We start from the raw sequence: 144,179 nt of genomic DNA, 5'->3' as shown, positions 1-144,179 counted from the left end.
GGCGGCGTGAACACAGCCTGCAGGGGGTTAGTGCGCCACAGCTAGCCGGGAGGGAGTCAGGGGAAAAGTCTGGAGCTGCCGAAGAGGCAAGAGACTTTTTCTTACCTCTTTGTTTCCTGGTGCGCGAGGAGAAGGGATTAAGATTGCTGCTTAAAGGCGCTCCAGAGACGGGCACGAGCCGCGGCTACAAGCGCAGACCCCAGAGACGGGCATGAGACGCTAAGGCTGCTGCTGCCGCCAGTCTGCGAGCACAGGTTACCATCCACACCCCGCTTCCGGGGAGCCTGTCCAGCCCGCCACTGCCAGGGTCCCAGGATCCAGGGACAACTTCCCCAGGAGAACGCACAGAGCGCCTCAGGCTGGTGCAACGTCACACGGGCCTCTGCCGCCGTAGGCTCGCCCCGCACTCCGTGCCCCTCCCTTCCCCCCCCACCCCCGCCCCCAGGCCTGAGTGATATTTAACCCCATCCTGTCTGAGCGAAGAACAGACGCCCTGCGGCTGAGCCCCTGGGAGCTGTGAGAACATAGAAGAGAAAGGGAAATCTCTCCCAGCAGCCTCAGAAGCAGCGGATTAAAGCTCCACAATCAACTTGATGTCTGTGGAATACATGAATAGACAACGAATTATCCCAAATTGAGGAGGTGGACTTTGAGAGCAAGATTTATGCTGGATAGCTTTGCTTCCACCATTTGTCCTAGGGTTCTATCCATCCGTTTTTTTTGTTTGTTTTTTAATTTTTTTCTTTTTTTTCTTAATAATTATTTTTTTATTTAATAACTTTATTATATTTTATCTTTATTTTATTTTATCTTCTTTCTTTCTTTTTTTCCTTCCTTCCTTCCTCCCTCCCTCCCTCCTTTCTTTCTTTCTACTTCTACTAATTCTTTCTTTCTAATTTTTCTCCCTTTTATTCTGAGCCGTGTGGATGAAAGGCTCTTGGTGCTGCACCCAGGAGTCAGTGCTGTGCCTCTGAGGTGGGAGAGCCAACTTCAGGACACTGGCCCACAAGAGACCTCCCAGCTCCACATAATATCAAACGGTGAAAATTTCCCAGAGATCTCCATCTCAAGACCAGCACCCAGCTTCACTCAACAACCAGCAAGCTACAGTTCTGGACATCCTATGCCAAACAACTAGCAAGACAGGAACACAACCCCACCCATTAGCAGAGAGGCTGCCTAAAATCATAATAAGTCCACAGACACCCCAAAACACACCAACAGACATGGACCTGCCCACCAGAAAGACAAGATCCAGCCTCATCCACCAGAACACAGGCACTAGTCCCCTCCACCAGGAAGCCTACACAACCCACTGAACCAACCTTAGCCACTGGGGACAGACAGCAAAAACAACGGGAACTACGAACCTGCAGCCTGCAAAAAGGAGACCCCAAACACAGTAAGATAAGCAAAATGAGAAGACAGAAAAACACACAGCAGATGAAGGAGCAAGATAAAAACCCACCAGATCTAACAAATGAAGAGGAAATAGGCAGTCTACCTGAAAAATAATTCAGAATAATGATAGTAAAGATGATCCAAAATCTTGGGCATAGAATGGACAAAATGCAAGAAACATTTAACAAGGACCTAGAAGAAATAAAGATGAAACAAACAACGATGAACAACACAATAAATGAAATTTAAAATACTCTAGATGGGATCAATAGCAGAATAACTGAGGCAGAAGAACAGATAAGTGACCTGGAAGATAAAATAGTGGAAATAACTACTGCAGAGGAGAATAAAGAAAAAAGAATGAAAAGAACTGAGGACAGTCTCAGAGACCCCTTAGACAACATTAAATGCACCAACATTCAAATTATAGGGGTTCCAGAAAAAGAAGAGAAAAAGAAAGGGACTGAGAAGATATTTAAAGAGATTATAGTTGAAAACTTCGCTAATATGGGAAAGGAAATAGTTAATCAAGTCCAGGAAGCACAGAGAGTCCCATACAGGATAAATCCAAGGAGAAATACGCCAAGACACATATTAATCAAACTGTCAAATATTAAATACAAAGAAAACATATTAAAAGCAGCAAGGGAAAAGCAACAAATAACACACAAGGGAATCCCCATAAGGTTAACAGCTGATCTTTCAGCAGAAACTCTGCAAGCCAGAAGGGACTGGCGGGACATATTTAAAGCGATGAAGAAGAAAAACCTGCAACCAAGATTACTCTACCCAGCAAGGATCTCATTCAGACTTGATGGAGAAATTAAAACCTTTACAGACAAGCAAAAGCTGAGAGAGTTCAGCACCACCAAACCAGCTTTACAACAACTGCTAAAGGAACTTCTCTAGGCAAGAAGCACAAGAGAAGGAAAAGAGCTACAATAATGAACCCAAAACAATTAAGAAAATGGAAATAGGAGCATACATATCAATAATTACCTTAAATGTAAATGGACTAAATGCTCCCACCAAAAGACACAGATTGGCTGAATGGATACAAAAACAAGACCTATATATATGCTGTCTACAAGAGACCCACTTCAGACCTAGAGACACATACAGACTGAAAGTAAGGGGATGGAACAAGATAGATAACTAGCCATATAGCCTTGGCCAAATTGCTTTACCTATCTTTGCCTCTGTTTCCTCACCTGTAAAACATTACCTAGTTTGCAGTGAGAGAAGCTAGCTCACAGAATGTAGTGAAGGTTTAATGAACTAATATTTGTGAAACATGTAGAAGAGCATCTGGCACAGCCTAAGCACTGCATAAATGTATGCTACAATAATATTTCATACACTGGGAAAAAAGTTGATTAAAGTACGAATGCACTAACACATGCATTAACAAATATTTTGATTGCCTGTTAGCTGGTAGACACCGTATCAGATGCTGTGAATGAAACAGTGCCAGATAGAGTCTATGTCCTCAAAACGCTTACAGTCTAGAATGGATTAGATTGATGAATAACAAAGAAATGGTAATATCATGTGAGAAATGCTCACAGGAAATTGTAAAACAGGAAACATAATAACAACTATTTCTAGGGTTGCCATGAAGTTTCTATGTGATAATTCCTGAAGATATTTTAGTACAATACTTGCCATACAGTAATGACTTAATAAAAGTTAGCTCTTATCCTTGTGTTACAGTCTTTTCTTGTTGTTTCATTCCATGCTCGTTTTACCACTGGAGCATGAGTTCTTCCGAGGAGTGGGGGAACCTCAACCTCAATCAACATTGAATATTTTTAAGACAAAATATGCCTGAAACTCTACTAAGTATTAAAGATATAAATACTAATAACACAGGGTTCTTGCTCTAGAGAGAAAGACAGACTCGTATATGTTTAAATTACAACATAGTGTGGTAAATACAAATGCAGTGACATAATCAATAAACTGTGGATGGGGCAATATTCCCTGAGGAAGAGAGAGGTTTCAAAGGATGTATTACCACATCTGGATCTTAAAATAAAGGTAGGACTTTTCCAGCTGCCAAGTGGAATGAAATGACCATATAATGAAAAGATCCGATCAGGACCTCCTGTCATGAGACAACTCAGAATAGGAGGACCTTCAAGATGGCAGAGGAATAAGACGTGGAGATCACCTTCCTCCCCACAAATACATAAAAAATACGTCCAGATGTGGGACACCTACAGAACAACTACTGAAAGCTGGCAGAAGACCTCAGACTTCCCAAAAGACAAGAAACTCCCAACGTACCAGGCTGTGTGGCTGACAGGGTCTTGGTGCTCCAGCCGGGTGTCAGGCCTGAGCCTCTTAGGTGGGAGAGCTGAGTTCAGGACATTGGACCACCAAAGACCTCCCAGGCCCACATAATATCAACCGGCGAAGGCTCTCCCAGGGATCTCCGTCTCAACCCTAAGACCCAGCTCCACCTAATGACCAACAAGCTCCAGTGCTGGACACCCCATGCGAGACAACTAGCAAGACAGGAACAAAAACCCCACCCACTAGCAGAGAGGCTGCCTAATATCATAATAAGGTCACAAACCTCCCAAAACACACCACCGGATGTGGTCTTGCCCACAAGAAAGACAAGATCCAGCCTCATCCACCAGAACACAGGCACCAGTCCCCTCCATTAGGAAGCTTACACAACCCACTGAACCAACCTTACCCACTGTGACCAGACACCAAAAACAACGGGAACTACAAACCTGCAGCCTGTCAAAAGGAGACCCCAAACACAGCAAGTTAAGCAAAATGAGAGACAGAGAGATACACAGCAGATGAAGGAGCAAGGTAAAAATCCACCAGGCCAAACAAATGAAGAGGAAATAGGCAGACTACCTGAGAAAGAATTCAGAGTAATGATAGTAAAGATGATCCAAAATATTGGAAATAGAATGGAGAAAATAGAGAAGTTTAACAAGGACCTAGAAGAAGTAAAGACCAAATAAACAATGATGAACAACACAATAAATTAAATTAAAAATTCTCTAGATGGAATCAATAGAATAACTGAGGCAGAAGAATGGATAAGTGACCTGGAAGATAAAATAGTGGAAATAACTACTGCAGAGCAGAATAAAGAAAAAAGAATGAAAAGAATTGAGAACAATCTGAGACCTCTGGGACAACATTAAATGCACCAACATTCAAATTATAGGGGTCCCAGAAGAAAAGAGAAAAAGAAAGGGACTGAGAAAATATTTGAAATAGTCAAATCAAGTCCAGGAGAAACATGCCAAGACACATATTAATCAAACTATCAAAAATTAAATACAAAGAAAAAATATTGAAAGCAGCAAGGGAAAAGCAACAAATAAATACAAGGGAATCCCCATAAGGTTAATAGCTGATCTTTCAGCAGAAACTCTGCAAGCCAGAAGTAAGTGGCAGGACATATTTAAACAGATGAAAGGGAAAAAACCACAACCAAGATTACTCTACCCAGCAAGGACCTCATTCAGATTTGATGGAGAAATTTAAACCTTTACAGTGAAGCAAAAGCTAAGAGAATTCAGCAGCACCAAACTAGCTTTACAACAAATGGTAAAGGAACTTCTCCAAGCAGGAAACACAAGAGAAGGAAAAGATCTACAAAAACAAACCCAAAACAATTAAGAAAATGGTAATATCAATAATTACCTTAAATGTAAATGGATTAAATGCTCCAACCGAAAGACATAGACTGGCTCAATGGATACAAAAACAAGACTCATCTATATGCTGTCTACAAGAGACCCACTGCAGACCTAGGGACACATACAGACTGAAAGTGAGGGTACGGAGAATGTTATTCCATGCAAATGGAAGTCAAAAGAAAGCTGGAGTAGAAATTCTCATATCAGACAAAATAGACTTTAAAATAAAGACTATTACAAGAGACAAAGAAGGACACTACATAATGATCAAGGGAACAATCCAAGAAGAAGATATAACAATTGTAAATATTTATACACCCAACCTAGGATCACCTCAATACATAAGGCAAATGCTAACAGCCATAAAAGGGGAAATTGACAGTAACACAATCAGAGTAGGGGACTTTAACACCCCACTTTCACCAATGGACAGATCAAGCAAAATGAAAACAAATAAGGAAACACAAGCTTTAACACATTAAACAACATGGACCTGATTGATAATTATAGGACATTCTATCCAAAAACAACAGAATGTACTTTGTTCTCAAGTGCTCATGGAACATTCTTCAGGATAGATCATATCTTGGGTCACAAATCAAGCCTTGGTAAATTTAAGAAAATTGAAATTGTATCAAGTATCTTTTCCAGCCACAACGCTATGAAACTAGATATCAATTACAGGAAAAAAACTGTAAAAATTAAAACACATGGAGGCTAAACAATACGCTACTAAATAACCAAGAGGTCACTGAAGAAATCAAAGAGGAAATCAAAAAATACCTAGAAACAAATGACAATGAAAACATGACGACCTAAAACCTATGGGATTCAGCAAAAGCGTTCTAAGAGGGAAGTTTATAGCGATAATCCTACGTCAAGAAACAAGAAAAATCTCAAATAAACAACCCAACTTTACACCTAAAGCAATTAGAGAAAGAAGAACAAAGAAACACTAAAGTTAGCAGGAGGAAAGAAATCATAAAGATCAGATGAAAAATAAATGAAAAGGAATGAAAGAAATGATAGCAAAGATCAATAAAACTAAAAGCTGGTTCCTTGAGAAGATAAACAAAATTGATAAACCATTAGCCAGACTCATCAAGAAAAAAAGGGAGAAGACTCAAATCAACAGAATTAGAAATGAAAAAGGAGAAATAACAACTGACACTACGGAAATACAGAGGATCATGAGAGATTACTACAAGCAACTATATGCCAATAAAATGGACAACCTGGAAGAAATGGGACAAATTCTTAGAAAAGCACAACCTTCTGAGACTGATTCAGGAAGAAATAGAAAATATAAACAGATGAGTCACAAGCACTGAAAGTGACACTGTGATTAAAAATCTTCCAACCAACAAAAGCCTAGGACCAGATGGCTTCATAGGCGAATTCTATCAAACATTTAGAGAAGAGCTAACACCTATCCTTCTGAAACTCTTCCAAAATATAGCAGAGGGAGGAACATTCCCAAAATCATTCTATAAGGCCACCATAACCCTGATTACAAAACCAGACAAACTGGTCACAAAAAAAGAAAACTATAGGCCAATATCACCAATGAACACAGATGCAAAAATCCTCAACAAAATACTAGCAAACAGAATCCAATAGCACATTAAAAGGATCATACCCCATGATCAAGTGGGATTTTTTCCAGGAATGCAAGGATTCTTCAATACACACAAATCAATCAGTGTGATAAACCATATTAACAAACTGAAGGAGAAAAAGCATATGATCATCTCAATAGATGCCGAAAAAGCATTAGACAAAATTCAAAACCCATTTATGATATTAACCCTCCAGAAAATAGGCACAGAGGGAACTTACCTCAACATAATAAAGGCCATATATGACAAACCCACAGCCAACATCATTCTCAATGGTGAATAACTGAAACCATTTCCACTAAGATCAGGAACAAAACAAGGCTGCCCACTGTCATCACTATCACTCAACATAGTTTTGGAAGTTTTAGCCATAGCAATCAGAGAAGAAAAAGAAATAAAAGTAATCCAAATCGGAAAAGAAGAAGTAAAACTATCACTGTTTGCAGATGACATGGCACTATACATAGAGACTCCTAAAGATACTGCCAGAAAACTATTAGAACTAATCAATGAATTTGGTAAAGTAGCAGGATACAAAATTAATCAACAGAAATCTCCTGCATTCCTATACACTAATGATGAAAAATCTGAAAGAGAAAGTAAGGAAACACTCCCATTTACCATTGCAACAAAAAGAATAAAATACCTAGAAATAATCCTACCTAAGGAGATAAGTGACCTGTATGCAGAAAACTATAATACACTGATGAAAGAAATTAAAGATGATATAAACAGATAGAGAGACATACCATGTTCTTGGATTGGAAGAACCAACATTGTGAAAATGACTCTACTACCTAAAGCAATCTACAGATTCAATGCAATCCCTATCAAACTACCAATGGCATTTTTCACAGAACTAGAACAAAAAATTTCACAATTTGTATGGAAACACAAAAGACCCTGAATAGCCAAAGAAATCCTGAGAAAGAAAAAAGGAGCTGGAGGAATCAGGCTCCCTGACTTCAGACTATACGACAAAGCTACAGTAATCAAGACAGGATGGTACTGGCACAAAAACAGAAATATAGATCAATGGAACAGGATAGAAAGTCCAGAGATAAACCCATGCACATATGGTCACCCTATCTTTGATAAAGGAGGCAAGAATATACAATGGAGAAAAGACAGCCTCTTCAATAAGTGCTGCTGGGAAAACTGGACAGCTACATGGAAAAGAATGAAATTAGAACACTCCCTAACACCATACACAAAAATAAAATGGATTAAACAGCTAAATGGAAGGTCAGACACTATAAAACTCTTAGAGGAAAACATAAGTAGAACACTCTATGACATGAATCACAGCAAGATCCTTTTTGACCCACCTTCTACAGAAATGGATATAAAACCAAAAAGAAACGAATGGGACCTAATGAAACGTAAAACTTTTTTTTTTTTTTGTGGTATGTGGGCCTCTCACTGTTGTGGCCTCTCCCATTGCAGAGCACAGGCTCCGGACGCGCAGGCTCAGTGGCCATGGCCCACAGGCCCAGCCACTCCGCGGCATGTGGGATCCTCCCAGACCAGGGCACGAACCCACATCCCCTGCATCGGCAGGCGGACTCCCAACCACTGCATCACCAGGGAAGCCCTTACTTAAAAGCTTTTGAAAAGCAAAGATGAAAAGACAACCCTCAGAATGGTAGAAAATATTTGCAAATGAAGCAACTGACAAAGAATTAATCTCCAAAATATACAAACAGCTCATGCAGCTCAATATCCAAAAAATAAACAACCCAATCCAAAAATGGGCAGAAGTCTTAAGTAGACATTTCTCCAAAGAAGATATACAGATTGCCAACAAACACATGAAAGGATGCTCAACATCACTAATCATTAGAGAAATGCAAATCAAAACTACAATGAGGTATCACCTTACACAGGTCAGAATGGCCATCATCAAAAAATCTACAAAGAATAAATGCTGGAGAGGGTGTGGAGAAAAGGGAACCCTCTTGCACTGTTGGTGGGAATGTAAATTGATACAGCCACTATGGAGAACAGTATGGAGGTTCCTTAAAAAACTACAAATAGAACTACCATATGACCAAGCAATCCCACTACTGGGCATATACTCTGAGAAAACCATAATTCAAAAAGAGTCATGTACCCCAATGTTCATTGCAGCTCTATTTACAATAGCCAGGACATGGAAGCAACCTAAGTGTCTATCAACAGATGAATGGATAAAGAAGATGTGGCACATATATACAATGGAATATTACTCAGCCATAAAAAAAACGAAATTGAATTATTTGTAGTTAGGTGGATGGACCTAGATACTGTCATACAGAGTGAAGTAAGTCAGAAAGAGATAAATACCGTACGCTAACACATATATATGGAATCTAAAAAAAAAAAAAATGGTTCTGAAGAACCTAGAGACAGGACAGGAATAAAGATTCAGATGTAGAGAATGGACTTGAGGACACGGGGAGGGGGAAGGGCAAGCTGGGACGAAGTGAGAGAGTGGCATGGATGTATATACACTACCAAATGTAAAACCGATAGCTAGTGGAAGCAGCCGCATAGCATAGGGAGATCAGTTCCGTGCTTTGTGACCACCTAAAGGGGTGGGATAGGGAGGGTGGGATAGGGAGGGTGGGAGGGAGACGCAAGAGAGAAGGGATATGGGGATATATGTATACATATAGCTGATTCACTTTTTTATATAGCAGAAGCTAACACACCATTGTGAAGCAATTATACTCCAATAAAGATGTAAAAAAAAAAAGATCTGATCAGTTTAGGGGTTTTAGGGAAGACTCTTGGGTAATTGAGGCACCAGGTTCTGGAGTAACTTGTCCTTGAAGGTAAAAAATTTAGATTGTGTGGAGAGTGGTATGGAGCAATGGCTCCATGTCCCTGACTTTGCAAGTTGGAATTCCCTTTGTGCTTAAATGTCCACGGATTGTGACCTTCATAAAGTAAGCTTTGCTTTAAGGAAGAGAACTTTCTTTTTTTCTTTATTTTTTATTTTTTTAATGGAACTTTATTCATTTATTTATGGCTGCGTTGGGTCTTCATTACTACACGGGTTTTCTTTAGTTGCAGCGAGTGGGGGCTACCCTTCATTGCAGTGCATGGGTTTCTCATTGTGGTGGATTCTCTTGTTGCGGAGCATGGGCTCTAGGCACGCAGGCTTCAGTAGTTGTGGCACACGGGCTCAGTAGTGTACCTTGCGGGCTCTAGAGCGCAGGCTCAGTAGTTGTGGCACACAGGTTTAGTTGTTCCAGGGCATGTGGGATCTTCCTGGATGAGGACTCGAACCCGTGTCCCCTGCATTGGCAGGCAGATTCTTAACCACTGCACCACCAGGGAAGCCCAAGGAAAAGAACTTTCACTGAAAGATCATAGGTTGGTGGGTCTCTAGGTTTGTGACTGGACCTGATTTTAATCTCCAGTACTGTGCTTAAGAAGCACTATGGGCTCTAAAAACATTTGTGGAATTAAATTGAAAGTATGAGCTTAGCTCAAAACTGTTTCTTACTGAAATCACAATAAAAAATTATATTTGCTAAAACAGTACATACTCGAATATATTTAAACCTGTATTCTAACACAAGAGTCCTCTTATCCCACAACTTGGTTGTTCTAACTAGGAAGGTGACTCTTAAACCATTTACTGTCTTGAGAAGAATTGAGATGGGATCTTGAAAATATGGGAGCAGATTTTCCCCCATGGCAGATAAGCACTTCCCACCATAAACTGTCCTTAAAGTATTGAGGGGTAAAATATTTTGCTCCATTTCTATTTATTTTTATGTCATAGCAGAGGGCAATTAGACATGTAATTGTTAAACCTGTGGGAGTCAGGATGTGTTGCCATGAGTTTCTATTTGTATTCTGAAAGCCAATTTTGCAGTTGGTTTTGAACTGATTGACCATCGAACTAGAAAAATGAGTCTGGAAAATAAAGAATCTAAATCTGAATAAATGGATATCTTCTCTTCATCAGAACTAGCTTAAGAATCTTTCCTAAAATATTTTCTCAAGTATCTCATAAATGAATTTATTATCCAGTCTTATATGACAATACTGTATTTGTAATCTATTATTTGGCCAATACGGTCTGAATTCTGTAATGGGTATGTCTCAGTATATAGCAGTTAAATTATGATTAACTCAATTTAGATGAATATCTCCTAGTGTTTAGGTTTAATTTGAAGGCAATTATAGTTGCAGTACTTGTCAGGCACACCAAATTGCCTAATGAGGTATCTTTATTAATAAATGAGCACAGAAAACTATAATTTAGTAAAATTCAATCCTAGCAAAATATGTAAGTCAAGTCATGATATCTCCAAATGAAGACCATTACTTTGCACTATATATATATATATATATATATATATAAAAGGGATTTTTTTCCCAAAAAGTTATGTGCTTCAGGTACCATGGTGTATTTCTTCTACTTTCTATGACCTTAATTACCATAGACTAAATTCTAATTCCCTGTGCCCTGAGCTTGTTTGTGCCCATGGGTGACGTGGGGCAGGGGAGAAGCGAAGGTCTATTTCTTAACACCTTCCATTGAATTAGTTGATTTTAAGTAGAGGGTATCTCGGGGTCTATTTTCTAGTTTTTTATATTGTATCCATTGTCCATAGAGTCCAGAGGAGCTTTTGTTGTTCATATTCATACTCAACTGGGGATTTTTATAACTGTCCTTTACTCAGGACAGTTATAAACCACTCAGCCATCACAACCTAAACATATTCTTAAATGATAGTTATTATATATCTATGTATTTACAATTTATCATTTTTTAAATACATTAGCATTTAGAAATGGAAATCCCCTAATAATAAAATGTGCTTTTCATCAGTTTTATCCTCTGACTTGTCAATGTAATATGTGTCTGACCATGTCCATTTACAGTTGGGGACTTCATTACATATAATTCTCACCAACCTGGAGTAAAATGGCATAAAGGCAGCTATAGTCTCTTTGTTTTTCCCTTCTGTTGGCCAACAAAAAATCTGTTTCATACTGTGATTTATAGTTCATGTCTTCTAATGGCCAGTTCTATAAACTAAACAATATAAAGGATATACTAAGGCTTACAAGAGAATAAACTGTGAAGGGAGCTGGGAAAAAGAATCATTTTTTAAACTCTAAAAAAATAAAATAAAATTTGATCTTATGTCATATTCTCCAAATGACAGTAGACTCATGTCCAATAATTTGTCTCCTCGGGGTTGCTTTGAAGACTTTTGTAGGAAAAATAAATACATGTTTCTCTGGGTTTAAAGCATTTTATAAAATTTATGTTCAGATAGTACCTTTATAGCCATACCAAACTGCACTGTGTGAATAGAGCTCTTCAGCAGGTCTTCAGTCATTTGTATTTTGGTTCATACAAGTGAGAAATGGAAGAGTTTCTGTTTAAAATAATTCTTTACATGGTAGCAGCCTGACTTGTAGTCCAGGCTTTCCAAAATGATAAGACCAATAATTCATGTAAACTTCAAAAGAAGAAAATTAATTTCCTTACACTGATGATCACATAAAGAGTGTTGGGGATTTTTATTCTAAACAAAACAATGCTGTAAATAAGATGAACACTTCCTTAGGAATTGAAGTTTTTCTAACAGAACCTCTTATTTCATTAATTTGGACAAGTGCATAGTGTTGTTTCCATAGTATACTTTGAGATGCTGCATTTACTAGCCTTGATTTTAAATATCTCAACCATGGAACATTGACAGGGAAGCAACAAGAAAAAAAATAAAAGATGCTCTATATTGTATATACAGATTCTACTTTTCTTCTTTGAGCTCAAAACCAAGGACGACAATGGAGGAGACACAAGGTGCATAGAGATACACTCTCGTTTTTATCATCCTCGAAAGTTATCTCACAGAAGTAGGACAGATTGCAAAATATGATCAATGGCTCAGAAATTACTGGCAAAACAACTTTGCCCTGAGTTTCAACAAGGATCCGGCCCTAAGAGAAATTATTATAGGTTACATTACCAAGGAAACATATGCCCCAGATATTCTAATTCCCCTCAGGTCCCATATAAGGAGAAAGGAGAGGGATTCCAAGGCCAAACAGGGATACAGAAGCAGAGCTGATTGATAAAAAATAGCCCACTTTTCCCTCATGACAGGAAAATTACTCTTTCCACTCTGGTTTCTTAGTCTCTTGGCGTCTATAACATGTTTTTACTGTTCCTTATGCTACAGTGACCTTTATCTTTTAAAATCTCCACTTTTTAAAATATGTTGTACAGTTTTAAGAAATAATGCATAGTTACATTTATACAGTATGCCAACATTACCTATTAATGTTTTCTCACATGCCTCATTCATTTTCTTCAATGCTGGGAAAAATCCCCAAAAGAAAATGTCAGCTGCCTATAATGTTTCCTCTTTAGTAATTTTTCCAATACTGAGAATATCAATAACCTGATAAAGAATTTTCTTCAAAGTACAGCTCAATATTAGGAAGACTCAGTCAAAATTAACTGTTTTCTAGAGGGTTCTATTCCTATTTTGCAATTGCCTTTCAAAAGTAATCACTGGATTTACAGTTAGGTTTTGTGACAATGACTGCAGTTTCCCAACCCAAAATTTGCCAGAAATCTTCCCCTCAAAGGAGAAAGAAGAGGAGGTGGTAAGGGAGGAGAAGTTATTTTAGACTTTTATACAGATTAGGAAAAGCTGAGATGTTTTTAATCTACTAGTCTCACCCTTCATAGATTTTACACACAGCACGCACAGAATTGAAGGAAAAGAATTAAAAGTTTCAGAGAGTAAAAGAGGGATACAAGTTAACTGTCCCCAAGAATTCTATTAAGATCACAATAAGAGAAGCATTTATATTTCTTTGAGCTTTCAGAATTCTTCTGAACCAACAACCGTGTAACTTTTTGGAGAGAAATGGAAAGATAGGAGGTATCCTCATTCTTCCTAAAATGCTGGCTTTTCAGGAAGGAAGGTGAAGGAATGAGTTGGTTACACACACCCTATACCCCTGTCATTTCAATTTTCTCAGGGAGGAAATGGCTTGAGTGGCACCAAGTATCTCAGACAACTGGAGGATGTTCAACTCTTTAGTTATCTCTGTTTCTGGCATATAGTCAAGAAAGTATCCCTACAGGGTGGAGGGACAGGATATATATGCTGATTGGAACCCTCAAATGTTTTTGAGATTCTCTCTTGGGTCTAATGAAGGCATTCAGTTGAAGTAGCAAGACATTGACACTTCTGGGCTTTCTTACCACTGTGGATTTTTTCCCTGACTTTGGACTTTGATGTGATTCTTATCCATACTTGAAACTTTCTTGTTGCACCTCTCCTCAAAGCAACTCTTATGTCATTTGAAAACAGTTCTTCATATCAGAGACCAAAAATCACCCCATTGAGATGGTGGCAGTGGGTACCAGAGGAAAAATGTACCTACTGTCTGCAACAGTGGCGTTGAAATCAACATTTCCCTAGCTTGTCTCATCTCTTGTAACACTTGTTTTCTTCCCTTCTCCTGAGGGTATCTTCAAGCTGTTGACTTTCGGGATTTTCAGATTTCACAACGTGGTACTACTTTTTTGTCTGTGGGTTATTTCTTCAGAGAAAGAGACAATAACTTCCTAAAATCCATACAAATGTGAAGAAGAGCAATATGTTACTGGTTGTTGCTATTGTTTTATATAATGCAAAATAAAGAGAGTAGAAAAAAAAAATAGAGAAACATCTCCTCTGAGGACTCAGTAGGAATGAATGGATTATTCTAGGAAAGCTTGTGTAAACTAATGCTCTTTTAAGAGTCTTTGTGTGGGATTTTAGATCCGTGGGCCTCTACAGTTCCTCTTAATTTACACTTACCTTTTGAGTAGTACCTACATGTATATTCTGGGAGATTGGGATTGACATATACACACTAATATGTATAAAATGGATAACTAATAAGAACCTGCTGTATTAAAAAATAAATAAAATTCAAAAAAAAAGATACTCTTTGAAGGCTGGGAGGTGCCAGGGTAAGGTTCAGAGTATACATAGTAAAGAGTTATCTGCTTGGGTCACACTCTCTCAGGCACTTTTAATGTAAAGCTTTTTAATGTAAAAAAACTCTGAAGCTTTGGGGGTTAAGCAATAAGACTTCTCTCTTCTATGCCAGAGTTTAGAACCAACAAAGAGATACAAGAGTTAGAGATAAAATTGGAGGTTTATTACAGATAAAACCTAGGCTGGAGTACGTTGTTTAAGTGTGGGGCCACATGGACTTGCTAACACCCTCCCTACACAAACACTCAGTCCAGACCTTGCAACAGCACCCGCCTCCAATCTAGAGAGAAAACACATGCTTCCCTGTGGAGAGGAATGACTAAGAGGCAGAACAAGGAGGAGTATATTCTAATGGAGATTGCTTCCCAGGGAACAAGAGGATGGAAATATTAGTAAGTGTTCCTCAAGAACAAAGAGGTATCTTTGAGTTCTCCTTATTGCCCAACTCGTACCAATAGGGAAGGAAAGTTGCATGAACTCTGGCATAGACATACTACAAAGGAAGAGAGAGTGTGCACTTTACTTATATTTTAACTTTGTTGTGTTTCTTAGAAGCTGGTACAAAAAATTTGAGAAGCAATTGATATAAATTTGGACTTGTTTTCCATTAAATTCTGAATGCATTCATGCTTTCTAGTGAGCCCTAATACCATCACATATTCCATGAAAGAAAAAGACATTACGATATTCTACAGTAGAGTTTAATGTTGTTTAATTTATCATTTCCCAAACGTCTCTGAGCATGGGATATTTTGTTGTCTATGCAGTTGTTGATGTTTCTCAGATACACTCATTCAAGTGTATATGCATACCTGCTTGTTTCATAGAACACCCCATAGAAAATGCTGGGTTTGTGAACTGCTCAAATACACTTGGCCCTTGTATCACCCTTGTGAGAGAGACACACTGTAATTCACATTTTTTTCCACATTTAAAAGGAACATTTCCCCTGAAATTGCAACATGCTTTAAAAATCTGAGCTTGTCGTAGCTCAGCTGGCAGCTCTGTCTCTTTCCTAGTTGTGCATACAATGATTACCATGGCCTACACCAATGGTTGTTTTATTCAATGAAATAACAATAGAAAAATGGGACATAGAAAAGTCTATGTTTTCTTCTTCCTGTATATCCAGCACAGTATTCCAAGTCAAAGGTATTCCTATCATCTAGCGTAGTGCCTGATACACAATAAATACTCAAGTTTTTGGTAAAATTAAAGTAAGGAATGAAGACAGGCATGTGACCTCTCTTACACTTTACAAAGAATTAGATCTCAAAGGGTTCCTGACTGGAATGGAAACACATCCTTTGTCTGGTATTGGGTAAGGTTCCCATGGCAAATTATTTCTCTCTGGCCTTTGTAAAGAAAGTATTTGGCATCTCTTTTGTTGACATTAAACAATGTCACTTCCCAATTTCTATGCAGCAGAAGTTCACCTTTGCCAGTTTAGAATAGCTTTGCCTAATAAATGCTTTTCTGGTTCCTGTTCACTTCCCCTGTATATTTTATTCTCTACTGAACACATTTGTGTAATGTGTTTTAATTCTGAGGTTCCATCGAATTTTGATGGCTTCAAATTATATCGAAAAAGCAAGAGGGCTTCCCTGGAGGTGCAGTGGTGAGAGTCCGCCTGCCGATGCAGGGGACACGGGTTCGTGCCCAGGTCCGGGAAGATCCCACATGCCGCAGAGCAGCTGGGCCTGTGAGCCATGGCCGCTGAGCCTGCATGTCCGGAGCCTGTGCTCCACAACAGGAGAGGCCACAACAGTGAGAGGCCCACGAACCGCAAAAAAAAAGAAAAAAAAAAGCAAGAAAATAACATTGCAATTCTCATTTTTCTTTTTAGCTAGATGGCTGATTGGTTCAGCATTAATTTAATATTTAGCCATATAGAGTCAGTATCAATAAACACTTTCTGTTGTCAAACAGCTGTTATAGTGATGAGTTCCCAAATAATGGCAGATTTTCTACTATCAAATACAAACCAGTTTTACTCTGTACCATAAAAAGTTCTTGTCCGTAATCAAATTATCTTAGATCCCTGGCTGGAGATTCTGATATTTCAGATAAGTAGACGATCTTAATTAGAAGGGATGCCAAAGAGTAATTTCATTAGTTTAGAAAAGATAATGAATTATATAAGCAATATGAAAGGTATTTGCTAACTTTCTGTTTATAGAGACAAGCATTTGTAAGATCCCCAAAACAGTGAGTCAATATTCTTAGATTTAACCCATAAATCCCAGTGGTTAGCCCACCTCACCTTTCTTTTCCTTATCATTCTTTACTTTCCACACTGGAGATTCTCAACTCTTCAGGTTCTTGATAGAATGAAAATTCAGTTATCTTATTACAGGCTGACCAGCTTACCTCATAGTATAGGAACTAAATCTCTTATGTCATTTCCCATATTTATATTATATTGTCATAGAGGAGAGATTAGGAAGAGGAAGGAAAGAGTGATTCATCTAAACAACCATCATTGCAAAATTGTATTTCTTTTTCTCCTTTGTTAAAAAAAAACGATGGTTATAAGTGGTTGAAAATATGTTTTCATATGCTTTTCTAAGATATTCATTCCAAGATCATTTCCTTTGTTGTACAATATTGCAGTTCAAAGTGTGGTTACACAGATGATTTATCAAGATGCCAGAAATGAGTGACTTCCACTTAAGAATACTTATGTTTGATGGATTAACACAAGGCAAAGGGATAATTGGAGAGTTTTTGTTTTTTCCTCCTGGGACAGCACATAGATGGCTAATTTTCAGAAATACTCCAAGTCAAGGGAATCGTGTCCAGACTAGATTTCTTGAGAAGTCTACTACAGTGCCTCAATGAACACTGAATAATGGATGAATGAAGATTAGGCCCTAGAACCTATTTAGGACAATGTGACTAATATTTGGAGGGCATCCATGGGATAAAGAAAGAGAGTCTGAGTTTTGTTCTGTATGATTTATGTTCCAGTCTGAAGTGCTAACATAACCAGTTCCTCTGTCAACATGAAATATGTCTTTATTCTCTCCTTTCCTTCCTATAGTTGCAATTATTTCTCTCTCTCACTTAGTGTAATAATGAAAAGAGCATTGGTTTTACAGCCAGAAGGACCAGATATTTTATTAGACTTTAGTACTGGACTCTAAGCAAAGCATTAAGATAGACAAAATCAAGCTCTGTTTTACTATCATTTCCCTTCTTATTGCTTTCTACATCCCTCTCCCAAATCTCCATCCTACCTAGACTTTCCCTCATCATCCAGGAATTGAGAAGCCCAATCTCTGCCAAAAGCCACCTCTAAATGCACTAAAAAGCACAGTATTTTCCTAGGACGCTTGAGGAGCTCCGGGTTCAGCTCATAGCTGCCAACAGACCTTCTAACACCAGTATTTTTCCCACCATTAATAGACAAAAAACAAAGACATTTCTAATAGAATGATTTTTTTTACTGAATCATCACAATGATCTATACTACAAGATATTAACTGAACTGTCCTTGTCCCTATTACTCTGTTCTGGCTTCCCAGAGCCAAAAACAAAAACAATGCCTGCTTTCCTGGTGACTACCTTCCCATACTCTTCAATTCTTCCCATATTCCCATATAGAGACAAGCTATGATGGGCATACCTGGTCATGAAGTGGTGGTCCCAAAGAATTTTCCAAATATTTATTTCTTAATGTTTTATCTTCCAATCTTATCATTGAACATATCATGAGAGTTTGTAAGAATAAAAGACTCAGGGCTTCCCTGGTGGCGCAGTGGTTGAGAGTCCGCCTGCCGATGCAGGGGACACGGGTTTGTGCCCCGGTCCGGGAAGATCCCACATGCCGCGGAGTGGCTGGGCCCGTGAGCCATGGCCGCTGAGCCTGCGCATCTGGAGCCTGTGCTCCGCAACGGGAGAGGCCACAGCAGTGAGAGGCCCGCGTACCGCAAAAAAAAAAAAAAAAGAAAAGAAAAGACTCAGACATCTGTAGTTTTCTGAGAAAAGCATCTCAGATTTAGGGGCTAGAGCCTCAAACACTCATGAAGAACATATTCTAGGTTAAAGAGAGATAAGCAGGAGTGCTCCCATCCTAGAACTCTCACCATCAAGTCTTCCACATAGTTACATCCAGGCTAGGATTTCAATAGAGATGACATGATAACTAAGTCACACATTTTATTTTCATAACTCACTTTATTAAATCTCACTTATCTTTATACCTGTATGCAATTCAATGCAACCCAATTATTTTTCTTCTTTTTTTCAGTATCTTTATCACTAATCTCTCTAAATATGCTTCCAGAGCCTGTTCAAGTATCCCCTTCTTGACAAAGCATTTTACTACCAAGCTGGGTACCTTTTGTCAATCCCTTCTCTACTTCATCAGGATCTATTCATACCTCTAGTGTAGAATTTATAATGAATAGTGCTTGTCATTTTCATGAAATAGCATGGTGCCTTCCACACTATAGGCCCTCAGTGATACCACTGCTGGGATGGATGAATAGATAAATGAATGGTTAGGCTGACAAGACTTTTTTCTGCTGGGCTGTAAACTTGTTATGGGCTTGGAATCACTCCTTGACTGAGCAGGTGAAGGTAACTCTGTGATCATGGGCATTTTCTGAATTAGGGCATCTTGACCACAAAGTCCACTTTCACTTATCACCTCTTTCTATTAAGTTATATTTTTTATGATATCTCTTGGTCACATGATAATTGCAGTAAGTATGCAAAGTACTAGGAACAAAGATCAATGTGCATCTCTCCACCAGACTGCTCAGTTCTTGAGAACATGGTGCCCTATTGTTCATAATTGTGCTGATTACTTGCTTATGCTTTTAACAGGAGTCTCCATAAACCATCCTTATCCATCTCCTTACAGTCTGTCATTGAAATTTGTAATTTTTTAGAGTATTATTTTTATAAGAATGGAACATATGCACTCTGGATACCCATGACAGTAGTATCTATGAATTGGTAAGAGACACATGTTTTGTGGGACCAAAAATTTTCAGACTATTTTTCTGAGGGTTGATCCACATTTTTCACTAAAGGGCAATTGGAAATTTTCTGAAATTTGTTAGTGTTCAAATATTCATGTGTAATCTCACTCCCAGGTAGGTTAGTCAACTTTAAGAAAATTTTATTAAACATTTAGTTTACATTTTAAAGTTTAATTTTTTCATATTTCTAAAGAAATATATAATGAAAAACAATACATATTTAATTTTTCCTCAAGTAGTTCCTTTGGTGAGAGATAGGTGACTTTCTAGCAAGGAGCTCCATCTAGTGGTACAACTAGAAATGTATCAAAGGCATGCATTTTCTATAAGAAAAAAATATATTACTACAAATTACTCTCCCTTTTATGTCTTTTATATTTGAAATATCTTTGTGTGTGTTTGTGTCTGTGTGTGTGTGTCCATTAAAGCATATAGTTAGGAAGTAAAATTCAACTTCCCATATGATAATATTTTTGCAAAAAGGGTTGCACCAAATATTTCAACATTAGTTTGTAAAAAGGGTTGCACCAAATATTTTATAAAAAGGGTTATACCAAATATTTCAACATTAGTTACTAAACTTGAGACTTCTTGTTTACTTACTTGGTTGATTTTTAACTTATTTCTTATGAATACCTGTATATAGTGTACATATCAATACCAAAGATAAGGGAGCAAAATTAATGATTATTTTTTTCAATCCCAAGAGACATCACATTTTCTTTTTAAGTTGAATCAGTTGAAAAAATTCTTAACAATGAGTTTTGACCTTCTAGATAAGGTCCAGATAAGTGTTCTAAATCCTGTGGCCCTCCTTTCTTTCTTGCCTTTCTGTTCTTACAAACCAGAATTCAAGTCCGTAACACAGAACATCAAAAGAAAGGTAAATTGGACCATGGAATATAAGAAAAATAAACATCTGCCACTTCTCAAAGTTTGTCACAGCAAAGTTAAAAGATATATTTTATATTTTTGGCTTAAAATGTCTTATGAGTCAAATCGCACATTGGCATATAAACCTTGCCTTTTCAGAGCAAAGAAAGACTGTGTCTTTGTAGCTCATGTATGATCCACATAGAGAGGGAAGTCTGTGTTTAATGTTGGTTTCAAGGGACAGATCTGTCCCTCTCATGAAATCCAGATAGACTGTGACCAAATTGAAAATAAGGGCCATATCACAGGTATTTTGGGGACTCCAGCACCTAACACTCTGCCTTATATAGTGAAACTTCAATAACACTTTGTCAAGTTGAGTAACTATATCCAATAGAAACCTGATAATATATTTTAAGGACATGTAATAAGAGGTCACTTTATAGAGACTCTTTGGAAGGAAACAGGGATTTATGAACAATAACTTTTCTAGAAACCAGTATATACGGTGACTATTTTCATTTGAATTTAAGCAACAATTTTTTATATCAATCCCAATTTTATCTCTTGGATACTTCCTGAAATGCTGGTTTTTGCTGAAATTAAAGAATGAAACAAATATCTAATAAGTCCATTGAGAACAAAGCTATGATTTCTAGTATATTTCCAATTAAGTTCCCCATGTGTTATTCAATGTGAAATTCTTTCAGAATTCAAGGGAACAGTAAAACTAAATTTGTCATTTAAAAACTAGTCAGCTGAAAATTTCCAACCTCTCAGGAACCTTGTCACATCTAAATCACTGCTCTGGCTTGGGAGTGAGGGTGCGAGACTGTGACTGTGAGTTTTGAGGTGAGAAATACCATCATACTTCGTTTTTATTTGAAGGCCTTAAATTTCTAGCAATACCCACTGGAGTGAGTCATTAGTTCCAAGCATCAGAATAAAATTCAACTAAAATACTCCAGGGTTTATTCATTATAGGTCATCACAGTGTGATGTTCTAACACTTAAAAGCAGGGATTGCCATGAAGGATGTTTGACAGTCTAAAATTTCCTGATAACCTTAATAGGAATTATTTTGTACTGTGATCCATACGAAATTTGTAGACTGCTGTGCCAAAGTCACCTTGAAGATTACTGCACATGACAAATTACCTGACAATTTTACTTTCTAGTTCTGAAAAAAAAAAAAAAAAAAAAGCTTTACATAAACCACCTCAACTTATTTTCATTTCTGTGAGTTGCTTATTTTTCCTTTTTAATGTAATTTTGTAACTAAAGGAATTTTATGCTTGGTCTTCACATGAATGGTACATAACACAAAAAGCAAAACTGAAAAAGCAGTAGAAAGTATGCCTATGTGGGTAAACTAGATGTAAAAGTCCATACATTTTTGTTTCTAAAGAGTGTACTTAGCATTGGATGTTATCTCCTTGTAGGCAGGTACTATAACCTTATTCATCACTGGATTCCCAGCACTTAGCACAAAACCTAACCTAAAGTAGAAATTTAAAAAAAAATTTTAATAAATGAATCAATGAGGGTTCCCTTCCTAGAAAGCCCAAACTCTATTTGGGAGCAGGATTAATTATTATTCTTAGGGCAGAATTAATTCTTGACTTACGCAATTTTTTTCTGACTACAAGTCTAAATTTCAATGTTTGTTTGTTTGTTTATTTATTTATTTATTTTTGGCTGTGCTGGGTCTTCGTTGCTGTGCGTGGGCTTTCTCTAGTTGCAGCAAGCAGGGGCTACTCTACATTGCAGTGCATGGCCTTCTCATTGCAGTGGCTTCTCTTGTTGCAGAGCATGGGCTCTAGGCGCGGGTTCAGTAGTTGTGGCTTGCAGGCTCTAGAGCTCAGGCTCAGTAGCTGTGGCGCATGGGCTTAGTTGCTCTACGGCATGTGAGATCTTCCTGGACCAGGGCTCAAACCCATGTCCCCTGCATTGGCAGGCGGATTCTTAACCACTGTGCTACCAGGGAAGTCCCCCAATGTTTATTTTTATAATATCATGAGATTTTATTCTTCTCTTTCTAGAAAATAATTTTTTTTACTGTCAATGTCAATTTTAAATTGTGAAATTTAAGCAGATTAGCCACATATTGTGAGATGTTCCAAAAACCACAGTGATGTTAGTCTAACAAAAAGTATTCCCAGGTATCATTATTCCTTTTAAACCCATTATTTAAAAAGGTGGGTGGGGATACACATCAAATCTAAATAGTAAGTGATGAGAACAATGATCTCCCTCTTATCTCCTTCATATAATCAAGAGCTCTAGTTACTTCTTTCCTGGACAAATAAAAGAACAAAATCTTAATTTTGAGAGTGGAGTTAGGTCTTAAATTTATCATGTCTTTTTCAGTTTGATACTCTTCTTTTCTTTCTTCTCTCCTAGGAAAATTTATTTTTCCTTCTGACTTCTGTTTCCTATCCTCACATCTTCTTTGAGTTTTCTATTTCTGTTCCTGGGGTATTTCATAAGAGAACAGAATGAATGAAGCAGGTTAGAGTCCACTAGTTTAGCTTTGTTTAATCCTTATGACAGCCTCATGAAGTACATATAGAAAACTACAGAGTGACTTAGTAATGTATTGAGCATTCAGTCATCTGCAAAGTTAAGATCTGAAAACAGATTTGTCTGACTCTAAGCTACTATACCAATCCACCTCTCTATTGCTGGTTAGATATGTTTGGGGCTAGCAACAACCTCCATTCTATTCTCTAAAGAATTTTTAATTGAGGTAGCCTACTGATATTGGAAAAGTGATGTACTGCTACTTACATATTATATATACAGGTCTGAGGAAGTACAAATAATGTTCACAAATGACTGACTTGACCTAAGTACCAGAATTGCTTTGGACCAGGAGCTGCTGAAGGGGTCAACCTGTGTTACCATGTGGGAGAAAGTTGGGACTTGAGAGCCATGAGAAGAAAACCTGGAGCTGGGATCCTCTTTAGCTGTCTTCACTTTCATGTCTATTGTACTCCCTTCTCCCCAGTACTACAAAGTGTCTGACTGGAGTTAAGAGAAAAATCTCCAACTCAGAAAGCTGATTTTTCACTCTGTGAGAAACCTTGTGTCCTCTGCTGAGATCACCATCAATAGGGATGTCACCTACATGAATCCAACTCTACTTTGCAAATTAAAACTAATATTTTAATCTATTTTAATACACATTGCTTTCTCCAGAAGGCAAGTACTGTACAATAAAGAAAAATTGTACTTTTTATATTTCCTAAAGCTTTATTAAGACTTGTTCACCATCTTAGAAAATGATGACATTGATCAACATCATTCACGGTATTACGGTATTTTTGTTGCCAAAACAAAACCTCTGGATTAGTTTACATTGTCTAGCTGCTGAGTATGATGATTTTGTGTTTAAGTGCAGACATCTATCTACTTCATTAAGTTTTCTATTGCACTTGTACCTGGAGTATATTTACACATGGAAATGTAGATCATTCTGTCATCTATTTATTTCTTTTTATTGTATTCTATATTATAAATGAGCATTATATAGATTTATAAATTATGTTTGTAAATGAGATATATTGCCTATGAATTATTTTTAGGATACTTGTTATGAAAAGGGATCGGATCTGAAAGGGTTGAGAATTTCTCTTATCTCATGATCTCCTTAACGTGAAAGCTTTCTTCTGAAAATCTGAGCTGAAGAGACAAATATTTAGAAGATGGCCAACGGTTTAACTTGACTACTACTCAAGAACTCAGGAATATCTACAGTGCTCCTAGACAGTTGTTTCTTCCACAATGATACTAGGGGTATAGAGAAGATGATCCTTTCAATCAATCTCTTTGTCTAAGAGCATTCCCTATATAACCCATGGTATATTTTATCTTCCCTGAATTTATTTACAGATGGATCTGAAGTAGCCATTGCTCAGAGAACATGTTCCTTAGGTATGATGAGGCTTCTTCATGGACTATTCCATGTAGACTATAAAAAAGACCTCATTAGGAGATTTATACAAATCAACAGCATCTACGTGTTTATGGTTTAATTGTTTATGATTCATCTATGAAACACTCTTGTGAATCATCTCACATAAAGAGTCCTCACAGTGAAGTGCTTGCTACTCTGCAAGATAAGTAAGCTGATTGTTAAATGACATGTCCAACCCTAATCAAGGCTCTCTTTCTACACTCATACACCAAGAGATGAGAGAGAAGGAGGAGGTGAAAACAGCAGAGGTCAATGTGTTCCTTCTTTTCCCTCCCTCTCTTTCTCCCTCTTTCCTTTCATTCTTATCTTCCTTTTTAATGCTTTTCATCTCCTTCCTTCCTTCCTTCCTCTACTTCTAAGCAGATGGCTATGAAAAATAAAATAAGGACAACAAACGTTGCCTTGAAGTCCAAAGTGATAGATATAGACATAAAGTCCTAAAAGTTTTAGATTAAAAATAAAGATTCAATCAGCCTTATTAAATTTAGCATTTAATTCAGGCTTGAAATGAAAAATAGAGGCACATTAGCAGACATTGGTAAAGTGAATATGGAGAAAGATATCAAATGCATTTTATTGTTTGTATTTCTTTAAAATTTTTATTTACACTGTGGCTTACATTTAAATGTAGTGCTCATTAATATTTCTACCTAGATTGATTTTTATGTTATCTCTAAAATTGAAAAAATTAGAGAATTCTCTACACTATTAATCATTCCTGTAAGTAGTCCAGGCTTTAAGAGCCAGGCTATATGGAATGTGCAATTACTGGTAGTTATCAGCAAAGTTTCCAGGAGAAAAGAAACATCGATACTAATTTTGCACTCAGCAAAAATTACGACCTTCTCTTGGATTAATGAAATGCTAAGGTTCTTTCTATCTTTATTAAGTATGCTCTTTCATTTGCTTTAAACCTGAAATTTTAAAGGTTTAAGCCATACCAGTCATACATTTCTAATATTCTTTCACAGTTCTGCAAAACCTCATTCAAAGCAAAGTTTAGGGTTTTTTTTTTTTCTTGCACTTTCTCCAATTCTGCTGACTTCTGGCCTCTAGAAAATTTACACAGATTAGAACTCTGAATATGTCTAGTTTCAGTGCTCTCATCTTGACTCCAGTAAATAATTTTTAAAGTTTACTTAGCAAATTAATAAACTAGATAAAAAGAATTTTGCTTCCATAAATTGTCATTAATGCCACTGTCAACTTGCAGAACATGTTCATGGAAGTGAGTCCTCAACCCTATATCTTAGAGAGTTATCTTTTCCTGATCTGAATTACTGAGTACAAACTACTGAAGGTACAAGTATCAAGTTGCCTGGTTTTACGGGTGGTGGGAATTCAGAATGCCATCGTAAGACATAAAAATGTTCAGAAATAAAGAAAGGGAAACAAGTTCACATTATTGCAACATCTGTGCTATTCATGTGTCCACTCTTCATAGCATTACTTCAGTTTATTTGGGATACTCTACCAACAGCCTCTTTTGAAGTGATACATAAATCTACCTACCAACCCACTAAAGCTTCACTTGGACAAAGAAAAAAAAAAATTTCAGCAAACCATTTTTCCAAGTATACTTGGTCATTCCCGGCACTTTAAAACTAAAAGAAAAACAGTCTGTTAGAGGGAATATTAAGAAAATATTTGATTCATATTTTTTCTTTGACAACATGACTCCCTATATGACAGAAACCTATGAAGCTGCTTCCAACTATGCATGTACATTCAAAAGCCTGGAATAAAGTAGAGAAACTTATCCAAATTTTAAAAAAAGACTAGAAGAGACTGTCTAGTTTAGTACCTTTGAGATTGATGGTTAATGTTCTAGGACTTCATCAGTGTGAAACAGACTTAAGACATTCAGTCACTTAACTTGAAAATCTAGAATGGCCTCTATAATTTATACATTTTAATTTTTATTGTCAAAATTTAAATAAAGAATTTTCATAAATTTAATACATGACAAAGGAGAAAGTGAGTTGAAGACTAAGCCCATACTTTTATTATATTAAGCCAGTTTTTCAATTGTTTTTCCACAAGCTGAAGACCCACTAATACCCACTAATTTGTATTTGTGGTTTCTGAACCACCTCTTTTTCTTATTAATCCTTATCATTATCATTTTGAGGTATTAAAACCTCACCCAGTTATTCCTCCACCCTGGCTCTGCCATCCTTTCTTCCTCTCTACAAATGTGAAAATTAGAGAGCTCTTTCCCAGATAAACTATATGCAGAAAATTAGAGGTTCCTTGCTAAGTGTATTAAGGCATAAAAGCAAGGTGATCCAGCATGTATTTGTTTATTAAAAACTATTTAAAGCCCAGGACCAGATGGCTTCACAGGCAAATTCTATCAAACATTTAGAGAAGAGCTAACACCTATCCTTCTCAAACTCTTCCAAAATATAGCAGAGGGAGGAACACTCCCAAACTCATTCTACGAGGCCACCATCACCCTGATACCAAAACCAGACAAGGATGTCACAAAGAAAGAAAACTACAGGCCAATATCACTGATGAACATAGATGCAAAAATCCTCAACAAAATACTAGCAAACAGAATCCAACAAAGGATCATACACCATATCAAGTGGGGTTTATTCCAGGAATGCAAGGATTCTTCAATATATGCAAATCAATCAACGTGATACACCATATTAACAAATTGAAGGAGAAAAACCATATGATCATCTCAATAGATGCAGAGAAAGCTTTCGACAAAATTCAACACCCATTTATGATAAAAACCCTGTAGAAAGTAGGCATAGAGGGAACTTTCCTCAACATAATAAAGGCCATATATGACAAGCCCACAGCAAACATCATCCTCAATGGCGAAAAACTGAAAGCATTTCCACTAAGATCAGGAACAAGACAAGGTTGCCCACTCTCACCACTCTTATTCAACATAGTTTTGGAAGTTTTAGCCACAGCAATCAGAGAAGAAAAGGAAATAAAAGGAATCCAAATCGGAAAAGAAGAAGTAAAACTGTCACTGTTTACAGATGACATGATACTATACATAGAGAATCCTAAAGATGCTACCAGAAAACTACTAGAGCTAATCAATAAATTTGGTAAAGTAGCAGGATACAAAATTAATGCACAGAAATCTCTGGCATTCCTATACACTGATGATGAAAAATCTGAAAGTGAAATCAAGAAAACACTCCCATTTACCATTGCAACAAAAAGAATAAAATATCTAGGAATAAACCTACCTAAGGAGACAAAAGACCTGTATGCAGAAAATTATAACACACTGATGAGAGAAATTAAAAATGATATAAAGATGGAGAGATATACCGTGTTCTTGGATTGGAAGAATCAACACTGTAAAAAAGACTCTACTACCCAAAGCAATCTACAGATTCAATGCAATCCCTATGAAACTACCACTGGCATTTTTCACAGAACTAGAACAAAAAATTTCACAATTTGTATGGAAACACAAAAGACCCCAAATAGCCAAAGCAATATTGAGAACGAAAAACAGAGCTGGAGGAATCAGGCTCCCTGACTTCAGACTATACTACAAAGCTACAGTAATCAAGACAGTATGGTACTGGCACGAAAACAGAAATATAGATCAATGGAACAGGACAGAAAGCCCAGAGATAAACCCATGCACATATGGTCATCTTATCTTTGATAAAGGACGCAGGAATCTACAGTGGAGAAAGGACAGCCTCTTCAATAAGTGGTGCTGGGAAAACTGGACAGGTACATGTAAAAGTATGAGATTAGAACACTCCCTAACACCATACACAAAAATAAGCTCAAAATGGATTAAAGACCTAAATGTAAGGCCAGAAACTATCAAACTCTTAGAGGAAAACATAGGCAGAACACTCTATGAGGTAAATCACAGCAAGATCCTTTTTAACCAGCCTCCTAGAGAAATGGAAATACAAACGAAAATAAACAAATGGGAGCTAATGAAACTTAAAAGCTTTTGCACAGCAAAGGAAACCATAAACAAGACGAAAAGACAACCCTCAGAATGGGAGAAAATATTTGCAAATGAAGCAACTGACAAAGGATTAATCTCTAAAATTTATAAGCAGCTCATGCAGCTTAATAACAAAAAACAAACAATCCAGTCCAAAAATGGGCAGAAGACCTAAATAGACATTTCTCCAAAGAAGATATACAGATTGCCAACAAACACATGAAAGGATGCTCAACATCACTAATCATTAGAGAAATGCAAATCAAAACTACAATGAGATATCATCTCACACCGGTCAGATTGGCCATCATCAAATAGTCTAGAAACAATAAATGCTGGAGAGGGTGTGGAGAAAAGGGAACTCTCTTGCACTGCTGGTGGGAATGTGAATTGGTACAGCCACTATGGAGAAGAGTATGGAGGTTCCTAAAAAACTACAAATAGAACTACCATATGACCAAGCAATCCCACTACTGGGCATATACCCTGAGAAAACCATAATTCAAAAAGAGTCATGTACCAAAATGTTCATTTCAGCTCTATTTACAACAGCCAGGAGATGGAAACAACCTAAGTGTCCAACATCGGATGAATGGATAAAGAAGATGTGGCACATATATACAATGGAATATTACTCAGCCGTAAAAAGAAATGAAATTGAGTTATTTGTAGTGAGGTGGATGGACCTAGAGTCTGTCATACAGAGTGAAGTAAGTCAGAAAGAGAAAGACAAATACCATATTTTAACACATATATATGGAATCTAAAAAACAAAAGTCATGAAAAACCTAGGGGTAAGACAGGAATAAAGACATAGACCTACCAGAGAATGGACTTTAGGATATGGGGAGGGGGAAGGGTAAGCTGTGACAAAGTGAGAGGGTGGCATGCACATATATACACTACCAAACGTAAAATAGATAGCTAGTGGGAAGCAGCCGCATGGCACAGGGAGATCAGCTCAGTGCTTTGTGACCACGTAGAGGGGTGGGATAGGGAGGGTGAGAGGGAGGGAGACACAAGAGGGAAGAGATATGGGAACATATGTATATGTATAACTGATTCACTTTGTTATAAAGCAGAAACTAACACACCATTGTAAAGTAATTATACTCCAATAAAGATGTAAAAACAAAAAAACTATTTAAAGAGGACTAATTGTAAAAATATTAATGCTTCCCATTAATTGAGATCCTACTATACTAATAAAGACATTATATTCTGATCATCTATTGCATGATTTACAAACATTGTATAATTGAAACCTCACCAATGCCTTGCAAGAAGACTGAACGTTGTGATCACAATTTTACAGATGAGAAAAATGAGGCTTACAGAGGTTACGCAATTTGCTTAAGAGAAACAAGTAGACAGTTCCAGGGAACATTTATGGTACTATTCAGAAGAAGGGACAAATGAAATGTGAACAGGGGCTCCTTTCTTCCAGCATTTACCATAATATAAACAACACTGCAGATAGTGTCACTTTAGTTAGGTTCAATAACCTTACTGACTTTTCCTTTTCTTCTGGATAGCCCTTGTACCATTATTATTATTCTCTCATTACGGTCTAATCAGAACTAAGTGAAATTGGGGATTCGCCTCAACATCCTTCAAAGTTACAATTCTATTTACACATTTTCATATATTCTCACCACTTTCTTAATAGGGGCATCCAGCTTAAGACCATTTATCTTTTTATACCTTGAATTCTACTTATGTATGGTTATTACTCACACTGTTTTAGGGTACCATTTCTCCTCCCTGTATGTTCTGGTACTTGCTAAATGTTATTTTACTAATTTGGGCAGAGTATTTAAAATTAAAAATTATCTTCCTCCAAAATCCTGGCCATATCTTCTTCGGAAAGTATGTTTTCTCTTTAAGTAGTCATGAACTGGAAATAATAAACATGAAGTATAACCAGAGCCATCATTAAAACTTAGTTTGTAAGTAGAGAGGGACAAGAAAGAAGACTAGATCTAGTGAAAAGGTGCAGGACAGTGGTTGTGCTGTTTAATTAGGAGTCAGAAGAGAAGAGAGACTACGGGTGGAGACGGAGTTGTCCCAGTGAGAGATACAGTAGAGTCCAAGCTCCACCTCGGTGAAAAGAGGCACTCTGCGCTTTCTGACTCTTTGGTGTGCAGCAACAAAGAGCTGGGGAGCCCAATGGAGGCATTTGCCTGCTTATGACTGTTTGCCTACATTATGAGGTGCCCCCCAATATATCACTGTCTAATTATCTCAGATTCAGCAGTACAAGGCACAGCTCAATTTCCAAGACAACGTAAACTATCTTAGTGCTTGTAATCAGCCAAGTAAATCATGAAACGTAAATCATGGCTCTCTGTTCTTGCTTCAGGGTAAAAATCAATCCACCCCTTGTAGGAAACTGAATACAAAACTAACCTAGGAATGCCATCTAGTGGAGAAATCTAGAAACGACCACAACAGGTTACTATCTTTCCACAGGCTTTACTTAAAACAAAGAAAAAAATTTGGGGAGAGCCTACTGTCCAGCAGAGGAAATTCCTAGCTGATATCTGGCAACTGAGGAGAGAAACTGAAACCTAGAGACCAAGGTAATGGTTAGCATTGCCCCCTCTCTCCCCTCGTCGAAAACCTACCCCCCAGCTCAGAGGCAGTGAAAGAGCAGGAGGAAGAGGTCTGCTGTGTGTCTCAAAAGAGTTGTATAATACATACTTGTGCGCAGATTCTGGGGGGAGGGGGAGTCTCACTGGGGTAACTACTGTGAGACAGAAGAAATGACAAAGAAAATAACCAGGAGTTGAAGAAAAATGCAACTCTCTCAAGAGAATTTGACAGTGGTGAAGATATGACTGCAGTAAAGTGAATTTTAATTCTGGCTGTTAGGGACTGTGCAAGAGCAAGCCTAGCTTGATAGGAACTTGAAAGTCTGATGATTGCCCTGAGGGTGGGAGGTGAGGGAGCACTGAGACAAAAATCACTGGAATCCCAGTTACACCCCTAAGATTCCTGTAAGCGGAAGGAGCTTGGCAAACCCCTTGTGTGTAACTATAACTAGGGTCTTTATTTGCATAAGTACCTGTATTTCCTAAATAAAGTTGAGTGCATTGAAAAAGAAGTGTGAGGCTTTTGCCAAAACTGTATTTAACTAAACTTGATCCAGACAGGTAGAAAAAGGGGCTGTCTCTTGCCATTCTATAGACGGACTCCATAATGAAATAGAGCCCAAATCTTAGTACATCTTAATCTTATGGATACTTATTAGAAATGGGAAATTCCAGGCCTCATCTGCTGAGATTTGGGGGTTTATCTGGAGTAGGACCATGGGATGTACATTTTAAAAACCACCCCCATTCTCATGCAGGTGGTTTGGGACCACAATTTAAGAGCTACTTCCCGCTGAGCCAAGGCCAAGTGAGTTGAGACTTCCTGCCTCAGAGGAAGCAAAAGTAACGGCGAGGGACAGTGAAGTATAGTTTGTGCTGCTGTTGTTACCTTGCTGCTCTAGAGGACCATCGGATTATAAGAGGACCAACTCCTCCCGGTTTTGCCAGGGATTTCCCAGTTTTAGCACGGAAATTCCCACAGCCCAGGAGAACCCTCAGTCCCAAGCAACTCGGGACAGCTAGTCACCCCACTGAAGAAACCATCTTAAAAGAGTTGTACACAGGTGTAGCTACCAGAAGCAAGCTTAGCAAAGAACAAGAGGGCCTCTTGAGGTCATCCGCACTAAGAACCTTAGCTGCTGGGGAATCACTGTGAGGAATTATACGAATAGGAGGAGTGAAAATCCCAACTAGAGCAACTACCTTTGCTAACAACAGGGAAGAGGTCCTATTCAGAAGTGCTCATTGATTGGAGTCATCACAGGAGCAGTAGATGATCTGTCCTGCTAAAAGCAACTTTTTTTTTTAAGCTTTAGTATTCCCCTTTTTTTTTGCAAATCAGTAAAATCAACTGGCAATAAAAGGTAGAAGAGGAAATGAATTTGGCATAAGTTGCTATCAGGAAAGCCATTTTGATTCGAACAATGTAAGACTGAATTTAGTGTGAAGTCTTCTGAAGCCTCCAATTCCATTAACATGTCATTCCTTTGCATTTGTTTGTAACTCTTCATCCCAGTTTCAGTATAACTCTTTTCAAATGAAAGGGAATAAAAATCTCATTAGGAAATCTGGCAAGTTTTGAGACCCAAAAGCTCAAGTCAGTTCTACAGACCTTGAACTTTTTACCTACACCTAAAACTGTCAATAAAGAATATGATAGAAGACAGGCTTACACAAGGATAGAGGTGCTTGACTTTTTCCAAACACAAAAAGTACAGTTACGAATTTTGTAAAATCTCTCTTGCAAACTATATGTATTTGAAGATACATGTGTTTGATATCAATAGCCCCAATTTCATTGAGAGAATTCAGCTCTACCTTCTTGAATTGAAAACCAGGAAATGGCCTAACTGGATCTCCCTTTGGAAGACCAAAACTTTCTTAGGATCTGAGGGTAAGATATTCCTTTCTTATGCCAGTGGAAATTGAATGAGCCTTAATGGGTGTGGCGGAAACAGCCAGGTGCTCACCCAAATCCACGAGCATCTCTTCTTCCTGGACACAGAGTGAGACCATGTTTCCCTGCCTCTTTTGTACTTAAGTTTGGCCATGTGACTGAGTTTTAGCCAATAGAAGGGAAACAGAAATGATACGCACTACTGCCAAGGTTGGTCCATGAAAATTTACCACACAATCTCATCAATGTACATTTCCCTTCAAGCTGACAGGGATGGCGGTCCATAGGGTACCCTCGGAAACATTTATTGAAGATGAACGACCCTTATTCACCTAGGAGCCTGAATGACTGCTCAGAAGGACATCCTACCCAATTGCTCACCTGGCAGGTAATCTATGTGAGAAAAAAAAAAAAAAAAACTATTGTGCGAGAACCATTATATGCTTCGGGAAGTATTATTAGCAAAATTAGCCTACTTTCACTAATGTAAACAATTCCCTGGGACAGGCTGCATCACAGAGCTACTGTTTTTAGGGCTTGCTGTAAAAGGAGATATCCAAGGGATGAGCATGCACGAGGACAGGTGGCATCTTCTGCTATGGGCTCAGGTCATCTCAGTGAAAAAGTACTTCTAAGGCAGTACATTGCCCAGCAAAGAGTGTTCTTAAAAGTGAAGGGATATTGCAGTAGGCAGGCAAGATTTCTCTTTAATTTACTTTTGCTAAAGTTAATCAACATTATGGTCTCATAATAAAGAAAGAATTAAATTACAGATGAAAAGGAATGTCATGCTGCTACTTAACATTTATTTCCCCAAGTTTTAATTCATAAGTCATTTGTGAGGCTTCTGGATGTCATCTCCATATTTAAAGAAGTACATATGTCTCCCAAGGCCCTATAAATTGGAGAGTGGGTCAAATGTGCCAACAGCTTAAGAAAAGGAAACCCCTTAAGTGAGGGAAGTGTTGCTAATAAGTGGAAAGGTTACATTTTATTGAGTATACACATTTATGGTCAGTCACAGTTTTAAGTTTCGTTCAAGCAGCATTGCCAAGATTCAAGTTTATAATTAAATCCCTATTTTACAAAGATGTCAGTTAGTTCATTCAGCGGTTTTATGATTTAATTAATGACTAAGACAACTTATTTTAAGCCTGTGTAGTTTTAATAGTAAAATATAGTTTAGATTACTAACTTGATGTTCCAGAGGGACTGCTCCCTTGTGAAAGAGCAATTCACTGTAAGACTTCCTTATGTTCAAACCTCTTCTCTCTTCATGTAGTGCATTTTATGACTCAGTCACGTGGTTTCCACACAACTATCTTAATAGCAGCTACTTCCCAATCTACCCCCCACCACACACACACGTGTTCTGTCTTATAGACTTAGTTCTGAATTTGTGGTGAGACTGTTAGAAGACAGACAAAAGTACACCTGGATCTATAAAGATATACTTTGTCTAATGAACACAGTGAGTACCGCTTGTCACAATTTCACACACACATACACACACACACACACACACACACACACAAACCCTAAACTAATAAGAAGTATGTAATGGACCAGGAGAAAAAGGAGGTAGATCCTAAAAACATGCAAAAAGTTTTGTTACACTGAACTCTGGCCTTTGTGGCCTCTCAAAGAGATTTATTTTGGTGGAAGAGAAGTGAGAACTTGTGCCATAAAGATGACTGCCTTTCCTACCACCAAGGAAAGCAAAAGGAAGAAAGCAATGGGTCTGATTAATAACAATTCAGGTGGCAGAAGAGAGTCAGAGAATCATTCAATATGTCATTATGATCTAATTTTTAGCCAAAACTAAACAATTATAAAGGATCAAAAAATTCCTTAGTAGAACTTATATTTGGTGTACAAAGCTCTTAAAAAGAGACATGTCATCAAGAGTGAACCCTAGTGTCTTAATGTAAACTATGGACTTTGGGAAATTAGAACATGGCAATATATGTGCACCAGTTGTAACACGTGTACTGCTGTGGTGGGAGTCTTGCTAATGCGGGAGGCCATGCACGTCGGGGGGTAGGAGGTAAATGGGAAAGCTCTACCTCCTTTTTTAAATTGAAGTATAGTTGATTTACAATGTTATGTTTGTTTCTGGTGTACAGCAAACTGATTTAGTTATACATATATTCTTTTTCATATTCTTTTCCATTATGGTTCATTACAGGATATTGAATATAGTTCCCTGTGCTGTAGAGTAGGACCTTGCTGTTTATCTATTTTATATGCAGTAGTTTGTATCTGCCAATCCCAAACTCCTAATTTATCCTTCCCCCACCCCCTCTCCCCTTTGGTAACCATAAGTTTGTTTTCTATGTCTGTGAGTCTGTTTCTCTTTCATAAATAAGTTCATTTGTGTCATATTTTAGATTCCACATATAAGTGATATCATATGGTATTTGTCTTTCTCTTTCTGACTTACTTCACTCAGTATCTACCTCCTTCTTAAATTTGGCTGTGAATCTAAAACTACTCTTAAAAATGAAATCTTTACTAAAAAAATAAACAACAGACATCTACTAAGTCTATAATTGGAACTAGGGTACCATACACACAGAGATCAAGAGAGCGAACAGAGAAAGAAAAGGGGGGGGGGAGTCAAGATGATGCAGAGTGAGAATGCACAAACAATAGCTCCATGGCTCAGATCACACTACGCATTTGGAGGATATACAAGTATGAGCCTAATTTTCAAGAAGCTTCTACCAAACTGGAAAGCAAGATTCATGCAATGAGATAATAAAATAATACCAAAAAGTAGTGTGTGATTAAATGTCAAAACAAAACCGCATGCTACTGAGGAAAGAGCACTATCTTGTGTCATAAAATCTGGAGACGTAAATTCGAATCATGGCTCTGCAGGAGTTAGCTGACACTGACAAGCTCACTTAAACTCTTCAGACCTCACCAAAAAGTTGAATTACATGATCTCTTAAAGTTCTTTCACCTCTAAATGCTAAGACTTTAATTTTAAAGATAATCAGATGGATGAGAACAAATGTGTTTTCAGAGGATATTTAGAGAAAATAGAACTTGAAATGGGCCTTAAAGCAAAAGTAGTTTTCAGAAAGTGTCCAAAAAGGACAAGGAAGGTATCCAAACATGGAAAAAAATAAAAAAATAACACAAAATTAAAATGGAATACAGTGAATGGTGTGGCATGTCCATTTAACCAAAAGATTTAATCTGAGTGGACAGAGATCCATGTCAGAGACAGAAACCAGATCATGAGGAGTTTTGAAAATCAGGGTGAGAATTTTGACAAGCAACTTTAAAAGACGGTAGGAGAGATACAATTAGAGGGTAACAGAAAGAACCAAGTGTTAAGGAAGTTAGTTGTGGAAAGGCAATGAACAGAAGTATATAGGGAATCAAAATGATACCTTAATGAACCAGGGCTATGGCCGAAAGGACTAGTTGGTCAAAGGGTATGTTTTGAAAAAATATATAGTTGCATAAAATGAAGTTGAGAAGTACTGGTTCTAAGCTGCTCCCAAGGCAAAAGAAATTGAAATTTAAGACTGTTCTGTGGTTGCTTATTTCATAAATAAAGAGTAGACTATGCACTTCTGGTCCCCATATACTGTGTTCATACACAAAAGCAGGCACTGGTATTGCCAATATTATGGGAAAGAATAAAATAGAATAATTATTTGCATTTTCTTAATGTTTACAATTAATACACATTTTTGCAACAAAAAATAAAAGTAACTTTAAAAAGTGAGCATTTAGGACTTTCCTGGTGGCACAGTTGTTAAGAATCCGCATGCCAATGTGGGGACACGGGTTGGAGCCCTGGTCCGGGAAGATACCACATGCCGTGGAGCAACTAAGCCTGCGTGCCACAACTACTGAACCTGCGCGTCTAGAGCCCATGCTCCACAACAAGAGAAACCAGCGCAATGAGAAGCCCACACACCGCAGCAAAGAGTACCCCCGCTCGCTGCAACTAGAGAAAGCCCGCACGCAGCAACGAAGACCCAATGCAGCCAAAAATAAGTTAATTAATTAATGACTTGTTTAAAAAAAGTGAGTGTTTAACATAAGCACCAATTAAAACGTTGAAGTATATGAGGCCATTGGTAGCCATACCATTATAGGTAAAATGTTTTATCCCATAAATTATAGTCTAATTTTTAATATCTTCAAATTGCCTATAGCTTCAAGTATAAAAGGATCACTTTGTGTATATTTGAAAAAGGAAGAGGGAGAGGTTCTCCCCACTATGCCACAGAAATTAATAAAGTTCGGCCCACTCAGAGACAGTTCAGTGAAAAATATCATGTTCGTGTACAGTTTATGGAAACGAAAAGAAACAAGCCTACAGAAACAAAATTAATCTTACGCAGAGGCGCTAAGAGGAAATTTAAGAATTTAGCACTTACTCTTTGTGAAAAATTACTGAGCCAAAATTGGTTAGTAGCAGTTGGGTTATGTAGACAGGAAGCAACAATACACCTAAACTGCAGCATGCTATTAAGTTAAATGTAAGGAAGGGTTCATTTATTCTATGGGTTGTTTCCAAATACAGGAAAGAAATACAAAACATGGCAAAGTTAAGCAATGAGTTTTCATAGTTGTATTTGGAGATGGCAAAGTAAGTCATCTCTGAGATGTGTACCTATCAAAATGTAAAACAAGCGATAATAGTGCTCAGAGATTTGATGAGAAATATTATATCAGTAGCCTGTCTAAGAAAGAGTGACAAATTGTGAAGAATTAAATGAATATTGAATACACTGTTATAATTAAAATGCTGCCCTCTAAGAAATTATGATAAACAGTTTGCTTTGATTCTTATATCCTCATTATAAAAAATCTGAACAATGCAGAAAAGAACAGTTTAATTAAATTTAATAAAACTTTAAACCGTAAACAAATAACATAGACTACTACTATCGAGAAATAACCATTTTCATCAATAAGTGATCATTATAAATATGTTTTTACTTATTCAATAGACAATTTTTTTCAGCTTTATTGAAGTACAATCAATACACAATAAACTGATTTATTTAAAATATACAATGTGAAGAGTCTGCTATATGAAGACGCCCAAGAAACTGTCACCACAATCAAGAAAATGATATACAAAGAAAATTTTGACGATAATGTATATGTTAATTATTTTGATTGTGCATTTAATAGAAAAATTTTTAATAAACATTAACTCATTTAGTCGTCCTTAAAATCCTAAAAGGTTGGTATTATTTTTAACTGCCATTTAAAAATAAGAAAATTAAGATGTAAATGGGTTAAGTAAATTCCCAAGGTCATACAACTAGTAAGTGTCAATCTGAATTTCAATCTAGGCATTCTGGAACATAAATTATACATTTAAGTATAGTATCTGTATGTATATACTGATAGAAGTGGTAGACAGATAAAATTTCTTTTGCAAAAATTTAAACCACATTAAGATCATATTTTAAAAGTAGTCAATTTTATTTTACTTGGATTTAAAAATTTATAAACAGAAGTAGACATGAAGGAATCATTGAACTTTAAATAAATTTTCCTTCACCACTAAAGATATTATTTCTGCAAGATCCCTTGAGTTTATAAAAATAAATTATTATAAACACTAGCAGAATAAAGTGAAAGTGTGTCTCTAATTTGGTTTATTTAGCATCCCTTAAGAGCCTAGGATGAAGATATTACTTAACTTTAATGGAAAGCCCATATTGGTTGGATATATGTCTGTCACCTTCTGGGAAGCTCTCTTTCTTTGGAAGTGAGTTTAACTGTGAGACAGTAATGAGAGACAAAAGAAGAAACAGAGAGAGAATGTGGCATAGAACACACAGGAAGAAATTCTTAAGTCAACGGTTGAAACAACAGATAATTTTGTGCCCCAGGGAACATTTAACAATGTATGGAGACTTTTTTGGTTGTCACAACTTGAGTATTTCTGGCATCCAGTGGGCAGAGGGCAGAGATGCTGCTAAACATCCTACAATGCACAAGACCAGCCTCCTTCTAACAACAAAGAATTATTTGGTCCCCAAAGCCAATGCTACCACAGCTGAGTGTGTCCTGAGGGAGGAGAAGTCATGAGTGAGTCAAGGCCATGGACAGAACAAAAGACAGCAGGGGCTCTTGGGTGGCAGAAGCAGTAACTGTAAAAGCCGAAACAGAGGGAAGCTAAGCAATTGCCCACAGAGGCAGAGATCCTATAGGGAACAACAGAAACCTACTTCTGAGAAGACGACAGGGGTTGACAGGGAAGAACCAAGTCTCCAGAATTATCCTGGACCTTGACTCACATTTGACTTTCTCCTAAGACCTGCTGAGACATGTTTCCTGCTCTACTTATAGATGAACCTGAGAAATAAACTTCTCTCTCCTGCTATGCATTAAGCATTCCTTTTTATTTTTTGAAAACTGCAAGAGCCCTAAAAGAATCTCCAAGTTTGATGAATTATATATTACAGTCCTATGATCTGTAGTATTCAGATACATGTAATTTCTAATCAGAGATTTCCCCCACATCATTTATTCATTTCACCAAAATGTGTTCAAGTTGTTTTTCACAGGTAATGTTGTTTTCCTGTACATGGTAAAATCAAACTTAGGATACTGAAAAGGTCTGATCTTTAAACAGGATCTTAAATAACTATTGAGTTAAGATAATTGATTATTTAACATTAAAACAAAGAAAGATTACCATCTCCTACTATTATTTTAATATTATTAAAGAATGAAGGAGTCATATAATAAAACTCTTCACAATTCCAAACCAAAAATTATTACTATTGTCTTGATACAAAATACGTTATAATTTCTAATATAAATTTATAACAAAAATCCATACTTTTGGGCTTCCCTGGTGGTGCAGTGGTTGAGAGTCCGCCTGCCGATGCAGGGGACACGGGTTCGTGCCCCGGTCCGGGAAGATCCCACATGCCGCGGAGCGGCTGGGCCCGTGAGCCATGGCCGCTGAGCTTGCGCGTCCAGAGCCTGTGCTCCGCAACGGGAGAGGCCACAACAGTGAGAGGCCCGCGTACCGCAAAAAAAAAAACCCAAAAAAATCCCCATACTTTTGATATGGCATCACTTTTCTGATATTTTTTAAAGCCTGCAATGAAATTTCACAACTTTGGTAAATTAAATGCTTGAACAATCTCAGTTCTCCTTTTGAGATAGGTCTGCTTAATTCTTATTTGTTTATGATCATCTACTACGATATAATTATTTCAAATACATCTGAAATTACAATTTAGCATTATTGTAAATGTTATTTTATGAATAAATAAAACAAATTCCACGGAATGGGACAGAATCTCAGTTACAACCTACCACTTATTAAATGTATGAACAAGAGAAAATTATACAATCTCTATAAATGTCAAGATTTTCTATAAAATGGGAATCATAGGGCCTACGTCATAGTTGTTAAAATAACTGAAATAATGCACATAAAGTATGTATCACAGTTACTGATAAATGTTAAGTGCTCATAAATGTCAATTATTATTGTTGTTGGTACTTGTATTATCATGACATCAGAAAAATAATTTTTATTAACTCTAAAGTTCATTCAATGCAATGAAAATAGCCACAAAACTGATTACTTGGGACTACAACTAATTTACTGCAGTTTTCTAAATCTACAGCTTATTTTAAATTTGACTCAACCATTGGGTAGGGAAAAAAAAACTTCCAAAATTGAAAATAAGTGACCTAGTTTTAAATATCATTCCATTTACCTACTGGGAGCTTGGGAAGTGAAGGACCAAACAAGAATCAATTCTGACAACCCTACTTTTTAGTCTAACAGCAGAGAAGAACTTGAGCCACAAGAGTGCAGTTCTTTTTTTTTTTTTTTTTTTTTTTTTTTTTGTTTTACATGGGCCTCTCACTGTTGTGGAGGACAGGCTCCGGACGCGCAGGCTCAGCGGCCATGGCTCACGGGCCCAGCCGCTCCACGGCATGTGGGATCTTCCCGGACCGGGGAACGAACCCGTGTCCCCTGCCTCAGCAGGTGGACTCTCAACCACTGCGCCACCAGGGAAGCCCCAAGAGTACAGTTCTTAATGATGGTGGAAGTCAAATTCCATTTCCATATGACAGATAAAGGTGAAAAAGTGGTTGTCTCTAAAATTTAAATTTTCATGATAAGGTGTTTGTGAAGGTAAATTTGCTCCAAACACTGTGACAAATTAAGGCACTGCCACTGATTACTATATGGGGACAGAGAATAAGCAACAATTACTACCAAGAGAAGACTTGAAAAACATTCACGTTAATTGACAAAGCAATGCCAACCCACAGGCTGAGCTGGACTTCCAATTTTAGAAAACAAGTGTAAATTTGAGTAATACTAGGATGTCAGTGGGGACCATAGATATAGCTCTAAAAATTTCCAACAGAAATACTGGGACTCAGGGGTTGTGAGTTTAAGCCTAATTTAAGAGTTAAAGAATAAAGTTATTAGAGAAGTCTTTTCATTTCTTTATGATTCCATTCCTTTAGGACCCATTTTTGTGATCTACAGAACCATAAAGAGAATTAAGATTTTTCAATGATTTTGGCCAGAGGAAAATTGTGGCTTATTCAGATTATTTGGCAAGTCAGAGAAAAAGAAAGGAATTCTGGCCATTATGTTTCTGGACTCTTATTCCAGTATGTTACAGCTCAGTGACGTTTCTTTTTTCAAGTACTTGGTTTCTTCTCAGTGGAAGAAAATTGTTCAGTGTGTTCAAAGTAATTGTCAGGCAATTATGTTATTTAAAATCTTTCAGAAGGTGCTTTCCTGAACAACTTAACAATTTAGGAGAAAAGCTTAATTTCAAACTCCAGATTAAATTGTTACAGTTCTAAAAAATCTCAGTCAGATCCAGAAAGATAGTAGAGTTCTTCTTTATTGGCAATAGAGATCTTTCAAGGAAGGTAGATTTTGTACACTGATCTCCCTATGTCCTGAAGAATGAATTAACTTGACAGGTCAAGTCAGGGACAAGCCCAGCTGCCCAGGGCCCCTTTGTATTTCTGTGTTTAAAGATATAATATTATAAGTATATGTGCTATAAATGTGATTTTTGACTATCCAGAGAGAAAGAAAGTAGCTTTAATATTTCAAAGAAGGAAAAAAAATTTTAGAAGGAAAATTATTTTAATTTTTCTTTATGTGTAGTACTTGTTTTTAATTTATAGTCCATTCAATAATCAATTTAATCATTCAAGTATTTTTGAGCCCCTAGTACATGACCCATCACCTCTAATATTTTACATTCTCATCGTCCATGGAAAAAACACATAATATAACAAACATCTTTAAACAATATGTTGAAATACTTATTTACAAAGTGCAATAGTATCTCGAAGATGGAGCCATTAGGTATTTCTAGTAAAAGAAACGGTGTTTTAAGGAAAATGAATTTGAATTTGGCCTGATTAGAAAAATGAGTCATTTGGACATATAAGAGGGGAGAGCACTCTCAGCTTATTGAAACGAACTTAATTCATTGCCTTCATTCCAAATATGTTTTAAGCACTCACCACAAGACAAGCCCTGTTCTTGGTGCAGGGATAAAATACAAAATAAAGTCCCTGTCCTTTAGGAGCTTAAATTCTAGTAGTGGAAAAGAAACAAACTAATAAACAAAACATAACATGTTAGTTGGTGAGGAGGCCCTGAAGTGCCAGAAATAAAAGAAAACAGGAAGGGAATAAAGAGTATCCTAGGGAGGATTGCTATTTTAGACAGTGTGGCCAAGAAAGGTCTCACTAATAAGACAACATTTGAGAAGATACCTGAAGTGAAAGCAATCTATGTGCAGACAGTGTGGGTGGGAGAAATGCACTCAAAAAAGAGAGAAGGGTAAGTGCAAAGACCCAGAGGTGGGAACATGTTTAGGCATGTTTGAAGAACAGATTGCACGAAATAATGAAAAGGATTGTGTAAGTTTAGTCTGGCTGAAGAGTGGTCAAGATAGACTGGAGGGAAGGCTGGTAAAATAAATTTCAGGCAGATAGAGTAGCATCTCTTTTAAGTCCAGTTAGGAAAGGAATATGATCTTTGTCTTCGGAAGAAAACTGGTGGTAATGTAGACAACCAATCCACTTGAAGTGGAGAGACCAAATACAAGCCTAGTAAAATGGTCTGGGTAAGAAAAGATGAGAGTCTGAAGTCAGACAGTGGTCATGGGATGAAGAGAGATTTAGGAGGCAGAATTAGAAGGATGGTCATGACCTGGACTTGCAGAATGAGGGAGAAGGAAGATCCAAAGAGGTTCTAAAACTTTCAGCTTCCACAACTAGGTGAATGATACTATTTACAAAAGTGTGAATTATTAAAGGAGGGGCATGTGTGAACAGAAAACAACAAGTTGTGTTGCACATAGGGTCCTAAAGGACATCCAGAGAGAGCTATTCAGTAGGCAACAGGATGCCTATAATTAAAAAGAATAAAACACTAAATGCTTATTTTTTAAAAATCAGGACAAAAAATATAAACACATATGAAGGAATACAAATGACCAATAAACAAACAAAACTTTCCTACTATTCATGCACTTTCGGCCCAAGTTGTCCCTGGTCTGGGTGGGGTTGTGAGGTTGAAGGGCTGGGATGTGGCTGCTAAATTCTCTCACTACACATTCTCAGTTCACACGAATCTAGACCTTTCCTCTCTCTCCCACTGGAATTTCCATCTCTCCAGGAGCCACATGTTGGTAAAGAGCTATCCAGCATTTCTCCAGTATCCTATTATTATTGCCAATCCACCCATCACTCAGTACAACAAAGGAAGAGATACCAGGATCCACACTCAGAGAGCAGAGGAGATCGGGATTATAAACCCTTATGCGTTAATAATTTTGCCCCTTCCAGAAAGCCATATCCGAAGATGGTATAAAGACAGTATCTTTGAAGGAAGCAGAGAAGACAAATGAGCTACATTTTAAGTACTGCTTTTAGATTCATCTTGTATCTTTCAAGAGTTCTTATTTTTCTCTAGACTCTTTGCCATTAAGTATGCAACTAAACTGCTTGAACCTCTCTTTTTAATTACATTCTTGGAAACTGAATAAATGCAAATAGTAACTTATAATCACAGCGCTTTTATTTTGGATCTTTGTTGAGTTTTACTCTGAAACCCCTTGAGGACACTTATCTGACAGTTTTTAATTTAATCCCTTCGATTGGAATGTCACAGAAGAGGTCAGAGAAACAGAAGAGAATCACTTTGTCTAGCAATTAAGCACTTTAAAATAGCATGAAAGGTCTTTGTTTAAATGAAAAAAAGAGGGCAACCATCATGTGTTCTTTCCAGAAATGACTTATGATCAAATCTATTTGCCTAATTTTGCTTAATATACTTGCTGTATCACAGTATTAAATAGGGCATAATTGTGCCACCAGGATTATTAAAAATCTACTTGAATCATTTTTCTAAAAGGTCCTCCTATGTCAAGGTTTCTGCCATTTTCTGTGCATTATTTATCTTGCTATTTATCTGCTATTTCTTTAAAAAATTATTTTGACTGCTTTAGGAAAGGAAACAGTAAGTAGACTAAAGTGGCCGTGGCTTTATTATCAGCAATACTGTTTAACTTCACATTTTCTGTATTTGAACTAAGATAAAAGGTCACATCTGAGAATTTTGAGAGCAAAACTGCCGTCAAGAAAAGTCTGAAATTCATTTCTAAGTATATGATTAAAATACCCATAATTATGGATTCCCATGAAACACCTGAAAATAACAGAACTCTGTTGAAAAAGGGTGCATAATAACCAGAATATCTCAATTCCTTTTTTGCTCCAACATGAGGGAAATGGCTCACTTTCAGAGACAGTATTTTTCAAGTAGCTTCAAGAGGGAGAACTCTGGTAGCCAACAGAGGGATGAAGAGACTCAAAATCTGTAGAGTAGGGGAGGGTGAGACCCCAATATGTGCAGCTCGATAAAATCTCTCTTTCCCACTTGGTTGTATTAATAGGGTCATTTCATTTATTTTATATCAATTTGTACAGGGCAGTGCTTGGTACATAGCTAATGCTGTATAAATGTCAAGTGAACATACTAAATTATATTACATATATTTAGCATCCTGATATAATAGAGGATATTCTGTTAAGTATATTGACAGCAAGTATAATATATAGATATATCTCTAACATAGATATAAATCCTATCTAATAAATAGACATATATAATTTTAGTTACTTGCTAGTACCAGCCAACAACTTTCTTATTTTCTGAATGTTGTCTTCATCAAATTTTTTTGACCTAGATTTTTACATACTGAAAAAATTTTGCATTGGAATTTGTCCAACATAGACCCGTAAATCATATTGTCTTTACAGAGTCCATAAAATTTCCCTCACCCAAATTAGATTGATCTCAATTTATTATATCAAAACATTTGTGCTCATATGTTATTGCATATGAGTGTTTTTCGTTGTTTATACCTTTCCCCTCCTTCTACCATTCCTCAATGCTTTCTTCTGTTAAAGCAAGATGGAATGTAAGGCAGTTTTGCTAAATTTAATTAATGCAAAGGAAATCGTTATCCTAGCAAGAAAAACAAAGTAAACACTTTCAGACTTTTCTCTACTGGTGAATGAAACTTTCATTGCCAAGTGTAGATAGAGATTAGGAGTCACATAGGAGGAAAGAAAGCCATTCACAGATAAATTGCTTGAAAATAATTTTTAAATTACTGAATTATTTAAACAAAAATTTTAAAATTCCAACAACGATGGTATTCATCCATTTTCAATATTCCAATTTTAAAAAGTATAGCCAAAGTAAAAATTTCTGGAGTAATCAGGGATTTGTATACAGTGAATAAGTGAGTATATATGAATGGGCATATTCAAATAATCAGAATATAACATCATATATACTATTAAATCTTAGTGAACTTAAGTTTACATGTTGTTAATTCAGAAATCATTTTATGGTCTTTCAGGTTGAAAAATCATATATACAAATTATATCATATCTTATTTTTCTGTACTTGAGATGAAGACTATTTAAAATCCATGAAAGCCTAAAATCTTAGAAGTAGTTGGAGGCTAAACTTTCATTTCATTCAAATATCTTTTTTTATAGACTAAATAGTGCCCTGAGAATTGATAAAGTCAAAAAGTCAGTTAAAGTCAGAACTTAAAGTCAGAAGACAGTTGTGATTAGGAGATTAAGGAAATGGAGTTAGTATTCCCTAAACTGGTTGGAAGATTGGTATGAAGAACCGCTGTGAAAGCAACATCATAATGTGGCAAGGGCAAAGCACCGACAGTCAAGTCTGGACTCGCATCTCATCTCCATCAGATTTTAACTTTGGGAGCTCAAGTAAATCACATCACACTTTTTGAATATTGGCTGCAATTCTCAGGGTATTTTTATAGACTATTTTAAAAAGATGAGATAAGTGAGAGCATTTTTACCCTAATTTCTTTAGTTTGAAAAACATCCAATCTATTAAAAGGTTGAGAGAACTCTCACATGCCTTTACTCTAAATTCACCAATTAGATAAAAATTTGCTTCATGCATAGATATAAATGTAGATAAAAGTATAGATATAGGCATAGACATACATATCGATTTGTCTTTTTATCCAGAAAAATTGGAGAGTAAACTGCAGATACAATGAGACTCTATCCCTAATTATTTAAGCATCATTTTATCCATTACCTCCTAAAAACAGACATTGTCCTATATAACCACGATAACATTATCATACCCAAGAAATTGAACCCTAATGCAATAACAACCATCTTACATTAGAAATATCCCCAAGTAGTTCAACAATGTAGTTTATAGTGGTTTTTCCCCCTCTGATCAAAGATCAACGATGTTTATTTCTTTAGTATTTGTTTAAATGTGGAAAATATTTGCATAGTTCAAAATCAAAACTTTATAAAAAGGTATAATCATAGAAGTCTCATCCCCTTTCTCTTTCCCTTCCACTCTTCTCTTAGCAAATAACTTCATTCATTTCTGGTTTATCCTGCCTGGATTTCTTTTTTCCAGTAATAAGAGCCAGGAATAGCTGTATGATGCTTGGTAAGTTAATGCTGTTTGTTTGATTGTTTTATTTTTTTTAAATATCCATCTTATCAGGAAAATTACATTAGGTATATGTAGTGAACTAAATATTCTCTAAACAAAGCAAATATGAGTATAACAATAAAAGCAAAGTGAAAAGATGAGAAATTGTTGTAAAATTTGTATCCGAATACAGTATTTTAAACAATATGTCTTATCTGCTCGTTTACACAACAAAAGCAAACTTTTCTACACACTTTTTCCCATCTTTTGATAAAATGTTGAGGAATCCTAAAGCAACTCCAATTAATTAACTCAATTTGAAAACCACTAGTTTAAACAAATATGTTGACTCATAAATTGCTACTGTGTACTTATTATTCTATTACTATGATTTACAAATTTTAATGTTCCTTAAATTTTAATAGGTAGTAAGTTCATTTAGGTAATAAGTTTCTTCAGGACAAAGATATTGATTTATATAATTTCTTTGGTTTCTCACTGAGCCTGGTATAATAATGCATGTACAGAAAATGTTTTTAAAAGCTGTTTGAAGAATGAATAAATGAATGAATTACAGATAGAAGTCTGTTGACTGCAGAATTCACATTCTTTCATAAATTAAACATATATGCATATATAATTACTTCATCTCCTACTTTAAAAGTTACTATTTACATTATAATTTACATAATTATTCAGATTCCTTAGAAGATTGGAATAATTTATTCTATTGATATTTATTTGAATTATTCAGTTGCCTGACTGACTTACTGGTTTTGTCAGTTATTCTGGAACTCATAGACATAGCCTTATCCAAATACACCCATAACATTTGTGTGGCTTTCAAAGTATTAGTGAATTATTTCAGAATTAAATTCCTTTAGAATGCAGAAAAATGTACATGTTCACATAGATTTTCTCAAGATATGTGTATATTATTACCCACAAGATGGTGCTATTTTCCCACCCGTGAGCCTATAAACAGTCATGTGGGATATATATACAGCTATAAAATATAGTTTGTAGGACAGAAGGGAAAATAGTTTCTTATTTTAACTGAAATCACATAAATGCCTCTAAAACAGTTCTTAATGTCCTGCCTCCTCCAAATAGTCTTTTATTAAAATAAGTCTTTAGCTTCCTATATCCAACTAACTACCCAGTATTCCACACAAATGCGTAAGTCATCTCAAAGTCAACAAGTCCAAAACTAAACCCTCAATCCCCATCATCACCCCCACCCAAAGCTCTTTTACCAAACAGCTGCATCTTTCCTGTTGCATGGGCCAAAACCCTTGGAATCATACTCAGTCCTCTGTCTTTTGGTTTCTCTCTCTATCCCCTCTCTTCCCTCCTCTCTATCCTCTACCCTCTCTCTCCTCCCTCCTCTCTTCCCCTCTTCTTCCCATCCCCTGTTGTCTCCATTCAATCTGTTAACAAATCCTATTGACTCTATTTTCAAATATGTTCAGAATCTAACTACTTCTCATCACCCAGACAGCTCTCATCCTGTTCTTAGTCACCATCACCACACAACTGATCTCCCTCCTTCAGTCATGCTTCCCTACTGTTTATTCTTGACCTTGCAGCTAGTGATTGTTTTAATCACCACTCAGATCATGTCAATGTCCTACTCAGAGCCTGTAAACTCTCTCCATTTCATTCAGAGTGAAAGTCAGTCTTGGTTCCCTGTTCTCCCCCTTGGACCTCAACTCTTACCATTCCCCCCTTCTCTTCCTGGGCTCAAGCCATACAGGCCTCCTTGCTTTCCTGCAAATGCAGGAGACACACACCGGTCATGGACCTCTGCTCTGTTCTTCCCTTTACTTGGAATGATGTTCTGCAAATTATTATGTAGCTACTGCCACAACATTTTCAAGCTGCTGCTCAGATGGCACCTTCCCAATGAGATCTAACCTGTTCCATCCACATTTCAGTACTTTCATGCCATTTATTTTCTAGCACACTACATAGACTCCTTAATTATAATTGTTAACATCTGTTCCCTCCCCTTTTATGAGGGCAGAAATCTTGTTTAATTGATTTAAACCAAAGTTCTAGAGTAGTGGCATTAGTAGATGTTCAATAACACTTGAATGAATGAATAATACTCTAGACACTAATAACTAGTATTCAATAAAAACAAATTTGCTTTGCCATTCACAAAGTTTTCAACATAGAAATAAGAAGAAAACTAAATAAGTAAGTTGTCAAATTGGTATTAAATTGGTATTAATCTTAATTCAAAAGATATTTATGTACAGCCTATAATATAGGACGTGTTTTCAATAAATGGCTAAACATAAAGCAAAATAGGCATTGCTAAAGCTCCCTTGACATTGCATGCTGTAATTTGATGTAAAGCTTCCTTCTATAGAAAAGAAATTAGGATGATGCAGTGAGCCAAACTAGGTTTCCCAGAATGTGTATTTCTATAACATAAATGTATTTGTCACAAAAATGCATAAACACTTTTATATTGATTTCAGTTGCTGGTTATTATGTGAGAACATTTTAATATGGCTTTTATGCCTAGTTTGTACATCTGTAATTGTGGTGGAATCAGATGTGGCTTAAAAAGTCAGTTTGTCTGATTCAGTAAGACATCCCTGTGAGAAGCTGATCCAGAATATGTAGATTTCTAACATTTATACCAAAATGGGGTCAGGGATTCCAAACCAAAACAGCTTTTGGTCACACTCATTTCTGTCACTGTCACAGATACGATTTGAAGCTAAAACTCTATATTCCACCAGTTTGACTATTTTTCTTAGTTTTACTAACTACTTTGGCTAAGCACACTTGTTATTAATATTTGACTAAATTGAAAAATAAGTAGTTTGTAAGCTCGAAAATTAGTTAGAATGTCAAAACTGATTATGTAGACTCAGTGCAAGTCTCTTTATAAAAATGTATTTTCCCATTTCCATGTGTAACTTTGCTTTGTAACACTTTCCTCCGTTTTCATAATCCTAGTCACAGCCTTTGCTATGATAATTACCATGCTCTTTCAAGTATTTTCAAAAGGAGGGTGACTGAATGATTTTATCAAGTATTGTCATTTCATAATTTTTGTATACATTTGCCACTTATGTTTTTAACCTGTGAAAGTTACTTAAAGAAGTATAAAATCCTCAAAAAAAAAAACTAGAATTGGTTTTATTCTTTTTTTTAAATAACCCATGCTGCTATGAATAAATTTCAAGGTTCAAATTTATTGTTTAAAAGAGAGAAAAAGAGAAGAAGGAAGGGAGGGAGGGAGGGAAGGTCTTAAATAATTTGGCAATGTTTCTGGAAGGTGGTGGTTGGGACTCAGCTGACAAAGTTAATTAAGGCACTTTGCCTTTTAGATGATATTTTCCAATCCAGTCCTGTTGCTTTATAGGAATGAGCTACCTAGTTACCTATTTATTATCACATAATAAATTCTAATTCTTCATTCTAACACCTGAAATAAATACTACCTAGTATAAAAATTTTACTTAACAGTAAAATTTTTTAGTTCTCCCCACATCTACTTTGCCTCTCTTTCAGTTACATGAAAGACAACTTTCAAGCCCCCTGCAGGGCCATGGGGCAAGCATTGGCCAAATTGCTGTGAGTAGAAGTGGCTCTTGTCATTTCCAGCCCAGACCTTTTAACAGTGGCTGTGAGTTCCCCATGCCCTCTCTCTTTCCCTGTTGCAGTGACTCTGGAAACCACGCTTTGAGATGGTATGTCCCAACACAGTGGGATCAGTCAGCTGGGGGTCCCTGAGTAACTTTCTAGAGCAATTATCCCAGTGACCGCACTAGATATGGTTTAACATTTGGGAGACAGATTTTTAGTGCAGCATAATCTAGCCAATACTGAATAATTAAACCAGTAAAGTATAATTGTAAAGTTATGTTTTATTTCTAGTAAATTCAAGGTAAAATTTGCTACTTCATCACGATTCATCCCATGGCTCTTAATATCTTTTACATTTTATCTTATTCTGAAAGTTTTTAGCACAATAGTCCCACTTGAAGCAGGTGGCTGAGTGTTAATTATTCAATGAACAAATGCAGAGTAACTCCTATTTGCCAAGTAGTGTTATAGGATTGGGAGAACAAACAAGCACCGTCTCTGCTCCAAATGAGTTTAGGATCTGTGGGGGAGACAGCTGATAAACAAAAAAATGTATCGGGTTTCCCTGGTGGTGCAGTGGTTGAGAGTCCGCCTGCCGATGCAGGGGACACGGGTTTGTGCCCCGGTCCGCGAAGATCCCACATGCCGCTGCGGAGCGGCTGGGCCCGTGAGCCATGGCTGCTGAGCCTGCGCGTCCGGAGCCTGTGCTCCGCAACGGGAGAGGCCACAACAGTGAGACGCCCGCGTACCGCAAAAAAAAAAAAAAAAAAAAAAATCAACCTAATCATGACAAATGTCCAGGAGGAAGAGCAGAGGGCAGTAAAAGGGTGTGACCTAATCTGGGAATTTAGGGAGGACTGGAAAGGGAGATCTGAGTAAGAGCTGATACTTGATGTTTGAAGCTGGGATCAAGAGCAATTATGGAGGACTTGACCTTTGCGAAGATGGCCATCTTCCTAAGGAAGTATATCTAAAATTGCATCACTGTCTGGATAATAAAAACATAGATAAATTTGTAAGCAAAATTTTAATTGCCAACAACTTGATCCAGGGAATGAGTACTTCAAATTAACATTTTAGGGGGGAAAAAAAGCTTATTTTCTTGCCTGTAAATAGAAGTCTAAAGTTGGAAACAAGCAGGAGCACAGAAAATTCTCTCTCACCAACTGAAAAAAGTCAAGAAACTGCACATTTGGCAGGAAAATCCTAAACAGGCTACAAGTGCCAATATCAGAACAATCTTTACACTATGTAGAAAATTGCTAGTTAACCTATCTCCAAAAATTTAATTTTATAAAATGAAAGCAAGTTCTATGTCTTAGCTATAGTAAACGAGTATATAGTTCTCTCAGCTTGCTGGAAAATGTGAGAGAGATTTCAAACAAATTATTTCAAACAGATTTAAAGAACAATCTTCCTAACCTACTACTTAACCTCTTCCATTTATAGTGATTTAGGCTTTCCAAAGTACTTTTATATACCTTATCTCATTTGATTCTAATAGATAAAATATATATAATTGTATATAAAAATGTAAAACTATGACAACTCTACAGCCTTCAAAATTAAACATGAATTGAAAATAGACCCAGTCTGTCTGGGGTCAGAGTAAGTAAAATGAAATCAGATTTCAGATATTAAACGACAGAAGACAATGTACAAAAAAATAAGAATTGGAAAGAGCCTTTACAGATCAAATTCAAACTCCTCAATTATAATAATGATCATGATAACTTCATATAGTTTATAAGGCATCTTTTTAAATATGCACGAGACTTTTAGATTACAGGTCATAAGTGGTACACTGACATTCCTTTTTCTGGGCTTGCATCCTACAAGCAAATGACACTTTATAACAAGGTTTTCTCCCTTTTGTCCATAAAATGTCATCTAAATGCGTTGAAACCCATAAACCCTTAATTAAAAACAGGATGATACAATGGTATTTTAGATTTAGGACCAGATGTTACCCCACCATCAGGTCTTGCTGAGATTTCATTGCAATATTTCTCCTAAAATTGATCACTGTGTTTTTAGCCTTGATCCCTTCATTCTATTTTCAACACAGCAGTTAGCGATCCTGCTGAAACATTATTCAAGGTCATTCAAGGTCATACAAGGTGTGTTGCCTCACTATATCCCTGACATCTACCACTCCGCCTCTTGCTCACTCCTCCCTGATGATGGGCACCTCATTACTATTTCCCTACAGTGCCTTACAGACAGGACTGGCAAAATAAGAATGCAGGACTCCTTGCTCAAGTTTTATTAAGAATTTCAAGATGGTGTGGGTTTTGTGCAAAGGGTCTTGTGCAACCGCAAAGATCACAAACCAATGAAGCCAGCCCTGGTTAAAGGATTTGAGTTTACTGTGCCTTCTGTCAGGACACTCTTCCCCCGATACCTGTATGCTTAATTACTTTCTATGCCCCTTTTTTCTCTCACCCCCATTCCCTAAGCCTTCAGTCTTTCCTTTAAATGTCACACTCTCTACCCACCTTATGTAAACTTGTAATCTTCAGCAGATGCACTTAACCCCATCCTCTACATTATTTTTGTCCATAGCTCACTTTGCTATCTAGCACATGATATATTTTACTTATTCACACAGTTTAATTTCTGCCTTCGCTCATTAGAATGCAAGGTTCAGCAGACAAGCTTGTTATTTTTAATTTTCATTGCTGTATCCCCTGCATTTAGAACAGTGACAGGTTCTCAATAAATTCACTGAATGAATAAATGAGTGAATGAATGAATAAGACTATGATTGCCTTTCAGCAGTAAAATGCTAAAGAACTGTACACGGATAACCCATGGACTGAATCTCAGTCCCTTTCACACAGAAAGAGTCCCAGGAATTGCTTCGGAGCCACCTGAGTTAGCAGGACATGTACTCCAGTATGTTATTGACTGAAATCTTTTGAGAATTGTGGCCCTAAAGAGCTGAATCAGAAATTCTCACAGAAACACGGTTGCTAGGACACCAGCCCTCTGTCCTCCAACCCTCTACTAGCAGAATGACCTCCTCCCCTGGCCCACACCCATCTCCACCGGCCTGGCATGGTAAGATCTGAAACCCTTAAGATTTCCCTGCCTAAGAATCTCATCTTTCATTCCTTCAGGTAAGTTTGGCTTGTAAGCAGCATTAAGTAAATTAACTGCTTCTCATTTATTCATTTTCGGAGAGTCTGTTTTCTCTCTTTAAATGTCCACTTATTTAAAAGATAAAGAAACTGCTCTCTATACCACCTTTAGAATTAGAAATGTGGGTTTAACCAGAGTATTGCAAGTGTCATATGTAGTTTCAAACCCAAGTAAAACAACACGAGTCTGGTTCTTTTTCATACACAAGAGTGCAGAAACATAGTGCCTAGCTTCTCCCTCCCAGTACTTCACTAAAGACTCACAATCATATGGGCACACATTTTTCACATGGTAAGCAAAACTTAGTTTCTTTGTAACTTTTATTAACCCCAGACCAACCCTCTGGACCATCCATTAGATGGAGTTACAAAATCTCGGGAGACAGTTGTCTTCCTAGGGTCTGATTAATCTTGTTTTATTTTGCAATTAAATATGAGTTAAGATCACCACCTGAGAGTTAGAAGTTTGTGCAGAGAGGAAATTATGCCACAATGCTCTGAGAGAATGAGTATGAGTAGGAAACAAAATATACTAAGAGTACAATGGAATGGTTTGTCAGAGTTAAGTGCACACATGATGTGCTTTTGAAGGCCTCCCATCTCTTTTCAGCCATCTTCTCTTTCAGAGCCTCAGGCCATTTTTTTCAAACTTATTGTATCTGCACTTTCTGGAAATCCTATTGTCTAAAATCGGGTATTCATTTCTTGCTGAGACTTCTTTGGCTAGAGTCAACTCATATGATACGGTAATTTTCCCTTTTAAGATTCTGCTAAATTCTACTTCACCAACTGGTTTCTATTGTTCAAAATGAAGTTCAGAGGCAGACTGGCATAGGAAAAGTTTATGAGCCTGGATGCTCAGCAAATTTGTATTTCTATCCCAGGTTTGCCTTTAGACAACAGAATGATTTTCTTTTTTATCTAGTCTAATAGAGTGGGAAGATATTCATTCAAGAAATATTTGTTGAGGGTCGTACTATATGTCTGTCACTATTCTTGATACTAGGGAGAGAGTTGTAAAGAAAATAGGCAAAACCATATAGGGCCACACAATTTGCTTATAATTTCTTAATTTGTATTTTGCCTTAACCTAATCTACTGAGGACATTTGCATTTCTTCCTATAACAGGAAAAAGTGGGTCAAATGTAGATAAGAGAAATAAAAAACACATAATCAGTGAATTGTTATCAGGAAACCAGCTGGAAGGGAGCTTACATTTTAATTGGTGTAGACAAAAAAATAAACAAATAAACCATTTCAGATAGTTGTAAGTGCTGAGAAGAAAATAAAACTGAGCTGGTGGTGAAGAATGGGATTAGTGAGGGAGATTGGCTAGCTTTTGGAGATGCTGTGAAGATTAGGTATTCTATGTGGTAAGAGAGATGGGTTTGAGCAGAATGCCTGGCAAACTTTGAAGAAATGTTAATGACCAGCAACTTCCTATATAAAGTATCTCTCTTTGGTCTCTATTTCTAATAAATGTTGCTCATAGAGAAACTACATAATCACCCTGGCAATTTTCTTCCTGATGAATCATATATTTAGGGTGAAGAAAAATCAGTGAGCTCAAAGGAGGATTGAGGACAAACTACTAAAAGTTCATATTGGCACTAATAGCACATCTTTCCCCCCCCCCCAAATCTCTGGAGAACTATCACACATGTATCTTCCATTTTTATATTTTACCCACGATTAGAATGAGAGTTCGTGGAGAGTAGAGAATATAGAAACTATTTTGATGTCATCAAAATGAACTCAGAGCTTCAGAGTCAGAGCTCAACCTAATACTCTTTTATAGATTAACTTCAGAAAAAAAAAACTGCCACAATTTAATCATTGAGTAGATACGTGAAAAACTTCAAATAAAATACAACGCAAAGAACCCTATGCGCTTACACACACTCTAAACTTCAGAAAGCATGAAGTTGATTGGTCTAAACACTTTGCCCTTCTCAAGTACACCACTGTCCCTTACCAAAACAGACTGTCAACGCTGGGTTGAAAGCCCATCAGGATTAGGCAGGCTTGAGCAAGACACCTGTTCCAGTAACAGGTCAGGAATTTTTTTGTTTTTTTTTTTTGCGGTACGCGGGCCTCTCACTGTTGTGGCCTCTCCCGTTGCGGAGCACAGGCTCCGGACGCGCAGGCTCAGTGGCCATGGCTCACGGGCCCAGCCGCTCCGCGGCATGTGGGATCTTCCCGGACCACGGCACGAACCCACATCCCCTGCATAGGCAGGCGGACGACTGCATCGGCAGGCGGACCACTGCGCCACCAGGGAAGCCCCAGGTCAGGAATTTTTAATCTATAAAGCCGGCATTTTCAAACAAGTTGGAGTTGGATGTTGAAGGTTATAACCGAGACCCATAAACATACACTCTCACAAATATATGGGTTAATTTCCCAAAACAAACTATTTACTTGCTGACATGAAGTCATATGAAATCTGCTTTGCTGATACTCAGCTCCAACAATGAAAAACTGAAGTTTAATCACAAGAAAATATTTTGGACTACTTGTCACATCCCTATAATTCTTTCTAAGGAAAAAAATAGACTTGTTTGTGTTATTTTCTTTTTTTTATATCCTACCTATTGAGCACATAGACATTCATATTACCATTGTTATCATTTAGCACTTATTAAATTTCCACCAAGATCAATGTTAGTTCATAACGTTATAGAAAAGGAAAAATCTTCCTCTTTCAGAAAAAAAGTAGGAGAACGTCTTCATAATTTTGTAGTTGAAAAAGTTTTGCTAAATGGACACAGAAAATGTTAGCCATAAAGGGGGAAAATGGATAAGTTGAAGTACATTAAAATTAAAAATTCCTGTTCTCCAAAACATATTAAGAAAATGATAAGGGATAAGGCAAGGCACAAAATGGAATAATATGTTTATTTGAGGACAGACATTCTAGGACAGCACTGTACAACAGAACTTTCTGCAATGTCTGTAAATGAGCTGTCCAATATGATAGCTCTGTGTGAATTAACTCTATGTGAATATTAAAAACCTGACATGTGACTAGTGTGACTGAACTAAAAAAAATTTTAATTTAATTTTAATTATTTAAAATTTGAAAGTGAATACCCACATGTGGCTATTTGCTAGTGTATTTGACAGTACATTTCTAGAGGGTTTTGGAGACTTATTAATAGTTGCTTTGATAGTTAGAACCCAGGCCTCCCGACTCCAAATTTACTTTTCTACACTGTAGTAAGGATGTATGACAAGCCAGTTTTGATGGTCACAATGAAAGACTTACACACATTAGAAATAACTTTGTATTTTACTCATTTTATTCTTTATTTTAGCTCTACTCACGCTGATTAATTTTACTTATTTTGCTCATTCAGCAGGCATATATGATAGTTATTGAGGTAGCTCAAACAAATTTTCATGAAATTTTTTAAATTTATAAATTTTACTTCCTTAAAGAGGCATTGTGAAGTAATGAGGAGAAAAAAAAATCAAATTGAAGATCAAACCTAGCAGAGTTTTAATTTAAGGTTTGGTTAAAATTTGTCATTTTTTATTTGCTTCTTTTTAAATTTGCCCAAGCTAGTGGGAGCCACCTTGTAAATAAGCTTGGTAAACAAATTTCCTTGATATGATTTGAGAGATACCAGAATGAATTTCTGTCATAAAATCTCTCTCCACCAGGTTGAGAACACTATCATTGATTTTCACCATAAATCTTTATTTGTACCATCATTGCCATTAATAAATAGCAATTAAATTTGTCAATTTCATCATTAGAGACCTTTTTTTAAAAAAATAAAACATTGTTAGCAATAGAAAAGCTGGGTAATCTGTCTTAATCCATGAGAGACAGGAGAAGAAAAATACTATAGGAGTTAATATCATAGAGAAATAAAGAGTTTCACAGGAATGTGAAATTAGAGAAAAGGTGACTCTCAGAAAAATAAATCTGGAGGAATCTGTATAGCCATGAAGAGGATATAAGTTTTTGAAGAAAACTTGATAAAAGAGGTTCAGATCAATATTTCTTTTTAATGCAAAGGTAAAGGTGACCTCAGATGATATCTGAGCTTTCACTATGCTCTACTTTTTGTTCATGATATTTATCACTGTAATTTAAAAACATTATTTGAATAATGTGTTTTTGTTTAGAGTTTGTCTCTTCCACCAAACTAAGTTCTGTGAGGGCAAGGGTCACTTCTCTTTTGTTCACTGTTATAATATCACCATCAGAACAATTCCTTTCATGTAGTAGGTATTTAATAAATATCTGTTGATGAATGAATGAACAAATGAATGATTATCCCAACTAGACTGCATAGATCAGAGGGCAGCGTATTTTACGATCTTTTCACCTTAGTCTATCACAATGCCATACAAATAGAGTTAGGTTTTTAAAATGCTTATCCTTATGACAATAGCTACCATCTATTGAGAAGATGGTATAAGTGCTTTGTATGTTTGATCTAATTTAATATTCAAAACCACCCTTAGTTATAAAGACTACTATTCCCATTTTCAAATGAATGGAAGTACGGAGAGAGTAAGTAAATTATCCAAAAATCACAGAAACTATAAATAGTAGCAACAACATTCTAACCCAAGTCTATTTTATACCCATGTACTTGTTTTCTCAACTATACAACATGTGATGTGAAGATAAGTTCAGGTAAAGAGAAGAGAATTAGCAGTCAAAAACAGTACCACCTACTTCACAATTTTGCATATATCCGGCTCTGGCTAGTAATGAAAGGTGTATGGTGAAATAGGGAGCATATAAATAGGTCCTAGAAGCAGCAAGAGTTTGCTCTAATGGGTGCCCTACCTATACTAGTAATGCTGCTTGTTTCAGTAGCCAAGAAAGACTTAAAATAGGATTTTCACAGCAGATACGTAGAAAGACAGAAATTAATGCTAAAAGGAAGAAGAAAACACCAACTCGGTGGCTAGAAATTGAAGCACATATATAAAAGGAGCTTTAGCTATACCCCATTAGAATCTAAATCTCTATATAAGATTTCCTATTTACAGTCAATGGCTCATATAGCACACAGTAGCTGAATATACTTAAATTGAAATGAATGGGCCATATAGTCCCCAAAATTCCAGCTCCATAAATAATCAGGACAGTTTGTAAGAGCTGTTAATAATGGACCATAGCGAAAGGGTACTGTTAAGTTAATGATGTTTTCCTGAAATTTTGAAAGTTATTTGGGACAAGGAATATCTTCCTTAAAAACTGAAAGATGATGGCGGGGGGAGGGAAACCAACTTGATTGTAAAAAATTCCTGTGATCATTTGACCATTCTATTCATATATTGATTAGAAAATATTTTATTCTCCAAATTTCAGTTTACCAGCACAGATAAATAAACTCTGTATCTCAAAAGTTCCTACGCGCTCTCTGTAATGCGGGATTATTAACGACCATGCAGCAGGCAGTACAAGTACAATCTGAGCGACATTTGACACTATAACCTCAAAATCTGATTAGAAGAGTAGTTCTGAGTTAATCCACTCTTAAAATATTTTAAAAATTAGATTCTCAGTTTCCAGGCTGAGTTGTCTTCAGTATTACGGCCTTTGGGCGCCACCCAGTGGAGAAATGCATATAGTCGGCCAAGCTTTAAAATGGTAATTCTCCTTAAAGTCCAAGACTCGTTATTTAAATACATAACCTCATGAGCATCTGGATGAAATCTCATAATGGGAGAACTCAGCTTTTTCATTTTCTTCTGCAGCCCAGGAAGCCAGTAGGACACCGTGCGAGCACCCCAGGGGAAACCCCTCAATGCACTTCTGCACGCAGCCATGTGGTTAAAATCAGTGGGCTCACCCAGTGCCCCTGTACAACAAGGGGTGTGTATATGAATAACATGCAAGCAATCACACTAGCTTTGGGCTTCACAGTCTCCCTTTGTATAGGGTGCTTTTTACACCTCATGGAAAAGATAAGTTGGACGAGGGCTAATATTTTGCTCCCCAGTTAAGACAGCGGGACTGCAGCTAAAGTAATGTCAGTTTCCAATTCAGATCCTTATTTGCAGTGCTTTAGACCTCTGCCATAAACATTAACTTTATAGGAAAAAAATACATATTTAGTTATATTGCATCTCAGGCCAGGAGACCATTCTTATTATTGAATAAATGATCTTGAAAAAAAATTAGATTGAGCATCATAAAATTCTGCTTTTAGAGGAAGTGGAACAGACAGAAGGGATAAAGGAGTTATTTTCTAAACTATGATGTATTTTCTTTCAAATGTCTTGTTAGAAAATGCAGGAGTCAGAAGTTAGAGTTGGTCCAGCCCCTCTATCAGACTTGATTCCCTGCCTGTAAGAGCATATCTAGTTATTCAGATTATTATAATGCTACACAAGGATTTTACTCTGAAAATCAGCTCAAAGCAGCGTTCTCCAGTTCTATCCTCCTAATTGACACACACAAGTAATTCAGAAAATGTGTTTGAACAAACAAGCAAACGCCCCCCTCAGTCTGCCTGGTGTCACTCCTGCTCTCAAAGTCACGACTGAGGCAGATTGAGGTTTCCGTGGTAAGGCCTCTGCCCAAGCAATACCTGTTACCATGATTTTTAAAAAAAAAGCACTTCAGTGTTCCTTGTGGTCAGAAAAGTTCCAGTTCTGCGTACTCAATTCATTTGGGGAAAAGACTTTTTTTTGTAAAGATGGAGAAAACTCAGCTGTCTGATCAAGGCCATAGTTCTCTTTTGCACAATTTGTAATTTGCTGTTTAAAATGGGGTAGGGGATCTCAGATTCCTAACTCTGGAGGTAAAAAAAAGAAAAAGAAAAAAAAAGCAAAAAAAGGAAACCCGTGATTTTAGTATTAGGCCAAAAAAATTATGTGTTTCTGGCACGGAAACTGCTCTTTAACGAGTGAAAACTTTTTTTGCTAGATGGGAAAAGAAATAGAGCAGTTAGGTTTTTTTGATGGAAGGATTTAGAGAGAAAGCTTACTTTATATTCTGGGTGGATTTATTTCAACTTTTATTTGAAAAGAGAGAGAATATTTGTCATGTATTTAACTTGTTTTATAGTATTAGGGCCAGGCCACAAGCAGACAAAAATGATTACATTCTAAGAATCATGTCTAACTTGCTACCCAACCCCACGTCAACCTCAAGAATACCAAAGTACCCAACATAAACTTAAATTTCCTGATTTGTGAAGAAGGATGTTAGCCCTGGTGTCATCTTTATTTTTTCCTCATGTCCCTCTGTATTTCCTCGCACCCACCAATGAGGCTTATAGGAGCTTTAAATTCTTAAAAATGTGTTTTGTATTTTCATATCATTTACTTTTCTCATCTTTCTAAGAACTGAAGAATCTAAATAATTTTACTTGGGATCATGATAATGAAGGCGATCCAGGAAGAGTGATTTGAGACTTCAGATGTAGGGCAGGGAGTTAGGACACAATACTTATTATCATCTCCCTGAACCTCTGACGTTATCAGTCTGCGAGGGAAACTTAATCCTGAACATAAATTGCATTTCCTAAAAAACCATAATCTTGCCTTAAGACACCAACCTCCCTGATTACAGGGAATGTCTGTGTTTACACATTTCTACAGAGCATGCTGACTGTATTAGTGTCCTAGGAAACAAACTGTGCCGCTTGCTCCCAGACCTGCTGCAAGCTCTGAGGAGAGAAAGAAAAAGAAATTTTGAAATCAGACCCCCGATCTCGAACTCCTTTCAAATTCCTGAAGCACATTAGCTTTACTACTGCATGATGTGCACGGTAGTATTTCTTCTAATGAAATCTGACTAGAAGTTTAAATGAGTTTAATGCATGAAATGTATAAATAAAATGTGGCCTTGATTAAATTTAGACTTGATACATAACTTAAATGGGTAGCACAAGAACAGCTTCAGTATCATGTGTCCAGACTATTTTGGGCTTTGCAAAAGTAGTTTGGATTTTATCAGTTAGTGGAGAGTGCTTTCTATCAGGAGCACAATATCTGTGCGAGCTGGAATATGCAAAAGTACTGTGGAGAAAACACAGTGTAATTGGAAAGAGGGAAGAGTGAGAAAATAAAGTAAGATGTTAATAAAAGGAGATCACAGAATGGAATTCTGAAGCATTGATTTGCAAAGAGCAATTTACATAGGTAAAAGATTTGATTTGAAGTTTTTTCTGGATGTCTCTTTGTTTCATGACTTTGGGAAAATATCTTAATTTCATGGAGCCTCAGTCTTTGTCATTGGTACAAGTGGATCAGGATGTGTTATCTGCTTACCTCCTGGTTTGGTGGAAGGATCAGAATGAGATAAACACAAAAGGTCTCTGTATCTAGTGCTTTACAAATCTAAGGCACTATCATTAAAACAGGCTTTCTTAACTATAGAAATTTCCTATTCACATCTAAGAGTTACAAAACAAATATTCTTTCCTGCTAGCATATACTATATAAAGCCATTATATACAATGGTTAGGGTTAAAGTTATTAGTAAAGGATAAATGGCTTTTTTAAAAAACTCTCAGGAAAACCTCAGCAACTATACAGGAAACTTTGTAAAGCAGTAGTAAAGTATTATGGGCTTTAAAGACAGACACCCTGGGCTTCAATCCTTCCTCTGCTACTTCCTAGCTATAAATAACATAGTATACAATTGGGCAAGTTACCATAACTTCATAAACCATTCCTTCATAACTCATAAAATAGAGAGAATAATTCCTGCTTAATGGTTTTGCTGTGACAAATAATATGATATATGTAAAAGTTTTAACTCTTATGCCTGGTATTTAATAATAAGTATTCAAAAAATGTCACCTTATTTTCATGTTATATATACCATATAAATACCACAACACACATTTCAAGGAGATCTCCCCCGTAAATAAGTGAAATTATTCATCTTCAAAAGAAGATCAAAGAATTACTCTTCATTAATATGTTAAATGAAAGACCAATACTGAAGTCTCCCAAACTGAAAATAAGGAAAAACAAAAAGATTAAAAGTTATTGAAACATAACGACAGAGGAGGATAGAATGACAGAAAGTTCTCTTAAACCTCCTTAGCAGGAATATTTGATGATTCTAAGCTAAACCACAGCCAAACTCTGTTTTTTTCCTTTTTTAAAATATTGCACAATGCCACTCAGTTTCAGGCACTTAATAGAATGAAACCAGGTGAGTTTGAGCCAATTTTGCCTTTCAATTTTCAAGTTTGTTTATTACTTTACTTAAACCACAACATTCTGAGATCTCACAAGAAAATCTGTTTCTGTGAAATTTTCAGCCTGATTTCCAAACCAGAAGAGAGGTTCAAATAAACTTGGGCCCATTTCAAAAAAGCATCTGAGATTCTGGATGTTTACTTGAAGCAATCTGGACTCCTGACCTTTTGAGGTTCCCCCACCACCAATAAAGTGAGCCTACAATGAATTTACTGTGCTAAGATCTAGTGCTTCAGCGTCTGAATGGATAAAAATCCCATTGGTCTCAAGGAAAGCTGTTTCCGAACACACGCAGTGGAATAAAGCCTTAAGCAGATATATTGATATCCTCCTTTTAGGAAAATGTACCAACCAATCAGTGCCCTAGCTCAGAAAATCTGTAGATAGGTTATTTATTCAATATGGTTTAGGAGTTTAAAAAATATTCCTAGGTTGACACCATTAAGAGGGGCTCTTGTTAGAGTAGGCAAAGGGTTAGTATTTCCTGGAGCACTATAGAAAACTTCAGACCAAACTGCTCTCTACCATACAGAGCTGCCTTTAACATCAATGTGGGACTTTAGAAAGTATGCCAGTCCTTCCCAAGTTCCTGAACCTTTTCAAAAACCGAATTCTACCACTTTTGAAACGATGAACACTGAAAAATTGGATTTGAAACCACAGCATTAAATGCTTAAAATCTGATCCTTCTGTCAGGACCTGGGATAAATTAAACTGATGTACATTATTTTTAAAGAAAGGAAAAAAATATGGGAAGCGGATTTTGAAGCCTGAAGGCATAGAACAAAACAAGTTATGCAGGTGATACAAACCATCTTAGTTCATTCCTATAATGGCTTTCTACTTCCATATGGTGGCCCATACTGGGAATAATTCTTAGGAAAACACGTTTGTATGTGATAAATAAAACATTATTTTAGAGGTTTCTGTTTTTATTTTCAGAGTATGCTACTTTTTTTATTCAGTGTTCAGACTGCTGTTTAATTTTTCTTTTTTTTTTTTTACTTTGGCATTTGAGTTTATTTTTACAAGGAATAGTAAGTAGAGAGCGCTGAGAATGTGTATAGATGATAAGGGTATAAGGTGAACAATTATCAAGTGTTTCCATCAAATGAATTCAGGGCAGCTAGATGATATGTATTAGGATTTAATCAAAGCTTCAGGAATTTAAACACAAAATGGGTTCAGTTTCACTTTAGCATATTTTAAACATGTTAGTTATCTTACTAATGTTGGTAGATTTTATTAATTTCGGACTCCCAAATAATAGCATTAGTCTAAAGATAAATACATTGTTAAGAGCAAAAGCCTCTACCTTATTAATTTTGGTTGTTGTGAATGGAAGGATTTGATTTTGTAAAAGGAGCAAAACTGATTAAAAGCTTCCCAACTTAGAGAAATCTTTTAAAAAAGCATTTCCTGATAATGATTCAGGCAGTAATGATAAGGCCAGTTCAAACATCAGAAGAGATTGGGCTATAGATAACCATCACTGAAACATTTAAAAAATCTAACAATTTAAGCCTACTGCATGTATTTCTGCCAAAAAGCATGTCTTTTTCCTCTGTCATAGATCATTCTGATAGAGAGTATAAGCTTGTTTTCAGATTCTGGACATTCTCAAGCAGGAATTAGAAGAAAAAAGATGTCTATCAATTTTCATTTTAGAAAAGACGCATGTATACATATACAACAGCATTATTACTAAAAGCAGCATAATTTGTCCATAAAGTTAACATCATATAAATGAACTTCCAGATTTAGTGTGGGTTTTCTTTAATCTTTTCATGAATTTCACTAAAAGCCTTGTTATGTTGTTTAGTAAAATAATTAAAACATGAACTACCTATGTATTATAGACTTAAAAAATAATAAGACATTGTAGAATATGGACCTAAACATCCGCTGAAGGCTACAGAATATTTTGGACAGGATATACACAAACTGAAGTGGAGATATTAGATAGTAACTTGGAAAAACTGGATGAAATAAAATTCATGAAATATATAGATAATCTGAGAAAATGAAATCTTCAAAACTTAACTGAGTACTTTATTAACTTTTTCACACAGACCTTTTTATATTTTCTCAAAAATACTCCTGCAACAAGACCCAAATATCAGAGGTGAAACAAATGAATGCTTACTGTCATACTAAAAACCAGTTTAGGCTGTGAGGCTGCCACACCTATGTAACCTCTCCTTTCAGTTTGCATTCCAAACTGTTGCATTTGATTTTATAGCATCAAAAGTGAGCAGAAAACATACTCTTGTATCAATTAACACAACATGCAACCCTTTTATACTTCTGATCTTAAACAGTGTCTGTGAACTGAAGCGAAAAGTAAGACAGATTTCTGTGATTTTGACCTCTGTATGCAGTCACCAATTAGCTCTAATCATTCAAGATACATCCTCAGTTTTATGATTTGGAGCATAAAGCATTAAAGTGTTTTTTTCACGTCACTTCATTTAGTTGGGTCTGAAATTCAGGAAAAAGCTAATGAATGCTGCAAATCTGAAGGTTGTAAACACTAGTGTTAAGACCAGATAGTTCCTAGTAGAGGATATTCTGCAGGATTTTTTTTTTTTTTTTTGAGTTAACTGGACTCTCCACTCTCATATAAATTGAACCTCGGTTCAAAGGGCATGCTCCTTTAAGAAGCAACTTATTTATCTGTATACTCTTCCTCCCTCCCACTAGTGACAGACAGCGGCTTTTAATTAACCTTTGTTAATTTATTTACTTTTTGCTAATTTATTGTTGTTATTTAATTTTGCTATATATTGGGTCCATTGAAATTCTTTAAAAATAAGCACGATAAAATACAAACAAACAGATTCTCAAAATTTTTGTCACATACGATATCAAGTGCACTTTACATACCATGGGACTCCCTTGATAAGACGTGATTAATATTCACCTGTTATTGTCCATTGCCTGTCAGAGTTTACTGGTTATTTGCTATATGAGAGGATATGTTTGAGTGTATTATATCTAAAATCATGTGGTAAGTTTCCATTTTTAAATAGCTTACACTGAAGAATGGCATACCAATGACTTTCTTAATACATTTTTTCCCACAAAAATAATTCTCAAAAATTTATTTCTGTGGAAGCATTTAAACTATTTAGTATTCATCTGAAAGGTTTTCCTCCATTGAATTTATTGTGAAAAAAGAGGCAGGTAAGTCATCACAACTGAATACTTTGGTCTAACACACAGAAATCTATGCTGTGAATTCCCAAAGGGCTGCTTCATACTACAGTAATACCTCACACAGTGGGTGTTGTTAACTAACTGTTAGCTGAGGGAAGAACTATTTTTGTACTGTTATAATTTTTATCCAAAAGGGACTTAAAGTACTTTTGAAATTAAGCACTACCATTAAGTTGAAATAGAGCCACCCTGGAGTGACTGCATGGGCTGTCAATCACTGCATGGCCACTGCACAGTTGATGGGAAAACAGCATATTTTTGGCAACTATGGAAAAACGCTTTTCATACCAAAAATACAGTGGTGTCTTTGATCTCTTAGAGCAAAGGCAAAACTGGTTGGCTTTTTCCTCAAGGATTCATCCAAAAATCTACAAGACCAAATATATTACTCATACAAAACTCTTGCTGGAGTTGACCACATGACATAGAAAAGAGACTTTTTCAGAAACATTCAATAGGGAATTTTCCTTTGGTGTTAAAATTTGAAAAATTCCAGAGAAATTTTTTTTAATGGAATATAATCCTCACCAAAATTTATGTTCATCTGGTTTCCCAAATGCTACCTTCCAACTGAAACCTTGTTATTTTGCTAATCGTTCTCATTTAATTCTTTTATATATTTTTTTGTTTTGTGTGTGTGTCTGTGTGTGGTGTATTTCTAAGAAGTTAGGAATTCCTGAGAAGAATGTACTTTTAGAAGCCAGGTGTTAATTTGTCGATTCTTCACTGAGAGTTAAATAAAAGGATTAAGGTCTTTCTAAGTAACTGTCATCTTTTTAAATATGACTTTAATTCTTCTTTTAATTCCCAGTCTCTAATGAGAGACACAGTGATTCACTCATTTGTAATTCTCTCAATTACTATAATAAAGGTTGTACACAAAATGGACACTGGAAAATTATTATAGGCAGCTAAAATATTTCATGAGCTTGGCCTTTGTTCAGCTTGACTTTGGATCCCAAACAGGGGATAAAAGTGAAATAAAATTTCAAAAGCACATAGTATGTGCCTGGAACTCTGCCAGAAACTTCACTTGTCCCTCTCATTTAATCACCACAACAATCCTGTGGGTGTAATGGTAGACTGCAGGATTGTTCCCAATCATTCCCTGCCCTTCCCTGTGAGACAATGATACTTTCCTGCTCCACTCACAGGAGGCTTGGGTGTGTGACTTCCTCTGGGACATTTAAAGGTCACAGAGAGTGATGCACAAACCATTCAAGCAGACACTTCTAGAGCCATCCCGTGGTTCCTGCATCTCTTTTTTCTCTTCCATGAGACAAACACATGCCAGAAGGGGCGATTTCTTCTGCCAGTAGAAAGAAAACAAGGAGCAGAGCTGTATCTGACCTGAAAAGTATCAGCAATACAAGCAAGAAATGGACCTTTGCTGTTGTGAGCCATTCAGAGTTTGACAATGTCTGTTACCACAGTGTAACTGAACAGAATGCAGGTAAGTGACGTGAATATTCATTCTGCTGAGGGATGTGTTAAGGATCAGTAGAATTAAGTACACCACCCAGAGTCACACAGATAGTAAATTAAACCGTGAGGAAATGAATTCAGAGTTGGCTGGCTCTATATCCCATGTTCTACCTTACAGTATCTTAGTAGGTCAAAATGCATGCCAATTCATTATACAGGCAATTCCTAATTCAACTAGATATCTGAACAGAATTGTCTGTTATCCAACTGATTTGTACAACTCTCCCTGGGTAGGCCCTTACCAATGCTAGACTACCAGTTTGAAAAACTCCTTCATTCTCTTTCATTTGCTTTTCTATTTTCTGTCATTTATCACCTGCTTATATTTCTTCCAAGATTAATATACATTAATTTTCAATACTTTCAGCATTCAAATCTCAATTCTGTAACTGGGTTCAATCCCTAGTCAGCCACATATTAGCTATTTTGCTGTGAATAAGTTAATCTGTGAGCCGCAATTCTTTGTATATACGATGGGATAACATTACCTTTTCACAGGCTTTCTGTGAGAATAATCTGTGAAAAATGTAGTCATAGCAGGCACATAACAAACACTAAAATCTTGTTTTCTAGTATCCTTTCTCTCCTTCTGGTGAGGGAACATATGTCTAGAAGAGATGGCAAGGAGTCATCCACAGCTGGACCCTAAAATGTTCAAACAGCATTTTTGAAACCAACCTAGCAAATAAAATATTTGCTTGACCTTAATTTTTCTCAGTTTATACCTTTTAATCTTTAGTGAACTCCAAAGAGACAAACTTTTAAAATTTTGTTTTGTTTTTCTAATGGGCTTTTTCTAGACTGTTTTATAACAGCAGTAAGTTTAGAAATATTTTTTGTTTGTTTCTATCAAATCAAAAAATATCGGATCTTCTATATTAGAAGATATCATCGGGCATTATTATGTCTTTAGTCCAGTACATCCTATAGCATAAAGGGCAAAATACTACAAAGTTTTTACCTACAGCCTTTTTTAAATCTAATTATCAGTTAGAATTTGGAAGGTAATTTGTGTGAGCATTTGCAGCACTCTTGAAGAATAACTTCAGGGTAACACATCCATCCTTTATTTAATGTTAAACTGTTTATCTTGACATTAAATTTTGGCATCAGTCACTACATCTTGGGTCACTTCAACAAACTTCTAATTTTATGAGAACCATTAGAAGAAAGGGTAGTAGACTTCAGGTTCAAAATCTGGATTGAAATTAGGATTCCACCAATTCCTAGAACAACCTTGAGTCTCGATTTTCCTTTCTGTTAAATGGATAAAATAATCTATCTTTAATGATATGTACTTTCGAGTTTCAAAGGAGAAAGCATTAGAAAACCATAAGTTGTAAGAGTAATATTAAAATATTGGGAATTTTTCCTGTTGCACCTAAGTTAATTAAAAACAGCCTTTTTTCCCAATGCCCTGTTTCATCTCAGCAGTTCAGCAAACCTCAGTATTCTAAAATATATGTGCAAACACTAATGAAAAATGTATTTATATATATATATTTATATATGCATATAGGATGTGTTAATTCACAAGAAAGTGAATTGTTTTCTGCATTTACTTAAATCATGTTATTAATAGATTGATACAGGAATTATTTAATGATTTCTTACATGGGAATAACTTACATGGAAAGATAAGAAAAGCTTTGTATAAGTTAAGGGTATTTTAAGATATAATTGAGTAAGGCAATTGCATATTACAACTTTCAGTTGTAAACCTCACAAAAAAAAACCCAGCTTTCCTGACCCTTTACCTTGTAGTACAATTTTACCTTTTTATTCTAAGATGTACATATTATGTTCAATTTCCTTTTCCATCCTCTATCAAATTTAGTGTCCAGGTTATTTTCATTTCTGTAACTCATCACTATTCATCAGATATTATTAGTGCTAGTATTTTCTGCTCAAACAAATGTGAAACAAATTTAAAACCAAAGGAGCTGATCTTGAAGTAATCCTAGAAGAAAACATGGTTTTCAAATTCTCCACAGCCTGCACAATAAATTAGACTGAGGACAGAGAGACTTTTTACAGAGAAACTCAACAACATATGTAGAAAACTTACATTTTCGCCTGGGTGCTCATGTTTCTAGGTTGTTTTTCCTCTAAAGCTAATAAATTGATACTTATTTGATCTGAGCACTTTGAAAAAATGATAAATAACTAGATACTAAATGCCTACTTGTCACCTCTTTATATATTACCAGCTACTGTTAGCTCATTTCTGCATCATCTTTCTCACGTACCTGTATTAATGCTTAATCAACATCCTCTTTGGTGGTCATTTTTCTTAATGATTTAACTTAAGTGGTTTCAAGTATAAACTCACCAGCAAGAAAAGAAGTTGTACTTTTTTTTAGTATTTGTTAGAGTCTACCAGGTTGGAATTCACCCTTTAATTATCATAGAACCTTGCCTTGTGGTTGTTCAAAATGAAAGCAGCAGAGTTCACAATCTTGGCTCACCATGCTATCTGTCCATAGTCTTTGAAAGATGGCATATTTTCAAATATCCCAGACTGGCTCAAAATGCTGTCATATGTCACATCGGATTACCTTAGCCAGCTTGTGTTATGTTACATCAAGGATGTGACTAACATCAACCACATGTAATGCAGCAGAGCAGTGCTATCCGCCAGATAAATTTCAAAATGGCACGGTTTTTAGAAACCAGGATTTAGAAATTTCTGGTCATTAAGGGGGGAAAAAAGAGATCTTTAAATTATTTTAAAAGAGATTTCCATTTTTTTTCATTCTCACTTTCAAAGGAGTTGGCATTGTAGGCAAATTACAACTTGCCCAACTGGGTATTCCATATCAAAGTTAAACAGCAAAGAAAATCAAAAGTTTCTATCAAGAGCATTCTATAGTACAAATAATCAAGTGCAAGTTAAATGCAAGTACTTTAGGAAACACTATTCAACTGAATATTTGTAAATGAAGAAAATGACTTTAATGAAAAAAAGAAAAACAAATGTACAATTTAACTGTACTTCAGGCTCTACTAGTTTCGTTTTGTAAAATGATTATATATTTGCATATTTTTCAAGGAACGAAAGGGATACTTACCAACAAAATGATTGGAACAAATATTTCTAACATGCATAATCTAAATGTATGCAGATAATAAGAACTATATATTGAAAATACTGTTAATAGTACCACGTAACTAATAATGTTACTCTATAGGACTCAACAAAGTCCTGAGATTCTACCAACCCTCAAGGATACCAAGACTCTCTGTGGAGCTGTTAGAATTCATTGTCATTAAACTCAAACGAGAAAGATTCTGCTCTGATCAATGTCCACGTTAACTCCGGAGACATAATCTAAACCTGCTTTTTCTGAAAATGGCATCAGCAAGAACATTGTCACTCAGTTAAGCTAGTCATAGATATGCAGGATTAACTATATAAAGAGGCTATACCACTTTCAATTTAGAATTTACAGATATTTCATACGTTTTTAATTCTTTATTTCTGGTAAATCCCATCTTCAGCCATTTGGAAATTTCTAATCCTTCTGGCTTCATTTCTCCATCTACCTTGGATGCTACTTCGACTAGTCTTACAACTGCACATACAAATACATTGTGTTCCCGTTCTTATCTCCTCTTATATCCATGACAATTATTCCAACTAACGAAAATTGCCTGAGCCACGTAGTTTGGAACCAAGTTACTGGTTTTAATAGGGCTATATGGTTTTCTTATTACTCTGTATTCTCTTTATTAGTTACTATCATTTAAGCCAGTGTTTCTCAGTGGGCTGATTCCCCCACCCATGGAACATTTGCAAAATCTGGAGCCACTGTTGGTTATTATGACTGGGGTGGGGGGTGCTACTGGCATCTGCTGGGTAAAGGCTAGGGATGATCTGAACATCTTGCAATGTACAGCACACCCTGCACAACAATTACTGGCCTAAAATGTCAATTGTGCCAAGGTCAAGAAACTGATTTAAGCTTCATTTATACCACCTATATGACTATGCATTAATATTTTAACTACAAATAGCTCCTTTGAATCATTAATCTATACATCCAAATGTCTATATAACCTCACCACTTGCATGTCCCAATGTCACTTAAACTCAGTTTGTCACAAACTAATCTCAAGTTCTCTCCTACACGTCCTCAACCTTGGTCCTAAGTGGCATTACCACCCACTACCTAGGATCACAAGCCAGACACCCAGAGTCACCTTCACAACTCTTTTACTCATCCACATGCCCAAACCATTACTAAGTTTTTACCATTTCTACAGTCAATATTCTCAAATGTACCAATTGCTCTCTATTCTAATGCCAAAAATCTTGTGTGAGCTATCAGCACTTCTTAACCTTCTTTAACAGCCTACTAATTGGACTCAGCACATCCACTCTTAGAGTTTTCCAGTCCATTCACCAAAATTAATCCAGAGTGATTTGCTGAAAGCTCAGATATTATCATGTATCCCTACTTTCTAACACATGCACACTTCCAATATACAGATAAATGTTCTTTCTGTTTTTCTCCCTGCTTGTCACCTCAGCCTCATTCCAAGCCACTCCTCTCCCCTCATTCGCAGCAAAGCAGCCTTCATAGCATCTTCCTTCACATTTTCCTTTATTTTAATAATCTCATGCTTCGATCTCACTTTATTAATTTCACAACACACATTATCCTTCAATAACTATTCTTCATATTTAGATTATTTTGTACTAATATTTGTAATGATGTTTAAACTTAACTCGGAATATTAGAACTTATCACCATCCCTTTTATCCAAAGTCTTCTTCATGCTTCAGTTTAGCTTTTCAGAGTGTATCTTCGTTTGTTTTTCTAAATGAAGAATGGATACTATATTTTCCACATAACTACACATATAAACATGCCTTGTACATTAGTCCAGTGATCAAATTCTTGACCACAACATTTTTTACTCTCTGTTTCTTTTTTTTTTTTTCCTGGTATTTACGTATTGAGCCCAGACTTAATTTTTTTTATTTTCGGTAGGTAACATTTTTCCTGTTTCTCAGGCTTCTTTGAAGAATTATTAAATGTAATTATATGTAATTTAAAATATTTTTGTAATATATATCTAGTTGCATGTCTTTTCTAATACTAAAAATGATGACAGTAATGAGTATTATTATTAATTAAGCCCTTAGTATGAATCAGACACTGAGCTAAGTGCTTTACATAGTATATAACCTTCACAATTACCATGTGAGCTGATCACTACTGTTATCCCCATTTTACAAATAGGAAAATTGAAACTTAGAAAGTTATGTAATATTCCCAAGGCTGTACAAATTGAGCTTAGGCAAGGCCATATGACTAGTTCTTACTAATGGAATGGTGATAACAGTGATTTGTCACTTTGGGGACAAGACCAAAATGGATATGTTTTCTCCATACTCTCTTTCACCAACTCATGAATTGGATGTTGATTTCTGAATGACTGTGGAAGCCATTGTTAAATATAGCAGAGCTTCCATCAACCTGAGTCCCTGACTGTGCTGAATGGAACAGAGGCCCTCCTCAATCCCAACCAAAAATACCTACATTGAATTGTAAGGTGAAGCTAAGCTACTAAAATTTTAAATTTGTGTTTCTTTCTAAACATTTACTAATGCTGTCAAAAATTAAAAGCTACACATTTAAACTCTTCTAAATAAATACTGTATTTAGTAAATGATATTTTAGTGTGTGTTAAAAGAAAATTTTCACGTAGAAAATTAATTCTGTTGGATTGACATTGGTAAAATATCTGTTCTGAATGGTTTGCTTCGTGATAGTATAGAAATAACAACACAACGTCTCCAACTATAAAAATTACAAATGCAAAATATTTTCAGTATTAACAACTACATTCATAGCTAATTACCTAAGTTTTTACCAAAATTTACTGAGGGGTTGATTGGTTAAAACACTTCTGTATACAGTACACCCTTTGCAATACTTAAAAGTATACTATGTTTTATAAAAACCTTTAAATGCTTAAACCTTCTGACCTCAATTTCAGTCCTGGTTATCTATCCAAAACAAATTATGCTAATCACATTAAAAAGTTATGCACAAAAATATTTCAGTTGTAAGATCGGTTCATGTAAAAATCAGGCACAACTGAACAGCTCCAAGGCAAGAATTTTTCATCTGAGGCTATGAATCAAGTAACTGATGGTCTCCACTTTGGCAACGAAGAAGCTGGGAACCAAAATTTGGGCTTGCTTCTGGCATGTGTGCAGGATTTTGTGGCACGTGTTTTATGTTCTAACTTACACCTGGCACATTCTCATTTCTAATCCTTATTTTACTTTCTCCCATTTTTGTTGCCTATTTTCAATTAATTTTACATAAGCCTATGGTTGTATCTTAGTAGGACCTAAAGCCCATTGTACTTATCATATTTCACGACTGTACTCAGCAATTAAGATATGAATCACTGAATATTCCTAATTACCCTAAGAAATATATATGACTGTGGTAGTATCTACATTGTACAAATAAGAAAACCAAGATAGGAAAGAGTAAAGTCATATGACCAAGCTCACACAGCTAATAAGAAAGCAAGACTGCAAATCTAGGCAGCAAAGTTTTGGATTTAAAGCTCTCAAACTCTATGCTTGCATCTTAGTATGTCGCCTTAAACCCTTTTTGATGCAAACTAAAATAAAAATACATGGTCAACTAAATAAAAAGATTTTGGAATGGAGAAAATTATTTTTACAAAACAGAAAATAGCCACATTTTAAATAAAAATCCACACCAAAGGAAACAAAAGGAAAAGGCAGCCTACTGAATGGGAGAAAATATTTCAAATCATACATCTGAAAAGTGGTTAATATCCAAAATACATAAAGTATGCATATAATTCAACAGCAAAAAAAAAAAACACAAACAATCTGATTAAAAATGATCTGAATAGACATTTTTTCCAAAAAGACACACAGACATCATACGGGTACGTGAAAAGGTGCTCAACATCACTAATCAGGGAAATGCAAATCAAAATCACAATGAGATATCAACATACACCTGTTATAATGACTATTATCCAAAAGACAAGAAATATAACGTGTTGGGGAGAATGTGGAAAGAAGGGAACCCTTGTACACCATTGGTGAGAATTTAAATTGGTGCAGCTGCTATGGAAAACAGTATGAAAGTTCCTCAAAAAATTAAAATAGAACTACTATATGATACAGCAATTCCAATTTTAGGTATTTATCCAAAGAAAACAAAAACACTAATGAAAAGACACTTGCGCCCCTGTGTTCATTGCAGCATTATTGACAATAGCCAAGATATGGAAACAACTTAACTGTCCATCAACAAATGAATGGATAAAGAAGATGTGGCATATATATATATATACACACACACACACACACACACACACACACACACTCACAGAGGAATATTATTCAACCATAAAAAAAGAATGAAGTCTTGCCATTTGTGACATGTATGAACCTTGAGGATATTATGCTAAGTGAAATGAGTAAGACAGAGAAAGACAAATACTGTAATGATCTCACTTATATGTGGAATCTAAAACAAACACACAAAAAACCAAGCTCATAGATACAGAAAACAAATCGGTGGTCGGGGAATGGGGAGAGTGTTGGGGAATGGGTGAAAGGGGTCAAAAGGTACAAATTTCCAGTTATAAAGTAAATAAGTCATGGGCATGTAATTTACAGAATGGTAACTATGGTAAATAATACTGTACTGCATATTTGAACATTTCTGAGAGTAAAACTTAAAAGCACATCACAAGAAAAAAATTTATAACTATGTATGGTGATGGATGTTTACTAGGCTTAACTGTGGTGATCATTTTGTAACATATACAAATATCAAATCATTATGGTGTATACCTGAAACTAATATAATGTTATGTCAATTATATCTCAATTAAAAAAAAATGAACTTGACTGACATATACCTGAAAAGTTCACGAGATGAATCCAAAGCTGTGACTGGATCCAGGTGTCTGACCAGAGTCACCAAGCATCTCTGTCTCTTGGGTCTGCTTTTTTCTCTGTTGTTTCTTTCTCAGGCATGGTTCGCCAGCCTCAGAATGGCCAAAGATGGTGGCTGGAAACTCCAGGCTCCCTTGGCCCTTAGTCATTGCCATCTCAGCAAATAGGGACAGCTTTTCCCCTAGAGTGCGGAGGCGGGTGGGTGGGGAGAGCCCTGGGAAGAGCTCTCATTGGTCAATGTGGAATCATGTGTCATCCCTGGGCCAATCATTATATACCCTTATTGGCAGAGCCAGGGTCTGAAACCGACCCTTAAACCTGGAGTAAGGCGTGGGGTTAGTCCCACTGAACAACAAGGACTGTTAATTGGGAAGGAGTGGGTTTTAATTAAGAAAAAGGATGTGTGGAGAGGTTAAAACCACAGTTGTACATAGTTAACACCTCAAGCCTAACTAGCCTACTCCTGCTTCACATTCTGGTAAAAAAAAAGTAATAAAATAAAAATGAAATGAGAATCTCATTGGTTAATCCAACTGCCTATGGTGTCATATTTATTTTCTGCTAATATTTATTTACTTTTTCTTTTGTACAGATGTAAGAAACACACAAATTCGTAAGAACTTACTTTATGGGACTTGAAACGTCAGCTTTTCTTCGTCTTTAAATAGAGTGATATAAACCACCTGTTTTTAAACAGTATTTACATAAAAATCACTTGGGTTATCCTGTTAAAGAGCAGATTATGATTCAATAAGTCTGGGATTTGCTGCCTGAGATTCTGCATCTCTCACAAGTTCCCAGGTGATGCTGTTGTAGGTGGTTGACAGCCACACGAGAGTAGCAAGGCTTTAAACAAGTAAACTAGGCTTTGACTAAAATTGTGGCACTATTTACATTGATTACACTAATATAATACCTGAAAGAGTTAATGACACTTTCAAAAGTTTTGAGTTTGTGGGCTAAGAATATGTCAGGGAACAGGAGAATCTAGCCGTAAAGCACTTGATAGACACATTGAGAAACAGATAGGGGTGTTCGTTCATTGTGTACTTAGATTTCATTTATTTCTCCCAATCAATTATTTTAATCAAAGCTATGCCTTGACTTGCAAACTATGGTTCTTAGAATCCATGAACCCCTTTCCTGGGTGATGCGTAAGACCTAGGAAGCTTGCATGAAGCATCTTTTCAGCAGATATGTTCAATTTATCTGTATAAAATGGAATAGTGGTTAATTTTTATTTATTTATAGCTTTACTTTTAGTGGCAAAGGCAAGCCACAGACCCTGAACACAGATAGCCTGGATTCAAATCTCACCTCCACTGCTTAGTAGCTGTGATGCTTAGACAAGCTACTACACAGCCTCAATTTCCTCATCTGTAAAGTGGGAATAATATTAGTATCTACCTCAGATGTACTTTGTGAAGATTAAATGAATTAATAAAAATAAAAGTGCTTCCAGTCTAGCACTTTATCACCACTATATGTTTTATTATTTGTCCCTTGCAATTAAAAAATCATTTCAAGATGCTTGATACTAGCTGGTAATTAGGAAATCGTTGATTGGTATAGGCTCAGTTTAAGAACTCACAGTAACATTGGCTGAATCTAGAGAATTAGCTCTTATCTTTTGCCAATTATAAATTATAGCTGAGGTTAGGCTTAAACACTAGAAACTAACTAGTATTCACAGCAGGGGAGAATAGTTAGCAAAATCTGCAATTAGGGTTTTGTTTATACTTCTACCAGGAGGGATGATTTGTTAGTTTAAAAGAGACCTTTCGTGTTGATTACAGGTATCAGCACATCCAAGTTTTGGCTGTGCTTGAATACCTGCTGTGAGATGCAAGACAAGAAAATCAAGCCTAATTGTTTTAATTCAAACATATCTTCATTCACAGTGGTGTTGATTGCTTTAACCCAGGCTGAGAGATTTATGTGAAACAAAACTTTAAGATCTGTTTTTAACAACATGAATACTTTGACCTAAATCAATGAATGTTCTTGTTGCTTTCTTTACTTCTAAAAAAAACTCTTATCTTTAATAATTAAACACCAACAGATGTACTACATTCCTCTCATGTAAGTAAGGTATGAGCTTATTTTATCTTTGGAAGGGACTAGAATATATATGTGCTTATGGGTATGATCAGAATATTTTCAAAGAATTCAGGAATAAATAAATCAGACTCCGGTAGAAGTACATTTAAAAGTATTGCCAAAGATGGACTAAGAAATTGATGCCATCTTAGATTCCATCACATGTAGTCTTTGATCTTGGATATGAGTATGGGGATGGATTTGAGGGGGAGATGGATACCTACCTTCATGAAAAAGGAAGCTAGACTGTGATACTTTCAGATGTCCTGATTTCTATGAAATCATCAAAAATTCATCATAGGGCAATGAATATCCTTAAAGTGACCTTCCAAATATATACACAATTATGTTTCCTTTATAATTTCATAGTACGCTTAAGATGTTTAATATATTTGGAGTTTTTTGTCACTGGCTCCTCAGGATTTAACTTCAAATAACAAAATCACCCAAACGTTCTGGACTTTATGACACTGATACAAGCTATTAGTTACTGCTACTATTTATTGAATGACTAGAAACAAAAAATATTAGATAAGTGAAAAAAATGGAATAAAAGTAAAAAGTGCACCAAACTAATTTTTTTTTAACTTTCAAAAAATGTCTGTTTTATCAGCTTTAAAACTTTGGGACTCTTAGCTCATGCTATAATAAAATAAACAACCTAGGATTGTCTTCCCTGTCGAAGTTAATTTGAATCAGAACAGAGTATTTACCTTTTCTTCAGAGTTTGTGTGATTCAAGGTTAGTCTATTTTGGAAAGACTGAGTGAGGCAAACCTAATCCTTTTCTGAAGCTCATTAATTGGAAGCAGGACCACACCACAATAGCCTTTCCTAAACTGAAGGGATAAATTAAGAATTTAAATGAGGTGAAAACTCTAAAACAAGATTCTCTCAGTGGCTTCTGTTTACACAGTTACACTCTAAATATAAAGCGGACACCATTCGCGTTAAATTTCACTAGTTAACTGATAAGCTAGAGAAGAGAGGACATTAGCACTCTGGGTAGTCTTGTCAGTCACTCCGAGAGAGCTCATAAATAATGTAGGAGGATTTCCACTTTTTTGGCAAAACCCTTTCTTTTTAAATCCATGGATAAATGGATAGTGGAGAGTAAAATAGATAAATACAAATACATGGGTTCACTATTTCCTTTAATTACTCTTCAGTATTACTATCAGATCTTGAAGATTTTAAGTACTATTTAAGCTTCTCCAAGTGAATGAATATATACTGACATTTTGTACTGTTTCTACAAAGATCTGGAATGTATAACATTCCTCGTAATTGTGCAATTGACCACAATGTCACAATCTTGCACTCTTTCAGCCGTCTCCACAATGAAAACCAAATTGCAGATTAAAGCGAGTTGGATAATGAAATTCTTGCACTAGTATTTTAAGCCTTATCTAGATTTTTAAAGTTCCCACTTAACCATCAAATATTCTTTCATCAGTTATAACTAACCAGTAATTTGCTCAAAGTCATGAGTTAGTTACAAAATGACTTCTTGGCACGTTTCAGCAATAGAAAAGAATAATTCCAGTGCAAAGCTCTGTCCAACATCTATACTCAATATACACTTTGATACCGAAAAACACCAATATCCTGTATGCTGAAGCACCTTGAGAATAGCTCAGAAATACAGGAGGACAACCCAATGCTTTTGAGGAGCCCACATGGTACAGTAGAAGGAGCTTTGGCCTTAGTCATGACACCTGGAATCTAATCCCTGCTCTGCTACTGGCCAGTTGGAGGTACACAAGCAAGAAACTGGGGCCATGTGGGCCCTGCTGCTTCATGTGCAAAATGATGGTAGTCGATGATCTCCTGTGTCCCTTCTGTCTTGACTCTATGAGACCATGATGTTTGAATGACTTAGGCATAAACAGAGAAGTCAGAGACATAGCCTACGGATCTGGAAGGCCCAACTGCCCTCCCTTTACATTTACTCTCAAAATTCCCAAAAGACTAGTCTGCACAAACTCTCTCCAAATCCACCTTCTCCCACCATCTTTCTGTCTCTTTCAGCTAGAGCAGAAGGTAGAGTCTATAAATTACATGTAATATTATGCAAGACTGTGGTACATGCTTACGTGTGTTTTAGGGAATGAGGGCCAAAGAGTATCATTCGATTTTCAAAGGAATTCATGACCTGAAAAAGAGTAAGAATCCCTACTCTAGTGTCTCTCCCTAGCCCATCTATATAATCTAGCCACTACATAATTCCATCTCCTCTGACAGTTTCAAATATTTCTCTTTGAAGAAGACTTTCATGTATTCAAATATTCATAGTATTTTAAATACTCATAAAGTTTTGAAGTCAAAAAGAATTTGATTCAAATTTCAGCCCTACAACACACCAGATATAAAACTTTGGGATATATGGAATCTAAAAAAAAAAAATGGTACGGATGAACCTAGTTGCAGGGCAGGAATAAAGATGCAGACATAGAGAACGGACTTGAGGACACGGGGTGGGAGGGGGAAGCTGGGGTGAAGTGAGAGTAGCATTGACATATATACACTACTGAATGTAATATAGTTGGCTGATGGGAAGCAGCAGCATAGCACAGGGAGATCAGCTCGGTGCTTTGCGATGACCTAGAGGCGTGGGATAGAGAGGATGGGAGGGAGGCTCAAGAGGGAGGGGATATGGGGACTTGTGTATGTATATGGCTGATTCGCTTTGTTCTGCAACAGAAACTAACACAGTATTGTGAAGCAATTATACTCCAATAAAGATCTATTAAAAAAAAAAACTTTGGGACATTTAAGTTACAAGGTATTTATTTTCAGTATACAGATGATTCTTTATGATTCTTTGAAATGTTGAATATTCATTAAAATATATTTGAGCACCTACTATGGGAGTGATGGAAATGAGAAGGTTAGTTTTGTTTGTTTTGTTTATATACAGAATGGTTAAGCAAAGATTCTTTGAACAAGTGACATTTAAGCAAAGACCTAGAGGTAGGCAAGGAGTGAACCTTAGAAATATAAGAGAGAAGAGCATTCAGGGCAGAAGAAACAGCAAGTGTAAAGGCGCTGAGAGCGAAGCCTGCTCAGTGAGTTCCAGGAATAGCTAGAAATGCAGCCCTGGTTAGAACAAGGGGCAGAGAAGTTAGAGGGGGTTAGAAAGGTCACTAGGCATTTTGGTAAGGATTCTGGCTTTTTTATTCTGAGGATTATTAGCAGAGGAGTGGCATGATATGACATATTTTAAAGGAACAACTCTGACAGGTATATGGATCACAGGCTAGAAGGGGGCAAAAGTGGGAAAAGACCATTTAGGGAATAATTGTATTAATCCAGTGAGGCATGATGTTGCTTTATACCAGGGTAGTAGCAGTAAAGGTGATGACAAATAGATGAATTCTGGATATATTTTGAAGGTAGAGCTTACTGGATTTATCATGGATTGGATGTGAAGTATAAGAGAGGAAAATAAGTACAGAATGGCTCCATTTTTGTTTTGTTTTATTTTTTGGCCTCAGTAAGTTTGGAGTAGCCATTTTCTGAGATATGAAAGAGCAGAAGTAAATGTAGGTGAGAAAAGTGAAATCAAGACTTTGCCTTTGGTTAAGTTCAGTGTATCTATTAGGCATACAAAGTTCTGGGAAAGTCTAGCCCAGGACATTTATATACATGTCTTCAACATAAAGACTGTGCTCCAAGATAAGACTGCAGGCAAGACCACTTAGGGAATGAGAAGAGAAAAGGGGGTCAAAGACTGAGGCTCGGAGTATTCTTCCTCATGTTTAGAGGTCAGAGATGTGAGTTGAAACGAGGCAGACCGAAAAGTGTCCCGGTGGGATATTGTGAGAATTTACATAAGCTAACAGGCTTTTTTTTTTTAAAAAACAATGCCTTGTATACCATAAGCCATCAATAAATAAAACGTCTTTCATTCATTGTAACCTCTCTGGGTTTAGGCTTATTCTAAACTTTTTAGTATCAGTTGCCCAATGGCCATTTGTACCTGACTGTTTCACTAGCACCTCAAATTCGACATATGGAAAACTGAGTTTAATCCCTTTCCCTGTAAACCAGATAATCCAGTTGTGTGCTTGAGCTTGAGTATCAGTGTTCTCCAGACTAGGTAGAGCAAAATTAACTTCCAAAAAAGATTTTTCATATTTACTCTGTAGCTATGCTTAAGTGCAGAGTTTCATAAACTTGCTTTCTGAAATGCGATTCTATAACACAAATCCAAACTTCTTAACAATGGCATGCAAGGCCCTCTGGGATTTGCACCAAACCTTTTCCAAACCCTCTCATATTCCCACTTGTTTTTAAGAATAGTCTGCTCCAGTCAACATCAGTTATTACCTTTTATCAAACCTACTCTTTGCACTGCGGCCAAGTCACCTCTGTTTAGATGATCTTTTTTCCCACCTGTTTGGCCCAATAATATTTAGACTGTGTGCTACCACAAGAGCACAATTCCACCTTACTGGAAGCCTACCCATCCCTCAAGGGCGGAATCCAATGAGATGTTCTTCACAAGCTTTCCATTCTCCAGTCAGAAGGGACCTCACCGTCCTCTCAGAGTATTTGGCTCCTATGTTGCACATAACAATAGTATGTACCTAGCATGTCTTTAAAATAATTTATGCATCTTTAAAATGATTTATGCATGACCTCATTTCCCTTCTAGATTTTAAACTTCTTGAGAGACCCTGAATCTCATCTACTGTTAAAGTAATTAAACAAAGAGGCCATTAGACTGAGGTGGCTCTAAAGCTTTGGTACCCTCATGAGCAAACCAAGACCTAAGCCAGAGCTAATTCCTGTAAATGCACTGCTACTGGAGAAAATGAATTTAAGAATAACCAAGCACAGACAGCCAACTAGGCCTTCCCAAATAAGGCAACCACTTAAGCTATAGCCAATCGAATAATTTCCTTGCTTCGCTCCTGTGTTTGCTTGGAGCAGGTCATCTAGAGGGTGCGTGACCCAGGGTTGACCTGGGAGCTGGATCCAGGCATGCGCGAGGGCTCCCCACTGCTCCCCTGTCCTTGGAACGCATGTTCTGCCCACCTTTGCCACAGTGGGAGCCATTTTCAAAGACTCAGCCTTGAGAGAGCAATGTGTTGTTGAGACGATCTGGACGTTACAGACTGAGCCATGTATAAATTTGTATAAATTTGTAAGACTCTGGCAGGCGCCAGTGGAGCGGAGATCTACTCAGCTTGCAGCGCCCAAGACAAGCCTCCGATGTTAAGTTCCCTTGACTATTAAACCAGCCACTTACCAATGTGGAGTGGCTGCCTCTTTCTTCTATCTCCTTGCCCTCCTTGTACAGCGGTGCAGTTTCAGATTTCACCTGGGAAGCACCGAGGTTTCCCGCCAGCACTGCTCCCTAAAAGCCTCTGCCGACTCCGTGGGAGGAGTTTGCGCCTAAAACTCCGCCTAATCATTTGTGGTTTGCCGCCGCAGGCCGGATTCTAATCAGTGTTTGTTCAAGTAAACTTGAACATTTTAATGGACCTCAGTTTATCTTTTAACACTCCCACCACTTTCCTAAGTGTCTTTGTAAAAAAATAGCCTTTCCCAAGTGTTTTGTAAAAAACTGCCTCAATATTTGTTGAACTGTGTTCATTCTACACCAACAGCCTTATTTTACAAAATGAAGTGCTGATGCCCAACAAGGTTAGAGTACCTACCCAGCAGCCACACAGTGACCTTGGTGGAATTACTAGACTTATGCTCAGTTCAATTTTTCTTGCTGGGACACCACAGTAAATAGAGATGTTAAGTAATCATGTTTTATTAACAGAGAAGAATATACAAATTTTTAATAGAGTAGAATAGTGTCTGACTTTACGTATCCCAAATCAATAATTCTGTGAGTTCTTGAAAAAGGAAAATATGTATTATCAAATTATGTCAATAAATATATATACTTACCCACTTATAGCCTAAGAAAACCAGCAGCATCTACCTTATAAATTCCCCGCAAAATATCTTTTCATCAGGATTTCACCTTCTAATTCTTTTCCTTTTAAAAAAGCTTTGAGTTATAATTGACTCCGAACATACAGCGCATATTCAAAATACACTGTTTGCCAAATTTTTACATATGTTTACAGACATGAAACAATCACCAAAATCAAGATAGTGAATATACCCATCACCCTCAGAGGTTTCCTCAACCCTTCCTTCCTGTCCCTTTTCTCAACTCTCCAGTACTCACCCCATCCCTACCCCAGCAGCCATGAGGCTACTTTCTGTCACTGTAGAAGAGTTTGCATTTTGAGAGTCTGCATTTTAATAGCAAATTAAAATTGATCTATACAGCATGTACTTGTTTTTTGTCTGGCTGCTTTCACTTAGCATGATTACTTTGAGATTTATTCACATTACTGCATTTCTCCATAGTTCACTCTTATATTGCTGTAAGTAGTATTCCATTGTGTGGATATACCAGTTTGTTTATCCATTCACCTGCTGACAGAAATTTGGGTTGTTTCCAATTTGGGGGTATTAAAGCTGCAGTGAACATTCATGTACATGTTTTTGTATGGACATATGCTTGAGTAAACATCTAGGAATGGAATGGCCAGGTTGTTTGTAAATAGATGTTTAATTATTTAAGAAATTGCCAAACTATTCTCCAAAGTTTTTGTACTATTTTCTATTCCTACCAGCAGTGTATGGAAGTTCCAGTTCTTTCACATCCTTGCCTTGACTGACTTGGTTTGATTAGTTTTTTAATTTTATCCATTCTAATAGGTGGTTCACCTTTGAGTTATAAAACACTTATGTGCCAGGCATTGGCAGCAAGGATACAAAGATTAATGACATATACCCCTTCTTTCACAGATGTGGCAGCCGATGAGAATATACATAAACATAATTTTAGTATGTGGTGAGTCCTTTCACATAGGTGTGTAGAAGTTCTTTTAGGAACCTAGGGAAGAGAAGTCAAAGACAGGTTAGGAAAGACTTTTAGAGATACACTATTTGAAAGATACCTTGACATTACCCAGCTAGAAAAGAAGAAAAGAAAAAACAAAGGCATAAAAGCATAAAAGATCATGGCATCTGTAGAGACAGGAGAAGATGCGTGTGGAAATTGCACGGGTGGTGGGAACAGAGTTGGCAAGAAGGATAAGGAGCAGATTTTAAAAGAATTTTTCTCACATGCTAAGGTGGTCAAGTATCTTGAGTTTGGGGATAGGCACCTCCAGATCTGTGCTTTTGAAAACATAAAACAAAGCTCCAAAGAATGGGCTGGATGGAAAAGAGGCTGAGCAGAAAGACACTTAGGAGGCTAATCAAAAGAAAATGATGAGGGTCTACATTTATGTTTTACTTTCCAAATAAAGAAAAATTCAACATGGTATATTTTTGAGAAATATAAATATAATAAAAAGCTTTCCTCCCTCTCTCTCATAAAGACTCTGATTTCCCAAAGGACCATACTCTTTATTATACGCTTACGATGGAATCCTCTGAGAAGGAACGTTTTTGAATCTTTAACATCCATTTATTCTCTTAGAGATTTCAACTGCTATTTAGTCTTTTAATAAGAGAAAACCCACAAAACTCAAAACTCCTAGCACAAGGCTTTAGAGAGTTTACAGAGGGTTTTCATTAGATTACATACGTTTTACCATCCAGCACCACATTCTCTTTGGTAACTCCATTAAGTAGGAATAATTATTCTTACAGTATATTTGAGAGTTCCAAAGGGCAAAGCCACAGCATATGGTTTTGACTCTGATCACTCCTCTTAATAAAAAAAAAAAAAAGTTTCAGTTAAAGTGGTGTATGGTATAAATTTATAAGTAATATTACTGCCTGGGGTATATAAAAATTCTATCACTTATGACTAAAAATTGCAAAAAGGCCCTTTCCACAAATTTTATTTTTCCATAAGAATGAACAGTAATTTCACAGTATAATAAAATGGCTACACGTATGTATTTCCAAATCCATCTTAATATGTCCCTTATACTAGAATGAGCTAAAACATATTTCAACTCTTCATTTACATGCATTCTGAAGTATGTCATAAATATAATCCTAAAAATGTTTCCCTTAAATAGGATATGTTGCCCTACAGCGATGATTACTAACCAGTTTTGGTATAGAAAAGAATAACTACTTGTGTCTTTTTACACGCAAAAAAATGGAACAAGGCTTCAGGAACAATTGTTTATATTTTACCTGTTTATTAATGTATTTATTCAACAAATGTTTACTAAGTTTCTACAATGTACAAGACTATTGTTAGTCAGGTAGACCCAGGCCCTAACTTCTTAATGCTTACATTCTTAATTTCATCTTTAAAGCACTGTCTAGGATTAAGGTTCTTTAATACCTCTTTGCTCCAGGGTTTCTCAAACTTGCACCATGGACAACCATCAAAATGTCTCCAGACATTACCAAGCATCCCCCTGGGGACAAAATAAACCCCCGTTGAGAACCATTGCTCTATTCAAACAAGAAGAGTAAGCTATGCTTTTTGCTTTAAATAATGCTTTTTGAAAAATATATTTAACTGAATTTGAATCTAATACTATTTCTAAATGATAACCAAAATGTGAGTAAAAAGTAAAATAAAATTCTATTGTTTTGATACTTCGTAAAATGTCAATGTTGTTTAATATCTTGGTATTTGTTGTTATGTAGTCCAAACAATTAGATGACCGAATATTCCATTTTTCATGTGGAAATATAGTAAGTTTTCTTTTGAAATACAATCTTTCACATAACTGTTTAAAAAAGATACAACATTTATTTAATTTCTCTTCTAAAATCCCATAGTAGCTCAACAATTGTGAATCAAAGTATGTATTAAATATGGACTGCTCTATAATGCAAAGTGGATACACTGCAACATTAAAATAGTTTTATTAAATTTATTTGAATCAGGACAGACTGTGAGTAATTATATATAATAAAGATTTGTCAATTCTGATAGAATAATCAATCCATCTTTCCAAATTTGAATCCAGCTTTATACTGGTGGGAAAATATAGCTTTTGGGTTTTACATAACATGTTTCAAAATGCTCATAAAGTTTTTTAAACATCAGATAAGTGTTTCTGAAAACTGAATATAAGTTATTTAACTGAGTCTAAGTTACATAACTTTCCAGTAGCAAAAGTGGGAAATTAATAGAAAGGGAATTTCTTTTTAAATTTATTTATTTATTTTTAGCTGCGTGTGGGCTTTCTCTAGTTGCGGCGAGCGTGGGCTACTCTTTGTTGTGGTGCACGGGCTTCTCATTGCGGTGGCTTCTCTTGTTGCGGAGCACGGGCTTTCGGCGTGCGGGCTTCAGTAGTTGTGGCTCGCGGGCTCTAGAGCGCAGGCTCATTAGTTGTGGTGCACGGGCTTAGTTGCTTCCAGGCATGTGGGATCTTCCTGGACCGGGGCTTGAACCCGTGTCCCCTGCATTGGCAGGCGGATTCTTAACCACTGTGCCACCAGGGAAGCCCAAAAGGGAATTTTAAGAAAATAAAAATTACATTCTGCAATTCAAAATAGGGCATAATTTTTCATCCCCTTTTTTTCATCCTTTTAAAAGTTAATTACAATATAGATCTGTTTTTTATATAGGTGAAGTATGATATTTTTAATTTTATTTTAAGCTACCTAATGTGGTTATACTCTTCAACCTTTCTCTGTTTAAAGTGAAATCTATTTTGAAATCAGGCATTGTTTAATTCTTCCATTATGTGCTAATACAAAACAAAGTTAACCTCTTGGGCAGCTCAGTTTTATAGATGGATTGACTGATAAACATTCCTTGTAGCTACCCTGTGAGAATCAACCTCAAATTATTGATTCAGAAGCAATTTCTATTTACCTCAGTGGGCTAAGATTGTAATTAGAATCCAACCAGCCAAAAGGATAATTAGGTACCATAATTTACTCCCTTTGACTTAAAAGTGGTTCCTGGCATAGTGCAACAAAGGAAATCCACAATGGACTTTCAAGAACTCTAACTTCAGGATGTGTGTCGAAATCGGTCTTCATAGATAATTTATGTGCATCATTCTTTTCTTATGCTCCTACTACCTAATGTAGCCAAGGAGGGATGGGTGATAAAGGGGGAAATTGGTAAACAGGATCAGTTTTTTATCTGATTCATTCTGCTTTGGCAATTGTATAATTCTGTGGCTATCACTTACTCTAAAATAGGGAGATAATGATGACCATGGCAGTGTTATGGCACCACACTGTATTCACAAACTGGATGTGAAGCTGTTACCTATAGACTTTTACTGTTTGAAAAGGCACTAACACAATTACGTTATTAAGCATGCAGTATCCCTTGTACATGTGAACAGGAACACAACTACATGTTATTAACCATCACTCTGTGTTCCTTCCTTTCCTAGTCTCTTGAAATAAGGTTCTGCTATTTCATATTCATATTTCATTGCATATTTTGTAAGCATGAGGATGTTAGCCCTGGTTAGAATAGTAACTTTTACCTATTGATATTTCTGTCTGTACCTGCAAGCATACATGGGAGCATTCTTCTCTTTGATATTGACTCCTGCCAAGATCCCCAGTAACTGGCAAAAAAGAATAAATTTTCCACTAAAAGGACAACTTAGAATAGTGAAAACAAACAGAAGCTTTTTTGTTAGAAAACCTGTGGTTCCCTACTCAGCAGCTGGTCAATTTATTGACCCCTTTGAGTCTTTTTTATTTGTATAAGAGAACAATATCTTTTGCTTCATCTTTTTGTTAAGATAAATTGAATCTGCCCCAATTATTATAATATTATTATGGCTATTAGCAGTTCTTTTTATAGCTACTATTATTACCTATTATTCTAATTTATGATTTGTTATTGAAGATGTATTTATTTCCATATATATTTACTCTATTATGATAGAGGAAGATTTCATAAAGGAGATATACGTTGTAGATACAGAAGATTGGGGAATGGGGGAAAAACAGCATCTCAGGGAACAGAGGCAAGGTAATGCTCACAGCACACATGAAAGACAGATTTTTAAAAAACAAAACAGGAGAAGTTTATGAGAATTCCATTAGATACACAAACCCCTTTCCTATTCAAGGTTGTCTCGCATAGTCTCCTCTACAGCAATAAGAGTGATTAGAAGTCAGCCTCAAGTGTTGCTCTCTTACAATCTGTTCTTTTCAAGAGCAGAGAGAGGGATCTTTTTAAAAACATAAATCAAATCATATTACTCCCCTCCTTAAAATCTTCTAATTGCTTTCCATCACAGCTAAAGAAACTCCAACCTCCCTGCCCTGCCAGTGAGGCTGTATGTGATCTAGCCCCACCATTCTTTCCCATCTCTTCTCAACCTCTTCTGCTCCCTCACACTAGGCTCTAGCCATGGGTACCTTTACTTCAGTTCCTCAAACATCAAGCTTATTACCTCAGGGCCTCTGCATTCTCTGCTTGTACAGATTTTCTGTACAGATAGTCACATAACTGGTGCATGCAGTCATTTAGATCTCAGCTGAAAAGTCACCTCCACAGGGAGACATCATTTCCTAATGTTTTTCATTATTTTTAATGTACTTGTTTATAGTCCATTTCATGTCACTAGATGTGTAAGCTTCATGAGAATGGTTTCATGCCTGCCTTCTTTATTACTACATCTTCAGGACCTAGCATAATGCTTCATCATGATAGGTGCTCAATAAATACTTACTGTAGAAAGGAGTGAATGAATGAAAGTCAGGAGTGCATAGAGAGTTTTTGAAAACTGCATTCCTTTGTAGGGGGAGGGTACAAGGTATGTTGTTGATTTACTTCACGGGTCTGGGACAATTTTTAAAACACAGCAAAGTATTTTACATTTCTATTATTTGTTTCTAATTTGTTTGACCTACAAAATGCAAAGAAGAAATACTAACAACAATCTTTTTGAGCCAATTATTTGTATTTTCCAGTTCTTGGAGCTTAACCAACATTTTTAGATATCCACATCCAGAACATTTTGGTCTAGTTACAATGTACAGTATTTTGAAAAGTATTGGTCAAATACTGAAGGCATAGATGCAAGGATAGGTAATGTAATTAAAATAAACAACCAAAAAAAACAAATCTACAAATTGAGGACTGCTTTCTCTGTGGTAGAAAGCAACATCATAACTTATTACTTAAAGAGAAAGGTGTCTTAATACAAAATTATAACTCACTTCCTTGTGACATTAACTGCAAAGAGCTTTACTTCAGCACATGTTACAACACCCTCTAATTCACACATTCTGTTCAGTTTAATAGAAAAGGTTTGAAACTCCATAATTATGAATGAGCGCTCTTTCTCAGATATCTCTTGTTTGATTATCTTAAATTGGGGTTACTGTAACGACTGAAAACATGACATGATAGGATCTTTGTTCTTACGGCCCGGGACTGTTTAACTGTATAGCTTTAACATATCATTTTACTGCTTTGAAACAAAAAGGACAAATGAAGCCATTTAAAAAGAAAAACAAAAAGTCCCTAGAAGTTAACTTGTAGTAATAAAGTGAGGAAGAAACTTTTTGTATTATTCTGTCCTTTAGGCCTGTCTATCCTCACATCATCACATTTTCAGGAAGAAGGATTGGCTGAAAGCTGGCTCCAGCTAAATCCTTTTTATGCTGTTTCACTGAAGGACTGGAAAGTGACAATTCCTATCAAGCAGCTGGTTTTTTCTTCCCCTGCCAGACTCCAGGGCAATCATATTAAACTGAAAAAAACCACAACTCAATCGTTGGTCTTCCACTTAATTTTTCATACAAATTTAAGGTCAGACTGTGGCCTAGCAACCAGTGAGGTGCTTGTAACACAGAAAAAGTTACATGCCAGGCAGCTACTCTGAATATGGTTGCCACATTACCTGACAATTAAAGAGAATGCTTCTAAGATGGTAGTAGAGAGAGAATTCAGTGCAATGGTGTACTTTGAAGGCTGTACTAATTCTTCTAAGAAGTTAGTCTTTATTTCCTACGGATCGTAAAGTTTTGCCAGTGAGCAGAGTTGAAAAGTTTGAATTCATTTTTGTCAAAGCATACATTCCTTTTTAAAACATCAATAACTGCAATCAAATAACCTATCCTAGATGATTATAGGTAAATTATAGATATTTAGTAAATAAGAAGATAGCAGAGGGAGAACTATGTATGTTCTTAAATCTGGACTTTCCATTTAAAAGCAAACTATTGTGTTGTTCCTATTACTTTTATTTGCTGGAGCACATGATTATTATTTTTAAGTAATTGAATAAAAATGGTCCTTATGTCGTACAACATTTTTCTTCAGGAAACGTTCAGTACTTGCTTACATTTTTGATAGAACCTTGAATACTTTGATTTTTTTGGAACTTGATAACTCTTGTTCCAATTACTCATCTGGAGGGAAATGCAAATATTAAACTACATTTGTTATGAGTCAGTCTTAAGTTGCTCTTAAGTCTTTTGGTTAACATCTTCTATGAATTGACCATGTGATGCCTGATAGAGTCCTGAACTCTATGTTTTTCTGATGACTAGATTGGCCCTTCAGTAACATTTGCTCATCATCAATATTCTATGAATGAGGTGGCGTTTCATTGGAAGAAACAGATTGAAAACTTGTGTCTCCTATTTTGTCACATCTGGGTGAAGCTCCCAATGCCATTGTTTTTACTTTCTTTTAATCTCACAAAGAAAAGTTAAAATTGAAGGACTGACCCTGTGTTCAAAGTTATTGTCAGAAACAGTGAAGTCATAGGCTTCTGTTTTTAATAATCCCTCACAAAACACAGAGCATCATTAATCATAAATGACTGCAGATTTCCTAGATCCTGGCATTGCTATGGGGTCTGAGCATTTTTAAGCGTCTTATAAATTTGAGCAGACAACAGCCTCATGACATTGCATAAAAATTTGACTGTGATGGAAAGATGAAACAATAGTTGAAAGCATTAAAATACTTAGAAACCGAAGATAGTTTTATTGCATTTCAATAAAATATAAGTCTAATTTTCAAGTACTTTCAGCTTTTATGTTTCCTAACATATCAATCAATCAACAACTATTTATTGAGTGAATACAATGTGTTCAGCACCATTAAGCACTGTAGGGAATACAGAGACCTATGAGAAATTTATTCATTCATGAAACATTCTCAGCATCTGAGTGCAAGGCTCTATCCTGAGTGCTTTGGAAGTACTCTGTGCTGTGTGAACATAAGGAAGACATAATTCCTTTCTTCAAGAAACCTAACTTCAGTTAGGGAGGTAAAATTTTTACACATAAAATTTAGGAAGATTACAGGATAAGTGAAACATACTGAAGTTCAGACAAAGAAACTCTCTTTTTGCTCTTATTTTCAGGGAATATTTCCTGCTTGAGATGGAAATCATCTTGGGTCTTCAACTTGGGAGTCAGATAAGAAGAGAGAAATTGATGAATGCTGTGGTCTGAAGGTTCATGTCCCCCCCAAAATCATGTGTTGAGACTTTAATCCCCAACGTGATAGTATTAGGAGGTGGGGCCACTCCTATTTTCTTCCCTATTAACTTTAGCTGCCTTTCTGCTGCGATGGCCAACCCCTGATTTTCTTAAAGGTCCAGAGAGTAAATATTTTAGGCTTGGGAGCCAACCATCTCTGTCAAAACTAGTCTCCATTTCAGTGCAACAGCAGTCATAGACAATACATAAAGGAACAAGCATGGCTGAGTTCTAATACAAAACCAGACAGCTGGTCCACAGCCTATATTTTGCTATCCCCACAATGGTGATTTCAATCTACCAAGTTCACATTCTTGCATGCACAGTTAATAGGAGATGCAAAGTAGTATTTCATTATAGAGTATTTCCACCATGCAGATACAATACATGCAAATAACCTCAAGAGCATAATGGTAAAATATAGTAAAATGATTAAGATGTTATGAGTTTTGAGTATTTATTACCTTTGTTTTTAATAAGACTTTTAATTATGTTTATATAATTTAATTTAATTTTTTTTTTTTTTTTGCGGTACGCGGGCCTCTCACTGTTGTGGCCTCTCCCGTTGTGGAGCACAGGATCCTGACGCGCAGGCTCAGCGGCCATGGCTCACGGGCCTAGCCGCTCCGCGGCATGTGGGATCCTCCCGGACCAGGGCACGAACCCACGTCCCCTGCATCGGCAGGCGGAATCTCAACCACTGCGCCACCAGGGAAGCCCCTATATAATTTAATTTTTTAATGGCTGTGTTTGACAATTGGCTAACAAAATTGCTAAAAAGTTAACATTCACTCTTGGGAGCTGGCATAAGCTTTCTCTATTGGCTGTAAAACAGGTAGACTGCATTGTGGAATGTCTTAAATGTCAAAGTCAAGAGATAAGGATGTAATTCACGAGGCAAGACAGAGTTTTTAGAAGAGTTTTGAAACTGTGAATCACATGATCATGGCTGTGCTTCATGAAGATTTATCTGGAAGCAGTGTTAAGGATGAATTAAACTGGGAACAAACGAGTAGGACATTAGTTAGGAATTTTTTAGAGTGGTTTAAAGAATATTATGATAAAGTAACTATAGTGGAGACGATAGGAACAAAAAGGAAGACACTAAGGTTACAAGGCTACAGGGAAGTAGAACCAATACATCTTGACTATTGATTGGATGTGGAGGAAGAAGCAATGGGTGGAGTTAAAGATGACTTCAATTCCAAGATTTTCATCATGTGTGATTGTAAACATGTTAATTGTGTTTATGAAATTAGGATAATCAAATATTTATGAGCAACTTACTTTAAGATCACTAAGGTTATATGCAGAAAAAATAAATTTATATAAAGGAAAAAAATAGATTATTTTCTAGCACAATTGATGATCAAAAAGTTTTCATTACTGGTGCCCCATAATGAAGGATCTAACTGAAACAAATTTGAGCAAGTTACTTAACCTTTCTGGGCTACAATTTTCTCAAATTGTAAAATAAAAATTATAGTAGTATTGGACTCCCCTGGTGGCGCAGTGGTTAGGAATCTGCCTGCCAATGCAGGGAACACGGGTTCGAGCCCTGGTCCGGGAAGATCCCACATACTGAGGAGCAGCTAGGCCCATGCACTACAACTACCAAGCCTGTGCTCTAGAGCCTGCAAGCCACAACTACTGAGCCCATGTGACACAACTACTGAAGCCTGTTCACCTAAAGCCTATGCTCCATAACGAGAGGACACAGCAGTGAGAAGCCCATGCAGTGCAAGGAAGAGTGGCCCCTGATTGCCACAACTAGAGAAGGCCCACGCCCAGCAACGAAGACCCAACGCAGCCAAAAAATAAATAATTTATAAAAAAAAAAAATTATAGTAGTATCCCACTAATAACATCCCCAATAGGTTGTGAATTTTAAATGAGACCATTCAAATAAAGCCCTTAGAACAGTGCTTGGCACAAGATAAGTGGTAAATAAAATGTTATAAATAAATATTTTTTATCAGTAGAAGTAAATACAAATGGAGTGTTTAAGACATATACTGTCTCTGAAATTTTTGCAATTCATAATGTATCTCTATCTGTTCACTTGGCTGGCTCTTATACTTCATCTCTCACCTTAAATTTCCTCCTCAGAGAAGAATCCTCTGACTACCCAATCAAGTAAGTCTTCTGTTACTCTCTATCTCAGGACCTAATTTATTCCTTAATAGCATTTATCACAATTTTTAACTTTTATGTATTTGACTACTTTTTTAGTCTATCATTTCTAAGTGGCTGGACCTCCCTGAAGGAAGAACCACTATCCTTCTCACTGATCATATCTCTGGGGTATCGAGGTCTGGACTAAGCGCAAACTGGAGAAGACATGTAATGCAAGAACACAGGAGATGTTTGCAATAATATGCTGTGTAGTTTCAGTGATATGCAATAAGGATTTTAGAATAGAATGTTTTAAAATGCTCTCTACCAGACTTGGAAGCTGAAATCTTCTAAGTCTTATAGGTCATCACTTTCTATGGAATTCACAGATAACTATTCACCTATATTTCGTGATTAGCACTATACTTAGAATTGAGATGTATAAAAAAATAATTATACATGGTTAAGAACTTATTGCTGGATCAGGAGACAGACTTACAGAAAACAAATTGAAAATAATAAAGACAGATAAAAATCACATGGGCAAATGAATGGCATTCATTCAACAGTTGTTGAGGTGAACTTAAGTGCCAAAACAATGAGAGCTGTGGGTCATCATCTCCACTCAGTGAATAAGTTGAAAGGTGAGGAATAGCAAGTTCCCAGATGGCTTTAGTTTGGTTTGGCTCTGAAACACAAATACTGTACTCTTAAAGGGAAAATGATATTTCAGCATTTCTGTTCCCACAGAAAAAAAAAAAATGAAGAATTGTAAATCTTTGAAAAGGAAGTTAATTTTCACCAAGCTTTTAGCTTAGGTTTCAAATGGCAAAAATAAATCCACTTATGCCGATAAATACTTATGAATATTTCAATTTCCAACAAATGACAATAAATTTAGATTTTTTTAAGTTTTTCTCCCTAAAAAATTATTTAAATAGCTATTTCATAAGCAAGCTACTGAAATACAGTAGCCAGAGAACATAAATTTTGGCTCTCTCTCTCTCTTTTGAGCTGCCAAGTTCAATTTCATAAATTATCCAAGTTTCCTAAAGTATATACTGAAAGATATTTCCTAAAAGTATGTATAGATTATTACAGTATATTAATAAATGTCTTGTTTCTTAATATGTCAAGATGACACAATTCTCCATAAAGAATTATGCAGGTACATAAAATAATTTCACATGGTTATATATGTGAACTAGAATGAACTTAGATACATTTTTTAAATTTATATATCTATTTTCAATAAAGAATAAACAATAACTTTTTCCACTACAGTGTACATGCTGATTTTATTTTTGCATGTATTTACAAGATTTACATAGTTTTAATTTATATCTTTATTTTTGTTGGTTTAGCTAAACCATTCAAACATCAAATATAAAAAAACCTTTTTATTTATTAAATGTATACAAATAGGTTTGAACTGAAGGGATACATTTGAATGATTATTGATTTCATACATTAGTCAAAAATGTGTAATCTTTAATTTCATGATAACTGTACTTATATTGTCCGCTGAACTGTCATAAAAAAAAGGCAACACATGATCAATAACTGTGCCCTGAAAGGGCACTCAATGTCAAAAGAATCCTTCATCACTTAAAGCCAAGGGTCTTGTTGGTACTATCTCTGATGAGGATTGATATTTTTAAGATGATACTCCTCCATCTCTCTTCCAGCATCTGTAAATTTCCATTTATTAAGATGATTAACAAATATCAAAGAATTTCCTTATGGAGCAGGCCAAAATTGCTATCTGCTTTCTGTTCAAGACAGTGAGGTTGATGCCAAGAAAAGTACACAGAATTATTGAGGCAAGATTTTAGCTATTCAAACTGCAACATTTATTTGCTTTCTGTGTTTAAATGTATGCAAAAATAGAAGCCAACCATTTTCTAACTTTTATAGAACAGTCAAATCAGGTCAAAGAAAAGCTAAAAAGAGAATTTCCATACTCTGTATGTTCATTATATACGCAGAACTGTGCTTGACTTTTTCTTCAAAACAACCAGTGAAATAAGAAAAAATTATACAGGGGCCATACATTTTAAATGTTACAGAATCCTGCAATACCTAGAGGGACAAGGATCCAGGATTGTAAATTTGGAAGCTATCCTGGCCCTTTTCTTGCCTTCCCAGCCCAGCAGCACCACTGCACCCCCCCTGCCACCAACACACACACACACACACACACACACACACACAGAGAGAGAGAGAGAGAGAGAGAGAGAGAGAGAAATCATCTGCTCATAGTTATCCAGGTAAATCCATCTCTTTTAAATACAAATGTTTTATGGAAATTTTAAAAAATATAATGTTACAAGAAAAGGTTAAAGTTACAAAACTACAATAAATATGAGAAAAACTCACTAGAATAAAATTCACTAGGAAAAAAAGCTGTCACAAAGCATTTAGAAATTATAACCCAACATTACAGCATGAACACCAACAACAAAAACACCTTAATGTAGCAATTTCTGATTCAGTGGAAGATGAGAAATATGAGAACTCAGTATAGTTTTACAGGCTGCAATAGGTGACAAACATATAACAGGAGAAAGAGGAAACCAGTAGAAGGAAGAAAACAGAAGTAAAATAGCAAAACAATTTCAGATATAAAGGCTTAAATTACAGAAACAAAAAGGAGAGCAGATACTAAAAAAACCATATATGCATGTATATGGCATCAACCTCATTGTCTTGAACAGAAAGCAGATAGCAACTTTGGCCAGTTCCACAAGAAAATTCTTTGATATATGTTAATCATCTTAATGAATGGAAATTTACAGATGCTGAAAGAGAGGTAGATGAATATCATCTTTAAAATATCAATCCTCATCAGAGATAGCCCAAACAAGACCCATGGCTTTCAGAAATGTAAGATTCTTTTGACATTGAGTGCCCTTTCAGGGCACAGTTATTGATCATGTGTAGCCTTTTTTAATGACAGTCCAGTGGACATGAGATTAAAGATTACGTTACTATAACTAGAGGGACTAGCCCCACCTGAGAGTAAAATAGCAAACATAATATAAAGCTTTGATAATTAAAATAGTGTGGTATTATAGCATGAATAGTACAGAACAGAACTGAAAGTTGAAAAGAGATCCTATTTCACACACTGTATTTATTGTATAATGAAAACTGCATCTAGTGGAGATTGGTTCAAGATGGCGGAGTAGAAGGATGTGTGCTCACTCCCCATTGTGAGAGCACCAAAATCACAACTAACTGCTGAATAATCATCAACAGGAAGACACTGGAACTCACCAAAAAAGATACCCCACATCCAAAGAAAAGGAGAAGCCACAATGAAATGGTAGGTGGGGTGCAATCACAATGAAATCAAATCCCATAACTGCTGGGTGGGTGACTCACAAATTGGAGAACACTTATACCACAGAAGTCCACCCACTGGAGTGAAGGTTCTGAGCCCCACATCAGGCTTCCCAACCTGGGGGTCTGGCAATGGGAGGAGGAATTACCTAGAGAATCAGACTTTGAAGGCTAGGGGGATTTTACCTCAGGACTTCGACAGGACTGGGGGAAACAGAGACTCCATTCTTGGAGGGCACACACAAAGTTGTGTGCGCATTGGGACCCAGGGGGAGGAGCAGTGACCCCATAGGAGACTGAACCAGACCTACCTGCTAGTGTTGGAGGGTCTCCTGCAGAGGCGGGGGGTGGCTGTGGCTCACCACGGGGACAAGGACACTGGCACCAGAAGTTATGGGAATTACTCCTTGGCATGAGCCCTCCCAGAGTTCGCCATTAGCCCCACCAAAGAGCCAGGTAGTTTCCAGTGTTGGGTTGCCTCAGGCCAAACAACAAACAGGGAGGGAACCCAGCCCCACCCATCAGCAGACAAGCAGATTAAAGTTTTACTGAGCTCTGCCCACCAGAGCAACACTCAGCTCTACCCATCACTAGTCCCCCCCAACAGGAAACTTGCACAAGCCTCTTAGATAGCCTCATCCACCAGAGGGCAGACAGCAGAAGCAAGAAGAACTACAATCCTGCAGCCTGTGGAACAAAAACCACATTCACAGAAAGATAGACAAGATGAAAAGGCAGAGGGCTATGTACCAGATGAAGGAACAAGATAAAACTCCAGAAAAACAACTAAATGAAGTGGAGATAGGCGACCTTCCAGAAAAAGAATTCACTGATAGTGAAGATGATCCAGGACCTTGGAAAAAGAATGGAGGCAAAGATCAAGAAGATACAAGAAATGTTTAACAAAGACCTAGAAGAATTAAAGAAGAAACACCCAGAAGAATTAAAGAACAAACAAACAGAGATGAACAATACAATAAATGAAATGAAAAATACACTAGAAGGAACCAGTAGAAGAATAACTGAGGCAGAAGAATGGATAAGTGACTGGAAGACAGAATGGTGGAATTCACTGCCATGGAAAAAGAAAAGAATGAAAAGAAATGAAGACAGCTAAGAGACATCTGGGACAACATTAAACACAACAACATTCATATTATAGGGATCCCAGAAGGAGAAGAGAGAGAGAAAGGACAGGCTGCAGTAGGTGACAAACATACAACAGGAGAAAGAGGAAGAGATTACAGTTGAAAACTTCCCCAACATGGGAAAGGAAGTAGCCACCCAAGTCCAGGAAGTGCAGAGAGTTCCACACAGGATAAACCAAGGAGAAACACGCCAAGACACATACTAATCAAATTGACAAAGATTAAAGGCAAAGAAAAATTATTGAAAGCAACAAGGGAAAAATGACAAATAAAATAGAAGGGAACTCCCATAAGGTTAACAGCTGATTTCTCAGCAGAAAATCTACAAGCCAGAAGAGTGTGGGATGATATATTTAAAGTGATGAAAGGGAAGAACCTACAACTAAGATTACATAGCAAGGATCTCATTCAGATTCGACAGAGAAATCGAAAGCTTTACAGAGAAGCAAAAGCTAAGAGAATTCAGCACCACCAAACCCGCTCTACAACAAATGCTAAAGGACTTCTCTAGGCAGGAAACACAAGAGAAGAAAAGGACCTACAAAAACAAACCCATAACAATTAAGAAAATGGTCATAGGAACATACATATCGATAATTACCTTAAACGTGAATGGATTAAATGCTCCAACCAAAAGACACAGGCTCGCTGAATGGACACAAAGACAAAACTCATATATATGCTGTCTACAAGAGACCCACTTTAAACCTAGAGACACATACAGACTGAAAGTGAGGGGATGGAAAAAGATATTCCATGCAAATGGAAATCAAAAGAAAGCTGGAGTAGCAATACTCATGTCAGATAAAATAGACTTTAAAATAAAGACTATTATAAGAGAGAAGGAAGGACACTACATAATGATCAAGGGATCAATCCAAGAAGAAGCTATAACAATTATAAATATATATGCACCCAACACAGGAGTACCTCAATACATAAGGCAACTGCTAACAGCTATAAAAGAGGAAATTGACAGTAACACAATAATAGTGGGGGACTTTGACACCTCACTTACACCAGTGGACAGATCATCCAAACAGAAAATTAATAGTACTACAAAAAAAGAAAATTACAGACCAATATCACTGATGAATATAGATGCAAAAATCCTCAACAAAATACTAGCAAACAGAATCCAACAACACATTAAAAGGATTATAAACCATGATCGCATGGGATTTATCCCAGGGATGCAAGGATTCTTCAATATATGCAAATCAATCTATGTGATACACCATATTTACAAATTGAAGAAGAAAAACCATATGATCATTTCAATAGATGCAGAAAAACTTTTGAAAAAATTCAACACCTATTTATGATAAAAACTCTCCAGAAAGTGGGCACAGAGGGAACTTACATCAACATAATAAAGGCCATATGCAAGAAACCCACAGCAAACATCATTCTCAATGGTGAAAAACTGAAAGCATTTCCTCTAAGATCAGGAACAAGACAAGGATGTCCACTCTCACCACTATTATTCAACATAGTTTTCAAAGTCCTGGCCATGGCAATCAGAGAAGAAAAAGAAATAAAAGGAATACAAATTGGAAAAGAAGTAAAACTGTCACTGTTAGCAGGTGACATGATACTTTACATAGAGAATCCTAAAGACGTCACCAGAAAACTACTAGAGCTAAACAATGAATTTGGTAAAGTTGCAGGATACAAAATTAATGCACAGAAATCTCTTGCCTTCCTACACACTAATGATGAAAAATCTGAAAGAGAAATTAAGGAAACACTCCCATTTACCATTGCAACAAAATGAATAAAATACCTAGGAATAAACTTACCTAGGGAGAAAAAAGACCTGTATGCAGAAAACTATAAGACACTGATGAAAGATATTAAAGATGATACAAACAGACGGAGAGATATACCATGTTCTGGGATTGGAAAAATTAATATTGTGAAAATGATTATATTACCCAAAGCAATCTACAGATTCAATGCAATCCCTATCAAATTACCAATGGCATTTTTTACAGAACTAGAACAAAAAATTTCACAATTTGTATGGAAACACAAAAGACCCCAAATAGCCAAAGCAGTCTTGAGGGAAAAAAACAGAGCTGGAGGAATCAGACTCCCTGACTTCAGACTATACTACAAAGCTACAGTAATCAAGACAATATGGTACTGGCACAAAAACAGAATTATTGATCAATGGAACAGGATAGAAAGCCCAGAGATAAACCCAGGCACCTATGGTCAACTAGTATATGACAAAGGAGGCAATGATATACAGTGGAGAAAAGACAGTCTCTTCAATAAGTGGTGCTGGGCAAACTGGACAGCTATATGTAAAAGAATGAAATTAGAACACTTCGTAACACCATACACAAAAATAAACTCAAAATGGATTAGAGACCTAAATGTAAGACTGGACACTTTAAAACTCTTAGAGGGGGCTTCCCTGGTGGCACAGTGGTTGAGAATCTGCCTGCTAATGCAGGGAACACGGGTTTGAGCCCTGGTCTGGGAAGATCCTACATGGTGTGGAGCAACTAGGCCCGTGAGCCACAACTACTGAGCCTGCGCGTCTGGAGCCTGTGCTCCGCAACAAGAGAGGTTGCGATAGTGAGAAGCCTGTGCACCACGATGAAGAGTGGCCCCCACTTGCCGCAGCTAGAAAAAGCCCTCACACAGAAATGAAGACCCAACACAGCCAAAAATTTTTTTAAATTTTTAAAAAAGTTACAAATGTTCAAGTACAATTGGTGTCTTTAAAAAAAAAAATCTCTTAGAGGAAAACATAGGAAGAACACTCTTTGACATAAATCACAGCAAGATCTTTTTTGGTCCACCTCCTAGAGTAATGGAAATAAAAACAAAAATAAACAAATGGGACCTAATGAAACTTAAAAGCTTTTGCAAAGCAAACTACAAACAAGACAAAAAGACAACCCTCAGAACGGGAGAAAATATTTGTAAATGAATCAATGAACAAAGGATTAATCTCCAAAATATATAAACAGCTCATGCAGCTCAATATTAAAAAAACAAACAACCCAATCAAAAAATGGGCAGAGGACCTAAATAGACATTTCTCCAAAGAAGACATACAGATGGCCAAGAAGCATATGAAAAGCTGCTCAACATCACTAATCATTAGAGAAATGCAAATCAAAACTTCAATGAGGTATCACCTCTTACCAGTCAGAATAGCCATCATCAAAAAATCTACAAAGAGGGGCTTCCCTGGTGGCGCAGTGGTTGAGAGTCCGCCTGCCGATGCAGGGGACACGGGTTCGTGCCCCGGTCCGGGAAGATCCCATATGCCGTGGAGCGGCTGGGCCCGTGAGCCATGGCCGCTGAGCCTGTGCGTCTGGAGCCTGTGCTCCACAACGGGAGAGGCCACAACAGTGAGAGGCCCGCGTACCGCAAAAAAAAAAAAAAAAAAAAAAAAAATCTACAAAGAATAAATGCTGGAAAGGGTGTGGAGAAAAGGGAACCGTCTTGCACTGCTGGTAGGAATGTAAATTGATACAGCCACTATGGAGAACAGTATGGAGGTTCCTTAAAAAACTAAAAATAGAACTACCATATGATGCAGCAATCCCACTACTGGGTATATACCCTGAGAAAACCATAATTCAGAAAGACACATGCACCCCAATGTTCATTGCAGCTCTGTTTACAATAGCCTGGACATGGAAGCAACCTAAATGCCCATTGACAGACCAATGGATAAAGAAGATGTGGTACATGTATACACTGGAATTTTATTCAGCCAGAAAAAGGAACGAAATTGGGTCATTTGTAGAGATGTGGATGGATCTAGAGACTGTCATACAAAGTGAAGTAAATCAGAAAGAGAAAAACAAATAGCGTATATTAACACATATATGTGGAACCTAGAAAAATGGTACAGATGAACCAGTTTGCAGGGCAGAAATTTAGACACAGATATAGAGAAAAAAACGTATGGACACCAAGGGAGGACAGTGGTGGTGGGGGGATGTGATGAATTTGGAGTTTGGGATTGACATATATACACTAATATGTATAAAATGGATAACTAATAAGAACCTGCTGTATAAAAAAATAAATAAAATAAAATTCTAAAAAAACCCCTGCATCTTAAATCATGGGCAAACATAAATTTTTAACTCATAGCATTCGGAGAACTGAATAATCACCTGGAAGAAGTTAAATGTTGATCAATACTACACACTGTATGTCAGAAAACGTTCCAAAGGAGATGCAATCCTCAGATGGGTGTAAAGTAAGGGTGAGAAATTCTGATGGGGTAGAGCAGAGGAGGTCTTATGATGCCTAGAGCCAAGGCTCAAAGACCTGGAGGCTGGATGCTGGGATCATCCAAAGGCTTCTTTACTCTCTTGCATGAGGTTGTTGGTGACTGTTGTCTGGGGGTCTCAGTTCCTCAACATCGGCTTCTACGTGTGGTAATTTGGGCTTCCTCACAGCATAATGGCTGTCTTCTCTAGGGCCAGCATTCCAAAAAGAGTGATTCAAGTGGGATCTACGTCTTTTTTAACACCTAGCCCTGGAAGTCACCTAGTATCACTTCTGCCATACTCTACTGATTGAGGCAGTCAAAAGACCCATCGAGATTTAAAGGGAGGAAACAGATTCCACTTCTTGGGTGTAAGAATGTCACAGTTACCATCATGAGCTAAACTGTGTTCCCGCACAAATTCACTAATCCCCACTACCTCAGAATATGACTGTATTTGGAGATATGTCCTTTAAAGAGGCAATTAGGGTTACATGAGGTCATTGGTGTGTGCCCTAAACCAGTATAAATGGTTTCCTTATAAGAAGAGATTAGATCAAAGACTATATGAAGACAAAGAAGACAGCCATCTACAAGTCAAGAAGAAAGGCCTTAGAAGAGATCAATCCTACCAACACCTTTATCTAGTACTTCTCGTCTCCAGAATTGTGAGACAATAAATTTCTGTTGTTTAAAAAAGCCTGTGGTACTTTGTTATAGCTGCCCTAGCAAGCTAATTCAGTTACATTGTAAGAAGAGTGTGTGGGATGGAAGATTTTGTGATCATTTAGGAAAACACAATCCTCCAGAACCAAAATTCAGAAACAACCACAAAAAGAAAGAAAAAAGATTAAACATTTTTAATGACATAAATATCAAGACTATCAGAAGCAAAATTAGGAGATAAATGGCAAGCAGAATTGGAACTCATATCACACAAAGGGCTCATCTCATTAATACTATCTCATTAATAATAAATCTCAAAAAGAAAATAAACTAAGGATGTGAATTCATATTTCCTGGAAAAATTAATACAAATGATCCTTAAACATATTAAATAATGCTCCATACCTCAATTATAGTAAGAGAAAATATAAATTAAATTATCATTTTCCAAGTATAACTTTAGCAAAATTCAAAGTTTGAAAACACATTTTGTTGTCAAGGCTACAGTGAAACAGACTGTGGGAGAGGAGAATGAGATTTCTATGAGGAGTGAGTTGGTAATTTCTAATAATTACAAATGTATTCACTCTTTGACCTACTAATCTTTGGAATTTATCCTATAGATATACTGCCACATCTATGAAATGACACACATACAAGTTTATTCATGGTGGCATTTTTTGTAACAGCAATAGTTTTAAAACAATGTATTTATCCAAATTTAGGGAACTGATGAAATAAGCCACTACATGTCCACTCAATGGAATATTATACAACTGTAAAGAAGAATAAAGAAGCCCTTTATATACTAATGTGGAAAGAAGTCCATGATATATATATATTTTTCTTTTTTTGTGGTACTCAGGCCTCTCACTGTTGTGGACTCTCCCATTGCAGACCACAGGCTCCGGACACACAGGCTCAGCAGCCATGGCTCACGGGCCCAGCCACTCTGCGGCACATGGGAACTTCCCAGACCAGGGCACGAACCCATGTCCCCTACTTCAGCAGGTGGACTCTCAACCACTGCGCCACCAGGGAAGCCCCCATGATATATTTTTAAGTGAAAAAAATTAAGTATAGAACAGTGTAATATACTGTATTATTTTTTAAGAAAAAAGGATAAATAAAACATATTGCTGTGTTTTAATTGCCTTGTGTTTGATGAAAGAAGCACTGGAAGCATAGACAAGAATCTAAAAAATGGCTAATCATGAGAGTAATGGACAAGCACAGGATGGAAAAGAAAAATCTAAATGTAATGTTTCTGCATTATTCTGATATTTGAAACATATGGATTATTTATTCAAAAAATTAAACTAAATTTTAAGAAAAATGACAGAAAGCACCATAAGAATTTTCTACTCTAAATGCAGTGAAATTTAAGGATTTTGGAAGAAAAGTGTGTTCTGTGGGCAAAAAGTATAGAAAAGACTGGCTTAAACAAATTTAGGAATTCTTTACTTCCAGGTTTTTCAGAGAACTTTGTAAGCTAGTTATCACTGTTAGTAACCAATAGGTAGTTAATATTTGACAGCATTTGCCAAATGTATCCAAATTTACTTTCTTCTTTTTCTTTCTTTCTAAAAGCACCTATTAATATCTTAAAAGAGCAAAGTTTGAGAAGTCTTATTCTATATATTAAAATGTCATGTTAATAAAATGTTCAACCAAGCAGCAACCTTGGAATACTAAATTTTGGTAGTTTTTAACTTAAATTGAAGGTTAAATACTGTGATATTTTTCTACAGAAGATCTGTTCTTTTAAAGAATAGGTAAGGAGGTGTCACAGAGGTACAGAGAAGGTACGATCCACTTTTGGTTAAGGTGATTGGAAAAAAATTATTGGTAGGAGTTGTGAATTGGCCCTTGAACTAGTGTAATGAATGAGCTAGTGTAATGAATGAAGGTTTCAAAAATGTCATTCTAAGCAAAACTATGGGAACTCTAAGAAGCACAGTTCAAACTTAGCTAAGATGACACATTACACAGTAACAAAGTGGATATCTTTCTGGGATCTTTATTAAGTAATCTGTTGGTCATTTTTTTTCTTTCTCTCCTTGAACCAGTACCATACCATCTGACTTACTGTAGATTCATAGTAAGTTCTGACATTGGCTATGGCAAGCCCTTGTTTTCTGGTCTTCCTTAGAAGCTTCCTAGCTGATCTTGGGCATTTTATCAAATTCCATGGAATTTTTTTCAATTATTCCGCTGAGTAACTTTTAACCAAAGATTTATCTGGGACTTATATACTACTTTTTAAGGGCCTGTCTTTAGTAATAATCAATATGCCATGCAGTATGGCATGGTGGAAAGAGTCATGGGCCTTTACATCTTCTATACATTCTTTTTTCTTTTTAATTAATTAATTAATTTAGTTTTGGCTGCATTGGGTCTTCGTTGTTGCACAATGGCTTTCTTTAGTTACGGTGGGCGGGGGCTACTCTTCATTGTAGTGCACGTGCTTCTCATTGTGGTGGCTTCTCTTGTTGCAGAGCACGGGCTCTAGGCGCATGGGCTTCAGTAGTTGTGGCATGCGGGATCAGTAGTTGTGGCTTGGGGGCTCTAGAGTGCAGGCTCAGTCGTTGTGGCACATGGGCTTAGTTGCTCCGCGGCATGTGGGATCTTCCCGGACCAGGGCTCGAACCTGTGTCCCCTGCATCGGCAGGCAGATTCTTAACCACTGCGCCACCAGGGAAGCCCCCTCTATACTTTCTACACAAGTGAAACTGGGTGAAAGTTTCTTTAAAATCTCTCAATCTCTGATTTTTCATTTATAAAATATACACAGTAGTACTTACCCCATAAAGTTTCTTTGTGGATTAAAAGGTATATAAACAGTAAATTTATATACCTAAATGGAAGCTTTGGTTATTTTTTTATATATCCAATATGTTAAAAGCATTGTGGAAAGATAAGACAAAGACATATCCAAGGCAATTTCTCAATTTGGAAGCATATAATTTAGTAAAGAATCGAAGCATAGATAAGGAAAAACTTAAATTCGAATATAGACACTGAATGATAATAAAAATTTAAATGATTTCAGAAAATATAGTAATTATTTCCTATTTGAGTAATATACAAAATAAGTATTATATTCTCAAATTAGTATTTATAATTAAGGTAGTTATGCATAAATCCTTATTCATTTAGAAATAAATGTCTTTGCCATTTAAAACCATGGAAAATTGACTCTTCAATCTCAGGCAGTAATTCACCGCCAAAGAAAAACATACAATTCTACTTTCAGAAAGCCCTAATTAATTGTCAAGCCCAATCAAACCCATCATTAAGTCAATTTTCAGAATTGTTGCTCTGAGTATAATTTTATGGTCATGTCTAAATTTGAAGTAAAATAAATTATTATTGAATAAACTGATTTTTTCCCAGAATGATTTGGATTTGATGCTTGTACTGATTGAATTAATGAGTCCTTTGGCACAGCCAGAATGTATCCAAAGAATAAGCTCAGAAGAAATTATTATTCTTTAATCCTTGTTTTTTCAAAATAGCTAGTCATAACTGCAAAGTTTCCACCACTTCCGTTTTTTTTAAAAGAGTAACAGTCAATTGGATGCTGACTAACCAGAATAAAATGTGGACTGTAGGCTTTAACTTACCTCATCTAATGGGAGAACCCATTGTGTTGTCCTGGGCACCCTGGCAAAGAGGGAGGTGTCATATATTTGTCTGTCACCTAGTGACGGGCTCAACAGTCATGAAGTTCTTGAATTCCCTAGCAGGGTTAGTTATAGAGGGCCTATCATAGATTCTTAATTCTCTAAGAAAACATTTAAAAGTGGTTTCTAATTGGCCTCATTCAAGGGTAAAAGATTAGCCAGAGGAAGTCTATTTAGACAGAAAGGTGTTAAATTAAACCTAGAAACTTCCTGCAACTATCTGTGTAAAATTCTTCTAAATGGAGTATGGAGTTTAAACCCAACAGACATTATTTTAGATATTCAAGCTCACTCCTGCTCATGAAACTTTTATTTATTATATGTTTTAAATACACAAAGAGTAATAGCAACATTTACTTTTTTTCTCTCTCTCGTCTGTTCAGGACTCTATTTAGTAAATATAATAATACAATGACTGAAATTTTAGGCTTTGTATTACATCATAGTTCTAAATAAATGAACATTCATTCATTATTTGGTTTAACAAAGATTTACATTTTAGTTCTATGCCAAGCACTGAAAATAGAAAGATCTGTAAGATATTCTTGTTCCTCTTACTAATATTGGCCAAGTAGAGAAACACACAAACAATATGCATAGAATATAGAGTAGATTAAAAATAAGCCTGTAGGTATAGCAGAGGGAATTCTTCTCAATACTCTGTAATGACCTATATGGGAGAAGAATCTAAAAAAGAGTGGGTATAGGTATATGCATAACTGATTCATTTTTCTGTACAACAGAAACTCAACTATACTCCAATAAAAATTTAAAAAAGAAAAAATAAACCTGTAGTTTCACTCAAGTGGCAGAGCAAAGCATAAATTAAGACAGGGATTGACTGAAGGCAAGAAAACATTGAGGAGTCTTAAGCTCAATAGTCCATGGTAGAGATTACAAAGTCCCAGAAGGCAATAGCAGTGAATCAGGAGTTACCACCTGAAAGTAACGATAATGGTGATAATCATGACAATAAAAGCCAACACTGAGTGCACACTCTTTGCCAGGTAACATTCTAAGAACTTTATACATAGCACATTTAGTGCTCAGAACCCCAAGGTGTTCATTCAATTTTTATCTCCATTTTACAAATGCAGAAACTAAGGCACTGAGCAGTCAAGTATCTTCCCCAAGCTCACACCAATAGTAAGTAGAGGCCCTGTCGAGCTGGAATTCAAACTCAAACAAGGACTCTAGAGTCTACTTTTATAACTAGGAAACCATGGGAAATAAAGAATAACATGGGTCCTCGATTTTTCTCTTAGATGGCCACATGGACAGCATGCCAGTATTAAAAGTATAACGAGGAGAAAAAGCATGATGGGAATGGAGGGGAGAGATAATTAAATTTATTTCTGTTCTTGTTGAATTTGGGGGTCTTGTAGGAGATCGAAACAGAGTAAGCTGCTCTTAGAAATAGGAATCTGGGGGTTGAAAATGAGATAGATATTTGGAGGGCATTGAATTGAAGTCATGAACTCACCCAAGAGTGAGTGGAGTCAGAAGAGATCCCAGAATGGAGCTAGGGATAAAATCAATATTATGTAGACAAAGGAAGGTGAGTGTTGGGCTGCACCCCAATGGCCCCCAAGCCTTGTAGTTGCCCAGCCTGAGAGCGAAGAAAGAGCCTAGAAACAGCGACAGAGGCATCCATGGTTTATTGGACAGGGGATCTTACATGTCTGAAGCAAAAGGTCCTGGAGCAACACCTCACTGTGTAAGGCAGGCAGCAGGCAGGACACAGCATTGCCACTCGGAGTAGAAGCAGGCTACCATTTACGGGGAATTGACCTCGGGTTGCCTCATCAGTTACCAGGGAAACCAACAGCTGGGGCTGGGGGCAAACACAAAGGCAGTTACTGATTAAGCCCTATAATTAAGAGGATTGGATAGTCATGTGAGTGATTGGTAGAGCAGGGTATGTACAAAGAGCAAGAGAACAGCCATCTTGAGTGGGCTGACCATACAGTGAGCCGGCAAAGAATTCTGAATCAAAACGGTCAGAGAAGAGATTTCAAACGAGGGGGGGGAGCGGAGATGGGGAGGGGATTCAAGCAAGTGTAAATATCATGCATAGATCAAGTAAAACAAGGAATGAAAAGTGATGCTTCAATATGGTATTTAAAAAGCCTTAATAAGAGCAATTTCATGGAAAAGATGAGGAGAAGGTTCAGATTTTAGTTAGCTAAATAGTAATCCTAAATGTCCGAATAAGTAACTAAATGGTTAAAATGGCACAGGTGACAGGCTAGTTACTTTACGTGGTGATAAAGAGGTTAAAAAAATGGATACAGTAAATTAAATTATCTTTTCAGTGCTCTCCTTCACATACACAATCCTGCTCATGGATTTCTATGCTCATCTTTGCTATTTCTATCAGTATTTTGCACCTGTCCTAAATAAAAATACGTTATGTCATCAAGCACCTATGTCAAATTATAGATAGCAGTTAAACAATCAGAAGCAATGATGCTATGAAAAACAAAACAAAACAACACAACAATGTGAAATTCATGAAAGGAACTACAAGGATAAATTTAAGTAAGCCAGTTAGGTAATCATTTAAAAACATTGAATTTATTCAAACCAGGTAATTGATCTCTATATAGGCTCTCAGCCATAAGGAATCACTGAATGTTAGAAATGGGTGGACTTTGAAGAGATAGGGAAATCAAGGCCTTTGGAGCTAAAATAATCTGCCAAAAGTCACAGAGCTTTTACTGGTAGAATACAAATCAGAACATGTCTCTTGATTGTAATGTTAGTGTTTTTTGGCTATACTATACCAAGTTCTCACAAACTTTGTAGTCTAAATCATTTGAACTTGTACCTGAAAACTCATATACCTCAATAAGTCAACTACATTAAGTATTTATACATAGATTGATAAATAAATTGACACATTTGATTGTGTGTATGACTAAATATATTACTGAATATGCTACAACTCTTTCGTTATTATTCTTGCATCTAGTAGGTAAAACAATCTGTTAATTAATGAAAAGATTAGCTTTCAAAGAGGATGTCTATTTCCAAGGAGTGTACAAACAGATAAATCCTCATTGCTGATTACCATTAGTTTCTCCGCATTTTGGCATGGTGATTATCCTCTATAAAGAGCTGAGGAAAACCTGCAAAAGAAGAATGTTCACAACGACTGGAAATTTTCCTCCTTAGCAATGCAAATATGTCTATGTATAGGCCTTACATTCCTTCATAATGTATCACCCAAGAGTGCTTCTAAATTCTCTAAACAAAAAAAGTGTACCTCAAATGTAAGGAAACTGGGTTATTTTGTTCTAACATTTGCTTCCAAAGAAAGGAAATGAGGGGAAAGAATCCAAAACTTAAAACCTTTAAGTTTTTTAAAAAGTGATATCACTTTACATATATAATGTAGTCCATGATTGTATATGACTATGCTAGTTAGTCCAAAGAAATAAGCATATGTTTTTGTTCTGTGCACTTGTCTGTATGTATTTCAATTAAAAGCTTCCTTTTTAAAATAGGAATAAGCAGAAACTATTGTAATTGCTATTGTAGGGGAGCAAAATTTGCCACGGCAAACTGTGTCCCTTTTGGCATGAGAATTAATTTAGGCTGATTATTTTTAAGAAACGGAAGACTCAGAAAGTCTTTCTTTTTACCTTCCCCTTAACTGCCTCAATGAATTTAGATATAAAGGGCCTGTTCCTGGAATAGAGCTATCACCACCAGAGATATCTGCAAATAATACGGGCTAGGTGTGGTGGGTCAGAGCCCACTCTATATCCCACTGTCTCTGCAGGGCCCAGCAAACATTTGTTTACCCAATGTTTGCTTTTCCATCTCCATGTGAACTGCCTTCCTCTCCTCTGAAGTCTCAAACCACTACCCCCAAAATCCTCTTTGGTCTTTAGCTGAAGATAATATTTAAGGTGAGGGTTTCAGCCATTTTGGTAAGTTACTCAGTTTTCCTGGGTCTCTCCCATGTATACATGTTATTAAACTCTGTTCTATTTTTCTCCTGTTAATCTTCCTCATGTCCGTTTAATTCTTAAACCAGCCAGAAGAACCTACAAGGGTAGAGGAAAATTTCTTCCTCTCTAACATTATGACCAAAGTTTGTATTTGAAGCCTTCTTAATATGTCATGAAGTAAAATTGCAATGTTTTTCATTCCTTAAATGCAAGAGAAATTTTTGAAATTAAAAAAAAATTGTGGATAAGCATATTAGCAGTTTTATCACTGAAACAAAGGTATTTTATTTAGGTAAAGAAAATGAACTTCTTTTGCTGAGAATATATTCACTGTTGCTTATTAAAATCTCTTAGATTGACAACAAGCTCAGAACAAGTAGACACAAATCACTTTACAGGATTAGGGTTAGCAGTTAGTAAAATTAATTGTCAGAAATGACTTGGGAGGGATCTGCAAAATAAGAAAACCTGCATTAAGATCAATTATAAAAATGGCCAAGTAAGTAAAACTTACAAAGGTCAGGGCTCGGGCTTATCACAAATAAGAATCTATATCAGAATTTGGGAGTTAGAATTTCTTAGTGAACCCATAATTTCAAAATGTCAAATTGGAAATTTTTGCTACAAAATAAGCACCTCTGGAGAAGGGACTATGAATTATAATGTCTTTTTGTTAATTATTATTATTATTTTTTACTATTACTTTCACTATTTCCATACAACAAGCACTCAATAAGTGTTCGTTGAATAAGTAGTGAAGTCTCTCCTTGGCATCAACTGTTGTCCTAGAAATGTTTTGGTTTTCCTTTTAGAAATTCTATTTTTTTCCTGAGGCATTTGTATTCCTGATGTGCTCATTTAAACAAGGCTGAAGATTACAAGTTACTAGAGAAATGTGGATCTACTTCACGTTGTTATCTTACCTAATACAGTTTAGGAGAGATATTCCAGGAAGTCTCTTTTCATCCACATGTTTTCATTATCTTTCAAGATAAAAGGAATGAGATTAACCAAGAGAAATGAAAAATATCAGTGTATACAATGTATACATATACAATGTATACATACAATGTATGACATATGTAAACAACCAACCAAGCCCAATCAGAATGCCACCCAAGCAGGAATGTTCCCTAGAATAAGGTCCTAGACTTTTCCAGATACTTTTCTGGAGTCCTCAGAGTCCTTCTCTCAGTCTTTCTTTCTCTTCTTAAATCCCCACTTCCCGATTTCCAGTGATCTAAGATTTCATACTTCCTATCCACTCACCCCCCCCAACCCCCAAGTATAACCAGTATTTTCCACTGGGAACTTCTACTATTTAGTAAGTATTGCCGTTTTAATAGAAAAGAGGTTTACTTACCAAATATATTGTGAATATATCTCCATGTGAAACAAACCATATAAAGTGAATTATCAGCTAAAAATTCTTCTCTGAGGTAATTTGAAACCAAAGTCAGATTTGGCCGAATTGCAGAAGATCCAGTTTTCTTTAACCTAAAAATATGTAGCAGTTGAATTCCACAGAAGGATTTGGCAATGCAGTAATATGTTTCTAACCAGGGCCTAATTTCTTGCTATTACCAGTGGTTTCTGGTCAAAGTATTACAGTCAGCACATTGTAAAGACATTTGGAAGAGTTGCTTACTTAGTGCCAAACTGGAATTGAAATTTCATTCCTGGTAGCCCTTCTGCACATATCTCTAAGGGCATCCTAGTTCTGATACTGTGATAAACACAAAGGAGGAATCAGAGTAGGAAAGCAATCTGTATTCTTGGTTTGTTTTCAATCTGGCTTTCTCTACTTGAGCGGACAAACCAACATACAATCAGAATGAACGCTGCCCAGAGAGGGGAGTGAAATTTAAGATATCATACAGTGCAGCAAACTCAAAAATGTAACATTTGCAAACCATTTTTAAAGCCTATAATTTGTGCTAGGATGATTCAGTGATGGGCCTTTCACACGGCTGAGCCTGGATGTTAGATCAGGATTCAGCCCTTCCCTTCAGTTTCTCAAGGCCTCCAAAGGCTAGTCGGCTGCACAAGGGCTCCATGTATTTCTTTTTTAAAGCACTTAAGGCTTAGGAGCCTATTAAGAGCCCAGCATTGTGCTAGACTCTAGGAATGCCAAGATGAGTAAGCCATGGTTCCTGACCCCTAGACTGCTTGGATTCAAATCTGGGTACAAATACTTGCCCATGATTTGACCTTGAGCAAGTTATTCAATCACTTGAAGCCTCAGTTTCCAGATCTTTAAAACAGAAAGAAAAAGAATACCTACTTTTTAGGAGCGGTTGCATGATGGAATGAGAGATGCAGATCAAGTGTTTGGCCCAGCACCTGCCCCATAGTGAGTACCCAGTGTGTGTCATGCATTATTATAGGGGCCAATTCTACACTTGATACACAGTACTACAGTCTTTAATCCCAGAAAATACTATTACACAAAATGGGCAGCACTGCAGATTTTTTAAATTATTATTTTTAATTATGTCTCTTTAAATATAGAAAACAAAATGTATATAGACTATCTGTGATGACTAAACTCAGTTTTCTTTTAACAGCCCATTCTGTTAAAGCTCTCCTAATGATCATACTCTGCTCATCGCTGAATTGGTTATACAGTGAATCTAAATCTGTGGGTTATAATTTTGAAAATGACAGCTCAAATAAAATTGCTTTTTATTGATCTTTTTTAAAAGAAAGCAGCATCATATAATTTTAATTTTCTGCAATAGCCTTAGTAACCTAGAGTTTAACAATGTCGCATGACATCTTTTAAAACTTAAAGATCTATTGATTTGTTCATTTGCTCTTTTACTGTAAGAAAACAAAGACTCTAACTGCTAGTAAATTTCAGCTGAAGATGCTGAAAGAAAGACTGGCTAAAACATGCAGATATTATCAATTCTTTCTATATTTTCTAAATATGTGATGTTAAGTTGTCATACCCTCATCATTTGGCCACATTTAAAAATAACTTATCTTTATTACAGAACATTACATATTTTTGGAGGGATAAAACCTAGAGGTGTAAGTGTTAAAGGAAATTTGAAAAAGTTGTGAAATGATGTGGAATCTTGGTATCTAAATGGAACAGTAGCATCTTCGATTCTAGTATCTTTACTTCATTACACCCAACAACACTCTTTTTTTTTTAACTTCTACAAGAAAGAAACAACTGTAGCCCAGCATGAGATTATGCAATGGGGCCCAAAATGTATGAATTGGTTTGGAAACCTTTGTTTACTCCCTTTAGCTGAGTACCAGCACGTGCATCTAAACAGGTTTTAAATGAAAATGACCTGTTTTAACATACTGATCAATCATTTTAGCATCCAAAACAATTCATGGTTGGTACCATGAATACACATTTGTGATGATACATACTTTTTCTTAAATGTTTTATTAAACTTTTTATTTAACAATATTTATAAAATACTTTAGTAAAGTGTGTTTAATTTTTTATTAAGTGTTATTCCCTTGTGAGCTTAAATGGCCAAACTTATTAAAGAATTAAATGAGATTTCTATGTAGATCTATAGTTCTTAATCTAGATGATTCAACTTATAATTTAATATCTAAAACAGAATATAAAAAGTATGCATGAGCTATGTATATAAAACACATAAACAAATTATACAACACAAAAGCAAAGAGCATAGTAATCACTCAACACTGAATACAGCATTAGATAACACTTTATAAATCTGTAGCACTCAAAGTCTGCATATAGTTAGAGATTTGAGGAATTCTATAATTCAGAGAATGGTGAGTTGGCATTGATTCTATAGGACCAAAGAAACATAAATCTGCCCTTGATAATGATTTGCCTAAAAAATTGGGGCCTAGGAAACCATCCCATTTCCTTATCTCTTTTACACAAGATCATGGGTTTTTGTAGAAATTGATCTCATTAAGTGCCTAGAAAATTCATGAAATTTTAAAAAACTTTCTTTTACAATTTCATCAGAGAATAAACACTTTTAAGAAGGAGGTTTGCAGATTTCATTTTAAGCATTCTGCTAGAAGAAAGAAAGACTAAAGTCAACTCCACCCTGAATATTTGTACTAACATTCTTTAGGGACTGGCCAAAATCAACATCATGTTCCTGGATTGCTGGACTTGTTTTGTGACCCATCAATTGCCCTTGCATCTGGGTTGGCTGCTAATCTAGCTAGTTATTCTCAGAAAAGAATGAACTTATGATTTCTGACATAACTTTTATTTTGATTCGGAAACTATGAAAAAAAAAGTGTGATGTAATTAGATCTCTTTGCAACAGTTACTTTTGTTACACAAAACATATTTTTAGCACATTAGATAAATGTTATTGGGTCGACAGCAATAATCACAACATATACGAAGAATATCAATTTCCTGTATGTAACAAGCAATCATCAGAAGAAGCCATGTTGTGTTTATCATGAGACTCAAACAATTTTCATCCTCAGGGCATCATTTATATTTTCCCAGGTTAATTTTGTACTGATGCAATTTTGTTTACTGTTTATGTTCCCTTCCCAAGAGTATCCTTTAAACCTCTGCATTGTTCCAGATAGGCAATGCCTGTAACATATCTAAATGAAAGATCTAAATCAGAAAATGGAATTTTTCTGAGTTTTTAGATGCATCTTTAATTTTTCACTATCTTGATTCTTTTGTCTCCGCTCTATTTCAGACCATGTTGCCATATCTCCAAAAAAACATTTCAAAAAAATTTTGTGTAATTAAAAAAAAAAATGGTGGTTTACATGCCTACTTAAAAATTTAGTTGAGTAAACTTTCTTCTTAACTGATTTAATTTCCAAACGAACATATCTAATAGTGAACGTCTCTTTGAGAATTCATATGATGTTTCCAACATTCAACATTTTTGAAAAATTGTGATGAAAATAATTATATTGCCATCAAATACAAACACAATACTAAAGTTTCAACTAGTTTTCAAAACTAAAGTTTCACAATAATAAATTTCACAATACTGAAATTCAATACAATACTAAGTTCTAAAATCAGGTTTCAATTTTAATATAACGCATAGTGATATCAAATAAGACAGCCTCTATGGGTTTCAATACTTAGAGAACGGCAGACTCGTTGTGAAGACAGAATAACATGATTTTTTTTTTCTGATTAAAACAACATGAAGAAATTACACAATCTGTATTCGTTAGTATGACTAATACATATAGCAATAGAGAGAAACCAGCTTCTTGCTCTTTATGCAGATTTGGTTTGTATAATGTATCAGTTAAGGTGCTTCCAGCTCTAAGTAATACAAAATTAACAGAGGCCTAAAGCTTCGCTACTAAAAGTTGAAACCCTGGACCAGCAGGATCAGTCTCGCCTGGGAGCATGCAGACTTACTGAACTATAATCTTAAATTTAACAAGATTCCCAAGTGAATCAGATGCACATTATAATTTGAGAATCACTGGCTTAATCAACACAATATTTCATTATTTCACAGAACTGGAAGGTAGGTTCCAGCTTCCCAGGCAGCATCTCTCTAATTTTCTTAGCTTCTCACTCATGTTCCCAAGAAGGCTGCCACAGCTCTGGACATCATGCCTTCACATGACCTTGTTGAAACACAGGAAGGGCGGTGTCTCCTTTTGACAGGGAGGAATATCTTTCACAAAAGGCCCCAAGACAAACCTCTTGGGTGTTTTTGGCCCCTGCCTGGTGATTCCATTAACAGGAGGGATGGAACTGTCAAGATTGGCTAAGACTTATCAACATTCACTCTGGGGCTAAAGCAGGGTTAGCTTTCCTGGGCTCATGATCACACTGGGGCTCTTCCACTGAGAAAGGAGTGGGTGGGGAAAGTAGGGTGACAACTGGGCATCCACAGTGAGCACCAAAACTATTTTGCTTCTTCTGGTTCTTTATCCAAGAGAGACACACCATGAGATTTACAAATGATACCACAGGAATCCATTTCTATGATAATGATAGTAATTTGAATGTCAAATAAAAATCTTTTCTTAAGACTTATAATAATGCATTGTCTCTTTGATCTTTCTATAAAAGCAATGTGATACACAGGTGTGAATGTACAGAAGTGGGTTTTTTTGCACTGTTATGCCTGTTATGCATTGGTATTTATAGATTGAACAAATAAGACTAAATATTCTCTCAAATTTAATTTGAAGACAGGACACAATGAGAAACACAGCAGGACATGTATGTTGAGTAAGTTCCATTTTCAAAGCGTTTTAAAGGTCCTAAAACAAACAGTTTGACATAGCTCATTTTTTAAAAATTTAAAAATTTTTTATTTTTGAACATCTTTACTGGAGTGTAATTGCTTTACATTGTTGTGTTAGTTTCTGCTGTATAACAAAGTGAATCAGCTATACATATATCCCCATATCCCCTCCCTCTTGCATCTCCCTCCCACCCTCCCTATCACAGTCCTTTAGGTGGTCACAAAGCACCGAGGAGCTGATCTCCCTGTGCTATGTGGCTGCTTCCCACTAGCTATCTATTCTACATTTGGTAGTGTATATATGTCAATGCCACTCTCTCACTTCATCCCAGCTTGCCCTTCCTCCTCCCCGTGTCCTCAAGTCCATTCTCTACATCTGCGTCTTTATCCCTGTCCTGCCCCGAGGTTCTACAGAACCTTTTTTTTTTTTAGATTCCATATATGTGTGTTAGCATACAGTATTTGTTTTTCTCTTTCTGACTTACTTCACTCTGTACGACAGACTCTAGGTCCATCCACCTCATTACCAATAACTCAATTTCATTTCGTTTATGGCTGAGTAATATCCCACTGTATATATGTGCCACATCTTCTTTATCCATTCATCTGTTGATGGACACTTAGGTTGCTTCCATGTCCTGGCTATTCTAAATAGAGCTGCAATGAAAATTGTGGTACATGACTCTTTTTGAATTATGGTTGGCTCAGGGTATATGCCCAGTAGTGCCCAGTAGTGGGATTGCTGGGTCATATGGTAGTTCTATTTTTAGTCTTTTAAAGAACCTCCATACTGTTCTCCATAGTGGCTGTATCAATTTACATTCCCACCAACAGTGCAAGAGGGTTCCCTTTTCTCCACACCCTCTCCAGCATTTATTCTTTGTAGATTTTGTGATGATGGCCATTCTGACCAGTGTGAGATGATACCTCATTGTAGTTTTGATTTGCATTTCTCTAATGATTAGTGATTTTGAACATCTTTTCATGTGTTTATTGGCAATCTGTGTATCTTCATTGGAGAAATGTCTATTTAGGTCTTCTGCCCATTTTTGGATTGGGTTGTTTGTTTTTTTGATATTGAGCTGCATGAGCTGCTTGTATATTTTGGACATTAATCCTTTGTCACTTGCTACATTTGCAAATATTTTCTCATATTCTGAGCGTTGTCTTTTCGTCTTGTTTATGGTTTCCTGTGCTGTGCAAAAGATTTAAAGTTTCATTAGGTCCCATTTGCTTACTTTTGTTTTTATTTCCATTTCTTTAGGAGGTTGGTCAAAAAGGATCTAGCTGTGATTTATGTCATAGAGTGTTCTGCTTATGTTTTCCTCTAAGAGTTTTACAGTGTCCAGTTTTCCCAGCATCACTTATTGAAGAGGCTGTCTTTTCTCCATTGTACATTCTTCCCTCCTTTATCAAAGATAGGGTGACCATATGTGCGTGGGTTTATCTCTGGCTTTCTATCCTGTTCCGTTGATCTATATTTCTGTTTTTGTGCCCATACCATACTGTCTTGATTACTATAGCTTTGTAATACAGTCTGAAGCCAGGGAGCCTGATTCCTCCAGCTCTGTTTTTCATTCTCAAGGTTGCTTTGGCTATTTGGGGTCTTTTGTGTTTCCATACAAATTGTGAAATTTTTTGTTCTGGTTCTGTGAAAAATGCCAGGGGTAGATTGATAGGGATTACATTGAATCTGTAGATTGCTTTGGGTAGTATAGTCATTTTCACAATGTTGATTCTTCCAATCCAAGAACATAGTATATCCCTCCATCTGTTTGTATCATCTTTAATATCTTTCATCAGTATCTTATAGTTTTCTGCATGCAGGTTTTTTGTCTCCTTAGGTAGGTTTATTCCTAGGATTTTATTCTTTTTGTTGCAGTGGTAAATGGGAGTGTTTTCTTAATTTCTCTTTCAGATTTTTCATCATTATTGTATAAGAATGCTAGAGATTTCTGTGCATTAATTTTGTATCTTGCCACTTTACCAAATTCATTGATTAGCTCTAGTAGTTTTCTGGTAGCATCTTTAGGATTCTCTATGTATAGTATCATGTCATCTGCAAACAGTGACAGTTTCACTTCTCTTTTCTGATTTGGATTCCTTTTATTTCTTTTTTTTCTTTGATTGCTGTGGCTAAAACTTCCAAAACTATATTTGAATAATAGTGGTGAGAGTGGGCAACCTTGTCTTTTGCCTGATCTTAGTGGAAAAGGTTTCAGTTTTTCACCATTGACAATGATATTGGCTGTGGGTTTGTCAGATATGGCCTTTATTATGTTGAGGTAAGTTCCCTCTATGCCTACTTTCTGGATAGATATTTATCATAAATGAGTGTTGAATTTTGTCGAAAGCTTTTTCTGCATCTATTGAGATGATCATATGATTTTTATCCTTCAATTTGTTAATATGGTGTATCACATTGATTGTGTATATTGAAGAATCCTTGCATTACTGGGATAAACCCCACTAGATCATGGTGTATGATCCTTTTAATGTGCTGTTGGATTCTGTTTGCTAGTATTTTGTTGAGAATTTTTGCATCTATGTTCATTAGTGATATTGGCCTGTACTTTTCTTTTTTTGTGACATCTTTGTCTGGTTTTGGTATCAGGGTGATGGTGGCCTCATAGAATGAGTTTGGGAGTGTCCCTCCCTCTGCTATATTTTGGAAGAGTTTGAGAAGGATAGGTGTTAGCTCTTCTCTAAATGTTTGATAGAATTCGCCTATGAAGCCATCTGGTCCTAGGCTTTTGTTGGTTGGAAGATTTTTAATCACAGTTTCACTTTCAGTGCTTGTGACTCGTCTGTTTATATTTTCTATTTCTTCCTGAATCAGTCTCAGAAGGTTGTGCTTTTCTAAGAATTTGTCCATTTCTTCCAGGTTGTCCATTTTATTGGCATATAGTTGCTTGTAGTAATCTCTCATGATCCTTTGTATTTCTGCAGTGTCAGTTGTTACTTCTTTTTCATTTCTAATTCTTTTGATTTGAGTCTTCTCCCTTTTCTTCTTCATGAGTCTGGGTAATGGTTTATCAATTTTCTTTTATCTTCTTAAAGAACAAGCTTTTAGTTTTATAGATCTTTGCTATTGTTTCCTTCATTTCTTTTTCATTTATTTCTGATCTGATATTCATGATTACTTTCCTTCCACTAACTTTGGGGGGCTTTTGTTTTTCTTTCTCTAATTGCTTTAGGTATAAGGTTACATTGTTTATTTGAAATTTTTCTTCTTCTTCTTTTTTTTTTTTTTTTGTGTTACATGGGCCTCTCACTGTTGCGGCCTCTCCCGTTGCGGAGCACAGGCTCCAGATGCACAGGCTCAGCGGCCATGGCTCACAGGCCCAACTGCTCCGCGGCATGTGGGACCCTCCCGGACTGGGGCATGAACCCGTGTCCCCTGCATTGGCAGGAGGACTCTCAACCACTGCGCCACCAGGGAAGCCCTTTTCTTGTTTCTTGAGGTAGGATTGTAGTGCTATAAACGTCCATCTTAGAACTGCTTTTGCTGCATCCCATAGGTTTTGGGTCATTGTGTTTTCATTGTCATTTGTTTCTAGGTATTTTTTGATTTCTTCTTTGATTTCTTCAGTGACTTCTTGGTTATTTAGTAGCATGTTGTTTAGCCGCCATGTGTTTGCATTTTTTCCAGTTTTTTTTACTGTAATTGATATGTAGTCTCATAGCGTTGTGGTCGGAAAAGATACTTGATACAATTTCAATTTTCTTAAATTTACCAAGTCTTGATTTGTGACCCAAGATATGATCTATCCTGGAGAATGTTCCATGAGCACTTGAGAAGAAAGTGTTTTCTGTTGTTTTTGGATGGAATATCCTATAAATATCAATTAAGTCCATCTTGTTTAATGTGTCATTTAAAGCTTGTGTTTCCTTATTTATTTTCATTTTAGATGATCTGTCCATTGGTGAAAGTGAGGTGTTAAAGTCCCCTGCTATGATTGTGTTACTGTCGATTTCCCCTTTTATAGCTGTTAGCATTCGCCTTATGTACTGAAGTGCTCCTATGTTGGGTGCATAAATATTTACAATTGTTAGATCTTCTTCTTGGATTGACCCCTTGATCATTACGTAGTGTCCTTCTTTGTGTCTTGTAATAGTCTTTATTTAATTTAATTTATTTATTTTTTACATATACATATGTTCCCATATCTCTTCCCTCTTGCATCTCCCTCCCTCCCACCCTCCCTATCCCACCCCTCTAGGTGGCCACAAAGCACTGAGCTGATATCCCTGTGCCATGCGGCTGCTTCCCACTAGCTATCTATTTTACATTTGGTAGTGTATATATGTTCATGTCACTCTCTCACTTTGTCACAGCTTACCCTTCCCCTCCCCATATCCTCAAGTCCATTCTCTAGCAGGTCTGTGATTTCATTCCTGTCTTACCCCTAGGTTCTTCATGACATTTTCTTTTTTTTTTTAATTCCATATATATGTGTTAGCATACAGTATTTGTCTTTCTCTTTCTGACTTACTTCACTCTGTATGACAGACTCTAGGTCCATCCACCTCATCACAAATAGCTCAATTTCGTTTCTTTTTATGGCTGAGTAATATTCTTTTGTATATATGTGCCACATCTTCTTTATTCACTCATCCGATGATGGACACTTAGGTTGTTTCCATCTCTGGACTATTGTAAATAGAGCTGCAATGAACATTTTGGTACATGACTCTTTTTGAATTATGGTTTTCTCAGGGTATATGCCCAGTAGTGGGATTGCTGGGTCACATGGTAGTTCTATTTGTAGTTTTTTAAGGAACCTCCATACTCTTCTCCATAGTGGCTGTACCAATTCACATTCCCACCAGCAGTGCAAGACTGTTCCCTTTTCTCCACACCCTCTCCAGCATTTATTGTTTCTAGATTTTTTTGATGATGGCCATTCTGACTGGTGTGAGATGATATCTCATTGTAGTTTTGATTTGCATTTCTCTAATAATTAATGATGTTGAGCATTCTTTCATGTATTTGTTGGCAGTCTGTATATCTTCTTTGGAGAAATGCCTATTTAGGTCTTCTGCCAATTTTTGGATTGAGTTGTTTGTTTTTTTGTTATTGAGCTGCATGAGCTGCTTATAAATTTTGGAGATTAATCCTTTGTCAGTTGCTTTATTTGCAAATATTTTCTCCCATTCTGAGGGTTGTCTTTTGGTCTTCTTTATGGTTTCCTTTGCTGTGCAAAAGCTTTGAAGTTTCATTAGGTCCCATTTGTTTATTTTTGTTTTTATTTCCATTTCTCTAGGAGGTGGGTCAAAAAGGATCTTGCTATGATTTATGTCATAGAGTGTTCTGCCTATGTTTTCGTCTAAGAGTTTGATAGTTTCTGGCCTTAATTTAGGTCTTTAATCCATTTTGAGCTTATTTTTGTGTATGGTGTTAGGGAGTGTTCTAATCTCATACTTTTACATGTACCTGTCCAATTTTCCCAGCACCACTTATTGAAGAGGCTGTTCTTTCACCACTGTACATTCCTGCCTTCTTTATCAAAGATAAGGTGACCATATGTGCGTGGGTTTATCTCTGGGCTTTCTATCCTGTTCCATTGATCTATATTTCTGTTTTTGTGCCAGTACCATACTGTCTTGATTACTGTAGCTTTGTAGTATAGTCTGAAGTCAGGGAGCCTGATTCCTCCAGCTCCGTTTTTCATTCTCAAGATTGCTTTGGCTATTTGGGGTCTTTTGTGTTTCCATACAAATTGTGAAATTTTTTGTTCTAGTTCTGTGAAAAATGCCAGGGGTAGTTTGATAGGGATTGCATTGAATCTGTAGATTGCTTTGGGTAGTAGAGTCATTTTCACAATGCTGATTATTCCAATCCAGGAACATGGTATATTTCTCCATCTATTTGTATCTTTAATTTCTTTCATCAGTGTCTTATAATTTTCTGCATACAGGTCTTTTGTCTCCTTAGGTAGGTTTATTCCTAGATATTTTATTTTTTTTATAAATGGTAAATGGGAGTGTTTTCTTGATTTCACTTTCAGAATTTTCATCATTTGTGTATAGGAATGCCAGAGATTCTGTGCATTAATTTTGTATCCTGCTACTTTACCAAATTCATTGATTAGCTCTAGTAGTTTTCTGGTAGCATCTTTAGGATTCTCTATGTATAGTATCATGTCATCTGCAAACAGTGACAGCTTTACTTCTTCTTTTCCAATTTGGATTCCTTTTATTTCCTTTTCTTCTCTGATTACTGTGGCTAAAACTTCCAAAACTATGTTGAATAATAGTGGTGAGAGTGGGCAACCTTGTCTTGTTCCTGATCTTAGTGGAAATGCTTTCAGTTTTTCACCATTGAGAATGATGGGTTCAATCCCTGGTCAGGCAAATAAGATTGCACATGCTGCACAGTGTGGCAAATAAATAAATAACAAATTTTTAAAATGACATTTAAGCTAAAATTTATTTATTTAATTTAATTAAATTTTTATACAGCAGGTTCTTATTAGTCATCCATTTTATACACATCAGTGTATGCATGTCAATCCCAATATCCCAATTCATCACACCCCCACTCCCATCCCTTGCTGCTTTCTCCCCTTGGTGTCCATATGTTTGTTCTCTACAGCTGTGTCTCAATTTCTGCCCTGTAAACTGGTTCATCTGTACCATTTTTCTAGGTTCCACATATATGCATTAATATATGATATCTGTTTTTCTCTTTCTGACATACTTCACTCTGTATGACAGTCTCTAGGGCCATCCACATCTCTACAAATGACCAAATTTCGTTCCTTTTTATGGCTGAGTAATATTCCATTGTATGTATGTACCACATCTTCTTTATCCATTCATCTGTCAATGGGCATTTAGGTTGCTCCCATGACCTGGCTATTGTAAATAGTGCTGCAATGAACATTGGGGTGCATGTGTCTTTTTGAATTATGATTTTCTCTGGGTATATGCCCAGTAGTGGGTTTGCTGGGTCATATGGTAATTCTATTTGTAGTTTTTTAAGGAACCTCCATACTGTTCTCCATAGTGGCTGTATCAATTTCCATTCCCACCGACAGTGCAAGAGGGTTCCCTTTTCTCCACATCCTCTCCAGCATTTGTTGTTTGTAGATTTTCTGCTGATGCCCATTTTGACTGGTGTGAGGTGATACCTCATAGTAGTTTTGATTTGCATTTCTCTAATAATTAGTGATGTTGAGCAGCTTTTCATGTGTTAAGCTAAAATTTAGGTGGTGAGGTGTGCAGGCTATGCTACCTGTTTTAATGTGCCCTGAGCTAAGAATATTTTTTCTTTTTTTTTTACATTTAAATTTTTAAAAAAGAAGAATATTTCATTACACATGAAAATTATAAAAAATTCTAGTTTTAGTGTCCATAAATAAAGTTTATTTGGAACACAACAATGCTCCTTCATTTAAAGCATTTGCTCTACAGTGGCTGAGTTGAATAGTTGCAGTAGAGACCATATGACCCGAAAGCTTAATTATATTTACTATCTGGCCCTTTATAGAACTTTGCCCGTCCTTGACCTAGAGATGAGCAGAATTCATCCTTAGGAAGAGGCAGGGGAATGGCATTCTAGGCCAAGGAAGGAACGCGCACAGAAGTTCTTAAATAAAACAGAGCCAAGTAGCAGAAGCACAGTGACAAGTGGGAATAGAGAAAGAAACTAAGTAGGAAAGATGGCCAGGGGCCAGTGCATGTAAGGCCTCTTGTCAGTCAAGTGTGACTACCATTAAATACAAGGGGAAGCGTATGATGGATTTTAAGTAATGAATTACTCTACTACTTATATTCTATACAGATCACCCTGGCTTCTATGTGGAAACTTTATTAGAAGAGAGCCACAGAACACAGAATTCCAAATGCAAAGTTATTACTGGCAAAGGTCAGGGAAGAAGTGATTGTGGCTTGAGCAATGAACAGCTGGTTACAAATCCTTGAAGAGAGAATTTCAGAAGTTAAGGGTAAGCAGTTAGACACATCCTGTAGCATTTGTTATTCCTATGACATAAGAATTTGATTGGGAGATCGGTCATCTGGAATAGGGTGGAGGCCAACTCAGGTTTGTGGAACTTATATGGTGAGTTGCCTGTGTTAGGAGTTGCAAACCAGGCATAGGTAGGAGGACCATGTTATACAACATGTGATATGTTAGGGTGGTTAGTCAGGTGTCACCAAAAAGTGGATAAAAATAGAGAAAATATAAGCAGTTATCTATTTATATAATATGCTCTGGACTTTATAAAACTATGACAGGTTACATTTGAAAGTAAGCATTTCTTTCATCATCAAGAAAGAAAGAAACAGAGAGGGGAGAGGGGAGAGAAGGAAGGGAGGAAAGAAGGAAGGAAGGAAGGAATAAAAACTACAAATATATCCTCTTCAGAACTCCAGCAAACTTCTTTGCCATGTGCCTGACTTGTTCTTTGATTTTAGTTATGCTTCAAACAAATTTAGATGGCCTCTTCTGCTCAGAGAAATAAATTTAATTATTTTTACCTTCACTCATAGGAAAAAAAAAAAGTGAAGCTTTATAAATCATTTGCAAAGTGCTATGTAAATTGCATCTTTGGCTCGTTTTCCCATTGTGTAGTTGTGAGAATGTCACGGTGAATATGCGCTTACTTGGCATACAGAGCGCAGAAATTCTTACACCTTATTGTTGGAAGGACATTGCTTAAAAACTATTTAAGTTATCATAGTCATTCTTGCAATGGAGTCACCCATAGCAGCTTCTCTATCAGCAAAACCTTGCCACAATATAATATATCAGGGCCAAGTCCTGAAGTCCCTCTTTAAGGAACGCAGAAAAAAACGGAATTGATAATAATAGAACACTCAGCACATCATATAGATGTCTGCTTTTATTGTTGTTAGTACACTGGGCACACAAAGTTAATGGGCAATTCATTTAAAGTTTGGAACTTTCAGCAGAAAGTAAAGGAGGTTAATTGATTTATACTAACACAGATAAAGGGGCTTTTATGCAGTCATTTATTGGTTAAAGCAAATTTGTCTAAGCATGCTTCTAACCAGGGAAAATATTAAACACTTAATGTCAGGGTAAGATTCTGAACGTGAATTGAGAAGAATGCTTCATATTTCAACGTAATACAGGGTGCATAGTAAAAAGAACACTGGATTAAGAGCCAGGAATCTAGAATTCCCCTCCATAATTTCTTAATTATGAGACTTTGAGAAGGTTCTTTTAAATACGTTGGACCTCAGTTTTTTTTGACAGGAGAATGGGGTAATTTTATTTAGTCTGTTTAAATTACAATGATCTAACGAGCTAAATGAGATAAAGACTGAAAACATACTTTGAAAATTATTTACACACTATTATAAAAAAAATGAACTCATTAAAACAGGCTCCTAGAGTCAATATAGTTACTAATCTACTGCAAGCAAAAAAGTAAAACTATTCTGGGCACAAAGGTCATTGAAATATTTCCACAGGTGTCTGAGGAGGAGCCAGAGGTATATAAATCATCTCCTACCTACGACATCACTGTTTATTCTCATGTTGACTTCGGAATTGGAAAGGTTGCCCCATCTCCAGGTTAAGCTTAGCTCTCAGACATAAGACAGATGAAGCAGGTTATCAGCAACTAGTGTGGGAAGGCCAGCTTATAACTTTCAGTTTACAACAGGATCTTTTCAAAATTCCACTATAAATCCGAACACATGTATTTTGTATAACTTCTATTTTTTTCATATAACTTCTATTTTCAAGCATATATACGGAGTGGGGAAGTGAGGATTAAAAAAGTACCGTTTTGTATTGTGTTGTGGTTCTTTGTACCCCACTGGGAGCAAAGGACAGAATAAATGCCAAAACCCAACCTGTATAAAAATCAGGACTTTGGGCCAGAAGCTAAAACACTCTCTTAGGAAAATGAGGAAAAGGAATCACAAATCTTTTCTGAGGTGACCTGGGTTATAAAGAAAACAGAAACCTTCTTTTTAAAAAAAGTAAGAAATAAAATGCTCTCTTTCCAGCCGAGGTTAGAACTGTTTGTGACCTTAGAGCTGGCAGCAATGGAAAAATCATGTCGAGCTTCAATACGTTACTCATATGGCAGTTTTTCCAAAGGAATAAATGCATATGTGATTCTGATGACCTCACGTGAGATATCAAGGTGTTACATTAGAGCGGAAGAACAGCAAGTCTTAACTGGAAACCTTTCTCCCGCTAAAGATATTGCCTGCACCAAATAAATTACATGGGCTTTCCAAACGTATAGCTGCCTGCTTTTAACTAAAGCTAGCCTGGCTGTGGGATTTTTGCTGTTTTGACCTCCGACAGCAACAAAAACAAGGCATGGATATTGACTTTAGAAGAAAGACAGCAGAAAGTATTTTCCAGTGAGATTATCCTCCAGGGATATTAAATAGTAAAGAACCAACATATATATTTAAGATGCATCTGTAAATAAAAAGTTCCTCTGGGACAAACCAAGTAGATGATTAAGTATTTGAAAAACATAAAGCAGACACATGTAACAGAGTCATTAAATACAATGAAAATTAGGGAGAGTGGAATAACAATAAACTGAAAAAGGCTTGTCTAGCCTAGATACAAACAGTAGCAAAAGTCTGGAAGCATTTATCCTTCATTTGATTAATTTTTACCTCTCAGCACATTTTTAAATGACACTTTTAAAGCCATTTCTTGAGACAAAAGGTAGAATCCTGAAACTCATATTCAGAAAAAATTAGCTTTCCCCAAAAGTCTAAGCATTTAAAAAATTAAAAATAGTTTTGAAAGATAACACAAATATTTAATATATATATTCAAAAAATATATATCTTTAGAAGATAATACAAATATTTCATATATATTTGATTTGTACCTTTATGTATAATATATATCCAGAATATGCTATATCAATATATATGTGTATGTGTGTGTGTGTGTGTGTGTATGTGTGTGTGTGTGTGTGTGTGTATACACACACAGATTTTGGCCAAAACATAAAAAAGCTGTCATGCACACTTCTATGAGCAGTTGATTAACTGACACAGTTATTCCAACTGACTCAAGTAGCTATCCATGGACATCTCAAATATTAGAATTTTCTCCAACTTGGTCTTTGTGCTGGTAATGCTCAGGGTAATATTCAACATATAGCTTCCTGACTATTGTTGTAATAACAGCAATAAGAAAAAGAGTATTCAACCAGATGTGTATTCTTTCAAAGAATATAGATAGCTCTGTTACTAAAAAATGTCAGTTGAACCACCTTAATACCTGTGGAAAATAGTGACTGGCTTAATTTTAAGAGATATTTTTCAAGGGATAATTCCAAGAGAATAGTTTTCAAGTATTCATATAGTGCTCATGGACTTTATTCACACGTTTCCCCCCTGTTAACTTGTGTTAGTATGTGGGAAAAACTATGACTTAACACCCTCTCACTTTATTTAAAATATCATTTGTTTTAAATTATGAAGGAATAATGTGTTCACTTATACATTGCACTGCAATTGTTTTTTTGTTTGTTTGGTTTTTGTTTTGTTTTGTTACCAGTTTTAACCAGTGGAAAGAAACCCTGGGCAGCGCAACTGAAAGACTCTGTTTTTATTCTCAGTTCTCACATTTTAGCCTTGTGGTCCCTAATCACTTGATGTCTCCCTGCTTTCATCTTTTCCCTCTTACCTCTTGAACTCATATTCTCTCTTCTCTTTCAGGAACTTGTGCGATTGTGCAGCTTCTTACTTTAGTGTTTAGAATCTTTCTCTCTACTGGTTTCTTCCCTTGTGCTCTCCTAAATATGCTTATATGTGTCCTTTGCTGAAAACACACAAACCAACACACGCATGCAAAAACAAACTAACCAAACTTTTCCTTGATCTTGTCTCCTCATAACCTACCATCCTGTCTCTCTCTATTTTAACAATCTCAAATTCTTTCAAGTCCTCAAAAACCCTATGGTCTCCAAAAATATTTTGGCATTACATGGTAATGCTTAGCATGTTCTTATCCAATGACCCAGAATTCCAGTCCCAGGTTAAATACTCCAGAAAAACTTTCACACGGGCAACAGGTGACATATAAGAATTTTTAGAGCTATATTGTTGGTAAAGCAAAATTCTGGAAACAAACCAAATGTCTAATAGATGGATAAAGAAATTTTGATATCTTTTACATTGGCCAGCTATATAATAATAAAAGTTAAATGACCTCAGCTGCAAGAATAAGCCTGGATGACTCTCAAAACACATTGAATGAAAAAAAAGAAAATCATTAAATAACATATGTAATAAGATTGCATGTATATAAAATTCAGAAACAAACAAAATTTAACAATATATGAACAAAGATATATATGCATATATTAATAACATAAAGCAAGACAAGTAAATAATATACACAAAGTTCATAATAGTAATTACATAATATATATAGAATATATTATGTACATTTCTCTATATACATGTATATGTGTACCTTGAAGAAAGGGGGAGGGATACACAAGAATAGAAGCACAAAGTGCATCCAAATGATTGGCAATTTCTATTTCCAGTAAGGAGGTGTGGTGATAAGTCCATGAAAGTTATATCTGAATTTTTGCGGGTATGATCTATTTCACAGTTTAAAAACTCTGGTCTCTCTTGTTTCTCTCCCTTTATACTTCTCAGCCTGTTCTTTCCATTTTCTTATGCCCCCCACCAAGGTTTGCTGGCTAACTCCAACTCAACTGAGTCTCATCTTAGTTGTCTCTTCCAAGGGAGGCCTTCCTTGATCTAAAATAGGTCAGCTCATTTATTATATTAGCTCATATCACCTTGTCCTTAGCCTTTCTTAACACTCAGCTTACTTATTAAATACCTGCTTACTCCTCTGGGCTCTAAACTCCATTAGGAAACATAGTACTTAGCATGAAACCTGACACAAAATGGATGATCAATAAATATTTCTTGAGTTGAATTATTCTCTTTTGGAGTAAACTTCTTATAAGAGCAGTTTATAATCATCATGCAAGTTTCTCAGGTCAAATTTATTCTTCACTACTCTTGAATATGACTACTGTCTTAACAAATCTGCTGTATTTGCTTTCAGGGAGGTCACCAGTGACCTTGTAATAGCCTTTAGTTAGTGTAAGTCCTTAACCAACTTGACCTCTGGATATTTGATACTCCTAAAGAGAGCATTCGGTAATTTGCTTAACATTTACTGAATGTTTTGTATGTGTCAGAAAATGTGAAAATGCTTCCCTTAGATTCCACGACACTGCTCTCACCTGCTTCTCCCCATTTTTCTTCCCTTCCTCCTTGAGCTCTGCTTGCTCTCTTGTTTTCAAGAGTTGTTCTCAGTGCTTGTCTCTACCTGTTCTATCCGCTATTCTCACCGATGATTCTCCCTTAGTTCAGCTCATCAGCATCTCTTAAACTATTACAACATCCTCCTTACTGTTCCTTGCCTCTAATTACTCCCACGCCAAGGCACCTTTCACACCTACCTGTCTTTAAAAAAATCCACTGTTGTTCCCTGCTTTAAATTTTGTAATTCCCTCTTACTGGTCACAGGATACAGCTTAAATTCATGCCCAAACCACAAGGCCTTTCACAATACCTGATGGGCTTGCTCTGCAGCCTCATCTTCAGGAGCTCCCCATTGTACCCAACACTCCAACCACCGCAAATTATGTGAATTTTTTAACACGTCCTATACTTACTCACATGGGGGACTCTGCTCATGTTTCACTTTATGCCGAAAAGTCGCTTTTACTCTGCTTCTTTATTTAGAAAATTCCAACATCAGTGATCCTAAATTGGGGGAGTGGGGCTCGGGGGAGGAAGGGTGTCAAGAAACAATTTGAAAACCTAATTCAAAAAAGATATTGCGGGCTTCCCTGGTGGCGCAGTGGTTGAGAGTCGGCCTGCCAATGCAGGGGACGTGGGTTTGTGCCCCGGTCCAGGAAGATCCCACATGCCGCAAAGCGGCTGGGCCCGTGAGCCATGGCCGCTGAGCCTGCGCGTCCGGAACCTGTGCTCCGCAACGGGAGAGGCCACAACAGTGACAGGCCCGCGTACCGCAAAAAAAAAAAAAAAAAAAAAGATATTGCACCTTTTGTCAGTTAAATTCATACCAGCACACACAACTTTACATAGAATTTCATGGAATTTGCTCTGCCTCATCCATTTTTCATGAATGCAAATGAGTCAAATGAGTTGAATGTGAAAATACTATGTAAATGTGAGGCACTCTTCCTCCTTCCACTGGAGAGAACTCTTGTTATGCACTTGATTACCTATATATAGAACCCAAGTTAAATGGTTCCCAAGGAATTTTGAGTAAATGGGCAATGTTATCAGGTTGATCATGTTTTAAAAACAGATAATATAGTCTCTCTGCAGGTCTGTAGTGCATGAATCAGTTAGCCATTTCATGAAATGGTACAAACATTCCCTAAAGTCAAATTAGAGAGAGTATCAGAGAGTGCTTGGAGTAGTGAAGGTCAGAAGATAATCACCTGAGGAAAACCATAATGCGTGAGATACTGGAAGCTACCAGGTGAAGACCCTACAGAGCTGATAAGCCATCATCTCTCAACAACTCTCTAGCCTCTTGTTCAACAATTAACCATTCTACAAACATGTATCATGCATTACCCCATGTTAGGCATTGTATTAGACACTAGGATACACAGAATAATTAAAATGGTCTCTAATCTTGAGGTTTTATTATCTGCACGATTACAGCATTCTTTACATCGGGTTTCCCATGAGTTACATTCGGTGAATGATTTATTCCTCACACCTGCACATACACGCTAATGTGTGTTTAAAGGAGACAGGTTGGTGCTACATACAGTCTGAGTTGGAACATCAGCATCGTCAACTCTGGTTACATTGATGACTTTGAAATGCAAAGAGGACACCACAGACATGCTAGCATAGAGCTGATAAAACCTTCCAGGAAACAACAAATTTTTTTTAACAAAAGCATGGCATGAAATAATCAATCTTACTCATATTCACAAGCTACTAATTATGATTTTGCTGCATCTCATGAGGTCTCTAAAAGCCGATTAATTGGGCAGAAGGAAACACTGGCTGGCTTTAAGTGAAGGTACTTAGCAGTCTGAGCTGCGCGGGCAGTCCCTACTTTCTGAGGTATTCCACAGCAGCAGTTTACAGACATCCTCACCCCTAAAATGCTGAGCACATTTTGGAAGAAATGTGTTCATCACTGAGCAATTAAACCACAGAATGTTTCACTACATCTAAGAAGAAAAATGTGTTCACTGAAACTGAAGCTTAAAATATATAGTCTTTTAAGCTAGATTTCACAGTTTTGATACTTTGCATAACAAAACAAAGCAATTACATGTGCATAAACACTTTAAAAGTAAGGTTAGAAAAAAATAAAAGGATTATGAAACAGTAGCTAAAAATCGGATGTGGCCTTCTTGTTAAGCAATTTTGAGATGTTCATTTGCTTTGTATTAAATGCAACTCCAAATTTCTGAAAGTCTCTTTTAGTATTTTATTATTTCCTAAAAGTTAAAAGCAACAACCAGCTTCACACAAAATCTCTATGCATATTGAATATGCTCAGAACAGGAAAAAATATATATCTGTGGTTTCTCATCATTATTTTCAGCCACACCTACCTCCACAAAGGAAATGTGAGTTGGGTATGAGAGAGCGCGTAGCCATAAAATCAAAAAACTAACTTCCCAGGGTGATTTTTTTTTTTTTTTCAAAATCATAGGAAATATCCTTTGGACAGTGTTATACCTAATCTTTTCTGAAGGACAACAAATATAGTCTAGTTTCATTTGTTACATATATCAGCATTAAAAAGCAGGTAAAAGGAAGAAACAACTAAAACAGAGATTAATATTTTAAATCACTATGAAGTCTTCGATTTTACAAAATATGTGATGTTCACTCACTTAACTTTTACAGTCTTAAGAATTATGGGATTTTAATCTCAATTTTACCAGTGAGGAAAGTAGGCAGGCCTTGAGGGAACTGAGCAAGTAGCTTAAGGTAAAATATTTTACAAGTGTTAGAATTAGGGTTTTACTATGTAAAGTCCAGGACTCTAACCCATTTAACATGGTGACTAAAAATCTCATCAAGAATGGGAAAAATATCAATCCTTAAAAAAAAAAAAGTAAAAATGAACAATCCATGAGGACAAATCACCTAAAGTAATTTGCAAGAATGGGAAACAGCATGATACCCTATATGTTATCCTCTAAGTCTCCTGTAGCATGATATTGTTCTGAATAGGTCTCAATAAATACAAATCAATAAATAAAGAACAGATCTTCCTAATTCCAATAGAATGTAAATTAATGGGGAAGTGAAAAACTAAATTTAGCAAGATTTTGTCATCCCCTTCAGTAACATTAAACCAAAGATAATGACTCAATTTGATCATCTAGCAAGTAGTTCTCTTACCTAAGAGACACATGGTCTAAAACAGTGCCTCTTAATACACATGCCAGAGGAGACCCAGGAGAGCTTTCAACCTGCTAGGTTAGCCCACAGCTGCTGCACAGCCATTCCTATCTAGTCCATTGCTGCTGGGACTCAGGCAGTTTGCACCTCCCCAAAGTCTAGTATTTGAGAAAGGAATCAGGAGTTCATCCATCAGTGATGTTTGTGCACATATTCTATCTCCTTCCTTTCCTTTAGCTGCCTTCAGGTCACCAAAATAAGCAAACTTAGTTATGGACATTCAGCCTAAATTATGATAGACAGTTCATAAGGATCATAAGCAAGTTTTCTGATAAGCTCTGAGAGAATGTTAAAAGAATATGCATAAATTAGACACTAGGTTTGCAGGTAGAATTAAATCTAGTTATCCAGTTTTTGTTTTTTTTAATGCACTGTAGACTTATAAAGAGTACATTTAGAGGCTAAACCATGAGTTCAGCAGAAAAAAAAAGATTTGAAGACATTTAGTAAAGTAGAATTCAGCCTTTAGCAGTGGTGGTCACACAGTTGATATCAGGTAATATTTGTTGAATGACCTGGGAAAACAATTTCAGGATAGTTTGAACAATTATGAGAACAATGCTGATGAATTACTTCAGTTTAATCCATCATACATTTACTGAGTGCCAGCTAGGTGTACGTCAATCAACATATACTGTGCATGATGAAAATTCAAAGTTAGATAAAAGATAGTAAATTTTCCAAGGAAACTACATCTGGTGCTTTCATTTCTCTGTTATGGGGTGAGTTTCAGTCACAACTGTAAGAAAATACTAGCAGATAGTGGGAAGAAACCTGATATTCTGAGACTTAGAGGAAGAGGTAACTAGAGAAATTAAGGTATCTGTTTTTTAAAAAATATATGCATATTATTCATTATATATTATATAATATGTTGTAATATGCATGATAATTTAAAATTATTTAACATATTTAATCTTTGAAAGTTATTTTTACAAAATATTTTTGCTGTTAGACAATGGGATTTTAAGCAAAATTATAGCAGAGCAGTGATTTGAAAAAATACACATTTTCAGATAAAATAGCATGTTAGAAAAATACAGGTCAACATATAAAAATCTGTACTATTGATTTCTTGTGATAATTTTTACAGAGAATGACCTTTCATATTTCTGATTACAACTATTATTCTCTTTGAGCCCTCACTAAAATGCTTTTACATGTGAGATGTGTTAAAACCCTATTAAAGAAGTTAGTTAACTATAGATAATCCATTGGCTAAGTCAGGCTTCTATCAGCAGACTAAAGTGGTAGCTGCTGGAAATAGGGTTGTAGATTGAATCTATTCAAGAGACTGTTCCCTATTGACTGATGCTTAGAGAACTTGATCATTTAGTTGTAATTTAGAAACTATAGTTAGTGTCCCAAAACTCTACTTGAAATTTCTTTTTCACAAGGGAGCCAAACTGTTACTTCCTCATAACTGCCCTGCAATTTTCAGGGATTACTCTAAGTGTGAATTGTCAAGTGTTCCTTCCAGCTGCCTCCTGTCAGGCTATAATCCCATACTGAGCCTTGTCAGAGGTCACTGAGCTCTTGACTAATGCATTTCATTAGAGGAGGAAAGCAGAATGTCTCCAGCACACAAATGGCAGGAGACATACAGCAGGACCGGGCACTACTTTAAAAAACACACTAAACTTTAAATCCATGAAACTTTAAAAAGTCTCTTTCAGTATATATTCAATTATTCAGAACAAAAGTTAGTATATCAAATGTTTATAATCATGTGGCATTATTTTTGCAATTAAAACTTTCAAGCTATTAAGAGTGATGGATGAATCATTGATAAGAAAAATACTTATACCAACAAATCTGTTCCTTTTTCATAGCTGCTCCGTAAATCAATTTTTAGGATATTTAAATTTTCACTTTTCCCTGATAGTTAATATATTGTTACATTTATTTAAACCCTTGAAATCCTTTATATTGAAATCTACTTTCAGTGAAGGTGGAAATCTGCAAATATAGTGGTAAAATTTAAATTTCAAAAAATCTATCTTGTGGAATTCTTTGATACATGAACATTTGGTTCCCTCAATAAGATATAATTAGGAAAAAAGTGTGTCCACCATAGGTGTAATAGTTGTTTTAAGAATTTCTCTTTTTAAGCACACCACTAAATATTGTTCTCTGTTTGGTCTTACGTTTCTGCTATTATTTTTGAGATTTAGCCTTATAAGAAGAATCTTGAAAGACTATTCTTTAGTTAGAAAGATACTAATGGGGACTTCCCTGGTGGTGCAGTGGTTAAGAATCCGCCTGCCAATGCAGGGGACACAGGTTTGATCCCTGGTCCGGGAAGATCTCACATGCCGCGGAGCAACTAAGCCCATGCACCACAACTACTGAGCTGGCACTCTACAGCCCATGAGCCACAACTACTGAAGCCCACGCGCCTAGAGCCCCTGCTCCGCAACAAGAGAAGAAGCCCGCGCACCGCAACGGACAGTAGCCCCCGCTCGCCGCAGAGAAAGCCCGCGTGCAGCAACAAAGACCCAACGCAGCCAAAAAAAAAAAAAAAAGGATACTATTGTTCATTATGAAACATGCTAGGAAATACTCTTTTGTTATTTCCATTGCCAAATTTAAATAATCTTAACAGAAAGTAGGAAAAAAAATGAGCCTATGAAACCATTTTATGTTGAATAAGCTAAAAGAAGATTTATTCGTACATAAGGACCAATTATTTTTGGAAAAATATCAAAACTTTTAATCACACCTGTTTAGACTGCAAAATTAAGCTACATCATCAAGAACTGTAAAAGCAAATAACCTGTATCTGACTACCATCCTCTCCATTTACAAATAGGCTTATCACTTTGAGAAAATCTTTCCTTTAGGAGATGGTTTACTGTAAATGTCACTTAAAAGTGTCATTTAAAAAGAAAAATACATCAAAATGTGTTGCAAAATGTTAAGTTATGTATTTAAAAGTTAATGTTTTGCTTGCCCACCTGAAATGACTAGAGTCTGCATTTTTTCCTTGAATTAACTAACTGATTCCATATCTGTCACAAGGAGATATCTTTATAGGGAAACTAGAGTAATGCATCTGTTCCCTTATTTGTTTTTTAGGCTAAATATGCAAAATAAATTGTTTAGAGCAACAATGTCTTTGGTATGTTTTTACCACTTCTATGTTATTATTTTATTCTCCATTTTCTCTGAAAAATGGAAATATATATTATATACACATATGTATATATATACACACATATATACTGTGTGTGTGTGTGTATATATATGTATATATATCCTTATTCAGAGGCTAGGGGCCAATTTAAAAACTCATAAACATCATGATTAAAATGTACTATGGTAAAATTAGTAAAAATTGTGGCACAGTCTCACTAATACATTCTGGTCAAAGAAACCCTAAAGTGTGCAGTTATTTCTCAATCATAGTTTAAAAAGTCATTTATGAAATCAGAGCTTAAGTAATATCCACTGGTTTCTCACAATTACTTAAGGCTTTTTCTGGTTTAGAGAAGGTCATAAGCTGATGTCATTCAGTTTTCCTAAAGACATTCTCTTTCCAAAATGTTTTAGATACCCAGAGAATTATTTCATGCCATTTTGATATAGTATCATAATTTCTTTCTCACCATAGTTTGTAGTCACCTGCTGGACCTCCATGGCGGTGGAACTGAATAACGTTTTATTCTAAAATCCCAAGGCTTCATATTAGGGATAAGGAGTAAGCTCTTCTCAACAGAGGGCTCATGGGACTGGAATTTAATTAAAGTTCTTCTAGTGGTCTGAAACGTTCTCAGTTTTCCTTCTTTCACCTATATCTGGGAATTAGTTTAAAATTAAAAATTTCTTTCAAGGAAATGTTTTAATATTCAACATCACATTGGAAAATGAATTATGTTCATACTTAAAATAGATGAAGTACTGGAAATATAGACTGTGAAATGTAATGTAGTATTAAAATACTAAAAGAAATGACTATGTTACAATATATTTGTATACAGGTATTAGACTGTAGACTTTCCAGTTCATATCAGTTGCAGTACAAGAAATGCTTGAATTTGTAGCAAGGTGGGTCCCAATTCCAACTGAGACTCATTCTCACTGAAATAACCCAGAGCAATGGTTTCTTAAATATTCCAAATATAAAATGGCAATTTTATATCATTAAATTCAAATAGAAAGATTGTAGTCTTGGAGATTCCATTTTCAATCTTCTTAGTAGTTTAATACACTTTTATGGTATAAGCAAATGAGGGATCAGAAAAACATGTACTGTGAAGGATGAAGAATTAGAGATATTTTACCAGGGGCAAGGAAGACTTGAAGGCCAGCAATGCAGGCACTAAAGTGTTTTTCATCATTTGAATGACTTATGTAGAAAAGACGGTATATCCTTTGTATCGTACCAACATGCAGAAATAGTAATAATGGGTAGAAATCAGAGAAATAGACATTTTTACTCAATTAGAAATATCAGAATTGGAACTTCTCTGGTGATGCAGTGGTTAAGAATTTGCCTGCCAATGCAGGGGAGATGGGTTTGATCCCTGGTCCAGGGGGATCCCACACGCCGCAGACCAACTAAGCCCATGCGCTACAATTACTGAGCCTGCGCTCTAGAGCCTGCGAGCCACAACCACTGAAGCCCATGCGCCTAGAGCCCGTGCTCCGCAACAAAAGAAGCCACTGCAATGAGAAGCCCGTGCAACGCAACGAAGAGTAGCCCCCGCTCGCTGCACCTAGAGAAAGCCCGCGCGCAGCAACAAAGACCCAATGCAGCCAAAAATAAATAAATAAATAATAATAATAAAGAAATATCAGAATTGACCAACATGGAGAAAGGTAATCTCAAAAAGTAACAAAGATCTCTGTAATGGTTTAAGGAAACTGGGTGGTAATGAATCAAGAATCTACAGAGATTTCTGCAATGGGAGAGAGCTAGGAAAATACAGCCTCTAGGACTTCTTTTAACCCTAAACTTCTTTGCTTCTATGTTTAGATACACAATGAAATAATGCAAACAAACTTGCAACTGTGAAGTGAAAAAAAAACCCCAAAACTCTGGAGACTGGTTCTGTGCCTATCTTGTACTAGAAGTTTGAATTGAAAATCTGAAGTATAACAAGAATAAAGAAAAACCTTTTATAAGAAATTTTAAAATAATAAATTGGAAATGAGCATATATATTTGACTTTTAAGAATATCGCTTGCTGGTATTCCTTTTGTTCCTCCTTGCTTCTCTTCCTTTTGTTTATCCAGGCTGGAACAGGGAAAATACAAGTGAGACTGGAACATTTTCTTATACCAGTAAGTGGAAGGTGCTTCATAGATAATGAGGACATGTTAAAAGGATACAGAAACCAGCTTGAAAGGGGCTACCAGTGACCAAATCTCTGAAGATTTGAATATAAAAATAATTGATAGGTTATAACACATTGACCATCCTCCCTCCAAAAGAATAAACCCTGAGACCGTATTGTTATAAATAGAGATGGACTAATTGAACTTTTGTTGAGGAATGGAATATTGACATCATGTGTACAAAATACTAATTAATTATAAATGGCAAAAGGTTAACTTTGCAGTGGAGAAATCTACCTCAATCAGGTGATCAAAATGAATATCATCAGCATGGAACTAGCTGAAATTGTATACATGCAATGAGAAGATCCAGTGACCTGTCAATTATGCAGAACTGGAATCTAATCATTGGAGAACATTACACAAACCCAATTTGAGAGACACTTCAACAAAATAAATTGCTTGTAATCTTCCAAAGTATCATGATCATGAAAGTTGGGGAACTGTTCTTTAATGAAAAAAACTAAAGTGAAATGACAAGCAACTATAACACATGATTCTGAATTGGATTCTTGCGCTATGATGGACATTGTTGAAATAACTGGTAAAATTTGAACGAGGTCTGAGGATTAAATGGTAAAAATGTACCAGTGTTAATTTTCTGATTATGATGCTTGTATTGTGGTTATGTAGGATAATGTTGGGAATGAATATACACTAAAGCGTTTGAGGGTGATAAGGCACCATGTTGGAACCATACACTTGAACAGTTCAGAAAAAAATATTCCCCAGTGCTATGTACTTTCAACTTTTCTGTATGTTTGTGATTGTTCACAATAATATATATATATGAAATTTCTATAATCATATTATTACAATCTATCTTCTTCCTCTCCCGTTGCGGAGCACAGGCTCCGGACGCGCAGGCTCAGCGGCCATGGCTCACGGGCCCAGCCGCTCCACGGCATGTGGGATCCTCCCAGACCGGTGCACGAACCCGTGTCCCCTGCATCGGCAGGCGGACTCTCAACCACCGGGCCACCAGGGAAGCCCTACAATCTATCTTCTTTTGGCTCAATATGTATAAGGGTTGCTATCCATTAAAGTTACATAATAATAGCATAGATTTATTTGTAATTAGTGATCTTTCCATTTTGAAAGTTTTCCAGTCAAAGAGACTTTGGATAGAGCAGGGAACACTTGGGTCTTAGAGTGTTCCTGTGGTATAATACAAACTACACCTAACTAGATTGTTAATCCCAAGCATATCAATTAGCCTCTGTGCAGAAATTTCTCCATCTTTTAAATGGAGCTAACACTACCAATCTAGCCAGGCTCTTGTAGGTATTAAATGAATCAACCCATCAAAGAGCCCTGGTGTAATCCGTAGCATAGAGTTGATATCCACCCATCCATTCCATTCTTTCACCAAATCTTTACTGAGTAATGTTTGAGTTCCTGACGTAAATCATGCACTGGGACTACAAAGATAAATAAGATACATCTGTATCCTCAAGAAGTTCATAATCTAGTGGGTAAAACACACAGCTTATGATACATGGAGATAAATAAAATGAGAGAGGTACGCAACAGGATAGCACAGAAGAATATAGAATAGAGACACTAAACAAATACCACTTCCCTTTGGAAGAAAAGTCAGAATAAATAAAATCATTGCTCTGTCCCAATTCTAATATTAAATATCAATCATTTTCTTTTATTTTATGAGACAGCTATAGAAAAATATGTTTGAGAGATGACTATGTATGAGAAGTGTGTTGTGTCAAATAATATAGTCTTCATTTTACAACATGATTTGGGGTTCATGATATCTGAACAAGGCTGCCTCATTCTACTCTGTTTAAAGTAAAACAGTCACATTTAGCGATCACCAAGGACTTACTGTGTACTAGAACATGTCCTAAGCATTTTATACATATAACTTATTTCATCCTTACAATGAACCACTGAGGTCGGTCCCATTATTGTGTACACTTTACAGGTCTTGAACTTTTCTACCTATACATACTCACATACTGATTTCTAATCTTCCTTTAAATACTATTTATATGGTGAACTGACTTCCTTATTTACATCTCCAATTCAGACCTTTCCATCTGAACTTAACCTTCATTTATTTCACGGCCTTAGATGTACAATAGGCTTTTCAAACTTAACAAACGGAACTAGCTTCTCTCTTATTCAACAAAATTTTCTCCATAGCCTTTCCCCTATCAGTCAATGTTGACCCTTTCTTTCTGCTTAATTGGACCAGAAATCTTTGAGTTATCCCTGACTGTATTCCCCATGAGCAATCCACTCACAAAGCCTACTAGCTCTATTTTCCAAAATATGTTCTCAGATCTGACCTCTTATTATTATCACCATTGCTAGCATCTGGTCAAAGCCTCTTCTTAAACTCTTGGCTGAATGTTTGCAATAACCTCCTTACTGGTCTCATTCTTCCGACCTCACCCCATTTCAATCTATTCTTGACACAGCCATCAGAGTGATCCTGTGAAAACATAAGTCCTATCAGGCCACAACTCTGCTCAAATTATTTTCACTGCTTCCCAACTCACTCAAATAAAACTGAAGTACCAGAAGCCACCTAAGGAACCTATAAGATCTCCATCTTCCTCTCCTCTTACATTGCTCAGGGCTTTTGAACTTGCTATTCCCTTCTTAGAAAGCTCTTTCCCCTACACTTGTAGAACCTTCTCCCTCTCCTCCTTAAAGTCTTCTCTCAAATGTTATATTCTCAGCAGAATCTTTCCTCATGCCCCTGTTAAAAACTGACCCCCATTTACCCCTGCATTCCATATCTGCCTCCTTATTTCTTTCTCATTTTTCCTCAGAGCACTTCACTAACTTCTACATATTTCTGTTATTGTTATCTAGCGTCTGCCTTCTCCCACTAGAATGTAAGGTCCATGACAGAAGGAATTTTTGTTTATGTTGTTCACTGCTCTTTCCTGAGCACCTAATACAGTGTCTGGCACATACTAGGCTCTTAATACATCTAAAGTGTTTGATCACACTTGCCTCATGTAGCAAGAGGCAGAACAAGAACTGAAACCCAGTAATCTGATTCCAGAGTCTGTGCTCTTACCCTTTGTACTGTACTCTTGAGATTACCTTTAGCTTATCTGCATCTCAACCCTGAATACCCATTCTTTTCATCATTCTCAGTAAACTGGACCACTTCCCAGAATTTCTCTGGTGTTGCAACTCTGACAACATGTGTAAACTGAACTGATGAATGCAGAACATTGTTACAGAAGAGTGGGTATAAGAGGGGTTGTATTACTGGAGGAGCTTAGAAGATGTCAATTAGGGAGATACTTGACGGTATGTCAAATCATGACAAAACTTCATATGGTTCTAGAGTCAGTGTGTATGTACTCCTGAAGTACAGCCAGTAAATTTAGGAAATGGTTGCTAAGCACTAGAAAATTTTATATTTTACAGATTATCTGTAACACACACACACATACATCCCACTCCCCCTTCCCCCAAATTGACATTGATATTCCATAATATTCTACTCCCTAAACATAGACACACCTGCACAGGTTAGTATGAAAGCCAAGTTGACAGCATGTTTTATGCAATGGCTTATTCCTTGGCCAAAGATTTGTTTTCCGTCATGGAGACCCAGCTTTGGAGCTGTTTTTAATGCAACATAATAGAATACTTATAGAGAGATCTCAGCCAACTTAAAAAGTGAATATTGAACACCTCCTTTGTCCAAGGTGCGATGAGGCTAGGAAGAAGGATAAAACATAGTTGTGTCTAGGAGTTTGCAGTTTGGATGAGGAAAAAACACTAATATATACATAAAATAATTATCAAATAACTAAGAGACAAATTGTAATCCTGACTGGAGAGAATTAAAATAAAAAGATGAACCTAAGAACCAAAGTAGTTAAGGAAGGGATAAAAGAGAACACGTAGTAAGCACCTGTTCTGTGCCAGGTGCTTTGCATATATTGCCTCACTTAATCATCATAGTAACCATATGGGTCTGAATTATTACATTACTTTTATAGGTGAGGAAATTGCACTGATGTTAGTCCAGCAAGAATTTATTGCCAGGTTATTGCAACCATTTTTTATCTTCAGCTTGGCATTGTGTTCCTGGCTGAAGACACAAAATGATTGTTTTTCTGCCCTTTATGAAACTTCAATCTTTGCTGAAGGGGTTGGTAACAAGATAGGTGAACATAATTTCAATTGAATGATACTAATAGGACTAAGCTTACATTCTGCGGGAACAGGAAGCTTCTACTCAAAAATGCGGGGTGCCAAGGAAGTTTTTCTGGAAGAGGGATGCCTGTACTGAATCTTGCATGATGACAATGGTGAAACTATGATTTTCCAGACAGAGAGGACTGCCAGAACAAAGTCACAGAGTTCTGATACTGGACAGCATATATATTAGCCAAAGTCATGCTAACTGTTATAACAGTCCAACCCAAAAATGTATATTGGCTCAAACCTGGTAGAAGTTCATTTTTCTCACACATGTACTATCAAAGTGAGTGTTCCTGATGTCAAAGAGGGTCTTCTGAAGGTGATGACTCAGAGAACTTGGATCCTTCCATCTCAAATCTCCACCATCATCAATATGTAGCTTCCAAGGTCTTCAAACTTTTTGGCATCAGGTTGAAAGAAGGGTAAGAGAACTTATGGGAGGTTCCTTTCAGTCCTGGAAGTAGTTGACCTCATTTCCATTTGCCTAGAACACAATGGCCACTCCCATCTGCAAGGGAGGCTGGGAAATATATTCTATCTTTTTTTTTTTAGGAAGGGAAAAAATTGTTTTCATGCACACATTAGTGGCATCTGCCAAAGTGAATAAATTCTGT

This window comes from Monodon monoceros, unplaced genomic scaffold (genome assembly GCF_005190385.1).
Source record: "Monodon monoceros isolate NGI ecotype Baffin Bay Population unplaced genomic scaffold, NGI_Narwhal_1 Super_Scaffold_6, whole genome shotgun sequence".
Taxonomy (NCBI): domain Eukaryota; kingdom Metazoa; phylum Chordata; class Mammalia; order Artiodactyla; family Monodontidae; genus Monodon; species Monodon monoceros.
The sequence above is the reverse complement of the archived record's forward strand: the minus strand, read 5'-3'. Positions refer to the sequence as shown.